This window comes from Haliotis rufescens, unplaced genomic scaffold, assembly GCF_023055435.1.
Source record: "Haliotis rufescens isolate VD_foot unplaced genomic scaffold, xgHalRufe1.0.p SCAF_49, whole genome shotgun sequence".
NCBI classification, from domain to species: Eukaryota; Metazoa; Mollusca; class Gastropoda; order Lepetellida; family Haliotidae; genus Haliotis; species Haliotis rufescens.
In genome coordinates this window covers 670,824-776,526 of record NW_025964212.1, presented here as the reverse complement: position 1 = coordinate 776,526, position 105,703 = coordinate 670,824, and the positions used below count along the sequence as shown (strand labels likewise).

General features: G+C 40.7%; 5 protein-coding genes across 7 annotated transcripts; all 5 read right to left on the bottom strand.

The window, feature by feature from the left end:
- Nucleotides 1-5,206: 5,206 nt before the first annotated feature.
- On the bottom strand, nt 5,207-12,614 carry LOC124139013 (tripartite motif-containing protein 67-like). Its single transcript, XM_048383484.1, has 4 exons — nt 12,599-12,614; nt 12,170-12,312; nt 8,236-8,527; nt 5,207-7,814 (listed from the first exon to the last, which is right to left on the bottom strand). Exons 1-4 carry the CDS (start codon nt 12,612-12,614, stop codon nt 6,118-6,120), a joined length of 2,148 nt encoding a protein of 715 aa, XP_048239441.1. The 3' UTR covers nt 5,207-6,117.
- Nucleotides 12,615-18,316: 5,702 nt separating this feature from the next.
- Nucleotides 18,317-70,627, bottom strand: LOC125371710 (E3 ubiquitin-protein ligase TRIM9-like). 2 transcript variants are annotated; one of them, XM_048383522.1, is made up of 4 exons: nt 70,528-70,627; nt 39,372-39,663; nt 38,200-38,948; nt 37,236-38,154 (listed from the first exon to the last, which is right to left on the bottom strand). In XM_048383522.1, the coding sequence occupies exons 2-4, from the start codon at nt 39,661-39,663 to the stop codon at nt 37,252-37,254; spliced, it is 1,944 nt and encodes a 647-aa protein (XP_048239479.1). In that variant the 5' UTR covers nt 70,528-70,627; the 3' UTR covers nt 37,236-37,251. The 2 variants fall into 2 exon arrangements, with proteins under 2 accessions (XP_048239478.1, XP_048239479.1); XM_048383521.1 differs by lacking the exons at nt 37,236-38,154; nt 38,200-38,948; nt 39,372-39,663; nt 70,528-70,627 and adding exons at nt 18,317-20,626; nt 21,050-21,341; nt 24,996-25,116.
- Nucleotides 61,427-62,392, bottom strand: LOC124139049 (beta-1,3-galactosyltransferase 1-like). The gene has a single exon (XM_046506025.1). It carries the CDS (start codon nt 62,390-62,392, stop codon nt 61,427-61,429), a length of 966 nt encoding a protein of 321 aa, XP_046361981.1.
- Nucleotides 64,937-88,906, bottom strand: LOC124139014 (tripartite motif-containing protein 2-like). Of its 2 annotated transcripts, none has more exons than XM_048383524.1 (3): nt 88,816-88,906; nt 84,945-85,236; nt 64,937-67,769 (listed from the first exon to the last, which is right to left on the bottom strand). In XM_048383524.1, the coding sequence occupies exons 2-3, from the start codon at nt 85,234-85,236 to the stop codon at nt 66,118-66,120; spliced, it is 1,944 nt and encodes a 647-aa protein (XP_048239481.1). In that variant the 5' UTR covers nt 88,816-88,906; the 3' UTR covers nt 64,937-66,117. The 2 variants fall into 2 exon arrangements, with proteins under 2 accessions (XP_048239481.1, XP_048239480.1); XM_048383523.1 differs by lacking the exon at nt 64,937-67,769 and adding an exon at nt 81,771-84,521.
- A 7,342-nt stretch (nt 88,907-96,248) lies between these two features.
- Nucleotides 96,249-97,088, bottom strand: LOC125372827 (carbohydrate sulfotransferase 15-like). The gene is made up of 3 exons (XM_048383483.1): nt 96,957-97,088; nt 96,658-96,805; nt 96,249-96,430 (listed from the first exon to the last, which is right to left on the bottom strand). Exons 1-3 carry the CDS (start codon nt 97,086-97,088, stop codon nt 96,249-96,251), a joined length of 462 nt encoding a protein of 153 aa, XP_048239440.1.
- Nucleotides 97,089-105,703: the final 8,615 nt, after the last annotated feature.

Sequence of the window (105,703 nt, the reverse complement as noted above, 5' to 3'; positions counted from 1 at the left end):
AACATCAACGTTAGCGGCTCTGCGTGTAGAAGATAAGTATTGATTCTCTGTCCAACAGTCACACAGTAAAACACTCGAATCATTATGGCCGGCTGTATTTGGCAAATTTGGAATGCATACTTCTTGTCACACCGCCAACAACGTGCGTCATAATTAATAAAGACTTCGTCAGAAGAAACTCGATCATTTGGGCATGCTTTAAATAGATCATAAAGAGCATAACCATTTAGGGGCCAGCTATTTGATATACGCGGGGCACAATGACCCAAGCAGTCAGGGAAAGCATTATGTTACAGTTCTTAGCCAGGAGCTGATGGTGATTCCACTTTTCTTTAATTATCATCGAACAAATTACTTTTGATAATTACAATAAAACTACGGCTATAACGAACTCAAAGGGACCACTTATTTTTATTCGTTATAACCGTAGTTCGTTATAAGCATACATGTATATACAGCATACATACAACAAATGGACGGGAACCAAAAACAGTCCGTTATATCCGTCAGTTCGTTATAAGGATGTTCGTTATAAACGTAGTTTACTGCAGGTAGTTATTTACCCTTCAACCCCCGACTTGGGTTACCCTGAAGCTGCGGTTGCAGGATCCCTTGCGTTTATTATCAGCTGTTCTGTACCTCCTCAGTGTTGAACAACTTGTAATAAACGATGAAGAGATGCGTTTGCCATAATTCATACCTAAGTTACCACATAATTTGTCACAAAAAGGGAATAAATAAATCTCTTTACCTCAGTTCTTGGAACATCACGCCTAGTATCAATGTTGTTTTCTAGGTACACATTAATGCATGCAACATGCCGCTGGGTTGGTATCGAGTAATCAGTAAACCAAGGCAATAGCAACTGCCTGAAGTGGGTAACATGTGTTCAGTATCGACCTGGGAGGAAGTTGCTCAATACAACGTTGTAAAATTGAGCTTAAAAATGGAATGACACGTGGTACTGCACAGTGTACACATGCCACAAATAAGGGGAAGTTAAGCAACGTTGGTTGCGGAGAGGTGCTGGATGGGTGATTGTGTATGGTAGCTTGACTCCTGAGTGTGTCAAAGGATTCGTTCCTGGCCCATAGTGAAACAAGAGGATTTGTTCTAAATATGCCTCTGTTCACCCAGCAGAGAATGGGTACCCGGTGGGATGAGATGGAAATGTGACTCATACGGGAGCTTGGGTTGTATACTTTAAAATCTGAATGCAAACTGATTCAAAGACTTAATAATATAATAGCGCCATGAGCATTCATTTGGAGAAATGGAATTATTGCCTTTTGCTATTTAGAAATTTTGGAAATGTGACTTTTTTTATTTCCATTAACAAATGTTGAGTTCCAATCACTGAAAGTTTCCTTTCAGCGAGCAAAACCCATGTATTACATGCATTTCCTCCTTATCAATCTAATGGTCGACTGGTGGCGTTATTATATTTTATATTTTTCTAATTCCGTCGAAACAAACCCCACTTTATCTGGTGATAACCACTGCTCCGAGTGATATTGTAATAGCAACACCATCCCACTTTCTCATTGACACTTTAGAACAAATGGTGGCTTTATTGGTCAGTGGCTGGTTTGTGATAGACATAAGTTATTTGTATTTCATACTTGTTGACTATTGTAAGAATACAGAGTTAACCTTAAAGTCACATCGTTATTGATTCAGCCCAGAAAACAAGTTCTGGAATCACACACAAAGGCGTCTAAAGGCGCCGCATCTCGCTGTGCTCGAATCCCGATCCGCTTCGATTATATTTCTAGGTTTGTCAGCACCATGCCCGTGTTCGTCTCACCAATGTGGTAAACGTCTTAGACCTGCATCACGTCGGATTTCCTCCCGCATTTAGCTGATCATGACGCGTCGTGATGTAATTGGAATAATGTTCAAAGCATTGTTAATTCTCTAACTCACTTTTCTCCGCGACCAACGAAATCGAACCATCAACTCCCCTCTCACGACCAGCATAAGATGCTTGGGATCTATCGCCTTTAAATAAAATCGCCGAATCAATTCAATGTTAAGTGAAAACGTTAATGACAACAACATTGGTCATTTTCTAAAATACCATTTAATAATAGACATGTGATAATCATAACTGCGCACCAACCTGCCGTACAAGATCCTGTGTGAGTTTGAGGCTTGTCCCAAAGTTCAGGTTCATAATCCGCAGGTAGTGCAATGTCTTTGAAACAGAACGAGCGGCCAGACCAAACACATAATCACACGATGATTGGTTAAAACATTGCACAAACTTTGTCTTGTGAAGCTGAGAGTAGTTGAACTTGGCGAACTCTTCAGAATGATGGTCAATACCACTGCGGAGTATCCCATACAGAAATGCATCATCCACCCAGAAGAAAGGCACCATCTGAGCAGCCTTGTGCAGTATGGGCATCATGGCCCCTGACAACACCACAGCAAAACCACTGCAGAACGACCATGGGTACGACCTGTAATGGCGAAATACATTCTGGTCTATTGTCCAATGTCCTTGCCGATCTATGGGCACGCTGTTTGCGGGCATCTTGTTACACAATACCAATCGCGTGTATCTGGAGTAGTCGTGGTATATACGATGAAAGACGTTTTATAAATCTACATATACGCCATCGTCAAGTTTGATGACGTATTTCACATTGGCACAATGCAGACTCACCCATTTCATACCCATTGATCCTTTGTAAGTCAAGTTTCTATAGCTGTCTAGGAAGTTCCCCTGTAATATGTCGCCATACTTGTCAAATTCTTGTCGAATCACCGTCATTTCCATCACATGAGCATATTTGGTTCTTCCCAGCAGGAAGAGAACACGTATCGAGTAGTTTGTGTACAGAGAACTGTTTCCGAGGGCCAGTATTGTTCTCATGGTATCGCGTCGTTTCCAGTTAGTCAAGGCAGAGTGGACCACGAACAAAACAGACAGCTGGCTTTCAGACGGACTCAATGTCCTGTTTTCTAGGAGGATCTGTGTGTTCAGATCTGTGACGTAGCGAGTCTTAGTGTGTCCACGTCTTTGTGGCACGTTGCCGAACGTTCCTTCCAAATCTTGGTGCATGTTCAATGGTAGTTCTGAAAACCTGGACTTCAAGAAAGACCAGCCAATAAACTTGTGGTATGTGAAAAATACAATTGCCACAATTTCAATACACAGCAGCAGCAAAAAACATTTCAGTGTCCTTGTCCGAACAGGTGCATCCATCACGGCGGCTGTAAGTGTATGCTATAGCGGAGTGATGATAAATGTGCAGGTTCAATTTTGTACACTTTACCTAAATTTGAGAGGTTATACTTTTAACCGGTAATTGAGCATGTTGAGCAAATATTTCTGAAGGTCAATATGCAAATAAAATTAAGCCTGAAGGTTCTGGAATATTTGCAACATTATAGATAAATTAATTGAAGTGATAAAAGAGATTCATACGAGGGTCTGAAATAGTCATTAATCTGCCAACATGGGGACCAGGGTCATATCGACCAGCATTTGGCGGGATCCAGATCGGAACTGGATACACTAGTTTCGCTGCTTCAAGTAACTATCGTATTACAAAACGGATTCTGGCGGCGTTCAGAACCTTTTTCATTCTCATACGACGTTGTAGTTCAGGTGAAGCAAGAACACAAATGCCAAATAAAGAGATGCAAACCAGATGTTACACCTTTAAACCAATCCTATCAAAACCCTTCAATACTGAATTCTGTTTCTACCTGTCCCCAACTCTAAACACATAATGACGTCAATTTGCGTTGCTAATTATTCACACAATGACATTGTATTTTGAATATGATATTAACTCTTTTAAAGATAAAACTAATAATAAATATATAAAAAATAAAATAAAATACTACTACTACTACTACTACTACTACTACTACTACTACTACTACTACTACTACTATTAATAATAATATTAATAATAATAATCCATGGAAAATATTACATACAAAATTCTTTGGAATAGACCCGTATACAGCCTCAAACCTGCCCCTTTTGATACTAATGTGATTGACCAGATTCCGGAAAACATGGCAAATAAGCTGACCTCACTTTCGAAATGTCCCACTTGCATCCCAAGTACAAAGTGTTGTTCGACTCCCTATTTTTCTGGGTGCCTTAGGTTTGATACCTCCCAATCTGTTGACTGACATTGTGAGAGTACCGGGGTTTGCTGCCAGCAATACAGCCCTTCTGACGATCTGGGTAATGCACAAGGCTGCAGTGTAGGGGAGTCTTCGCATCCTACGAAACGTTCTGGGTTGGTTCGACCAGGCAACGCTTCCTGGGAGAAGTCCCATTTGCTTTCTGGGCGGCGTGTAGAGGGGCCAAGGGCTCTGAGACAACGATGAGCCCAACCAGCATGACTGTGCCGGGATCACCCAAACCCTCTCTTATGCATTTATATTTAATAATCTGTACATAATAATGCATAATAATTTTAGCGCCACGCACAACCACCGCGTTGAAGAACACATTCAAGCTGGAATTATGTTATTTAGCGTCAAATATGTCTAAACTTTGGTTTCCATATTAAGTCGAATGTAAGATTACCATTACACAAAAAAGCGACAAAAGTCTTTCCACATCCAATAGAAATCTCTACAAAGTCGAGTGTACGATTCCGACTATATCATAAGCATGTGTTTATGAATCACTATCAAATAGTATCAGGGTGTCACATAAGAGGAATGGCGTAGATGGGACTGGTCCCATACCTGTATATGCTGTAACATTGTGGTCCATGATCATTTGTCTCAGATTTGGCAGACTGGAATATTCTGATACTCTGTGTCGATGCTTGCCATAATAGGTTTTTATTTGATAAAAGGCTGTGTTGCAGATAAAAAAAGTGTTCAAATTTGATCCTTCGTTCTCAATATTAGCAGGACATATTTGAATATCAATGCTGACAAGTGTTGTTAAGTTCACGTGGCTGTTGTTAGCATTTTAAACTGTTGATAAGTGGCGTGGCACTATTTTTTATAATTTCCTCATGACATATTACAAAGTACAGAATTAACAGTGTCAGGTGAGGTGAAATGGGGTTTAACATCGCGTACAAGATAATTGCATTTATATAGCGAAATGGTTGAAGAAAACCTTTAAACGTTACGTTGGATGACGACTTTTAACCAGACCGTGTATTTAGCTGACAGAGCATGTATGATAATTTAAAATTTATCAAAGAGGTCCTAACAGTTTTCAACTTTTGACCTTTAATTTGCAGTAATTCATTGTATAAAGATCTTCAGTGATATACATGGATTCAATGGATTCGCTACTGATTTCCTTACAATTCTTTCTATAGTTTCTTCCATATATACAAGTATATAGGCAATATCTAACAAATGATGAGAGTAAGTGATTAAACTATGGCATCGCATCCCCTTTAATTTCTGGGTTTTAAAGCCCCGTTTTCCTTCAACACAACTCGAGCGATAACGGCTCTGAAACGCTTGGATATATTTTGACAGCGAGAGCTTCTGTTCGTTGATTTGTATCGTGATATTTTACGGGAGCTTCTATCACTAACGCGGCCGTAGCATTATCACAAACTTTAAATAACAATGATCGTACGTGATATCACTTAAACAATTCTCAAAGCGTCCACTCAGTATTATCTTATCTGTAACGAACATAACGCTAAAACAAATTTATCTCAAACTCACGAGGAAGGATGCACAAGTTGCTGTTGTAGACAGAACCTGGTAATAAAGTCCGTCTGGTGTTAAGTATATGTGTACAACACAAGTTTACACCACTCTTAACGATAGTAAGTCAATGTTATGAACTGGTGGACGTTTCTGCGAGAAGGTCAATGAAGACGTACGAGCACCAACTTAACAAATGTATCTGTATACATAAAAATTCAAACGGGATTCAGTCATGATTAACAATTCAACAGGTTTAGGATTTCACTAAAAACATACAGTACATAAAACAGGAAATAATATCACTGTTCTAGGTCAGCTGACTCATGTCACGTGATCTCAGGTGTAATGCTGTGAGATTGGTTGTTTTTGGATCAGCTGATGAGTTAACTTTATGAATTACCTTTGAAATCAGCAACGAGCAAGACCAGGTTTTGGACTGATTCAGGAATTGTTTTATGTTATTTGATCATGTACGGATTTTACAAATGTGAATACTCTTACATATGTGTCACACGTAACATACAGAAACCCATCCCCATGAAGACAGATACCACAAGGATATTTCAGACCATCCTGTTGTGTGAGGACATCTCTGACAAACTGCCCCGACTCTGTCAGCTGAATCACCTTGTGGGAGACCAAGTCTACAAGCAGGATATCTCCTGTGCTGGTTGTTGTGATACCCCAAGGCTCTGTCATAGCTCTGTCTCCTGTGGGAGTGTAGGTGAAAACAGCTTCTCCTTCACTGGTCACAGATACAAGGGAGCTGACTAATCCTTCACTGACTATCAAGTTGTTATGACTGGTGACATGGATATAGTCTGGTTTCCTTATGACGCCCGTGTTGACAAACTTCAGTATCTTCCCTGTCATGTCCAGTATGTCCACAGAATGAAACTGTTCATATGTACCTGCCACCAGCTGTGAAGGACTCAGATAGGCCAGGGCGTAGTACGCCTTGCTTGTGTTGATAGTTGACAGCAATACAGGCTCTGGGGTGACATTCATTGTAACTATTTGCTTACTCCGTGGAACACTGACAGCTACCTGACTCTCACTTAACTTTGCTATTTGCCACGGCCTATCAGAAAGCAGTAGCTGATGAACATGCGTGTTTGGTTTTGATGTGTAACATGTTTTGAGGCTCCTGTTATTGTAATCGGCAACTACTGTTACATTTATACCGTCAACAGTTAACACTGTCACGTCACACAACCACGGATCCTTCTTATCCCCGTCCGCCCTACAGTCAATAGTGTAATGTAGAACAGGTGTAGACTGGCGGTCACTCACACCACACACAACAGCAACCTCCCCCAGCTGTAGCTCTTCCACTGCTTTACTCAGCTTGTCCAGGTCGTTTGTGAATACAACCCTTCCTGGCGCTGGTCTGTTGTCCATGTCGTGTGTGAATTCAACCCTTCCTGGCGCTGGTCTGTTGTCCGTGTCTCTGTTGTCTGTAGACTTTTCACACACCGACTCATAGACGGCATACATGTCCATCCCACAGTTGGACGTCACAGCATCGGCTGTGAACTCATACCGCTGCTGGTACATCTGCAGGTCAATCTCTTGGGATTTTATTTCTGCTTGTAATGCATGTAATTGTTCGTCAGAAGATCGGTCGACTTTATCAAGGAGTTGTTTCTCCTTCCTTAAAATCATGTCTACCACTGCCTGTCGGGATTTTCTGATATCATCTTTGATATTTTGCGCATTGGAATTTATTTCTTTAATTTGAGATTTCTTAAAGATAATTTTATTTTCTGAAGTTGTCATTTTGATTTTCAGTTCTTGGTTTTGATTTGACAGGTGTTCTCTCACAATAGGGGTCATGCTATCTAAAGTATCGACATCGTCACATTTCCTGTGTTTTATACTGCAGCATGTATGACAAATGGCCATCCTACAATCTTTACAGAACAACTCTATCTGTTTGTCTTTGTGGGTTTTACACATGAAGCGATGCTTAGCTTTTCTCTTGGTCGCATCAGATCCATCCACAACTTCATGGTCACGTGACATTGGCATCATGTTGTGCATCTTCAGACATCCATCACAGAAGACATAGTCACAGACGGAACACCACGATAAGGCAGGAGTTGTCTTCCCTTGTTGTTTGCAAACACTGCAGACATTTGCATCTGCAACTGTAATGACAAATATCAACCTGTGTTTCTGGATGAAGGTACACATACATCATTAAACTGAAATATCTTGACAAAGTTTTCACAATTTGTATATTATAAGCATATGATAGGATCTGTTGACAGAGACTCCATGGTTGGAATTTATGACAAATGTATCTGAAAACAAAATCAATCAAAATGTCCTAAATATATCTGGGATAATGTTTTGAGTTTACATGAGAGCAATAAGATGATAAAAAGAACCAATACTACTGTTTTCAACAACAAAAAATCACATCTGATGACACATTCATGGAGTTTATCAATTCATTAGTTCTACATATATTACTACCAAATACAATTTCACAATTAGATTAAACCTAATACATCCTTCTATAAATGTTTGGTTGTACTAAGTGAACTTAAACTATCAATAAGTTACCTTCTGCCCCGGGTCCAAAGTCGTCCATCAGCCCCTGGATAACGTGGCTTGGTTTCAGCTGACCGACCCACTCCTCTACTGGACTAACAGGGTTGGTCACCTTCGTCAGTTGTCTACAGGAGGGACATGGGATGCACTTGGCTTGTATTGCATCAGGCTGGGTGTTGGTGTATTTTAGCAGACAGGACTTACAGAATGTGTGATTACATTCAAGTGTGACAGGGTCTGTGAACACCTCTGTACAGATGACACAGGTGAGGTGGTTGTCTGTCAATTTCGTAGCGGTCGCCATCTGAAGTAAAACATTTGGCTGAACAAATATTGCTGCACATGTAGCTGCAGAAAGGATATTGTCTGAAACAAACAACACTGACTTGCCTGAATAAAACATGTAAATGAATGTATCGACCCCGACATCTAATGACGTAACATCCTTATACGACAGGTGCAGTTAGAGTTCATATTATCTTCAACAGAAAACACCTCGTCACACGTCAAACTGCGGTACCCACTTTAGTGCAGCTGTGGGTAAAGGGGGATAACTCTTGTAACTTTAGTTCCATACATTCATCTGACACACAATGTACATGCACACATCATTGAGTGGAGAGACTGGAAATTAATTATAAATGAAAAACACGCATTTGGTGAAGTGATGCCAGGATAGGTACATAAATATTGCTTTTAAGAACAATGATCTATCTGTAGATAGAAATACATGTGAATGAGTTTAAACCGAACCAGAAGAACAAAGTCGTTTCCATTATGGTTTTATTTCAATTTGCATAAGGTTCTGGCGCAGAAACATTTAAACTCCTGTGTCAAGTTCTTATACTAATATGAGTAACATGTGTCACTAGTGATGTGTGCGGAAGTTTACAAGCTGAAACGGCTTGTACACCACGAGACCAAAGGACGTAGTTTTTTTATCCACTATTTCAAAATAGCCGTCACCTTGTGAGTGAGTGAGTGAGTGAGTGAGTGAGTACGGTTTTACACCGCTTTTAGCAATATTCCAGCAATATCACGGCGGGGGACACTAGAAATGGGCTTCAAACATTGTACCCATGTCGGGAATCGAACCCGGGTCTTCGGCGTGACGAGCGAACGCTTTAACCACTAGGCTATCCGACCGCCCCCGGCACCTTGTGCAGTTTTGTATATACGTCAATGTTGCTCACTCACCCACTAACTCACTCCCTCCCTCCCTCACTTTCCTCCCTCCCGCCCTCCCTCCCTCCCTCACTCACACTCTCACTCACTCACTCACTCGGATGTCACCGACCTCTGTTCAGGAAACAGTACTCAGGTTAATGTAATGAAAAAATTACATAAAATAACACGTGTCTGTTTTGCAGGATTTGGTTCACCTTGTTATTGGTTACATTTTAACAAAACATCCAGCAGTATCAGGGCTGTATTTATTCTAGGTCCACTTTTCACTGAAATCCGTTAATCGTGTCACTTCCGTATAACTTTAAATGTATAAGAAATATTAGCACATACAGTTAAGATAACTGTTAGATGGTGGCAGAAGCGCATAAAGCATTGAATGTTACGCGCCAAACGTGTGCGTACATGTTTGTACATTAAAACATAATCGGAACATGAAACTGACGATGTTTAACTTTCAGGTTAAAATAGGTAGAAAGAGACGACTTAATGGATCAGGTGATCAGGCTCGATGACATGCTAGATTGTGTATCATCGTACTTGTCAAGCGTTGCATATAATATTAATTACTGGATTGTTTTGTCTAGACGGAATATTGCTGTGTCAAACGGCCATCAGGAATGCCATCCATTTGTCTCAAAACGTTATCTTTGTGTTACTAGTGTTTGATATCACACACACACACACACACACACACACACACACACACACACACACACACACACACACACACACACACACACACACACACACACAGAGAGAGAGAGAAACGTACGCACGCACGCACATACGCAGGCAGGCAGGCAAGCAAAAACGCATTAACATTCCCCTCTTCTCCCCTCCCCACGACCCAGGCCATGCAGCTGCATTCCATTCAAGTGGATATCGCGGGTTGTTTAAAGGGGCATAACCCTTGTGATTACTTGTATATCGTCACGTAGCCTTGATCGACTGACCCAGTCTGTCTGTGTAGCTCCATGTTATTTAATGCTGATGACACTAGTGCTTTGTAGAAAGGCACCGAGAGCCTTTAGCAACAATGATATTTCAGGGGCTAACTGACATTTTACAGAAATTTACAGATGTAATCCTATTTGGATACTTTGGGATATGTTGACACCAAATCTACTTTCTGTATCAAAGTGTAATCTCTGTCCCTGCATGTACACATAAAATAGGTAAAACACGACAAACCCTTTCCATAATCATAAGAAATCTCAGTTAAGATCACAACCAGTTACTGTTACAAAATGTAATCTAAATGGGTGACTTACCACTATAACTACACCGCTGTGACTCGAGTGTCTGCCCTCGTTTCACTTCCTGGTTGTTGGCCTCCTGTGTGTCACGTGACGTGGCTTCGTTCACGTGATTTCTTGAAGCAGGTATGTACAGGTATCAAAGTGTAAACAAATATTGCACGAATCTATTCGAAAACATACCATTAACATAACACATTTTTGGAACACATTCTCAGTTTATCTATTAGGTATTTATCTAAAATACATCTAATGTGTATAATTCCCAATGCTGCATTGGTAGTTTGTACGCGATGTGAAACCGTTGTTGGGTCAATTGCCCAGCTGTTAAAAACAATGACTGACTTTATATATATTAGAACCACAACCATCGTGGATGTTGTTAATGTATCAAACAATACGTTAATAGAGATGATATCGGTGTGCCATTCAAATCTAATAATAAGGAAATCATGTCTGACATATCAAACTATATCCTATTCTAGAAAGTGTTATGTTAAAGTACGTTTTTGAGAGGACAAGATGCAGTTTTGACAATAGAATTTACAAATTATAAAATTGTTTTTATTTCCACAACAGATTTGTTTTCAGCGATTTCATTTTAACACATAACGCCTCCTTTCCCCACCCAGGAATATCACATACTCGATCCCTTAAGCCGTTGCCGGTTCTATTGGCCGTCGGTTCGAATCCAATTAAGTCCGATTATTATCCGTAAGCTTCGTACTCGTGCTTGTCGATTTCACCAAAGTGGTAAGCATCTTCGACCTGCGTCACCTTTCTTCTACATTAAGCTGTTTTTCTGTGTTTGATTTTGTTATTTACAGATTATATTATCATAATAATGCCTTTACCCTGAACATGTTTGCAGGTATCATACACATACCGACACACACATTCATATGCCTGAATTAACGAATTATTCCAGGTAATTTCGGTGAAAAACCATTCTTTATTTTCTTGGATGACTTTGCCGTTCGTCAATCTTTACAATGGTCGACGATCATTATCAGCTACGTCCTAGGCAAGATTATGCTGTCACTGACAAATCGAATCCCATATTCGTCCTGATTATGTTTCTAAGTTTGTCAGTACCATACCCGCGCCTCGTGTGCTCGAATCCGGATCCGAATCGATTTTATTTCTAGGTTTGTCAGCACCATACCCGTGCTCGTTTCACCAATGTGGTAAAGGTCTCAGACTTGCATCACTTCGGATTTCCTCCCGCATTAAGCTGATCATGACGCGCCGTGATTTTACTGGAATCAAGTTCAAAGCATTATTAATTCTCTAACTCACTTTTCTCCGCGACCAACAAAAACGAACCATCACATCTCCTCTAACGAGAAGCATAAGATGCTTGGGACCTATCGCCTTTAAATAGAATCGTCGAATCAATTCAATTATAAGTGAGAACGCTAATGACAGCACAGTATGGCATAGGTCATATTCTAAAATACCATTTAATAATACACATGTGATAATCATAGTTGTGCACCAACCTGCCGTTCTAGATCCTTGCGTGAGTTTGCATTGAGGCTCATCCCAAAGTTCAGGTTCTTAAACCGCAGGTTGTGCAAAGTCTTTGAACGAGCGGCCAGCCGAAACACATAATCGCACATTTCACAAACTTTGTCTTGTGAAGCTGAGAGTAGTTGAACTTGGCGAAATATACTCTTAAAAAAGAAAAGAAACTTGACATAGATGTAAAAGCCCTTTTTGCCAAATATCTAAAATAATTACATTAAATGAATCAAACAGAAAGATGATGTGTCTATAATTCGCGAAAACACATGCAAAGCACATAAAAGTAGCGTTTGGGGATCAATTTTACAGCTTCATCCAAACGCAACCGCCTGTAAAAAACGTGCAGCACAGGATCCTGCATTTAGGCATGCATGCCCCCATGCTGAATGGATATAAAAGTCCACATAAACGGCTGTTCATACAATCCTTATAACGGCAGTAGAGGCGCTGACAGAATTCCAAGATTGAATGCAGCTCAACGGAACAACGCCATTGGGTGAGTGAGTGAGTGAGTGAGTGAGTGAGTGAGTATGGTTTTTACGCCGCTTTTAGCAATATTCCAGCAATATCATGGCGGGGGACACCAGAAATTGGCTTCACACATTGTACCCATGTCGGGAATCGAACCCGGATCTTTGGCGTGACGCGCGAACGCTTTAACCACTAGGCTACCCGACCGCCCCTCATTGGGAGATTACAAGCTGGAGCAACTCAGCAAGAAGTGGCCAGGCACTTTGGCGTATCCAGACAGACAATCTCCGCACTGTGGACCCGATACAACAACACCAACAGAGTTGACGACAGACCAAGGTCAGGAAGACCAAGGGTGACAACCCAAGCACAAGATCGATACATCCGGCTGCGACACCTCCGAGACCGCACTACCACAGCCACGTCTACAACCACACAGACTCCCGGGGTACGCAGAATATCAGATCAAACGGTACGCAACAGACTGAGGGAGGCTGAACTTTTTGCATGAAGACCTGTTCGACGTCATGCATTGACCGCACGTCATCTGGCGGACCGTCTGCTTTGGTGCCAACAGAGAGTTAGATGGGCACGTGCAAGGTGGAGAAATGTAGTGTTTACTGACGAGTCCCGTTTCCTACTCACACGTGCTGATGGGCGCGCACGTGTCTACAGACGTCGGGGTGAACGTTACGCTCCCAACTGTGTGCAGCAGGTTGTCCCATTTGGCGGCGGGAGTGTCATGGTATGGGCCGGAATTCATCACGGTGGTAGGACGCCTCTCGTGCATGTGGCAGGTGCATTGACAGGTGTGCGTTACAGAGACTTGATCCTACAGCCTTACGTTCTTCCTCACGTCAAAGTTCATGGCGGACAGTTCCAGCAGGACAACGCTCGACCGCATATTGCACGTGTTTGTCAGGACTTCTTACAGCACAACAACATCCAGACATTACCTTGGCCAGCCCGCTTACCAGATTTGTCCCCGATAAAGCATCTGTGGGACGAGTTGGATCGACGCGTTCGCAGAAGGAATCCACCGCCCCAAACACTTCCGGCGCTTCTTGATGCACTTCAGCATGAATGGCAGCAAATCCAACAGCGTGTTATTGACAACTTGATTGCATCTATGGGTCGTCGGTCTCAAGCGGTGATTGATGCACCTGGTGGGCACAACCGATACTGACATTTTCTGTAACCCTGTGACATTAACTGTATCGTGTATGTGTGTCTGTCTAGGTGACACGATTAATGTTTTGAACATTGTGTATATTGATCTTCAAACAGTGTTTCAATTATGGTTTCTGTGTCCTATTTTGAAACAATCGCATTATATTACATTTTGAAAGTCAGTGTCAAGTTTCTTTTTTTGAAGAGTATACATTCTGGTCTATAGACCAATGTCCTCGCCGATCTATGGGCACGCTGTTTGCGGGCACCTTGTTACACAATACCAATCGCGTGTAGCTGGAGTAGTCGTGGTATATACGATGAAAGTCGTTGTATAAATCTACATATACATCATCGTCAAGTTTGATGACGTATTTGACATTGGCACATTGCAGACTCACCCATTTCATACCCATTGGTCTTTTGTAAGTCAAGATTCTGTAGCTATCTTGGAAGTTCCCCTGTAATATGTCGTCATATTTGTCAAATTCTTGTCGAATCACCGTCATTTCCATCACATGAGCATATTTGGTTCTTCCCAGCAGGAAGAGAACACGTATCGAGTAGTTTGTGTACAGAGAACTGTTTCCGAGTGCCAGTATTGTTCTCATGGTATCGCGTCGTTTCCAGTTAGTCAAGGCAGAGTGGACCATGAACAAAACAGACAGCTGGTTGTCAGACGGACACAATGTCCTGTTTTCTAGGAGGATCTGTGTGTTCAGATCTGTGACGTAGCGAGTCTTAGTATGTCCACGTCTTTGTGGCACGTTGCCGAACGTTCCTTCCAAATCTTGGTGCATGTTCAATGGTAGTTCTGAAAACTTGGACTTCAAGAAAGACCAGCCAACAAACGTGTGGTATGGGAAAAATACAATTGTAACAATTTCAATACACAGCAGCAGCTAAAAACATTTCAGTGTCCTTGTCAGAACATGTGCATCCATCACAGCTGATGATAAGGGGTGATAATAAATGTTTTTATCATATAATGGGTAGGTTTCTCGGCAGGATAAAGCCAAAGGATAAAAACGATATCCGTTGGGGTCATATGCGGATAGAGATGCAAATATCAAAGGTCAAGTAGGACTACTTTCACTGTTTATAAACAAGCATGGCGTCGCCCTCGTCATTCGGCGATCGAGTCAGAATTAACCATCGTGAATCTGGATAAACTACAGGGATAATTGCTATCATTATCAAACGAACAGTCTAATATACTGAAAATCAGTGTCTAACTGTGACGTAGCTAAGGCATTTTATAAGTTTTGGCAACTTTCGAGATATAAATTTCGAAACAATTTTGCGAGGGCACGAGGCCTAGTCAAGCGGGATCAGTAGCCATATCTGTGCTTGTAGACCTCTGTGGCTTGAAACCTTCTCCACAAATCAAAATGGTTGGATTCGGCCGAAATATGTTTGAACTAGTACCTTGTTTCGTTTTGTCGCTGTGTGTACATCTGACTACACTTCTTAACGTTATGAAAGGACAGACCGACTGACAACAACGTCTGACCGTGGCCGTGACGTCTCATAGACTAGAGTTAGAGTAGCTTCCCTTTGACAAAGGGCAGTTACTCTAGCGGACAGACCGATGGATTGCCGCGAAAGGCAATTAAAAACAACTGTTGTTTTGCCTATAAGTTGCTTCGCCACTGCATAAGAAACAGATTTCAGTTGGAACTATATTGGCTACTGTCACTGTCCGACTGACTAATCACTTACCCTGTGACGTAATAAATATTAATGCGCGCATTCCAGGAAAACTCGCAATGTTTCGGTAATGTTTGTGAGAGAGGGAAAGCGATTTTAAAGCACAGAATTAAAGAATGACATTATATGATAAAGAGGTTATCACGCTTGTGTGTTTGGGAATGGTAAATATCCTGTATTAGGAATAAACACTATGTATTTAGCTCGCCAAGGCTCGCTAAATACAATGTTTATTCCTAATGCAGGATATTTACCATCCCCAAACACACTCGCGTGATAACCTCTATATACACTATATCTAAATTTGAGAGGTTAAGGATGTGTCATACTTTTAACCGATAATTGTGTATGTGGAGCAAATATTTCTGAAGGTCAATATGCAAATAAAATTAAGCTTCAAGGTTCTGGAATATTTGCAACATTATATATAAATTAATTGAAGTGATAAAAGAGATTCATACGACGGTTCGAAATAGTCATCAATCTGCCAACACGTGGACCAGGGTCATATCGACCAGCATTTGGCGGGATCCAGATCGGAACTGGATACACTAGTTTCGCTGCTTCAAGTAACTATCGTATTACAAAACGCATTCTAGCGGCGTTCAGAACCTTTTTCATTCTCATACGACGTTGTAGTTCAGGTGAAGCAAGAACACAAATGCCAAATAAAGAGATGCAAACCAGATATTACACCTTTAAACCAATCCTATCAAAACCCTTCAATACTGAATTCTGTTTCTACCTGTCCCCAACTCTAAACACATAATGACGTCAATTTGCGTTGCTAATTATTCACACAATGACATTGTATTTTGAATATGATATTAACTCTTTTAAAGATAAAACTAATAATAAATAAAAAAATAAAATAAATAGTAATCATAATCAAATCATAATAATAATATTAATAATTATAATCCATGGAAAATATTACATACAAAATTCTTTGGAATAGACCCGTATACAGCCTCAAACCTATCGAGGCCAACAAACCTGATCTTGTCCTTTTGGATAAATACAATGAAATCATTTATATCATTGCAATTTCTGCCACTTTTGACACTAATGTGATTGACCAGATTCCGGAAAACATGGCAAATAAGCTGACCTCACTTTCAAAATGTCCCACTTGCATCCCAAGTACCAAGTGTTGTTCGACTCCCTTTTTTTCTGGGTGCCTTAGGTTTGATACCTCCCAATCTGTTTACTGACATTGTGAGAGTACCGGGGTTTGCTGCCAGAAATACAGCCCTTCTGACGATCTGGGTAATGCACAAGGCTGCAGTGTAGGGGAGGCTTCACATTCTACGAAACGTTCTGGGTGGGTTCGACCAGGCAACGCTTCCTGGGAGAAGTCCCATTTGCTTTCTGGGCGGCGTGTAGAGGGGGCAAGGGTTCTGAGACGATGATGAGCCCAACCAGCATGACTGTGCCGGGATTACCCAAACCCTCTCTTATGCATTTATATTTAATAATCTGTACATAATAATGCAAAATAATTTTAGCGCCACGCACAAACACCGCGTTGAAGAACACATACAAGCTGGAATTGTGTTATTTAGCGTAAAAAATGTTTAAACTTTGGTTTCCATATTAAGTCGAATGTAAGATTACCATTACACAAAAAAGCGACAAAAGTCTTTCCACATCCAATAGAAATCTCTACAAAGTCGAGTGTACGATTCCGACTATATCATAAGCATGTGTTTATGAATCACTATCAAATAGTATCAGGGTGTCATATAAGAGGAATGGCGTAGATGGGACTGGTCCCATACCTGTATATGCTGTAACATTGTGGTCCATGATCATTTGTCTCAGATTTCGCAGACTGGAATATTCTGGTACTCTGTGTCGATGCTTGGCATAATAGGTTTTTATTTGATAAAAGGCTGTGTTGCAGATAAAAAATGTGTTCAAATTTGATCCTTCTTTCTCAATATTAGCAGGACATATTTGAATATCAATGCTAATTAATAACATGTGTTGTTAAGTTCACGTGGCTGTTGTTAGCATTTTAAACAGTTGATTAATTATCATAAGGAGCTTCAGTGGCGTAGCACTATTTTTCATAATTTCCTAATGACATATTACAAAGTACAGTATTAACAGTGTCAGGTGAGGTGAAATGGGGTTTAACGTGCGTGCGTGCGTGCGTGCGTGCGTGCGTGCGTGTGTGTGTGTGTTTCTGCTTCTACTTCTCCGGACTAGAGATATGACGCTACCGGGGATCGAAGCACGGACCTTCCGATCTCAAAATGGTCGCTCTACCACTAGACAACGGTGGCGGGCGCTAAATGAAGGAGAAACAACAGATTGTGAGGATATGTGTTAAATGCTTTAGTATTTGAAGTTGTACCTGTTAATAAGACAAGGCTCAATTCCATCAGGAATCCTGACATCAGTCTACCAAACGACGCTGTATTTCTGAAATTTGACACTATGTTGAGTAATTATATAGGGTTGGATGTTAAAGCTGCTATGAATATATCAGTTATATCACCATGTGTCGGCTTAATGTTGGAAGAAAACCTTTAAACGTTACGTAGGATGGCGACTTTTAACCAAACCGTGTATTTAGCTGACAGACCATGTTTGATAATTAAAAATTTATCAAAGAGGTCCTTACAGTTTTCAACTTTAGACCTTTAAATTGCAGTAATTCATTGTATAAAGATCTTCAGTGATATACACTTATCAATGGATTCGCTACTTATTTCCTTACAATTTTTTCTATAGTTTCTTCCATATATACAAGTATATGGGCAATATCTAACAAATGATGAGAGTAAGTGATTAAACTATGGCATCGCATCCCCTTTAATTTCTGGGTTTTAAAGCCCCGTTTTCCTTCAACACAACACGAGCGATAACGGCTCTGAAACGCTTGGATATATTTTGACAGCGAGAGCTTCTTTTCGTTGGTTTGTATTTTCATATTTTACGGGAGCTTCCATCACTAACACGGCCGTAGCATTATCACAAACTTTAAATAACAATGATCGGACGTAATAAGTTTACACCTCTCCTGCCGATAGTAAGTCTATGTTATGAACTGCTGGACATTTCGGCGAGAATGTCAATGAAGACGTACGAGCACCAACTTAAAAAATGTATCTGTATACATAAAACTACAAACAGAATTCAATCATGATTAACAATTCAACAGGTTAAGGAATTCACTGACACCATACGGTATGTAAAACAAGAAATAATATCACTGTTCTAGGTCAGCTGACTCATGTCACGTGATCTCAGGTGTAATGCTGTGAGATTGGGCTTCTTGGGATCAGGTGATCATTGAGTTAACTTTGTGAATTACCTTTGAAATCAGCAACGAGCAAGACCAGGTTTTGGACTGATTCAGGAATTGTTTTATGTTATTTGATTATGTACAGATTGTACAAATGTGAATACTTTTACATATGTGTCACACGTAACATACAGAAACCCGTCCCCATCAAGACATGTACAGATACCACGAGGACATGACAGACCATCCTGTTGTGTGAGGACATCTCTGACAAACCGCCCCGACTCTGTCAGCTGAATCACCTTGTGGGAGGCCCAGTCTACAAGCAGGATATCTCCACTGCTGGTTGTTGTGATACCCTGAGGCCCTGTCAAGGCTCTGTCTCCTGTGGGAGTGTAGGTGAAAACAGCTTCTCCTTCACTGGTCACAGATACAAGGGACTTGACTCCCCCTTCACTGACTATCAAGTTGTTATTACTGGTGACATGGATAAAGTCTGGATTCCTTATGACCTCTGTGTTGACAGACTTCAGTATCTTCCCTGTCATGTCCAGTATGTCCACAGAGTGAGACTCTCCATATGTACCTGCCACCAGCTGTGAAGGACTCAGATAGGCCAGGGCGTAGTACGTCTTGCTTGTTTTGATAGTTGACAGCAATACAGGCTCTGGGGTGACATTCACTGTAACTATTTGCTTACTCCGTGGAACACTGACAGCTACCTGACTCTCACTTAACTTTGCTATTCGCAACGGTCTATTAGAAAGCAGTAGCTGATTAACATGCGTGTTTGGTTTTGATGTGTAACATGTTTTGAGGCTGTTGTTATTGTAATCGGCAAATACTGTCACATTTATACCGTCAACAGATAACACTGTGACGTCACACAATAAGGGATCCTCCTTATCCCCGTCCGCCTTACAGTCAATAGTGTGATGTAGAACAGGGGTAGACTGGCGGTCACTCACACCACGGACAACAGCAACCTCCCCCAGCTGTAGCTCATCCACTGCTTTACTCAGCTTGTCCATGTCGTGTGTGAATACAACCCTTCCTTGCGCTGTTCTGTTGTCCATGTCGTTTCTGAATACAACCCTTCCTGGCGCTGGTCTGTTGTCCGTGTCTCTGATGTCTGTATACGCCTCACACACCGACTCATAGACGGCATACATGTCCCTCTCACAGTTGGACGTCACAGCATTGGCTGTGAACTCATACTGCTGCTGGTACATCTGCAGCTCAATCTCCTGGGATTTTATTTCTGCTTGAATTGCATGTAATTGTTCGTCGGAAGATCGGTCGACTTTATCAAGGAATTGTTTCTCCTTCCTTAAAATCATGTCTACCACTGCCTGTCGTGATTTTCTGATATCATCTTTGATATTTTGCGCATTGGAATTTATTTCTTTAATTTGAGATTTCTTAAAGATAATTTTATTTTCTGAAGTTGTCATTTTGATTTTCAGTTCTTGGTTTTGATTTGACAGGTGTTCTCTCACAAAAGGGGTCAGACTATCTAAAGTATCGACATTGTCACATTTCCTGTGTTTTATACTGCAGCATGAATGACAAATGGCCATCCTACAATCTTTACAGAACAACTCTATCTGTTTGTCTTTGTGGGTTTTACACATGAAGCGATGCTTAGCTTTTCTCTTGGTAGCATCAGACGCATTCACAATTTCATGGTCACGTAGCATTGGCATCATGTTGTGCATCTTCAGACATCCATCACAGAAGGCATCGTCACAGACGGAACACCACGATAAGGCAGGAGTTGTCTTCCCTTGTTGTTTGCAAACACTGCAGATATTCAGATGGGCAGCTGTAATGACAAATATCAACCTGTCTTTCTGGATAAAGGTATACATACATCATTATAGTGAAATATCTTGACAATATTTTCACAATTTGTATATTATAAGCATATGATAGGATCTGTTGACACAGGCTCCATGGTTGAAATTTATGACAAATGTATCTGAAAACAAAATCAATCAAAATGTCCAAAATATATCTGGGATAATGTTTTGAATTTACAGGAGAGCAATTAGATGATAAAAAAACCAATACTGCTGTTTTGAAGAAAAAAATCACATCTGATTACACATTCATGGAGTTTATCAATTCATTATTTCTACATATATTACTACCAAATACAATTCCATTTCACAATTAGATTAAACCTAATACATCCCTCTATAAATGTTTGGTTGTACTAAGTGAACTTAAACTATCAATTAGTTACCTTCTGCCCCGGGTCCAAAGTCGTCCATCAGCCCCTGGATAACGTGGCTTGGTTTCAGCTGACCGACCCACTCTTCTACTGGACTGTCAGGGTTGGTCACCTTCGTCGGTTGTCTACATGAGGGACATGGGATGCACTTTGCTTGTATTGCATCAGGCTGGGTGTTGGTGTATTTTAGCAGACAGGACTTACAGAATGTGTGATTACATTCAAGTGTGGCAGGGTCTGTGAACACCTCTGTACAGATGACACAGGTGAGGTGGTTGTCTGTTAGTTTCTTAGCGGTCGCCATCTGAAGTAAAACATATGGCTGAAAAAATATTGATGCACATGTAGCTACAAAGGATATCGTCTGAAACAAACAACACTGAATTGCCTTAATAAAACTTGTCAATGAATGTATCAACCCTGACATCCAATGACGTAACATCCTTATACGACAGGTGCAGTTAGAGTTAATATTATCTTCAACAGAAAACACCTCGCCACACGTCAAACTGTGGTACCTGCTTCAGTGCAGCCGTGGGTAAAGGGGGATAACTCTTGTAACTTTAGTTCCATACATTCATCTGACACACAATGTACATGCACACATCATTGAGTGGAGAGACTGGAAATTAATTATAAATGAAAAACACGTATGTGGTGAAGTGATGCCAGGATAGGTACATAAATATTGCTTTTAAAAACAATGATCTTAACTATAATGTGTGTTGCTGGAAAATATGTGATTGAATTTAAACCGAACTAGAACAATAAAGTCGTTTCCATTATGGTTTTATTTCAATTTGCATAAGGTTCTGGTGTAAAAACATTTAAGCCCCTGTGTCAAGTTCTTATATTAATATGAGTAACATGTGTCGCTAGTGAGGTGTACGGGATTTTTCAAGCTGAAACGGCTTGTACACCACGCCATTTCTGGTGTCCCCCGCCGTGATATTGCTCGAATATTGCTAAAAGCGGCGTAAAACCAAACTCACTCACTCACTCACTTGTACACCACGAGACCAAAGGACGCAGTTTATGTATTAATTTACCTTCTATTTGAAAATAACCGGCACTTTGCAATTGTAAAGTTTATATGTTTGCGACTGTGTCATAAGACAGCTCACATATACTCACTCACTGACTTACTAATCGTGTACGTACCTGTATATAAATATATGAAGTAAAACATAATCGGAACATGAAACTGACGATGTCTTCTTTCTATTAAATCACAAAAAACATCTCCCGCCACCCCGAACACTCCCCCCCAAACACCCAGCCACACACACACACACACATCCGACCCCACACCACCCAGCCATACACACACACATACACTGTCCACCACCCCAACCTCCCACACACATCCACACACAGACAGACAGACAGACACACACACACACACACACACAGCTATACCAATACACAAACACACATCAACACACAATACGCCCACACACCCACACACCCACGCACACGCACGCGCGCGCACCCAACCACCCCCCCAACCCCCCTCCCCCCCTTTTCTCTTCCCCCCCCCCGCCCCCCCCCCCACACACACACACACAAAACAAAACAAAACAAAACAAAACACATCTTCATCAACATCCCCACACACACTCACCCCACCCCACTACAGCCACGGCACAGGCCATGCAACTGCAGCCGACGTAAGTGGATGTCGCTGTTTGTTTAAAAGGACATACTCCTGGCGAAAACTTGTATATCCCCCTGTAGCCTTGGTCGACTGTCGCAGTCTGTCTGCATACCTCAAAGTTGGCAACAATAACACTTTGTGGAAAAGCACCGCGAGTGGGTAGCCGCTTTCAGCGATGCGATTTCAGATGACATTATGCAGAAATATACAGATGTCATCCTCTTTGGATACGTTGGGATATGTTGATACAAGTCTACTTTCTGTATCAAAGTGAAACATTTGCCGTTGCATGTACACATACTAACATAGGTAAAACACAACAAAACCCTTTCCATAATCAACGGAAACATCATCCAAAATCACAACAAAATCCACTTGTGTAAATGCTGTGAAGATTGATCTGTTAGGATATATATAAATGTCAAAATTACCTTAAGTGTCTTTTATGATATGTGTTTTAGTTAGTTTTGTTATTTAAGGCAGGCTGAACCTTCTATTATCTTCATAATGTTCTATGATACCGAAAATCAGTGTCTACAAGTCAAGTTTAAGTTGGAACTCCATTCCCGGGAAAGTTTAGATACCGAGAGGATGTAACCCAACACCTACTTGCCTTAATACAACATGTAAATGAATGTATCAACCCCGACTTCCAATGACATAACATCTAATACGACAGGTGCAGTTAGAGTTAATATTATGTTCAACAGAAAACACCTCGCCACATGTCAAACTGGGGTACCTGCTTCAGTGCAGCTGTGGGTAAAGGGGGATAGCTCTTGTAACTTTAGTTCCATACATTCATCTGACACACAATGTACATGCACACATCATTGAGTGGAGAGACTGGAAATTTAATTATAAATGAAAAACACGTATTTGGTGAAGTGATGCCAGGATAGGTACATACATATTGCTTTTAAGCAATGAGCTGAACCATAAAGTGTGAACATAGAAAATACATGTGAATTTGTTTAAACCCAACTGGATGAAGAAAGTCGTTTCCATAATGGTTTTATTTCAATTTGCATAAGGTTCTGGTGTAGAAACATTTAAACCCCTGTATCAAGTTCTATACTAATATGAGTAACATGTGTCACTAGTGAAGTGTACGGGATTTTAGAAGTTGAAACGGCTTGTACACCACAAGACCAAAGGACGTAGTTTCAATTTCAAAATAGCCGGCACCTTGTGAAGTTTTGCATATACGTCAATGTTGCTCACTGACTGACTGACTGACTGACTGACTGACTGACTGACTGACTGACTGACTGACTCACTCACTCACTCACTGACTCACTCACCCACCCTTCCACCAACTCACTCACTGCCTCACTCACTCACTGCCTCACTTACTCATTGGGATGTCACGGATCTCTGTTCAGGAAACAGTACTCAGGTTAATGTGATGAATAATATTAAAATAACACGTGTCTGTTTTGCAAGATTTGGTTCACCTTGTTATTGTCTACTTCTAACAAAACATTCAGCAGTCTCAGGGCTGTATGAAAACATTTTTGCTAGGTCCACCTTTCACTGAAATCCGTTAATCGTGTCACTTCCGTATAACTTTATATGTATATGAAATATTATCACAAACAGTTTCATGATGGTAATATTGGATATCCATCCCACCATCATCGATAACTGTTAAATGGCGGCAGTAGCTAAAAAAGCATTGAATGTTACGCGCCAAACGTGTGCGTACATGCATGCACATTAAAACATAATCGGAACATGAAACTGACGAAGTCGACCTTTCTATTAAGTCACACACACACGCACGCACGCACGCACGCACGCACGCACGCACGCACACACACGTACGCACGCACATACGCAGGCAGGGAAGCACAAACGCACTAACATCCCCATTCTCTCCCCTCCCTACGGCCCAGGCCATGCAGCTGCATTCCATTCAAGTGGATATCGCGGGTTGTTTAAAGGGACATAACCCTTGTGATTACTTGTATATCGTCACGTAGCCTTGATCGACTGACCCAGTCTGTCTGTGTTGATTACAATAACACTTTGTGGAAAGGCACCATGAGTGGGTAGCCACTTTCAGCGATGCGATATCAGATGACATTATACAGAAATATACAGATGTCATACTCTTTGGATACGTTGGGATATGTTGATACAAGTCTACTTTCTGTATCAAATTAAAACCTCTGTCTTTGCATGTACACATACTAACATAGGTAAAACACGACAAAACCCTTTCCATAATCATAAGAAATCTCAGCTAAGATCACAACAAGTTACTGTTTGAAAATGTAATCTGAATGCCTGACTTACCACAATGACTACACCGCTGTGACTCGACTGTCTGCCCTCGTCTCACTTCCTGGCTGCTTTCCTTTTGTGTGTCACGTGACGTGGCTTCGTTCACGTGACGTGGCTTCGTTCACGTGATTTCTTGAAGCAGGTATATATATATATATATATATATATATATATATATATATATAAACTTTATGATTTCATTATTTTATTATATATATATATATATATATATATATATATATATATATATATATATAAATAGTACGTTATTAGTTCATATCAATGTGTGCCATTCAGGTCTAATATGAAGGAAAACATGTCTGAAATATCACACTTATTCTATACTATTCTATACTCATTCTTGAGGCGATATGTGAAAGCTGTATATCCCCTGTTTTAAAATTATCACATTAACGCCTCACACATGTCAAATATGTGTATTTCTTGAATATGCACTATCGGTCACGTGGCCTTGAAAGCAAATAAATTTGACTTGACTTGACTAAATGGCATGTTTTCAGTCACTGTAGTTCATGTTATTGACGGGATGCCGACTCCGTGTCATCGGGTTGATCTGTAAAATTTAATAAATAATAGCCTACGATACCAAAAATCAGTGTCTACAAAACAAGTTTAGGTTACGACATTCCAGGGAAAGCTTAATGTTAGAGTACGTTTGTGAGAGGACATAATGCTGTTTTGACGATAGAATTTACAAATGACATGTGATAAAATGGTCAATACGTTTATACTATGTATAAGGCTCGCAAAAGTCCAAATTCAATAGCTACAGACAACCTATGGTTAGCTGTACATTGAAAACAAATCTTGTGTTTTTGTGATTTCAGTTTGTAGATACAAATGATAAAAACTTGTATAGCGTTTATATTTTGGTTTGATATCATGACCTTTCTGGACAGATTTATGTTGGAGACCCGAAGGGAGGCGTCAAAGAAATTGTTTCTTTCAAAACACATTTGTTTTAAGCGATTACAACTTTCCTTTTCCCATACAGAATATCAGATCCCCTAAACTGAAGGAGAGAAGTCAAACAATTTGGGTTTGGGAAAAAAATTCTTTTACCAATTATGACTTATTCACATGATCACCCCATCCAACCAATGAATATCAAATAGTCGACCCCTTAGGCCGGGACAGGTTTTATTGGCCGTGGTTTCGAATCCGATTATCTGTAGTCATTATAACCATACTTGTTGGGGTCCCTGAAGCGGTAAACATCCTCGACCTGCGTCACCTTTTTTCTACATTAAGCTGACATGCTCAGATATGATTGAAAAGTTCTTTAAAAATCGAAACACAGCTATATATTTATCAGTCGGAATATAATAGATACCCTGTGGAGAACGGAAGGATGATGGTTCGGACTCGAAGTGGTTCGCTGTAAGGATTTGTACAATTGTAAGTAGCAACATACACACATGTGGGTGCACGTCGCAAAATAAGTGAAATAATCTCGAACGAGATGATAAACCTCATTTCATCTGAATCATATATGTTAGTTGTTGTTAATGTTGGCAATTTTTTCACAGGTCACAACGTCAGGTGACACCGGCTTTTCGCACAAGATAACATACCTCATTACAAAACAAATGTATTCTACTCCAACCACGTGGTTGATTATGACAATCGGGACAGTATACAGTGTACAGTATACTGAACAATGTAAATATGTATAATATACTGTTATACAAAGTCAGAGGTGTCGGAGTTGTCGATCTCATCCGAGAACAACTGAATGACCTAAGACCTTAATGTTTGATCCCTTATTAACGGATCAGTCTGTAGTGACTGTCCTATCTTATGAAACATTAATCACGTCATGCACTGTGAACTACAATGCGATTAGGATAACGTGTACAGAAAGAGTTACCTACCTTAGACTAGAGCCGTCGCATGGCTCATTCGGATCAGATAACTATATATAATAAAATAATGCACGAATTGATGCTTTCATCATTACACTAAATTATATTTTTATGTTTCACAAAGACGGAATTCGTGTATTCTCTGTTGTATTTCTTGGGTTATTTACAGATAAAGTTTTTTTTCATAGTAATGCCTTAACCCTGAACCTGTTAGCATGTCTTGATATGTGTATGAGTTGTCTTAATATTTCTATGTGCTGTCTTTAACATTTGTATATGTTGTCTATATATTTTCATGCATCGTCTTGTTATGTGTAAGGGTTGTCCTTATATTTCTATGCGTTGTCTCAATATATTTGTATGTGATGTCTTAATACTTGTATGTGTGGTCTTAATATACTCTTTAAAAAAAGAAACGCAAAGCCAGATTTGTGAGAGGTAGGAAAATACATTTATACGAACAACCGTACAAGGTATTGAGCCAAAATGTTGTGGAGAGAACACTTGGTGGTTGTTGTCACCTCAGTAATCGGTACATAGGAAAAGTCCAAGTCGAAGGTCATTTACTATCAATAACGCGTATGTCACCCGTTGGAATCGATAGCGGCCTGACATCTCCTGTCTATGGAAGAGTCAAGCATACGAATCACTTCCTGGGGAATGGTAGCCCACTCGGCAAAAGCCAACTGCTGCAACGTCTTTGGTTGTGGTTGACGTCGGCGTAGCCGTCTAATCCAATTTATCCCACAGGTGTTCTATCGGGTTCAAATCCGGAGATTTGGAGGCCAGGGGAGAACATCAACGTTGTTGTGTAGACAGGCTGTTGTGATCCGTGTCGTATGCGGTCGAGCGTTGTCCTGCTGGAATACACCATTATGGTTGGCTGCAATTTGGAGGACGCGTGGTGGGAGAATTTTGTTGATGTATTAATGAGCCGTAAGATTGCCCCGGATATGGACCAAACATGTCTTACCACGATGAGAGATAGCCACCAACATCACAACGCTACCCCCACCAAACCTGTCCACTTCCTGCACTCAGTTTCCGGCGTAACGTTCTCCCCGACGTCGGTAGGTGCTCTTCCATCCCCACTATGGAGGCGAAATCTTGATTCGTCGCTGAACCAGACATGTCTCTATTGCAGTTGAGACCATAACCTGTGTTGACACCAATGCATTCGTTGTTGACGATGTTGTCGACTCAAAATGACGCATTGAAAAAGACGTCTTAGTCGTAGACCTGCTGTTCTCAAACGGTTCCGTACGGTCTGGACGGAGATTCTGCGCAGTCCTGGTATTTGGGATGCGGTTGAGGTGGCTGTGGTCGTCCTTTCACGTAGGTGGCGCAATCGGATGTAGCGACCTTGGGCGAGGGTGGTTACTCTTGGTTGTCCCGACCTTCGGCGATCACGTGTTGACCCATGCTGTTGAAACTGATCCCATAGCCTTTTGATGGTACTGGGCACTACATTGAAACCCCTGGCTACAGCTGATCGGGATCCCCCTACTAGTAAGTGGGCTATGACGTTGTTTTTTGCACTTCTGTTAATCTTGCCATGTTGTTAAACTGTCACTGTTCTATTGACGCAGATGCCAGGCGATCCGAAATCCTGCACTTTAATACCGTTCATAGTACTGCTACACGTGCAGTGCGTGCAGCTCCATGGCCCTTTTGTTAATTCACTGGTTGCGTTTTCCCGACTAACGGTTTGCATGTCCTTGTGATAATTTGATCCGGGAAATTTGTTACTGACACTATAACCCATTAAACCTCTTCATTTTGCACCTCTTGGTCCGCGAATTTAGCTTTTATGACCAAAAATATCCGTTTTGCGTTTCTTTTTTTATTGAGTATATTTGTTTGTGTTGTTATGATATATACTGAACCGCAAAGCATCAGGTTTATATTAAAGTGCCAAAGTGAAACACAACACTAGTCTCTGAGAAAATGGCATCACAAGTCAGTATCTCGTGTGTCCGCCATGTGCATTAATGACTGCCGTGCAACGCAGATACATGGAATGGATGAGGCGGTTGATGAAGGCCATAGGCACTTGCGCCCACACTCTGAGGAACGCCTGATGCAGTTCAGCTACAGTTGTCGGCCTTGGTCGGACATCATTCAGCCATCTTTGAATCTCGTCCCAAGGGTGCTCAATGGGATTTAAATCGGGACTGAGGGCAGGCCACTGCATGATTCTGATGCCAGTCTGCTGATGGAAGTCTCTTGTTGCTCTCGCAGTGTGAACACGGGCTTCATCATGCCGAAACTCGTAGTTGTGGCGACGTGCAAAATGAGTTATGGCATGTGGTCTCAAGATTTGATCAATGCGCCGAGCTGCAGTAACACCATTGCCTCTCCCTGGTCCAATGTTCTGGAATACCACAGGGCCGGCCCTCTGTGCTTGACCAATTCCACTCCACACCATGATGCTCGGACCACCACAAGACTCTCTCTCAACAACACAAGAATCCAAATAAGGTTCCCCACGTCGTCGCCAGACTCTCCCTCTGCCATCTGCTGTTGAGATACAGAAACGGCTCTCGTCTGAGAAGAGGACTCTTCTCCACTGCTGGTGGCGCCAAAGCTGGTGCTGTGTTGTCCACTGAAGACGGTCCCGGCGGTGACGTGGTGTCAGAATGGGTCCTTGGTTTGGCCTGTGACACTGGAGGTGCCTGCTCGCCAATCATCAACGCACGGTGTCCGCACTAATGTGTCGCTGGTGTGTCCCCGTGGTCTGTCGAGCAGTTTCCGCATCAGTAACAACGCGATCTTGAAGTCTGTCTGTGTAGCTCCATGTTATTTAATGCTGATGACACTTATGCTTTGAAGAAAGGCACCGAGAGCCTTTATCAACAATAATATTTCAGGGGCTAACTGACATATTTATACAGAAATTTACAGATCCTATTTGGATACGTTGGGATATGTTGACACCAAGTCTACTTTCTGTATCAAAGTGTAATCTCCGTCCTTGCATGTACACATAAAACACGACAAAACCCATATTTATACAGAAATTTACAGATCCTATTTGGATACGTTGGGATATGTTGACACCAAGTCTACTTTCTGTATCAAAGTGTAATCTCCGTCCGTGCATGTACACATAAAACACGACAAAACCCTTTCCATAATTATAAGAAATCTCAGTTAAGATCACAACCAGTTACTGTTACAAAATGTTATCTAAATGGGTGACTTACCACAATAAATACACCGCTGTGACTCCACTGTCTGCCCTCGTTTCACTTCCTGGTTGTTGGCCTTCTGTGTGTCACGTGACGTGGCTTCGTTCACGTGATTTCTTGAAGCAGGTATGTACAGGTATCAAAGTGTAAACAAATATTGCACGAATCTATTCCAAAACATACCATTAACAGAACACATTTTTGGAACACATTCTCAGTTTATCTATTAGGTATTTATCTAAAATACATCTAATGTGTATAATTCCCAATGCTGCATTGGTAGTTTGTACGCGATGTGAAACCGTTGTTGGGTCAATTGCCCAGCTGTTACAAACAATGACTGACTTTATATATATTAGAACCACAACCATCGTGGATGTTGTTAATGTTACAAAATAAGTACATAGAGATGATATCGGTGTGCCATTCAAATCTAATAATATGGAAATCATGTCTGACATATCAAACTATATCCCATTCTAGAAAGTGTTATGTTAAAGTACGTTTTTGAGAGGACAAGATGCTGTTTTGACAATAGAATTTACAAATGACATATGATAAAATTGTTTTTATTTCGTCAACACATTTGTTTTCAGCGATTTCATTTTAACACATAACCCCTCCTTTCCCCAATCAGGAATATCACATACTCGATCCCTTAAGCCGTTGCCGGTTCTACTGGCCGTCGGTTCGAATCCAGTTAAGTCCGATTATGATCCGTAAGCTACATACTCGTGCTTGTCGGTTTCACCAAAGTGGTAAGCATTTTCGACCTGCGTCACCTTTCTTCTACATTAAGCTGTTTTTCTGTGTTTGATGTTGTTATTTACAGATCATGTTTTCATATTAATGCCTTTACCCCGAACTTGTTTTCAGGTATCATACCGACACACGCATATATTCATATGTCTGAATTAACGATTTATTCCAGGTCATTTCGATAAAAAAAACATTCTGTATTTTCTTGGATGAGTTAGCCGTTCATCAATCTTTACAATGGTCGACGGTCATTTTCAGCTACGTTCTAGGCAAGATTATGCTGTCACTGACAAATCGAATCCCATATTCGTCCTGATTATGTTTCTAAGTTTGTCAGTACCATACCCGCGCCTCATGTGTTTCATGAAAGTGGGAAACGTCTGAGACCTGCATCACCGTGGTCGTTCGTCTAATATAAACCTGATACGATTATTACATATAATAATAGGTATTCTACCATGAATTTGGAATTTACTCGATTCTGATTGGTCAATCAGAGGCTATTAAATCCCAATAAACCCCCTCTGATTGAAACAGCTGGTTTGATGGCCGCATCACTGCGGAAGTTAATATTCATAGAATAGTACTATTTTCAGTCATTGTCGGTAGGCATATTTAAAAAATTATATCTACAATTACAGGTTACAAAATGCACAGATGCGGTTACTACAATATTCAAAGGATGTGTGGCAATACATTTCGTGCAGAAAAACACGACAGAAATCAACAAAGGGAATGTATTTACGTTTTGGAGACAACAGAGAGCTTGGAATTTTGGCGCTTTTCTATATACGACTGTGACGTCATATCTTTTGCGTCACAATGAGCGATATGACGTTATAGTGGTGACGCGCGATGTAGAGCGAGAGACTTGCAAAGCTTGCTTTGATTTCTTTAGGGATGCCCACCTCATATTAGCTTACTAAGTTGCCATGCTTATATGCTTTCAATGGCTGTCATATGTTCGAGTGAAGTACAATTTATCACGGTGTAAACAAACCATATTTTGTTCCGTGATTCCGTAATTCAGATCGATAACCCACTCAAAACACTGAACTCAACCCATGCCGCTTCACTCAGTGTATTTGCTACCACCAAAGAGTTCGCGTTTTATTTAGTCATGGTAGAATGGAGACAAACATACTGTGTTTTCAATGTAGAGCTAGGTTACCTGTAGATTAAACCACGCTAAATTTAACATTTGAAACCTCACGCTGCGCGTTCGGTTCCAAATTCAATTTAGCGGGGTTAAATCTACAGGTAACCTAGCTCTACATTGAAAACACACTATGTTTATCTCCTAATTATAAACACCAACGTGGTAAATGAACATCGCAATAAACGACTACAACGTATTGATGACCCGTTGTTAGAGGTGGGTCTTTGGAACACACAGCTGTGCCCAGGGGTCTCAGAGGTGGACGTTGTATTTATTGTCAACAGCTCTGCTGACCATTATCACCGTCGGCAAATACTTCGGAAAATGTTCGAGGAGAAAACATACCAAAATTATACCATACGACATGTATTCCTCCTCAGGCAAAGGAACGATGTAAAAATCCAGGGTCATATCAACCAAGAAACATACCCCAGTTTATCTGATGATAACCACTGCTCCGAGTGATATTGTAATAGTAACACCATCCCATTTTCTCATTGACACTTCAGAACAGATGGCGGCTTTAGTGGTCAGTGGCTTGTTTGTGATAGACATAAGTTATTTGATTTCATACTTGTTGACTATTGTAACAATACATAGTTAACCTTAAAGTCACATCGTTATTGATTCCGTCCAGTGAATAAGTTCTGGATTTACACACAAAGGCGTCTAAGGCGGCGCATCCTGCTGTGCTCGAATCCTGATCCGCTTCCATTATTTTTCTAGGTTTGTCAGCACCATACCCGTGCTCGCCACACCAATGTGGTAAAGGTCTCAGACTTGCATCACTTCGGATTCCCTCCCGCATTAAGCTGATCATGACACGCCGTGATGTAATTGGAATAATGATCAAAGCATTGTTAATTCTCTAACTCACTTTTCTCCGCGACCAACTAAAACGAACCATCAACTCTCCTCTCACGACCAGCATAAGATGCTTGGGACCTATCGCCTTTAAAAAGAATCGCCGAATCAATTCAATGTAAAGTGAGAACGTTAATGACAACACAGCATGACACTGGTCATTTTCTAAAAATGCCATTTAATAATACATGTGATAAGCATAGTTGTGCACCAACCTGCCGTACAAGATCCTGTGTGAGTTTGAGTCTTGTCCCAAAGTTCAGGTTCATAAACCGCAGGTAGGGCATTGTCTTGAAACAGAACGTGCGGCCAGACCAAACACATAATCACACGATGATTGGTTAAAACATTGAACAAACTTTGTCTTTTGAAGCTCAGAGAAGATGAACTTGGCGAACTCTTCAGAATGATGGTCAATACCACTGCGGAGTATCCCATACAGAAATGCATCATCCACCCAGAAGAAAGGCACCATCTGAGCAGCCTTGTGCAGTATAGGCATCATGGCCCCTGACAACACCACAGCAAAACCACTGCAGAACGACCATGGGTACTACCTGTAATGGCGAAATACATTCTGGTCTATAGACGAATATCCCCGCCGATCTATGGACACGCTGTTTGCGGGCATCTTGTTACACAATACCAATCGCGTGTAGCTGGAGTAGTCGATGTATATATGATGAAAGACGTTGTATAAATCTACATATACGTCATCGTCAAGTTTGATGACGTATTTTGCATTGACACAATGCTGACTCACCCATTTCATACCCATTGATCCTTTGTAAGTCAAGTTTCTGTAGCTATCTAGGAAGTTCCCCTGTAATATGTCGCCATACTTATCAAGTTCTTGTCGAATCACCGTCATTTCCATCACATGAGCATATTTGGTCCTTCCCAGCAGGAAGAGAACACGTATCGAGTAGTTTGTGTACAGAGTGGACCATGAACAAAACAGACAGCTGGCTGTCAGACGGACACAATGTCCTGTTTTCTAGGAGGATCTGTGTGTTCAGATCTGTGACGTAGCGAGTCGTAGTGTATCCACTTCTTTGTGGCACGTTGCCGAACGTTCCTCCCAAATCTTGGTGCATGTTCAATTGTAGTTCTGAAAACCTGGACTTCAAGAAAGACCAGCCAACAAACGTGTGGTATGTGAAAAATACAATTGCCATAATTTCAATACACAGCAGCAGCAAAAATCATTTCAGTGTCCTTGTCCGAACAGGTGCATCCATCACGGCGGCTGTTAGCTTATGTTATAGCGGAGTGATAATAAATATGCAGGTTCAATTTTGTACACTTTATCTAAATTTGAGAGGTTAAGGATGTGCCATACTTTTAACCGATAACTGAGCATGTTGAGCAAATATTTCTGAAGGTCAATATGCAAATAAAATTAAGCCTCAAGGTTCTGGAATATTTGCAATATGCTCGTATAAATTAATTGAAGTGATAAAAGAGATTCATACGAGGGTTGGAAATAGTCATCAATGTACCAACATGGGGACCAGGGTTATATCGACCAGCATTTGGCGGGATCCAGATCGGAACTGGATACACTAGTTTCGCTGCTTCAAGTAACTATCGTATTACAAAACGCATTCTAGCGGCGTTCAGAACCTTTTTCATTCTCACACGACGTTGTAGTTCAGGTGAAGCAAGAACACAAATGCCAAATAAAGAGATGCAAACCAGATGTTACACCTTTAAACCAATCCTATCAAAACCCTTCAATACTGAATTGTGTTTTCTACCTGTCCCCAACTCTAAACACATAATGACGTCAATTTGCGTTGCTAATTATTCACACAATGACATTGTATTTTGAATATGATATTAACTCTTTTAAAGATAAAACTAATAATAAATAAATACATAAATAAATAGTAATAATAATTATAATAATAATAATAATAATAATAATAATAATAATAATAATAATAATAATAATAATAATAATAATAATCCATGGAAAATATTACATACAAAATTCTTTGGAATAGACCCATGTACAGCCTGAAACCTGTCGAGGCCAACAAACCTGATCTTGTCCTTTTGGATAAATACAATGAAATCATTTATATCATTGCAATTTCTGCCCCTTTTGACACTAATGTGATTGACCAGATTCCGGAAAACATAAGCTGACCTCACTTTCGAAATGTCCCACTTTCATCCCAAGTACCAAGTGTTGTTCGACTCCCTATTTTTCTGGGTGCCTTAGGTTTGATACCTCCCAATCTGTTGACTGACATTGTGAGAGTACCGGGGTTTGCTGCCAGCAATACAGCCCTTCTGACGATCAAGGTAATGCACAAGGCTGCAGTGTAGGGGAGGCTTCACATTCTACGAAACGTTCTGGGTGGGTTCGACCAGGCAACGCTTCCTGGGAGAAGTCCCATTTGCTTTCTTGGCGGCGTCTAGAAGGGGCAAGGGTTCTGAGACGATGATGAGCCCAACCAGCATGACTCTATTATGCATTTATATTTAATAATCTGTACATAATAATGCAAAATAATTTTAGCGCCACGCACAAGCACCGCGTTGAAGAACACATTCAAGCTGGAATTGTGTTATTTAGCGTAAAATATGTCTAAACTTTGGTTTCCATATTAAGTCGAATGTAAGATTACCATTACACAAAAAAGCGACAAAAGTCTTTCCACATCCAATAGAAATCTCTACAAAGTCGAGTGTACGATTCCGACTATATCATAAGCATGTGTTTATGAATCACTATCAAATAGTATCAGGGTGTCACATAAGAGGAATGGCGTAGATGGGACTGGTCCCATACCTGTATATGCTGTAACATTGTGGTCCATGATCATTTGTCTCAGATTTGGCAGACTGGAATATTCTGATACTCTGTGTCGATGCCTGACCATTATAGGTTTTTATTTGATAAAAGGCTGTGTTGCAGATAAAAAAAGTGTTCAAATTTGATCCTTCTTTCTCAATATTAGCAGGACATTTAAACTGTTGATTAATTATCATAATGAGCTTTAGTGGCGTAGCACTATTTTTCATAATTTCCTTATGACATATTACATTAAAGTACAGTATTAACAGTGTCAGGTGAGGTGAAATGGGGTTTAACATCGCGTACAAGATAATTGCATTTATATAGCGAAATGGTTGCACGTGTGTGTGTGTGTGTGTGTGTGTGTGTGTGTGTGTGTGTGTGTGTGTGTTTGTGTGTGTGTGTGTGTGTTTCTGCTTCTACTTCTCCGGACTAGAGATATGACGCGACCGGGGATCGAACCACGGACCTTCCGCTCTCAAGACGGTCGCTCTACCACTAGACAACGGTGGCGGGCGCTAAATGAAGGCGAAACAACAGATTGTGAGGATATATGTTTAATGCTTTAGTATTTGAAGTTGTACCTGTTAATAAGACAAGGCTCAATTCCATCAGGAATTCTGACATCTGTTTACCAAACGACGCTGTATTTCTGAAATTTGACACTATGTTAAGTAATTATATAGGGTTGGATGTTAAAGCTGCTATGAATATATCAGTTATATCACCATGTGTCGGCTTCATGTTGGAAGAAAACCTTTAAACGTTACGTAGGATGGCGACTTTTAACCAAACCGTGTATTTAGCTGACAGACCATGTATGATCATTTAAAATTTATCAAAGAGGTCCTTACAGTTTTCAACTTTAGACCTTTAAATTGCAGTAATTCATTGTATAAAGATCTTCAGTGATATACACTTATCAATGGATTCGCTGCTGATTTCCTTACAATTCTTTCTATAGTTTCTTCCATATATACAAGTATATAGGCAATATCTAACAAATGATGAGAGTAAGTGATTAAACTATGGCATCGCATCCCCTTTAATTTCTGGGTTTTAAAGCCCCGTTTTCCTTCAACACAACTCGAGCGATAACGGCTCTGAAACGCTTGGATATATTTTGACAGCGAGAGCTTCTTTTCGTTGGTTTTTATTTTCATATTTTACGGGAGCTTCCATCACTAACGCGACCGTAGCATTATCACAAACTTTAAATAACAATGATCGTACGTAATAAGTTTACACCACTCCTGCCGACAGAAAGTCTATGTTATGAACTGCTGGACGTTTCTGCGAGAATGTCAATGAAAACGTACGAACACCAACTTAACAAATGTATCTGTATACATAAAACTACAAACAGAATTCAATCATGATTAACAATTCAACAGGTTAAGGAATTCACTGACAACATACGGTATATAAAACAAGAAATAATATCACTGTTCTAGGTCAGCTGACTCATGTCACGTGATCTCAGGTGTAATGCTGTGAGATTGGGCTTCTTGGGATCAGCTGATCATTGAGTGAACTTTGTGAATTACCATTGAAATCAGCAACGAGCAAGACCAGGACTTGGACTGATTCAGGAATTGTTTTATGTTATTTGATTATGTACGGATTTTACAAATGTGAATACTTTTACATATTGGTCACACGTAACATACAGAAACCCGCCCCCATCAAGACAGATACCACGAGGATATTTCAGACCATCCTGTTGTGTGAGGATATCTCTGACAAACTGCCCCGACTCTGTCAGCTGAATCACCTTGTGGGAGTATGTGTCTACAAGCAGGATATCTCCTGTGCTGGTTGTTGTGATACCCCGAGGCCCTGTCAAAGCTCTGTCTCCTGTGGGAGTGTAGGTGAAAACAGCTTCTCCTTCACTGGTCACAGATACAAGGGAGCTGACTAATGCTTCACTGACTATCAAGTTGTTATTACTGTCGACATAAATATAGTCTGGATTCTCTATGACGCCCGTGTTGATAGACTTCAGTATCTTCCCTGTCATGTCCAGTATGTCCACAGAGTGAGACTGTCTATATGTACCTGCCACCAGCTGTGAAGGACTCAGATAGGCCAGAGCGTAGTACCTCTTGCTTGTTTTGATAGTTGACAACAATACAGGCTCTGGGGTAACATTCACTGTAACTATTTCATTACTCCGTGGAACACTGACAGCTACCTGACTCTCACTTAACTTTGCTATTCGCCACGGCCTATTAGAAAGCAGTAGCTGATTAACATGCGGGTTTGGTTTTGATGTGTAATATGTTTTGAGGCTCTTGTTATTGTGATCTGCAACTACTGTTACATTTATACCGTCAACAGTTAACGCTGTGACGACAGACAAAAAGGGATCCTCCTCATCCCTGTCCGCCTCACAGTCAATAGTGTGATGTAGAACAGGGGTAGACTGGCGGTCACTCACACCACTGACAACAGCAACCTCCCCCAGCTGTAGCTCATCCACTGCTTTACTCAGCTTGTCCATGTCTTGTGTGAATACAACCCTTCCTGGCGCTGTTCTGTTGTCCATGTCGTGTGTGAATACAACCCTTCCTGGCGCTGGTCTGTTGTCCGTGTCTCTGATGTCTGTATACGCCTCACACACCGACTCATAGACGGCATACATGTCCCTCTCACAGTTGGACGTCACAGCATTGGCTGTGAACTCATACTGCTGCTGGTACATCTGCAGCTCAATCTCCTGGGATTTTATTTCTGCTTGAATTGCATGTAATTGTTCGTCGGAAGATCGGTCGACTTTATCAAGGAGTTGTTTCTCCTTCCTTAAAATCATGTCTACCACTGCCTGTCGTGATTTTCTGATATCATCTTTGATATTTTGCGCATTGGAATTTATTTCTTTAATTTGAGATTTCTTAAAGATAATTTTATTTTCTGAAGTTTTCATTTTTATTTTGAGTTCTTGGTTTTGATTTGACAGGTGTTCTCTCACAATAGGGGTCATACTATCTAAAGTATCGACATCGTCACATTTCCTGTGTTTTATACTGCAGCATGTATAACAAATGGCCATCCTACAATCTTTACAGAACAACTCTATCTGTTTGTCTTTGTGGGTTTTACACATGAAGCGATGCTTAGATTTTCTCTTGGTAGCATCAGACGCATTCACAATTTCATGGTCACGTAGCATTGGCATCATGTTGTGCATCTTCAGACATCCATCACAGAAGACATCGTCACAGACGGAACACCACGATAAGGCAGGAGTTGTCTTCCCTTGTTGTTTGCAAACACTGCAGATATTCACATCGGCAGCTGTAATGACAAATATCAACCTTTGTTTCTGGATAAAGGTACACATACATCATTAAACTGAAATATTTTGACAAAGTTTTCACAATATTTATATTATAAGCATATGATTGGATCTGTTGACAGAGGCTCCATGGTTGAAATTTATGACAAATGTATCTGAAAACAAAATCAATCAAAATGTCCAAAATATATCTGGGATAATGTTTTGAGTTTACAGGAGAGCAATAAGATGATAAAAAACCCAATACTGCTGTTTTGAAGAAAAAAATCACATCTGATTACACATTCATGGAGTTTATCAATTCATTATTTCTACATATATTACTACGAAATATAATTCCGTTTCACAATTAGATTAAACCTAATACATCCTTCTATAAATGTTTGGTTGTACAAAGTGAACTTAAACTATCAATAAGTTACCTTCTGCCCGGGGTCCAAAGTCGTCAATCAGCCCCTGGATAACGTGGCTTGGTTTCAGCTGACCGACCCACTCCTCTACTGGACTGTCAGGGTTGGTCACCTTCGTCAGTTGTCTACAGGAGGGACATGGGATGCACTTGGTTTGTATTGCATCAGGCTGGGTGTTGGTGTATTTTAGTAGACAGGACTTACAGAATGTGTGATTACATTCAAGTGTGGCAGGGTCTGTGAACACCTCTGTACAGATGACACAGGTGAGGTGGTTGTCTGTTAGTTTCTTAGCGGTCGCCATCTGAAGTAAAACATATGACTGAAAGAAATATAAATGCACATGAATAAAACATGTAAATGAATGTATCGACCCCGACATCCAATGACATAACATCTAAATACGACAGGTGCAGTAAGAGTTAATATTTTCTTCAACAGAAAACACCTCGCCACACGTCAAACTTGGATACCTTCTTCAGTGCAGCTGTCAAGCTCCTTCCCAGCGCGTGACACCTTCGTTACACTCTCGGTAACATCGCTGCCACCAGTGTGGGCGCGGCCATTACAAGAATCTTGAAATTTGGCCTCAAACCCCAAATGCATTAACGTTCATACTTTTGTTTATGTCTTTGGGAATGCCATGATATTTCATTTTGAAAAAGTTTACGACTGACCATGTTCCAGATGAATTTACTCTGTTATTTTAATAATCAGATTGTTTCGAGATTGCAGACTAACGGAAAATCAACCAACTTCTCCCTTACATTCTTACTATATCAATAACACGATAGTTTTGATGAATCAGAAAATTTGACAAACGAAGAAAGTAATTTAGAAGCGATAAGTGTATTCAGCGTCACGACAGTCGTCACTTGTTTGTAAACATAACGGTCATTCGGTTGCGAGTTCAACTCCAAGCATGGTTGTGGCAAGGTATTCATAGTGGCGAGTTTTGACTGGTGGCAGCGATAGTACCTAGAGAGCTCCGCGTACGGGCTATCGCTGTGAGGAGCTTGTGCAGCTGTGGGTAAAGGGGGATAACTCTTGTAACTTTAGTTCCATACATTCATCTGACACACAATGTACAAGCACATATCATTGAGTGGAGAGACTGGAAATTAGTTATAAATGAAAAACACGTATTTGGTGAAGTGATGCCTGGATAGGTACATAAATATTGCTTTTAAGAACAATGATCTTAACCATAAAGTGTGTAGATAGAAAATACATGTGAAAAAGTTTAAACCGAACTAGAAGAACAAAGTCGTTTCAATAATGGTTTTATTTCAATTTGCATAAGGTTCAGGTGAAGAAACATTTAAACCCCTGTGTCAAGTTGTTATACTAATATGAGTAACATATGTCACCAGTAAGGTGTCCGGGATTTTACAAGCTGAAACGGCTTGTACACCACGAGACCAAAAGACGTAGTTTGTTTTTTTATCCACTATTTCGAATTAGCTGGCAACTTGTGAAGTTTCGTATATACTTCAGTGTTGCTGACTGTCTGACTAACTGACTGACTGACTGACTGACTGACTTACAGACTGACTGATTCACTCACTCACTCACTCATTTGGGATGTCACCGATCTCTGTTCAGGAAACAGTTCTCAGGTTAATGTAATGAATATATAAAATAACACGTGTCTGTTTTGCAGGACTTGGTACACCTTGTTATTGTCTACATTTTAAAATGCTAGGTCCACTTTTCACTGAAATCCGTTAATCGTGTCACTTCCGTATAACTTTATATGAATATGAAATATTATCACATACAGTTTCATGATGGTATTATTGCATATCATTCCAATCAACATTGATAACTGTTAAATGGTCGCAGTAGCTCATAATTATAAAGCATTGAATGCATACGTGTGCGTACATGCATGTACATTAAAACATAATCGAAACATGAAACTGACGATGTCTACCTTTCTATTAAGTCGCACACACACACACGCACGCACGCACACATAAGCACGCACGCAAATACGCAGGCAGGCACAAACGCACTAACATCCCAATCTTCTCCCCTCCCTTCGGCCCAGGCCATGCAGCTGCATTCCATTCAAGTGGATATCGCGGGTTGTTTAAAGGGACATAACCCTTGTGATTACTTGTATATCGTCACGTAGCCTTGATCGACTGACCCATCTACTTTCTGTATCAAAGTGTAATCTCTGCCCTTGCATGTTCACATATAACATAGGTAAAACACGACAAAACCCTTTCCATAGTCCTAAGAAATCTCAGCTAACATCCCAACAAGTTACTGTAAGAAAATGTCTTATCAAATTATATCCATAGGGTGCGTGAGTGCGTGCGTGTGTGTGGGGGGTGGGGTGGGGGGGAGGTTTAATGTACGTATAGTGTGTGTGTGTGCGTGTGTATGGTATAATGTACATATAGTATGTGTGTCTGCGTGCGTGTGTTTGTGTGTGCGTGTACTTGTGCGTGTGTGTGTGCGTGGTATGGTGTGGGGTGGGTGTGTTGGTATTTACGTGTTTGTATATGATTGCGTGCGTGACTTTATAAGTAATTTGGCGTGTGTGTGTGCGTGTACGTGTGCGTGTGCGTGCGAGCGTGCGTGTTCATAACCCAACCTTAATTTTAAACATTGTGTTAGTATATGTCGTATTTTACCTTTTCCAGATCATGACGTTATAATTTGCTTTTATGTCTAAGTGTCTCGTAGGCCATACCTCGGATGTTATATTTTATTGTTCTTGTACGTGTTTTAGCATGAAGTGTATATAACATGTGACACTATAATAAACATTATTCTCTCTCTCTCTCTCTCTCTCTCTCTCGCTCTCTCTCTCTCTCTCTCTCTCTCTCTCTCTCTCTCTCTCTCTCTCTCTCTTGATCGACTGACCCATCTACTTTCTGTATCAAAGTGTAACCGCCGTCCTTGCACATACACATAATGACATAGGTAAAACACGACAAAACTCTTGCCATAGTCCTAAGAAATCTCAGCTAACATCACAACAAGTTACTGTTACAAAATGTAATCTAAATGCCTGACTTACCACAATGACTACACCGCTGTCACTCGACTGTCTGCCCTCGTCTCACGTCCTGGCTGCTGGCCTTCTGTGTGTCACGGGACGTGGCTTCGTTCACGTGATTTCTTGAAGCACGTATGTACAGGGATCAAAGTATAAGCAAACACGACCCGAATCTATTCGAAAACATGCAATCAACATGACACATTTTTATGGGACACATTCTCAATCTGTCTATTAGGTATTTATCTGAAATACAACTAATGTGTATAATTCCCATTGCTATTTGAATCAATATTGGACTGATAGAAGGTACGCGATGTGAAACCGTTAATGGGCAAATTACCCAGCCGTTACCGAGCAATGACATGGCCTGAAAGCAAATAAATTTGACTTTACTTGACATGCGTTTACAGTCACTGTAGATAAAGTTATTGACAGGATGCCGACAAGATTTTACTAACACGATTATCTGGACTCGTATGTTTAATACTTATTCACCTGATATAATCATTTGTTTATATATATATGGATATGATCATTATAACCGTTCTTGTTGGGGTCCCTGAAGCGGTAAACATCTTCGACCTGCGTCACTTTTTTCCTACATTAACCTGACATGCTCCGAAAGGACTGATAAGTTCTTTAAAAATCTAAACACAGCTATATCTTTATCAGTCGGAATATAATAGATACCCTGTGGAGAACGGAAGGATGATGGTTCGGACTCGAAGTGGTTCGCTGTAAGGATTTGTACAATTGTAAGTAGCCACATACACAAATGTGGGTGCACGTCGCAAAATATGTGAAATAATCTCGAACGAAATGATAAACCTCATTTCATATCTGAATCATATCTGTTAGTGTTGGCAATTTTTTCACAGGTCACAACGTCAGGTGACACCGGTTTTTCGCACAAGATAACATACCTAATTACAAAACAAACGTATTCTACTCCCACCACGTGGTTGATTATGACAATCGGAACAGTTCACAGTGTACAATATACTGAACAATGTAAAATATGTATAATATACTTTTATACAAAGTCAGAGGTGTTGGAGGTGTCGATCTCATCCGAGAACAACTGAATAACCTAAGACCTAAATGGTTGATGCCTATTAACGGATCAGTCTGTAGTGACTGTCCTATCTTATGAAGGGGGCACGGGTGGCCCAGTCGTCTAAGGCGCCGCAATTCGCTGTGCAGAGTTGCGTCCCTTTGGCACGCCAGAAACCTATGATTGTGGGTTCGAATCCCGGTTCGCCCCGATTATGTTTCTAGGTTTGTCAGCACCATACCCGTGCTCGTGTAAATGGTAAACGTCTGAGACCTGCATCACTTCGGGCTTTCCTCCCACATTAAGCTGACACGCCGCGATATGACTGGAATACTGTTAAAAGCGGCGTTAAACCCAACTCACTCACTCACTATCTTATGAAACATTAATCACGTCATGCACTGTGAACTACAATGCGTTCGCGGATTAGGATAACGTGTACAGAAAGAGTTACCTACCTTAGACTAGAGCCGTTGCATGGCTCATTCGGATCAGATAACTATATATAATAAAATAATGCATGTATTGATGCTTTCATCATTACAGTAAATTATATTTTTATGTTTCACAAAGACGGAATTCGTGTATTCTCTGTTGTATTTCTTGGGTTTTTTACAGATAATTTTTTTTCATAGTAATGCCTTTACCCTGAACCTGTTAGCATGTCCTGATATGTGTATGAGTTGTCTTAATATACTCTAAAAAAGAAAGGGATACTCGGAAATAACGTATACTTTCCAAAATTGTAAGAGATAGTAGTTTCTCGTGATAGTTGCATGGCAATAATGAAGGAATTGGGAACACTTAACAACCGGTAGGGAGGTATGACAGTAGATGTTATGACCGCCAGCGATCCTGAAGGACGACAGGTGTACGATTGGAAATGTCAAAGTTGACGTTTTTGAATCAGTCGTGCGTAATACCGCCAACATTCATCCACTCGAAGAGGCATGCTGCGAATGAGTCTTCCAAAGGTGATTTGAGGGAGTCTGTCTTTCTCCTTTTTGTCATGAGAATTCAAGTTGACGTTGACTTGACGTTCATTTCGACGTCGCCAGACATGACCATGCCCATCAAGGAAGTGCAAAGTGAATCGGGACTCATTTGAAAACATAAAACATGAGACCAGCGACGATTACCCCAGTTTCGACGTTGTACACCATTGATGTCTTTTGGTAATATAATCGTCGTGTAAGGGGCGGCAAAACACGTTGCCGTCTAGCATGGAGATGAGCTGAATGTAGACGATTTCTAATCGTCGGACCCGTTACTCGTACTCCAAAAGCCTGCAGCAAATTTGATTCGCCTTTGAGCTCGATTTCTTAGAGCCTGGTTTCGGATCAATCCATCCTGCAATCTTGTCGTTGACCTGGTACATCCTGAATGGGGGTTGGGTTTGTTGGTACCTATTCCATGGTCTGCTAATCACAGACTGTAAAACATTGAACGTATTGGCAACTGCACGCTGCGTGAATGAAAACAGGTAACTGTTAACCGTATGATAAACAAGATCAGTAAGATTGACACAAATAATGGTCCACAGAAATTAATCGTCCTTTCTTGAAAGTGTGGGGGCGGTCGGGTAGCCTAGTGGTTAAAGCGTTCGCTCGTCACACGCCGAAGACGCTGGTTCGATTCCCGACATGGGTACAAAGTGTGAAGCCCATTTCTGGTGTCCCCCCCCCCCCCCCCCCCCCCCCCCCGTGATATTGCTGGAATATTGCTAAAAGCGGCGTAAAACCATACTCAATCACTCACTCACTCTTGAAAGTGTGGTGTGGTGCTACTACGTGAGTGTGTTTAGTGTAAGGTTTTACAGACATAAACCTTCTTACAAACATGTAGGATGTTTCTCGTCAACACATCTTTGTTCTAATATTTCTTCACTTATGTTTACTGATCGTCTACTTTTTTAAAGAGAATATTTCAAATGTCCATGTTCGGTTGTATGTTCTAAAATGCCTGAATGTATAAATTTATTGGTAACGTATGTAGTTGGTGTTGTGAGTTGCGCGTACTGCTTGATGACACATGAATAAAAAATACCTCGATTAATTCGGACTGATGAAACCTTTTTCATAATGATTCATAAACAAACACATGCTTATGATACTGTCAGAATTGAACAAAGGACTGTGTATGCAGCAGAGATTTCTTATGATTATGAAAAATGTTTTGTTTATATCTACGAAATTGTATAACAACATGATGAATCAGTTATAATTTTTGGTGTGTTTTTACTATTTATAGATTACTTTTTTAATATTTTATTTCATCGTGGAAATGATTTCATGATCTTTGGTAACCTTCCCAGCAAGTGTGTAATTGTTGGGTTGATAAAAGTCGGTATTACTTCAAGTTCTCTTCAAACAAACACAGGCAAACTTTAATAAATGAAATAACTCTGTGTGCATAATTGGGTTCATAAATGTGTACTTCGTGTGCTGAAACAGTTCCAGATATCAATACTCTTTGTTTAGCCGTCCAACATGTACATGCATATTACACTTCGGATATTGACAAGGTCCCAGCTTGCAGAGTGGTGAGTTGGGTTTAACGCCGCTTTTAACATAATTCCAGTTATATCGTGGCGTGTCAGCTTAATGTGGGAGGAAAGCCCAGAGTGATGCAGGTCTCAGACGTTTACCACTTCGGTGAAACCCACGAGCACGGGTATGGTGCTGACAAACCTAGAAACATAATTTGGGCGAACCAGGATTCGAACCCACAATCATAGTGTTCTGGCGTGTCCAAGGGACGCAACTCTGCACAGCGAATCGCGGCGCCCAACCGAGCCCCCTCCAGCCTGCAGACAAGAATTCTAAGAGCTTACGGTTTTGGCATAACTTTCTATATTCAGCTGAGGCAAAGGTTTACCTTATAAGCGAACACCTGGCGGCATCAGTGATTTTCAGTGATCCGTTCATATAATGGCTATTCGTCTACCCCAAAGCAATCTGCTTCGTGAACAATCAGGTAAGAAGACGGTCGAGCCTTGAGTGAGTGATTTGGGCCTAGTGGTGGCGAGTGATTTGAGACTAGGGTAAAAGCACGCTCGAGTGAAGGGATTGATTTGAGCCTGATACACAGGCGCACAAGAGGTGATTCAGTCTGTCTCTTGCTTGTTTTGTTTTTGTTTGTTTGTTGTTTAACGCCGCACTCAGCAATATTCCAGCTATATGACGGCGGTCTGTAGATAATCGAGTCTGGACCAGACAATCCAGTGATTAATATGATGAGCATCGATCAACGCAATTGGGATCGATGACATGCATGAACCAAGTCAGCGAGCCTGACCACCCGATCCCGTTAGTCGCCTTTTACGACAAGCATTGCCAACTTTTTACGGCAAGCATGAGTTGCTGAAGACCTATTCTACCTTCACGAGTCCTCTTGCTTGTATGTGAATGATGCGGCAAAATATTGTGCATTATTTTTTGCAAACATTTTCACAAATTAAGTTCCAAAAACGGTAGCATAAACCGTTGGTGCCCTTGTACTCAGACAAACAACAATGATTTATTTACACCCTGCACATTAACGAAGAGTTAATCCTTCCAAGCTGGTCAACTGTCAAGTCAACATGTGGCAATACCACATGTTGGCAATGAGCATACTTGAACGAATCTTTCGGGACGTCTAGATCGATCTCGGAAACAAATTTCTCTTATTTCAACAACCTCAGAAATTTGGAAGTGTCCAGTTGTACTTTCATCAGTTGTGTTATCTCAGTTGTGATAACAGCTGAAAAAAAAATATGTGTGCACATGATCGATAATAAGGATGTTGCATTTAAGAATCATGTGGAGAAGTATTTCTGTATGATTTGCATGCCACAATGATATTTGTCAACATATGAAACGTAGTCAAATTTTATTCGCGCATATAATTAAAGTTATGCTTTTTGAAACAATACAAAAGACATTATTTACGTATTAAGACTATTTTGTAGATATAATAAAGGAGACTGATATATGTTACAGTCAATGTGAAAAACGATTGAAATTTTCTCAGGCAATTTTCAAAACACCTGCATATTTCAGGATTTTAACTCTGTCAATTTATTCTATTATGAGGACGAATCTTGAACATTTTGATCTTTAATTCAATCACCCAGTGACTGAAAATGATAGGATTTACAGAGAACAAAAGTCGATATATATTTTGTATTGTTTGGCTTCTACTTCTAGCAAAATTCATCTACTGTGATGTTTTGTAAACCTTTATTGAACTTCTCAATAATTTTGAGTCAATCTGTCAAATAAATAGACCGATTTGTCAGTCAATTTGTAATATGACTAAAATATTTATGCATTTTATAATGTGCCTACGTGAATCACATTTTACACTTTAACTGTGACGTGGTGAAGGATTAAACACTGGGGATGAAGAGGTCTTTCACAAGATGCTTTTCAAGATAATATTGTTTTATTTAAAGAAAAATCAATTCGGGTTGTTTTCAGTAATATAACAAGCGAACAAACATAAGAACTGCTTAATTTGGCATTTATACAATAAAAAATCATCAACTGAAAAATCATGATAAGATTACAGTAAGCATCAGTTGTGAAAATTTGAAATAATGTACATTCTTGTATAACATGTTTAGCATCTTCAAATGGATCACCACATGGACAAGACAGGTCGGTGGAGATGCCTGTGATATCATCGTACCTTATGCTATAATTGCATGTTGTCTGTTAAGATAATTACAATATATCAAAAAATATTTTGGCCCACTAATGATACCAGGTTATACGCGACATGAATACACCTGAACAAATTGTAAGAAACTGGATAAAGGCAATCAATATCATAAACGTTCTTTTATTTTTAAAGTGTTCAGTTTGTGAATGTTTAAGGAAATGAAAACGTAGATTCTTACAGGTGAAAAAATCATTTAGATGTACATCTTCTGGATGTTCCAACAGCAGAAAGACTACTTATAAAACTCTGAAGCGGGTGACAACTTGCGGTACAATATGAAATAAACATATATCCGAGGGAGACGTTGGTGCTCTACCGGATACTTCTGCTTTTGACAACACAAGTCTGTTTGTGGGTCCACAAAGTTTATTCTATGGTATGCTGCTACATCATGTCCATGCAGTTAGCCTCTCGGAGGTGGAAGAGGGCCAACCTGTCTAGCCGCTGTCCCAGGGTCAAAGTCTCGACTATCTTTAACCCTCCCTGTCAGACTGACATGTATCGTTTAACGTTACATATATGGTCAGCCTGCAGTAATTCGCACCTCATCCACAATATTAAGCTTCAGTGGCCAACCGGCCATTCGCAAGCGTTAATCACAAGCCGCTGACCCACACATGATCCTGTGCAGCTGGCCATGGTAATGATAGCCCAGCTGCTGTTATAATTTGTATTGGGAGCACTCTCAATTAAATCAATCAATCTTAAATAGATATATTTCACTTACTTAACTGAGGGAATATATATAATACTTTCAAACCTGTATAAAACTGATCACTTATAATTTTCTCATTCTGTTACACTTAAGCACCGCTTAGAATTCACTGAGTTGAATCATTTTATGAGTATACATTCCTAACACTAGGCATATAAAGACATGTTTCTCATGCCAATATTATTTTCCTCAGGAAATGTCGCCTATGGGCAAAAGAAAAAAAAATCCAAACCTTATTCCAATCATGAGGGCACTCATGGAAATGTGCTATTTCGTGCAGTGTAGAGTTTCTGGGATGTAATAGACAATGTTGAAAGTAATATTTACAGGCAGCAAAATCACAGGTGGCATTCCTAAATGAATTGACTTTCTCTTTAATATAAAGAATAAGAAGTTCAATCTTAATGGAATACTAAAATTCAACCCATTGCAATGCTAGATTTACAGCACAATATCAGTTTCTGAGATTCTGAAGATGTGAAAACGAGGACTTAAATTATTATTTTCCATAATTGAAAAGCAAAACGTCACATGTTCTTTAGACAAGTCGCTCTCCCCTATTACAACCCCACAACGACGGTAACTATTCAGCATTACGAGGCACTACCTCTTCGATAATGCCAGTGAATGAGTGAATGTTGTCGAGCACCGCAGTCACCAATATCCCAGTTATATCATGCGGCATGACCTGACGTACCTGTAGCCGAAATTATGAATAGATTTAACGCTTTTAGTGCGAGTGAACATATGCTGACTTTAATTAAATAAAATTATTAATAAAATTATTACTTAGGAGATAAACATACTGTGTTTTCAATGTAGAGCTAGGTTACCTGTAGATTTAACCCCGCTAAATTGAATTTGGAACCGAACGCGCAGCGTGAGGTTTCAAATGTTAAATTTAGCGGGGTTAAATCTACAGGTAACCTAGCTCTACATTGAAAACACAGTATGTTTATCTCCATTCTACCATGACTAAATAAAATGCGAACTCTTTGGTGTTAGCAAATATACTGAGTGAAGCGTCATGGGTTGAGTTCAGTGTTTTGAGTGCGTTATCGATCTGAATTACGGAATCACCGAAAAAAAAATATGGTGCTGTATATCCTCAAGCAGTTTGTTTATACCGTAATACTTCAATCGAACATATGACAGGCATTGAAAGCATATAAGCACGGCAACTTGGTAAGCAAACATGAGGTGGGCATCCGTAAAAAAACCAAAGCAAGCTTTGCAAGGCTTTCGCTCTACATCGCACGTCACCATTATGACGTCATGCCGCTCATTGTGACGCAAAAGATATGACGTCACAGTCATATATAGAAAAGCGCCAAAATTCCAAGCTCTCTGTTGTCTCCAAAACGTAAATACATTCCCTTTGTTGATTTTTGTCGTGTTTTTCTGCACAAAATGTATTGCCACACATCCTTTGTATATTGTATTAACGCATCTGTGCATTTTGTAACCTGTAATTGCAAATATAATTATTTAAATACGCCTACCGACAATGACTGAAAATAGTACCATTCTACGATTTTAACTTCCGCGGTGAAGCGGCCGTCAAACCAGCTGTTTCAATCAGAGGGGGTTTATTGTGATTTAATAGCCTCTGATTGACCAATCAGAATCGAGTAAATTCCAAATTCATGGCAGAATAACATGTATCAAAAGGTATGGCATATTATTATCACAAGAGATTCTTTGTCTGATTTTTAAGAAAGTTACGCCGAAACCGTTCAAGCTCCAAAAAATCATCGATATTTGTGCTGAATATGATATCACAGGGTTTGGTATATTTAAAACACCCTAAAGTCTTGGAGCCGTTTGTTTGGAAATACATGCTAGTTGGAATGTATGTTATGGGAACATAGCGTAGAAGGCTACGCGAAGTTCCATATATAAAAATATCATCGATCCAGAAGAAGGGTGCCATTAAAGAAGCCTTGTATAAGATCGGTACCATATCACCTTTAAATACAACTGCATACCCATTGCAGTATTTTACGGGGTAGCATGAGTAGTGTCTGTAAGTATATTCATCCAACATCCATTGTCCTTGTCTCTCAACACTTGTGCCACTTTTACCGATACATACAACAGCATGTCGTTCTTCAAATTTTGGATATAATGTGTAGAAGAAGTTGTGCATGTCTACATACACGTCATCGTCCATTTTGATGACGTAGGTCACATTTTTACAATGTCGACTGATCCATTTGAAGCCGAACACAGCTTTGTAGGTAAGGTTTCTGTAGGTGTCGAGGAACCTGCCCTGGAGAATATCCCCATGTTGCTTTGTCTCTTCTCTGATGTCGCCTTGAGTGCGTCTCACAAATGTCACCGGCCATCCAATCAGAAACAGGATCCGTATGGTGTACTTCCTGTTGATGACGTCACTTGTCAACATATCTCTGATCACATCTCGCCTCTTCCGGTTTGAAGGCGCCGTGTGGACAACAAACAGTGCGTGAACCCTTGCAGTTGATGTACAGAGATCACGATTTTGGCGAACAATTTTGAAATTTGGGTCGGCTGATTGTCTTGAGGTTTTGTATTTGTTTGTAGAATACGAGCGACGAGGACGGGTCAGTTCTTCAAACCATGATCGTGTATGTATTCCATCCACCAAGTCGACAGTGGAACTAAAATATTTTACAGCAAACTGAATTAAGATGAGTGTTATAACAGCTTGTATCAGCGTAAGAATTAGCAAGTATCCTCTGTACTTGGAGACCATGATGTTAGTCTTAAAGAGGCTATCCGGCACCATTAAACACTTGCAATGTTTATAATTGACGGCTTCAACTATTCATTCATGAGCCCCAAGCTTCTTTTGTAGTCATGATTTTAATAATTTTGCATTGACTTGGAACAGACTTTCCTTCTATCGAAGTTCTTTGATGATATATGTTTCCGACATGCACCATTCGCTTTACTTGTGTCGCTGCAACATTTCCATTTCAGTTCACCTGAAAAGAGAACAGTTAAGTGAATTTGTGTATGTGTCCACACTTTCATAATTGACCGTTCGTTCTTTAACGCCACGGACCGCCGTCGCGGTCAAATGGATAGAGCGTCTGCCCGGAGAGCGGAAGGTCGTGTATTCGATCACCGGCCGCGTCATACCAAAAGTTGTTAAAGGATGGTACTTGTTGTTACCCTGCCTGTCGTTCGGCATGAAGGGGCTAAAACAAGGACAGGTCAGCTCGGAGTCAGTATATTGTGCCTGAGTGGGGAATTCATGTTAAACTGCGAAATTGTATCTCAGTGGGCAAGCACTATAAATCGGCATTAGTCCGGACTTGTACAAGCAGCCACACACACCCGCATGCACGTAGCTACATTATCTTGAACTCGGCGTTAAACCCTATTTCACCTCGACCGCCTCCGTGGTCTAGTGGTAGAGCGTCCGCCCGGAGAGCGAAAGGGCCGGGGTTCGATCCCCGGCCGCGTCATACCAAAAGACGTTAAAAGATGGTACTTGTTGTTACCCTGCCTGTCTTTCGGCATGAAGGGGCTAAAACAAGGACAGGTCGGCTCGGAGTCAGTATATTGTGTCTGGTTGGGGAATTCATGTTAAACTGCGATATGGTACCTCAGTGGGCAAGCGCTATAAATCGGCATTTGTCCGGACTTGTTCAAGCAGCTACACACACGTGCATGCACGTAGCTACATAATCTTGAACTCAGCGTTAAACCCCATTTCACCTCACATCTGTGACGCAACACTAAACAATAGGCGAGCTCTTGGAGTAGCTTATGGGGAAGCTCCACTGATGTACTAGAAAGCCTCAGTACCGTAGTAGTTTAAAGATCTAGGTATTCTCGTCTTGACATTCGAATGTGTATGCAAATGAATCTAGACGTTGTCTTGATCATGACGCCGCAAGGTTTTGCTATTTTACCCATGGATATATCTGAGGCTTCTGACAGTTAAAATCATGGGTCACGTTCATAACGAAGCATCATATGTGCATTGTACAGTCGCTGATATATCGATCAGGAAGTTTCAAATTATAAACAACTCTACAATAAAGCCACGATAACCACACAACCATCGACATGCTCTTCAACAAGCCGCAGCTGTGACGGAGGTTCTGAGCGTCTGGAACACGAGCAAGGCACAACCGCCTGAGACCTTACATCTGTGGCAACACAGGCGTCATAGAATGCGGGTTTGTGTTGGTCCTTGTGTATGGATGTTTGGTGTCAATTGAAAGTATGTGCCGAAAGTAGTTGACTCAGGTCGATCAAAACCTTGATTTTTCTCTCATTTGTTTATACATCCACGCGGTTCGTTTACTTTAGATCTGGAGATGGCGGCATTGGACTTCTTATTAACGTCAATAGATGTACATACAGAAATAAATTGTTACTTATATTATCGATCATGGAATTTCAACAGTTGAAAACCACTGGTTTACTAGGTTTGAAATGAACTATCAAATTTGAATAAGTTTTGTACAGCAAATCAGAACCAGATTCCTATCTACAGTACAATATAAGAAGTAATTTGTAAATTAAGATCGTTGTGTGTTAACGAGGACAGCGATCTGACTCGGATGAGAAACTGAGTTGGGTTACACACTCTCCCTTTCGACAACGTTTCAGTCCGCTTGAGAGGAAAACACCAAGGGCATTAAATTAGTCATGTTTTGAGTGAGTACTGTGACGTAACCTTTAGCAATAATCCTGCATTTACACGACCGAGGACACCTGAAATGGGTTTCAAGGAATCAAGGCATCAGGCCAGGGTCTTTGGCTTGACAAACAAACGCTATCACCACTTGGCTTCCCTAACTCTCCACCATTTTGTGAATCCAACGAGATTGGGTATGGTTCTGACAATCAAAAGAACATGATCGGAATCAAATCTGAGATTCGAACCCTTATGCAACATGAGAACATATCTGGTTTTATTTGTTTGTTGTTTAACGATGCACTCAGCCACATTTAAGCACTTTGACGGCGACCTGTAAATAATAGTCTGTATCAGACGACGGTTGATATTAGGAGCAACGACTTATGTCGTCGGGCTCCTAACGGAATCAAACATACTAACAAGTCACCAAGCCTGATCACCAGCTCAGTTAAAGCTTTAGTAAACTCAACATAGGAACCTTGCATATTTTAATACTTTAGGGCATACTTAATAAAAAATGATTGATCAAAATCAAATTTGAATAACGGAAATACAGTAAAACAAACGATAAATCATTACAGGTGGAATCGTCCCCCAAACAAACAACAACAACAACAACAAGAACAACAACAACAACGCTACTGGGCCTGAGGCGGCTAGCCTTTGGCGAGGTTAATTGTGACTTTGAAAGGGTAAATGAATAGTAAAATATGCATTTGTTCAAGGTATGTTGCTATCTTTTTATGTAACGTGTAATGTGTTGTATACATGTTGAGTCAGTTTATGAAAACTACCAATTAATATTTTACAGACGCTTCGAATTTTTATTATATGTGAGAGGGCGACATATCTTCTTGCAAAGATCATTCCTGAAGGTATTGTACGCAGCTTCAGTAACCGTTGAGGATGGTGATGGTGTGACGATCGTTGAAAACATAATGAGTGAGTGAGTGAGTGAGTGAGTGAGCTGGGTTAAACGCCGCTTTTAACAGTATTCCAGCAATATCACGGCGGGGGACACCAGAAATGGGCTTCACACATTGTACCCATGTCGGAAATCGAACCCTGGTCTTCGGCGTGACGAGCGAACGCTTTAACCACTAGGCTACCCGAACGCCCCCGGCACCTAGTGAAGTTTTGTATATACGTCAATGTTGCTCACTCACTCACTCACTTTACCACTTCGGTGAAACCAACGAGCCCGGGTATGGTGCTGAAAAACCTAGAAACATAATCGGGATTCGAACCCACAATCATAGGTTTCTGGCAATGCCCAAGGGACGCAACTCTGCACAGCGAATCGCGGCGCGATAGACGACTGAGCCACCTGTGCCCCCTGAAAAAATAATGGGTAGACCTTCCTGAAATGTTGTACAACCGTTTCCTTTAATGTATATGTAGAAAACAAAACATGTGACATGTAAATGATGTGATGATGTGTGACACATACAACATCATCCTTCCAGCTTTTTCAAATTGTAGACAGTAATTAGCAGTGTCTTCACTGGGAAAACGTCCTGCTTACAGCTTCAGTAGCAGAGCCATTAGTGATGTCAGTTGATTGTGACGTCATGGTAACCAGTGATGTCACAATGGTCTGCAAAGCATTGTGATGTAATTTCATCGCAGTGTACAGTGTACAGTGTAGTTATCGCTTGATCTCATCCAAGCGATATCTCCTGTGCGAGCCAGTTTTGGATGATAAATAATGTATTGTTGTCGTGTAAATAATGTGAAGTGCAGCACGTTTTCACTGTGTGATATATGATGTATTGTTGTCGTGTAAATAATTTGAAGTGCAGCACGTTTTCTCAGTGTGATATATGATGTATTGTTGTCGTGTAAATAATGTGAAGTGCAGCACGTTTTCACTGTGTGATACATGATGTATTGTTGTCGTGTAAATAATGTGAAGTGCAGCACGTTTTCACAGAGTGATATATGATGTATTGTTGTCGTCTAAATGATGTGAAATGCAGCAAAATTGCAACAGTGTGATATATTATGTATTGTTATCATGTAAATGATGTGAAGTGTGACATACAATGTATTGGTGTCATGTAATTAATGGGAAGTGTGAGATATAGAGAATCTCACCCGAGTGTCTTTTGACATCAAATATATCAATACGAGTTGATAAAAGTGGAAAAATTCCGAGGCTTGCCGAGGATTTTTGCCACTTTTATCAACGAGTGTTGATATATTTTATGTCAAAAGACACGAGGGTGAGATTTTATTTATCATACAACATCATCCTTCCAGCTTTTTCCATTTGTAGACAGTAATTAGCAACGCTTCACTGGAAAAACGTCCTGCTTACAGCTTCAGTAGCAGAGCCATTAGTGATGTCTGTTGATTGTGACGTCATGATAACCAGTGATGTCACAATGGTCTGCAAAGCATTGTGATGTAATTTCATTGCAGTGTACAGTGTACAGTGTAGATATCGCTTGATCTCATCCAAGCGATATCTCCTGTGCGAGCCAGTTTTGGATGATAAATAATGTATTGTTGTCATGTAAATACTGGAAAGTGCAACACGTTTTCACAGTGTGAAGTATTATGTAGTGTAGTGTTATGTAGCGGCACTTAAATATTTGTTTCACTTTAGATCTCTTACTCCCCTTTACTCCTAAGTTGACCTATCGTTGTGCTGACACCACACAGAGCAAAAGCTGTTTAATATAGTGTGAAACTGTGTATGCAAATAAAGCAAGTGTCCCTTGCTGAGTATTCTACATTTATTTTTCCAAGGCAACATAGCTCAGCTCACAAGCTGTTCAATATTATTTATGAAACTTTGTATACACATCAGACAAATGCCGAACTGATACCCCTTGCTTCAAAGGAATTAAAATGAAATATATATAGTTTGCATTAAGTAACAGGTTGGGCACATGTTCAAATGAGGGTAGTGTTCATTTACAGAGCTTAACTGCAAAATAATATTCTGGATATTTTAAAGACTTAAATCTTGTGTTTGCAAGGCAAAATCTTGACTATTCAACTGTAGGTAGGGTTCGTTTATGGAATTTTGTACATACATCAGCAACTTCTAAACTGTGCCGTTTGATTTCCCGGAATTTATAATTTTCATTTTCTTGCCCTTCTGTGGAGGAAATTTTACAGTTTTGTATCCAGGGCCAAACATACAGCAGACGTGTAAGATAATTTGTTCCATATTTTCACATTGTGAGAACTATAAACGTGAGTAGGTTTCGTTTCAAACTTTCTGTTAACCAAAGACAATTGTCATGTGACACTAAGGACCGTAAGTGCTAAAATGGGTCGTTTCAAAGCTCTCATTTGTAATTTAAATCTTACATAGCCGGCGCTTACAAGAGACCCGGCGTTTATTGTGCTGTACGCTGCTTCGGACCCGAAGGAGGCCTGAGTCTATTAAAAAAACAACCTCCGGTTATAAGAGGAAATACGGTACATGAAACAAGTAAGGTACTTGTATCTGTCTGGGAAAGTTCACTTCACCTTCACTGGAGAGAGTGAGTTATATCACGGCGTGTCAGCGAAGTGATGCAGGTCTTTGACGTTTACCACTTCATAATCAGTGAAACCCTTAAATACGGGTAAGCTGCTGCTAAACTTAAAAAAACATAATTGGGGGCAAACCGGGATTCGAACCCTTGAACCTACAATCATAGGTTTCTGGCTTGTCCAAGGGATGTAACTCCGCGGCGCCTTAGACGACTGCGCCACCTGGGCCTCCACGAGTGTTATGAACCTGCTGAAGCATACAGTGTTGTCCTAAATGAAGGGACTGTTTTAGTTTGGTTGCAGTTTCCAAACATTCTTCTTATTAACCTCAGACCACCTCCGTGGTGTAGTGGTAGAGCGTCCGCCCGGAGAACAGAAGGTCCGGCATGAAGGGGCTAAAACAAGGACTGGTCGGCTCGGAGTCAGCGTCTGTGACTGAGTGGGGTATTCATGTTAAAGTGCAGCAGGGTATCTCAGTGGGCGAGCACAAAAATCCGGGCTTCAGTCCGGACTAGTACAAGCAGTCTCTCGCTCTCTGTCTCTCTCTTATCTTCTCTCTCTATATCTCTATCTGCTCCCCCCCCTCTCTCTCTCTCCCTCTCGCTCTCTCTCTCTCACGTGCATGCACGCCGCAATAGAAGTGCAATAATCTTAGACGCGACGTTAAACCCCAATGCACCTCAGCTTTTTTAACATTATAATTATACTGATGCCTATGTCCGGATGGATTACTACTTCTACTACTACTACTACTACTATAACTACTACTACTACTACTACTACTACTACTACTACTACTACTACTACTTCACCCATATATAACGTGTCAGATTTCAGTGAATGTTCATAACACTACATTATTACCCCGGTCAATGGATCAGAGTGCACTCGATATTTATTCTCATCTCCCTGGGGAATATACAACCCAAGCTCACCATGAGACGATAGATAGTTAAAGTCTCATCCTACCGGGTACCCATTTACTAATGGGTGAATCGACGCCACATGTAACATGTGTTTCAGCGTGGGACTCTCGGGATTCAAGTGGGTGCAAGGGTGACCCAGTCGTCTATGGCGCCGCGATTCGCTGTGCAGAGTTGCGTCCCTTGGGCACGCCAGAAACCTATGATTCTGGGTTCGAATCCCGGTTCGCACCAATTATGTTTCTAGGTTGGCAGCACCATACCCGTGCTCGTGTGTTTCACCGACGCGTGAAAACGTGCTGCACTTCAAATTATTTACACGACAACAATACATCATATATCACACTGTGAAAACGTGTTGCACTTCACATTAATTACACGACAACAATACATCATATATCACACTGTAAAAACGTGCTGCACTTCACATTATTGACACGACAACAATACATCATATATCACACTGTGAAAACGTGCTGCACTTCACATTATTTATTTGACAACAATACATCATATATCACACTGTGAAAACGTGTTGCACTTCACATTATTTACACGACAACAATACATCATATATCACACTGTGAAAACGTGTTGCACTTCACATTATTTACACGACAACAACACATAATATATCACACTGTCTGAACGTGTCACACATCATCACATCATTTACATGTCACATGTATTGTTTTCTACATATACATTAAAGGAAACGGTTGTACAACATTTCAGGAGGGTCTACCCATTATTTTTTCAGGGGGCACGGGGGCTCAGTCGTCTAAGGCGCCGCGATTCGCTGTGCAGAGTTGCATCCCTTGGGCATTGCCAGAAACCTATGATTGTGGGTTCGAATCCCGATTATGTTTCTAGGTTTGTCAGCACCATACCCGTGCTCGTGGGTTTCACCAAAGTGGTAAACGTCTGAGACCTGCATCACTTCGGGCTTCCCTCCCACATTAAGCTGACTCTCTCACTTGGGAGTCAAGCTGACGAACACGGTCACCCATCCAACATTGCTTAACATGTGACAAGCGCTTTACACCGGTTCATGTGTTACTATTTAATTGCGTACATGTTAATGTGCTCCTTCTGTCGATCAATCCGTCATCATAAAACACAATATGCCAATAATGTATATACGTGTGTATTGAATCTAAAATATAATATATACATCATAACGTAAGCGTCCTTGGCCGTGTTAGAATGGATCTTCAGTTACCCATACTTGTCATGAGAGGCGACTAAAGGCAGGCCTACCAAGGAAAGCCAGCAGTTCAATGGAACAGTAAAGTAAATCATGTACACGCAATCGGTTTGTTGCGGTCTCAGTTGAAAATGTGGCGGGTTTTATCATTACCAAGCAAACTATATGGGTACTGTGTCTTGTGTGTAATTTGTGTGGCTATTTCTTTGCAGAGTGCGTACATATTCCTTACTTTGCTCTCTGCTGGTTTTCTTTGGTAGACCAAAAGCCTTCTTGGTTGAAACATGTCATCGTATCCCAACTGCGTAGATCGATGCTCATGCCCTCAAACACGGGATTATCTTGTGCAGATTCGATTATTTACTGACCGCGGGCATAGAGATGGAATATTGCTGAGTGAGGCGCTAAACAACAAACATCAACGTTAGCGGCTCTGCGTGTACAAGATAAGTATTGATTCTCTGTCCAACAGTCACACAGTAAAACACTCGAATCATTATGGCCGGCTGTATTTGGCAAATTTGGAATGCATACTTCTTGTCACACCGCCAACAACGTGCGTCATAATAAAGACTTCGTCAGAAGAAACTCGATCATTTGGGGATGCTTTAAATAGATCATAAAGACCACAACCATTTAGGGGCCAGCTATTTGATATACGCGGGGCACAATGACACAAGCAGTCAGGTAAAGCATTGTGTTACAGTTCTTAGCCAGGAGCTGATGGTGATTCCACTTTTCTTTAATTATCATCGAACAAATTACTTTTGATAATTACAGAAAACTACGGCTATAACGAACTCAAAGGGACCACTTATTTTAATTCGTTATAACCGTAGTTCGTTATAAGCATACATGTATATACAGCATACATACAACACATGGACGGGAACCAAAAACAGTCCGTTATATCCGTCAGTTCGTTATAAGGATGTTCGTTATAAACGTAGTTTACTGCAGGTAGTTATTTACCCTTCAACCCCCGACTTGGGTTACCCTGAAGCTGCGGTTGCAGGATCCCTTGCGTTTATTATCAGCTGTTCTGTACCTCCTCAGTGTTGAACAACTTGTAATAAACAATGAAGAGATGCGTTTGCCATAATTCATACCTAAGTTACCACATAATTTGTCACAAAAAGGGAATAAATAAATCTCCCTACCTCAGTTCTGGGAACATCACGCCTAGGTTCAATGTTGTTTTCTAGGTACACATTAATGCATGCAACATGCCGCTGGGTTGGTATCGAGTTATCAGTAAACCAAGGCAATAGCAACTGCTTGAAGCGGGGAACATGTGTTCAGTATCGACCTGGGAGGAAGCTGCTCAATACAACGTTGTAAAATTGAGCTTAAAAATGGAATGACACGTGGTAATGCACAGCGTACACATGCCACAAATCAGGGGAAGTTAAGCAACGTTGGCTGCGGAGAGGTGTTTGATGGGTGATTGTGTATGGTAGTTTGACTCCTTAGTGTGTCAAAGGATTCGTTCCTGGCCCATAGTGAAACAAAAGGATTTGTTCTAAATATGCCTCTGTTCACCCAGCAGAGAATGGGTACCCGGTGGGATGAGATGGAAATGTGACTCATACGGGAGCTTGGGTTGTATACTTTAAAATCTGAATGCAAACTGATTCAAAGACTTAATAATATAATAGCGCCATGAGCATTCATTTGGAGAAATGGAATTATTGCCTTTTGCTATTTAGAAATTTTGGAAATGTGACTTTTTTTTATTTCCATTAACAAATGTTGAGTTCCAATCACTGAAAGTTTCCTTTCAATGAGCAAAACTCATGTATTACATGCATTTCTTCCTTATCAATCTAATGGTCGACTGGTGGCGTTATTATATTTTATATTTTTCTAATTCCGTCGAAACAAACCCCACTTTATCTGGTGATAACCACTGCTCCGAGTGATATTGTAATAGTAATACCATCCCACTTTCTCATTGACACTTTAGAACAAATGGTGGCTTTAGTGGTCAGTGGCTGGTTTGTGATAGACATAAGTTATTTGTATTTCATACTTGTTGACTATTGTAAGAATACAGAGTTAACCTTAAAGTCACATCGTTATTGATTCAGATTCAATAAAGTTCAAAGCATTGTTAATTCTCTAACTCACTTTTCTCCGCGACCAACGAAAACGAACCATCAACTCTCCTCTAACGACCAGCATAAAATGCTTGAGACCTATCGCCTTTAAATAGAATCGCCGAATCAATTCAATGTTAAGTGAAAACGTTAATGACAACAACATTGGTCATTTTCTAAAATACCATTTAATAATAGACATGTGATAATCATAGTTGCGCACCAACCTGCCGTACCAGATCCTGTGTGAGTTTGAGGCTTGTCCCAAAGTTCAGGTTCATAAACCGCAGGTAGTGCAATGTCTTTGAAACAGAACGAGCGGCCAGACCAAACACATAATCACACGATGATTGGTTAAAACATTGCACAAACTTTGTCTTGTGAAGCTGAGAGAAGTTGAACTTGGCGAACTCTTCAAAATGATGGTCAATACCACTGCGGAGTATCCCAAACAGAAATGCATCATCCACCCAGAAGAAAGGCACCATCTGAGCAGCCTTGTGCAGTATAGGCATCATGGCCCCTGACAACACCACAGCAAAACCACTGCAGAACGACCATGGGTACGACCTGTAATGGCGAAATACATTCTGGTCTATTGTCCAATGTCCTCGCCGATCTATGGGCACGCTGTTTGCGGGCATCTTGTTACACAATACCAATCGCGTGTAGCTGGAGTAGTCGTGGTATATACGATGAAAGACGTTGTATAAATCTACATATACGTCATCGTCAAGTTTGATGACGTATTTCACATTGGCACAATGCAGACTCACCCATTTCATACCCATTGATCCTTTGTAAGTCAAGTTTCTATAGCTATCTAGGAAGTTCCCCTGTAATATGTCGCCATACTTGTTAAATTCCTGTCGAATCACCGTCATTTCCATCACATGAGCATATTTGGTTCTTCCCAGCAGGAAGAGAACACGTATCGAGTAGTTTGTGTACAGAGAACTGTTTCCGAGGGCCAGTATTGTTCTCATGGTATCGCGTCGTTTCCAGTTAGTCAGGGCAGAGTGGACCATGAACAAAACAGACAGCTGGCTGTCAGACGGACACAATGTCCTGTTTTCTAGGAGGATCTGTGTGTTCAGATCTGTGACGTAGCGAGTCTTAGTGTGTCCACGTCTTTGTGGCACGTTGCCGAACGTTCCTTCCAAATCTTGGTGCATGTTCAATGGTAGTTCTGAAAACCTGGACTTCAAGAAAGACCAGCCAACAAACGTGTGGTATGTGAAAAATACAATTGCCACAATTTCAATACACAGCAGCAGCAAAAAACATTTAAGTGTCCTTGTCCGAACAGGTGCATCCATCACGGCGGCTGTAAGCTTATGCTATAGTGTAGTGATAATAAATGTGAAGGTTCAATTTTGTACACTTTATCTAAATTTGAGAGGTAAGGATGTGTTATACTTTTAACCGATAATTGAGCATGTTGAGCAAATATTTCTGAAGGTCAATATGCAAATAAAATTAAGCCTCAAGGTTCTGGAATATTTGCAATATGCTCGTATAAAATAATAGAAGTGATAAAAGAGATTCATACGAGGGTCTAAAATAGTCATCAATCTGCCAACACGGGGACCAAGGTCATATCGACCTGCATTTGGCGGGATCCAGATCGGAACTGGATACACTAGTTTCGCTGCTTCAAGTAACTATCGTATTACAAAACGCATTCTAGCGGCGTTCAGAACCTTTTTCATTTTCATACGACGTTGTAGTTCAGGTGAAGCAAGAACACAAATGCCAAATAAACAGATGCAAACCAGATGTTACACCTTTAAACCAATCCTATCAAAACCCTTCAATACTGAATTCTGTTTCTACCTGTCCCCAACTCTAAACACATAATGACGTCAATTTTCGCTGCTAATTATTCACACAATGACATTGTACTTTGAATATGATATTAACTCTTTTAAAGATAAAACTAATAATAAATAAATAAAAATATAGTTATAATAATAATAATAATAATAATAATAATAATAATAATAATAATAATCCATGGAAAAGAGATCATACAAAATTCTTTAGAATAGATCCGTATACAGCCTCACACCTATCGAGGCCAAAAAAACAAATTTCTGCCCCTTTTGACACTAGTGTGATTGACCATGCGGCCAGATTCCGGAAAAACATGGCAATTATGCTGACCTCGCTTTCGAAATGTCATACTTGCATCCCAAGTACCAAGTTGTTCGACTCCCTACTTTTCTCGGTGCCTTAGGTTTGATACCTCCCAATCTGTTGACTGAAATTGTGAGGGTACCAGGGTTTACTGCCAGCAATACATCCCTTCTGACGATCTGGGTAATGCAGAAGGCTGCCGTATTGGGGAGGCTTCACATTCTCGGAAAAGTTCTGGGTGGGTTCGACTAGCAGCGCTTCCTGGGAGAAGTCCCATGCACTGTCTGGGCTGCTTGTAGAGGGGGCAAGGGCTCTGAGACGGTGATGTCCCCAACCAGCATGAATGTGTCAGGATCACCCAAACCCTCTTTGCTCCCATTATCTTTGTTAATCTGTACTTAATAATGCAAAATACTTTTAGCGCCACGCACAACCACTGCGTTGAAGAAAAGATTCAAGGTGGAATTATGTTATTGAGCGTAAGAGCGCACGGGTTGCCAAGTCGTCCAAGGCGCCGCGATTCGCAGTGCAGAGTTGCGTCCCTTGAGCACGCCAGAAAACTATGATTGTCGGTTCGAATCCCGGTTCGCCCCAATTATGTTTCTAGGTTTGTCAGCACCATACCCGTGCTCGTGGGTTTCACCGAAGTGGTAAACTTCTGAGACCTGCATCACTCCAGGCTTTCCTCCAATATTAAGCCGACACGCCGCGATATGACTGGAATACTGTTAAAAGCGGCGTTAAACCCAACTGTCTAACTCACTATTCAGCGTAAAAGATGTCTAAACTTTGGTTTCCATATTAACATATTAACAGGACATATTTGACTATCAATGCCGACAAGTGTTGTTAAGTTCACGTGGCTGTTGTTAGCATTTAAAACTGTTGATTAATTATCATAATGAGCTTCAGTGGCGTAGCACTATTCTTCATAATTTCCTTATGACATATTACAAAGTACAGTATTAACAGTGTCAGGTGAGGTGAAATGGGGTTTAACATCGCGTACAAGATGATTGCATATATATAGCGAAATGCATGCACGTGTGTGTGTGTGTGTGTGTGTGTGTGTGTGTGTGTGTGTGTTTGTGTGTGTGTGTGTGTTTGTGTGTGTGTTTGTGTGTGTGTGTGTGTGTGTGTGTGTGTGTGTGTGTGTGTGTGTGTGTGTGTGTGTGTGTGTGTGTGTGTGTGTGTGTGTGTGTATGTGTGTGTATGTGTGTGTGTGTGTATGTATGTCCAGAGTCCAGATAATCGTGCTTATAAAAACTTGTCGGCATCCTGTCAATAACTTTATCTACAGTGACTAAAATAACATGTCAAGTAAAGTCATATTTATTTGCTTTCAAGGCCATGTCATTGCTCGGTAACGGCTGGGTAATTTGCCCATCAACGGTTTCACATCGCGTACCTTCTATCAGTCCAATATTGATTCAAATAGCATTGGGAATTACACACATAAGTTGTATTTTAGATAAATACCTAATAGACAGATTGAGAATGTGTGTGTGTGTGTGTGTGTGTGTGTGTGTGTGTGTGTGTGTGTGTGTGTGTGTGTGTGTGTGTGTGTGTGTTTCTGCTTCTACTTCTCCGGACTAGAGATATGACGCGACCGGGGATCGAACCACTGACCTTCCGCTCTCAAGACGGTCGCTCTACCACTAGACAACGGTGACGGGCGATAAATGAAGGAGAAACAACAGATAGTGAGGATATGTGTTTAATGCTTTAGTATTTGAAGTTGTACCTGTTAATAAGACAAGGCTCAATTCCATCAGGAATTCTGACATCTGTTTACCAGACGACGCTGTATTTCTGAAATTTGACACTATGTTGAGTAATTATATAGGGTTGGATGTTAAAGCTGCTATGAATGTATCAGTTATATCACCATGTGTCGGCTTAATGTTGGAAGAAAACCTTTAAACGTTACGTAGGATGGCGACTTTTAACCAAACCGTGTATTTAGCTGACAGACCATGTTTGATAATTTAAAATTTATCAAAGAGGTCCTTACAGTTTTCAACTTTAGACCTTTAAATTGCAGTAATTCATTGTATAAAGATCTTCAGTGATATACACTTATCAATGGATTCGCTACTTATTTCCTTACAATTTTTTCTATAGTTTCTTCCATATATACAAGTATATAGGCAATATCTAACAAATGATGAGAGTAAGTGATTAAACTATGGCATCGCATCCCCTTTAATTTCTGGGTTTTAAAGCCCCGTTTTCCTTCAACACAACACGAGCGATAACGGCTCTGAAACGCTTGGATATATTTTTGACAGCGAGAGCTTCTTTTCGTTGGTTTGTATTTTCATATTTTACGGGAGTTTCCATCACTAACGCGGCCGTAGCATTATCACAAACTTTAAATAACAATGATCGTACGTAATAAGTTTACACCACTCTTGCCGACAGAAAGTCTATGTTATGAACTGCTGGACGTTTCTGTGAGAAGGTCAATGAAGACGTACGAGTACAAACTTAACAAATGTATCTGTATACATAAAACTACAAACAGAATTCAATCATGATTAACAATTCAACAGGTTAAGGAATTCACTGACAACATACGGCATATAAAACAGGAAATAATATCACTGTTCTAGGTCAGCTGACTCCTGTCACGTGATCTCAGGTGTAATGCTGTGAGATTGGGCTTCTTGGGATCAGCTGATCATTGAGTTAACTTTGTGAATTACCTTTGAAATCAGCAACCTGCAAGACCAGGCTTTGGACTGATTCAGGAATTGTTTTATGTTATTTGATTATGTACAGATTGTACAAATGTGAATACTTTTACATATGGGTCACACGTAACATACAGAAACCCGTCCCCATCAAGACAGATACCACGAGGACATGACAGACCATCCTGTTGTGTGAGGATATCTCTGACAAACTGCCCAGACTCTGTCAGCTGAATCACCTTGTGGGAGACCCTGTCTACAAGCAGGATATCTCCTGTGCTGGTTGTTGTGACGCCCCAAGGCACTGTCAAAGCTCTGTCTCCTGTGGGAGCGTAGGTGAAAACAGCTTCTCCTTCACAAGTCACAGATACAAGGGAGTTAACTCGTCCTTCACTGACTATCAAGTTGTTATTACTGGTGACATGGATATAGTCTGGATTCCCTATGACGCCCGTGTTGATAGACTTCAGTATCTTCCCTGTCATGTCCAGTATGTCAACAGAGTGAGACTGTCCATATGTACCTGCCACCAGCTGTGAAGGACTCAGATAGGCCAGGGCGTAGTACTCCTTGCTTGTTTTGATAGTTGACAGCAATACAGGCTCTGGGGTAACATTCACTGTAACTATTTGCTTACTCCATGGAACACTGACAGCTACCTGACTCTCACTTAACTTTGCTATATGCGACGGCCAATCAGAAAGCAGTAGCTGATTAACATGCGTGTTTGGTTTTGATGAGTAACATGTTTTGAGGCTGTTGTTATTGTAATCGGCAACTACTGTCACATTTATACCGTCAACAGATAACACTGTGACGTCCCACAATAAGGGATCCTCCTTATCCCCGTCCGCCTCACAGTCAATAGTGTGATGTAGAACAGGGGTAGACTGGCGGTCACTCACACCACGGACAACAGCAACCTCCCCCAGCTGTAGGTCATTCACTGCTTTCCTCAGCTTGTCCATGTCGTGTGTGAATACAACTCTTCCTGGCGCTGGTTTGTTGTCCGTGTCTCTGATGTCTGTAGACGCCACACGCACCGACTCATAGACGGCATACATGTCCCTCTTACAGTTGGACGTCACAGCATTGGCTGTGAACTCATACTGCTGCTGGTACATCTGCATCTCAATCTCTTGGGATTTTATTTCTGCTTGTAATGCATGTAATTGTTCGTCGGAAGATCGGTCGACTTTATCAAGGAGTTGTTTCTCCTTCCTTAAAATCACTTCTACCACTGCCTGTCGTGATTTTCTGATATCATCTTTGATATTTTGCACTTTGGAATTTATTTCTGTGATTTGAGATTTCCTAAAGATAATTTTATTTTCTGAAGTTGTCATTTTGATTTTCAGTTCTTGGTTTTGATTTGACAGGTGTTCTCTCACAAAAGGGGTCATACTATCTAAACTATCGACATCGTCACATTTCCTGTGTTTTATACTGCAGCATGTATGACAAATGGCCATCCTACAATCTTTACAGAACAACTCTATCTGTTTGTCTTTGTGGGTTTTACACATGAAGCGATGCTTAGATTTTCTCTTGGTGGCATTAGATGCATCCACAACTTCATGGTCACGTGACATTGGCATCATGTTGTGCATCTTCAGACATCCATCACAGAAGACATCGTCACAGACGGAACACCACGATGTGGCAGGAGTTGTCTTCCCTTGTTGTTTGCAAACACTGCAGTTATTCACATCGGCAGCTGTAATGACAAATATCAACCTGTGTTTCTGGATAAAGGTACACATACATCATTAAACTGAAATATTTTGACAATATTTATATTATAAGCATATGATACGATCTGTTGACAGAGGCTCCATGGTTGAAATTTATGTCAAATGTATCTGAAAACAAAATCAATCAAAATGTCCAAAATATATCTGGGATAATGTTTTGAGTTTATAGGAGAGCAATAAGATGATAAAAAACCCAATACTGCTGTTTTCAAGAAAAAAATCACTTTTGATTACACATTCATGGAGTTTATCAATTCATTAGTTCTACATATATTACTACCAAATACAATTCAGTTTCACAATTAGATTAAACCTAATACATCCTTCTATAAATGTTTGGTTGTGCTGAGTGAACTTAAACTATCAATAAATAACCTTCTGCCCCCGGTCCAAAGTCGTCCATCAGCCCCTGGATAACGTGGCTTGGTTTTAGCTGTCCGACCCACTCCTCTACTGGACAGTCAGGGTTGGTCACCTTCGTCAGTTGACTACATGAGGGACATGGGATGCACTTGGCTTGTATTGCATCAGGCTGGGTGTTGGTGTATTTCAGCAGACAGGACTTACAGAATGTGTGATTACATTCAAGTGTGGCAGGGTCTGTGAACACCTCTGTACAGATGACACAGGTAAGGTGGTTGTCTGTTAGTTTCTTGGCGGTCGCCATCTTAAGTAAAACATATGGCTGAAAAAATACTGATGCACATGTAGCTGCAGAAAGGATATCATCTGAAACAAACAACACCGACTTGCCTTAATAAAACATGTAAATGAATGTATCGACCCCGACATCTAATGACATAACATCTAATACGACAGGTGCAGTTAGAGTTAATATTATCTTCAACAGAAAACACCTCGCCACACGTCAAACTGGGGTACCTACTTCAGTGCAGCTGTGGGTAAAGGGGGATAACTCTTGTAACTTTAGTTCCATACATTCATCTGACACACAATGTACATGCACACATCATTGAGTGGAGAGACTGGAAATTAATTATAAATGAAAAACACGTATTTGGTGAAGTGATGCCAGGATAGGTACATAAATATTGCTTTTAAGAACAATGATCTATCTGTAGATAGAAACACATGTGAATGAGTTTAAACCGAACCAGAAGAACAAAGTCGTTTCCACTATGGTTTTATTTCAATTTGCATATGGTTCTGGTGTAGAAACATTTAAACCCCTGTGTCAAGTTCTTATACTAATATGAGTAACATGTGTCACTAGTGATGTGTGCGAAGTTTACAAGCTGAAACGCTTGTACACCACGAGACCAAAGGACGTAGTTTTTTTATCCACTATTTCGAAATAGCCGTCACCTTGTGAGTGAGTGAGTGAGTGAGTGAGTGAGTGAGTACGGTTTTACACCGCTTTTAGCAATATTCCAGCAATATCACGGCGGGGGACACTAGAAATGGGCTTCAAACATTGTACCCATGTCGGGAATCGAACCCGGGTCTTCGGCGTGACGTGCGAACGCTTTAACCACTAGGCTATCCGACCGCCCCCGGCACCTTGTGCAGTTTTGTGTATACGTCAATGTTGCTCACTCACCCACTCCCTCCCTCCCTCCCTCCCTCACTCACTCACTCACTCACTCGGATGTCACCGACCTCTGTTCAGGAAACAGTACTCAGGTTAATGTAATGAAAAAATTACATAAAATAACACGTGTCTGTTTTGCAGGATTTGGTTCACCTTGTTATTAGTTACATTTTAACAAAACATCCAGCAGTATCAGGGCTGTATTTATTCTAGGTCCACTTTTCACTGAAATCCGGTAATCGTGTCACTTCCGTATAACTTTATATGTATAAGAAATATTAGCACATACAGTTAAGATAACTGTTAGATGGTGGCAGAAGCGCATAAAGCATTGAATGTTACGCGCCAAACGTGTGCGTACATGTTTGTACATTAAAACATAATCGGAACATGAAACTGACGATGTTTAACTTTCAGGTTAAAATAGGTAGAAAGAGACAACTTAATGGATCAGTTGATCAGGCTCGATGACTTGCTTGATTGTGTATCATCGTACTTGTCAAGCGTTGCATATAATATTAATTACTGGATTGTTTTGTCCAGACGGAATATTGCTGTGTCAAACGGCCATCAGGAATGCTATCCATTTGTCTCAAAACGTTATCTTTGTGTTACTAGTGTTTGATATCACACACACACACACGCACGCACGCACGCACACACACATACACACAGAAACGTACGCACGCACGCACATACGCAGGCAGGAAGGCAGGCAGGCAGGCACAAACGCACTAACATTCCCCTCTTCTCCCCTCCCCACGACCCAGGCCATGCAGCTGCATTCCATTCAAGTGGGTTGTTCAAAGGGGCATAACCCTTGTGATTACTTGTATGTCGTCACGCAGCCTTGATCGACTGGCCCAGTCTGTCTGTGTAGCTCCATGTTATTTAATGCTGATGACACTAGTGCTTTGTAGAAAGGCACCGAGAGCCTTTAGCAACAATGATATTTCAGGGGCTAACTGACATTTTACAGAAATATACAGATGTAATCCTATTTGGATACGTTGGGATACGTTGACACCAAATCTACTTTCTGTATCAAAGTGTAATCTCTGTCGTTGCATGTAAAAATATAAAATAGGTAAAACACGACAAACCCTTTCCATAATTATAAGAAATCTCAGTTAAGATAACAAAAAATGTAATCTAAATGGGTGACTTACCACAATAACTACACCGCTGTGACTCGACTGTCTGCCCTCGTTTCACTTCCTGGTTGTTGGCCTCCTGTGTGTCACGTGACGTGGCTTCGTTCACGTGATTTCTTGAAGCAGGTATGTACAGGTATCAAAGTGTAAACAAATATTGCACGAATCTATTCGAAAACATACCATTAACATAACACATTTTTGGAACACATTCTCAGTTTATCTATTAGGTATTTATCTAAAATACATCTAATGTGTATAATTCCCAATGCTGCATTGGTAGTATGTACGCGATGTGAAACCGTTGTTGGGTCTATTGCCCAGCTGTTACAAGCAATGACTGACTTTATATATATTAGAACCACAACCATCGTGGATGTTGTTAATGTATCAAACAATATGTTAATAGAGATGATATCGGTGTTCCATTCAAATCTAATAATAAGGAAATCATGTCTGACATATCAAACTATATCTTATTCTAGAAAGTGTTATGTTAAAGTACGTTTTTGAGAGGACAAGATGCTGTTTTGACAATAGAATTTACAAATGACATATGATAAAATTGTTTTTATTTCCACAACACATTTGTTTTCAGCGATTTCATTTTAACACATAACCCCTCCTTTCCCCACATAGTCGATCCCTTAAGCCGTTGCCGGTTCTATTGGCAGTCGGTTCGAATCCAGTTAAGTCCGATTATGATCCGTAAGCTTCATACTCGTGCTTGACGGTTTCACCAAAGTGGTAAGCATCTTCGACCTGCGTCACCTTTCTTCTACATTAAGCTGTTTTTCTGTGTTTGATGTTGTTATTTACAGATTATGTTTTCATATTAATGCCTTTACCCCGAACTTGTTTGCAGGTATCATACCGACACACGCATATATTCATATGTCTGAATTAACGAATTATTCCAGGTCATTTCGGTGAAAAACCATTCTGTATTTTCTTGGATGACTTTGCCGTTCGTCAATCTTTACAATGGTCGACGATCATTATCAGCTACGTCCCAGGCAAGATTATGGTGTCACTGACAAATCGAATCCCATATTCGTCCTGGTTATGTTTCTAAGTTTGTCAGTACCATACCCGCGCCTCGTGGGCTCGAATCCCGATCCGCTTCGATTTTATTTCTAGGTTTGTCAACACCATACCCGTGCTCGTTTCACCAATGTGGTAAAGGTCTCAGACTTGCATCACTTCGGATTTCCTCCCACATTAAGCTGATCATGACGCGCCGTGATGTAACTGGAATCAAGTTCAAAGCATTGTTATAAAATTAATTCTCTAACTCACTTTTCTCCGCGACCAACGGAAACGAACCATCACATCTCCTCTAACGAGAAGCATAAGATGCTTGGGTCCTATCGCCTTTAAATAGAATCGTCGAATCAATTCAATGTAAAGTGAGAACGCTAATGACAACACAGTATGGCATAGGTCATATTCTAAAATACCATTTAATAATACACATGTGATAATCATAGTTGTGCACCAACCTGCCGTTCTAGATCCTGTGTGAGTTTGAGGCTTATGCCAAAGTTCAGGTTCATAAACCGCAGGTAGTGCAATGTCTTTGAAACAGAACGAGCGGCCAGCCTAAACACATAATCGCACGATGATTGGTTAAAACATTTCACAAACTTTGTCTTGTGAAGCTGAGAGTAGTTGAACTTGGCGAAATATACTCTTAAAAAAAGGAAACTTGACAGACGTAAAACCACTTTTTGCCAAATATCTAAAATAATATCATTAAATGAGTTAAACAGAAAGATGATGTGTCTATAATTCGCGAAAACACATGCAAAGCACATAAACGTAGCGTTTGGGGATCAATTTTACAGCTTCATCCAAACGCAACCGCCTGTAAAAAACGTGCAGCACAGGATCCTGCATTTAGGCATGCATGCCCCGATGCTGAATGGATATAAAAGTCCACATCAACGTCTGTTTATACAATCCTTATAACGGCAGTAGAGGCGGTGACAGAATTCCAAGATTGAATGCAGCTCAACGGAACAACGCCATTGGGAGATTACAAGCTGGAGCAACTCAGCAAGAAGTGGCCAGGCACTTTGGCGTATCAAGACAGATAATCTCCGCACTGTGGACCCGATACAACAACACCAACAGAGTTGACGACAGACTAAGGTCAGGAAGACCAAGGGTGACAACCCAAGCACAAGATCGATACATCCGGTTGCGACACCTCCGAGAAGGCACTTCCACAGCCACGTCAACAACCACACAGACCCCTGGGGTACGCAGAATATCAGATCAAACTGTACGCAACAGACTAAGGGAGGCTGACCTTTTTGCACGAAAACCTGTTCGATGTCATGTATTGACCGCACGTCATCTGGCGGACCGTCTGCTTTGGTGCCAACAGAGAGTTAGATGGGCAAGTACAAGGTGGAGAAATGTAGTGTTTACTGACGAGTCCCGTTTCCTACTCACACGTGCTGATGGGCGCGCACGTGTCTACAGACGTCGGGGTGAACGTTACGCCCCCAACTGTGTGCAGCAGGTTGTCCCATTTGGCGTGGGGAGTGTCATGGTATGGGCCTGAATTCATCACGGTGGTAGGACGCCTCTCGTGCATGTGGCAGGTGCATTGACAGGTGTGCGTTACAGAGACCTGATCCTACAGCCTTACGTTCTTCCTCACGTCAAAGTTCATGGCGGACAGTTCCAGCAGGACAACGCTCGACCGCATATTGCACGTGTTTGTCAGGACTTCTTACAGCACAACAACATCCAGACATTACCTTGGCCAGCCCGGTCACTAGATTTGTCCCCGATTGAGCATCTGTGGGACGAGTTGGATCGACGCGTTCGCGGAAGGAATCCACCGCCCCAAACACTTCCGGCGCTTCTTGATGCACTTCCGCATGAATGGCAGCACATCCAACAGCGTGTTATTGACAACTTGATTGCATCTATGGGTTGTCGGTGTCAAGCGGTGATTGATGCACGTTGTGGGCACAACTGATACTGACATTTTCTGTACCCCTGTGACATTAACTGTATCGTGTACGTGTGTCTGTCTAGGTGACACGATTAATGTTTTGAACATTGTGTATATTGATCTTCAAACAGTGTTTCAATTATGGTTTCTGTGTCCTATTTTGAAAAAATCGCATTATATTACATTTTGAAAGTCAGTGTCACGTTTCTATTTTTGAAGAGTATACATTCTGGTCTATAGACCAATGTCCTCGCCGATCTATGGGCACGCTGTTTGCGGGCATCTTGTTACACAATACCAATCGCGTGTAGCTGGAGTAGTCGTGGTATATACGATGAAAGACGTTGTATAAATCTACATATACGTCATCGTCAAGTTTGATGACGTATTTGACATTGGCACATTGCAGACTCACCCATTTCATACCCATTGGTCTTTTGTAAGTCAAGTTTCTGTAGCTATCTAGTAAGTTCCCCTGTTATATGTCACCGTCATTTCCATCACATGAGCATGTTTGGTCCTTCCCAGCAGGAAGAGAACACGTATCGAGTAGTTTGTGTACAGAGAACTGTTTCCGAGGGCCAGTATTGTTCTCATGGTATCACGTCGTTTCCAGTTAGTCAAAGCAGAGTGGACCATGAACAAAACAGACAGCTGGCTGTCAGACGGACACAATGTCCTGTTTTCTAGGAGGATCTGTGTGTTCAGATCTGTGACGTAGCGAGTCTTAGTGTGTCCACGTCTTTGTGGCACGTTGCCGAACGTTCCTTCCAAATCTTGGTGCATGTTCAGTGGTAGTTCTGAAAACCTTGGACTTCAAGAAAGACCAGCCAACAGACGTGTGGTATGTGAAAAATACAATTGCCACAATTTCAATACACAGCAGCAGCATTAAACATTTCAGTGTCATTGTCCGAACATGTGCATCCATCACGGCGGCTGAAAGCTTATGCTATAGCGGAGTGATGATAAATGTGCAGGTTCAATTTTGTACACTTTATCTAAATTTGAGAGGTTAAGGATGTGTCATACTTTTAACCGATAATTCAGGATGTTGAGCAAATATTTCTGAAGGTCAATATGCAAATAAAATTAAGCCTGAAGGTTTTGGAATTCAGCATGTTGAGCAAATATTTCTGAAGGTCAATATGCAAATAAAATTAAGCCTGAAGGTTCTGGAATATTATACATTTTTATATATATATTAATTGAAGTGATAAAAGAGATTCATACGAGGGTCTGAAATAGTCATCAATCTGCCAACATGGGGACCAAGGTCATATCGACCAGCATTTCGCGGGATCCAGATCGGAACTGGATACACTATAGCTAGTTTCGCTGCTTCAAGTATTGATCGTATTACAAAACGCATTCTAGCGGCGTTCAGAACCTTTTTCATTCTCATACGACTTTGTAGTTCAGGTGAAGCAAGAACACAAATGCCAAATAAACAGATGCAAACCAGATGTTACACCTTTAAACCAATCCTATCAAAACCTTTCAATACTGAATTCTGTTTCTACCTGTCCCCAACTCTAAACACATAATGACGTCAATTTGCGTTGCTAATTATTCACACAATGACATTGTATTTTGAATATGATATTAACTCTTTTAAAGATAAAACTAATAATAAATAAATAAATAGTAATCATCATCATCATCATCATCATCATCATCATCATCATCATAATAATAATAATAATAATAATAATAAATATAGCTGCAAAGCAGCAATGGCGGGCTCCAAGCTATGCTGTGCACAAACGTCCATGTTCGAATCCTCAAAGGGTTTCCTTGTACCAAATCCCTCAAATGTAGGCACCACTTGTAGGGTATCGCCGCTACGAAATTGTCATGTGCCGGGGTGTCCAAGTCTGTTCTTACCCCATTTCCGACCTCAGACATGTTCGAATCCATTAAGGGTTTGCTTGTACCAATTCCGTAACAAAATAGTCACCGAAATCGCCACAACGAAATTGGCGTGTTCCAGGGGTGTCCCAAATATTAATCAAATATTACCACCAAAGGTGTTACTTTTAGCATGCAACCAAGAACAAAACAATAAGATGCATATGGCACACTAACTTCATGAAAACTTTCAATAGTTTCTGTGGGGAACCTTACAAGATATGATCTTTAAAGTAAAGTTTCGGTGAAAAAAATGTTCAAAATCAAAATCCAATAGGTCCTTCGATTTAAAAGATATCCAAAATCGGCTAACAGAGTTTGATGTGCTATGTATGGAGACCATTCTCAGAAAGTGTGAAAACATTTCATGCAATGGATATAGAGGAGTATGCATTTAAAGACAGGTACCCAAAAGACAATGGTAAAACCTTGAATCCAATATGGCTGCCAAACCACGTGACCAGTGACCAAAGTCAAAGAACATCAAATGTCAAGCACCCAAAGCAGCAGACACATCTAAAGTTTGAAAGTAATTGGACAAGCGGTTGCGAAGCAATTGGGCAAAATATAGCTTTTAAAATTGCTTATTTTTCAGTTATCTGCCCTTGGTCTTTGGGCCTACGGCCTTGGAATTTGTGTGGTATCTGGTACGTAAGTATCATGATACACATACAAAATTTGAATGGAATCGAGACAGTGGTTATTATGCTAGCTCTGGTACAAAAATCGGCGGAATAATAATAATATTAAATCGAACGATAGCACTGGGACTCTTCAGCTTTTCGGCTTGGTGACTCTTAACCAGACTGTAACTTCTTTGTCAGTGGAGCTCCAGTCAAATGAATGAGCGTTCTGAGTTCGTCAGGGTTTATGTCGTATTGCTGAGACAAAGTGCCAAACCTGTTTCCGACCTCGTCCATGTTCGAATCCTCAAATGGTTTGCCTGTACCAACGCCGTCAAATGTAATGAACCGCTTGTCAGACATCACGACGTGTGTCCCAGTGTGTTCTTAACCGATGTTTGACTTCGACCATGTTCGAATCCTCAAATGGTTTGCCTGTACCAACGCCGTCAAATGTAATGAACCGCTTGTCAGACATCACCACATGTGTCCCAGTGTGTTCTTAACCCATGTTTGACTTCGACCATGTTCGAATCCTCAAATGGTTTGTTTGTACCAACGCCGTCAAATGTAATGAACCGCTTGTCAGACATCACCACGTGTGTCCCAGTGTGTTCTTAACCCATGTTTGACTTCGACCATGTTCGAATTCTCAAATGGTTTGCCTGTACCAACGCCGTCAAATGTAATGAACCGCTTGTCAGACATCACCACATGTGTCCCAGTGTGTTCTTAACCCATGTTTGACTTCGACCATGTTCGAATCCTCAAATGGTTTGCCTGTACCAACGCCGTCAAATGTAATGAACCGCTTGTCAGACATCACCACATGTGTCCCAGTGTGTTCTTAACCCATGTTTGACTTCGACCATGTTCGAATCCTCAAATGGTTTGCCTGTACCAACGCCGTTAAATGTAATGAACCGCTTCTGAGACATCTCCACATATGTCCCAGTATGTTTTTAACCCGTTTCCGACCTCGAATCCTCATGTTCGAATCCTCAAATGGTTTGCCTGTACCAACTCCGTCAAAAGATAGTCACCGTTTGCAGGACATCACCACTACGAAATTGGTGTGTGCCAGAGTTAACCAGAGTGAAGCATGGGTTGCTGAAGTCCAATTCTAACCCTCATCTTCAAGGGCAGCATACATACTGCAAAAGACACTTGACGGTCAAAGGGAAATAACCCTAGGTTTTCTGAGCGATGTATTCGGTATTTTGTCCATATTACCACCAAGCGGTGTTACTTTTAGCATGCAGCCAAGAACAAAAGATGAGCTACATGTGTCCGACTAACTTCATGTAAACTTTCAATAGTTTCTGTGGAGAACCTTACAAGATGTGATCTTTATATAAAGGAAAACTTCGGTGAAAGAAATCATCAAAATCAAAATCAAACAGAGCCGTCACTAAGACAGATATCCAAAAACGGCTAACAGAGTTTGGTGTGTTATGTGTGGAGACAATTCTCAGAAAGTTTGAAAGCATTTCATGCAGTGGATTCAGAGGAGATAGTATTTGAAGACAGGTACCCAAAAAACCCTGTGAAAACCTTGAATCCAATATGGCAGCAACTAAAAAAGATATCCAAAATCGGCTAACAGAGTTTGATGTGATATGTATGGAGACAGTACTCGGAAAGTTTGGATGCATTTCATGCATTGGATTCAGAGGAGATAGGATTTGAAGACAGGTACCCCCAAAACCCCGTAAAAACTTTGAATCCAATATGGCTGCCAAACCACGTGACCAGTGGCCAAGATCAAAGAACAGAAAATGTTAAGCACCCTAAACAGCAGACATGTGTAAAGTTTGAAAGTAATCGGACAAGCGGTTGCGGAGCAATAAGGCGAAATATATCTTCAAAAAATACTTGTTTTTCAGTTATCTGCCCTTGGCCATTGGGCCTACGGCCTTGGAATTTTTGTGGTATCTGGTACCTAACAACTTGCACACACATACAAAATTTGAACAAAATCGAGCCAGTGGTTAAACTGCTATCTCTGGAACAAAAAACGGCGGAATAATAAATAATAATAAATAATAAATCGAACGATTACAATAGGGCTCTACAGCCTTTCGGCTTGGAGCCCTAATAATCCATGGAAAATATTACATACAAAATTCTTTGGAATAGACCCGTATACAGCCTCAAACCTATCGAGGCCAACAAACCTGATCTTGTCCTTTTGGATAAATACAATGAAATCATTTATATCATTGCAATTTCTGCCCCTTTTGGCACTAATGTGATTGACCAGATTCCGGAAAACATGGCAAATAAGCTGACCTCACTTTCGAAATGTCCCACTTGCATCCCAAGTACCAAGTGTTGTTCGACTCCCTATTTTTCTGGGTGCCTTAGGTTTGATACCTCACAATCTGTTGACTGACATTGTGAGAGTACCGGGGTTTACTGCCAGCAATACAGCCCTTCTGACGATCTGGGTAATGCACAAGGCTGCAGTGTAGGGGAGGCTTCACATTCTACGAAACGTTCTGGGTGGGTTCGACAAGACAACGCTTCCTGGGAGAAGTCCCATTTGCTTTCTGGGCGGCGTGTAGAGGGGGCAAGGGTTCTGAGACGATGATGAGCCCAACCAGCATGACTGTGCCGGGATCACCCAAACCCTCTCTTATGCATTTATATTTAATAATCTGTACATAATAATGCAAAATAATTTTAGCGCCACGCACAACCATCGCGTTGAAGAACACATTCAAGCTGGAATTGTGTTATTTAGCGTAAAATATGTCTAAACTTTGGTTTCCATATTAAGTCGAATGTAAGATTACCATTACACAAAAAAGCGACAAAAGTCTTTCCACATCCAATAGAAATCTCTACAAAGTCGAGTGTACGATTCCGACTATATCATAAGCATGTGTTTATGAATCACTATCAAATAGTATCAGGGTGTCACATAAGAGGAATGGCGTAGATGGGACTGATCCCATACCTGTATATGCTGTAACATTGTGGTCCATGATCATTTGTCTCAGATTTGGCAGACTGGAATATTCTGATCCTGTGTCGATGCCTGCCATAATAGGATTTTATTTGATAAAAGGCTGTGTTGCAGATAAAAAAAGTGTTCAAATTTGATCCTTCTTTCTCAATATTATATTAGCAGGACATATTTGAATATCAATGCTGACAAGTGTTGTTAATTTCACGTGGCTGTTGTTAGCATTTTAAACAGTTGATTAATTATCATAATGAGCTTCAGTGGCGTAGCACTATTTTTCATAATTTCCCAATGACATATTACAAAGTACAGTATTAACAGTGTGAGGTGAGGTGAAATAGGGTTTAACATCGCGTACAAGATAATTGCATTTATATAGCGAAACGGTTGCACGTGTGTGTGTGTTTGTGTGTGTGTTTGTGTGTTTGTGTGTGTGTTTGTGTGTGTGTGTGTGTGTGTGTGTGTGTGTGTGTGTGTGTGTGTGTGTGTGTGTGGCTTAATAGAAAGGAACACATCGTCAGTTTCATGTTCCGATTATTTTTAATGTACATACATGTACGCAAACGTTTGGCGCGTAACATTCTGCAAAACAGACACGTGTTATTTTATATATTCATTACATTAAACTGAGTTCTGTTTCCTGAACAGAGATCCTTGACATCCCAATGAGTGAGTGAGTGAGTAAGTGAATCAGTCAGTCTGTCAGTCAGTCAGCAACATTGAAGTACATCCAAAACTTCACAAGGTGCCAGCTAATTTGAAATAGTTGATAAAAAAACAAACTACGTCTTTTGGTCTCGATGTGTACAAGCCGTTTCAGCTTGTAAATTCCCGTACACATCACTAGTGACACATGTTACTCATATTAGTATAAGAACTTGACACAGGCTTTAAATGTCTCTACACCAGAACCTTATGCAAATTGGAAATAAAACCATTATTGAAACGACTTTGTTCTTCTACTTCGGTTTAAAGTCATTCACATGTATTTTCTATCTACACACTTTATGGTTAAGACCATTGTTTTTAAAAGCAATATTTATGTGCCTTTCCTGGCATCACTTCACCAAATACGTGTTTTTCATTGATAAATAATGCCGGGTCTCTCCACTCAATGAGGTGTGCTTGTACATTGTGTGTCAGATGAATGTATGGAACTAAAGTTACAAGAGTTATCCCCCTTTACCCACAGCTGCACTGAAGAAGGTACCCCAGTTTGACGTGTGGCGAGGTGTTTTCTGTTGAAGATAAAATTAACTCTAACTGCACCTGTCGTATTTAGATGTTATGTCATTGGAAGTCGGGGTTGATACAATCATTTACAAGTTTTATTAAGGCATGTCAGTGTTGTTGTTTTTCAGATGATATCCTTTCTGCAGACACATATGCATTAATATTTCTTTAAGCCATATGTTTTACTTCAGATGGCGACTGCTAAGAAACTAACAGACAACCACCTCACCTGTGTCATCTGTACAGAGGTGTTCACAGACCCTGCCACACTTCAGTGTAATCATACATTCTGTAAGTCCTGTCTGCTGAAATACACCAACACCCAGCCTGATGCAATACAAGCCAAATGCATCCCATGTCCCTCCTGTAGACAACTGACGAAGGTGACCAACCCTGACAGTCCAGTAGAGAAGTGGGTCGGACAGCTGAAACCAAGCCACGTTATCCAGGGACTGATTGACGACTTTGGACCCCGGGCAGAAGGTAACTAATTGATAGTTTCAGTTCAATAAGTATAACTAAACTTTTAAGGAAGGATGTATTAGGTTTAATCCAACTTTGGACCGCCTCCGTGGTCTTGTGGTAGAGCGTCCGCCCGGAGAGCGGAAGGTCCAGGGTTCGATCCCGGGCCGCGTCATACAAAAAGACGTTAAAAGATTGTACTTGTTGTTACCCTGTCTGGCGCTCGGCATTAAGGGGCTAAAACAAGGACTGGTCGGCTCGGAGTCAGTATACTGTGTCTGAGTGGGGTATTCATGTTAAACTGCGGCATGGTATCTCAGTGAGCTAGCACTATAAATCGGCATTGGTCCGGACTAGTACAAGCAGCCACTCACACACATACACGTGCATGCACGTCGCTATATAAGTGCAATAATCTTGGACGCGACGTTAAACCCAATTTCACCTCACCTCACCTTAATCCAACTTTGAAACTGAATTGTTTTTCGTAATGATATGTGTAAATAATGAACTGATAAGCTCCATGAATGTGTGGTTGGATTTGATTTTGTTTTTGAAAAAGTAACAGTATGATTTTTTAGCATATCATTGCTTTCCTGTAAACTCCAAATATTATCCGAGGAATATTTTGGACACTTTGATTGATTTTGTTTTCAGAAACATTTGTCATCATTTTCAAGCAGAGACCAAGCAACCCGTCAATAGATTCTATCATATGCTTGTAATATAATATTTTGTTAACACATTCTCAAGATATTTCACTATAATGATGTATTATATACCTTTATCCAGAAAAACAGGTTGATATTTGTGTGTGTGTGTGCGTGTGTGCGTGTGCGTGTGCGTGTGTGTGTGTGTGTGTGTGTGTGTGTGTGTGTGTGTGTGTGTGTGTGTGTGTGTGTGTGTATGTGTGTGTGTGTGTGTGTGTGTGTGTGTGTGTGTGTGTGTGTGTGTGTGTTTCTGCTTCTACTTCTCCGGACTAGAGATATGACGCGACCAGGGATCGAACCACGGACCTTCCGCTCTCAAGACGGTCGCTCTACCACTAGACAACGGTGGCGGGCGCTAAATGAAGGAAGACAACAGATTGTGAGGACATGTGTTTAATGCTTTAGTATTTGAAGTTGTACCAGTTAATAAGACAAGGCTCAATTCCATCAGTTGACATCTGTTTACCAAACGACGCTGTATTACTGAAATCTGACACTATGTTGAGTAATTATATAGGGTTGGATGTTAAAGCTGCTATGAATATATCAGTTATATCACCATGTGTCGGCTTCATGTTGGAAGAAAACCTTTAAACGTTACGTAGGATGGCGACTTTTAACCAAACCGTGTATTTAGCTGACAGAGCATGTATGATAATTTAAAATTTATCAAAGAGGTCCTTACAGTTTTCAACTTTGGACCTTTAAATTGCAGTAATTCATTGTATAAAGATCTTCAGTGATATACACTTATCAATGGATTCGCTACTTGTTTCCTTACAATTTTTTCTATAGTTTCTTCCATATATACAAGTATACAGGCAATATCTAACAAATGATGAGAGTAAGTGATTAAACTATGGCATCGCATCCCCTTTAATTTCTGGGTTTTAAAGCCCCGTTTTCCTTCAACACAACACGAGCGATAACGGCTCTGAAACGCTTGGATATATTTTGACAGCGAGAGCTTCTTTTCGTTGGTTTGTATTTTCATATTTTACGGGAGCTTCCATCACTAACACGGCCGTAGCATTATCACAAACTTTAAATAACAATGATCGTACGTAATAAGTTTACACCACTCTTGCCGACAGAAAGTCTATGTTATGAACTGCTGGACGTTTCTGTGAGAAGGTCAATGAAGACGTACGAGTACAAACTTAACAAATGTATCTGTATACATAAAACTACAAACAGAATTCAATCATGATTAACAATATAACAGGTTAAGGAATTCACTGACACCATACGGTATGTAAAACAAGAAATAATATCACTGTTCTAGGTCAGCTGACTCCTGTCACGTGATCTCAGGTGTAATGCTGTGAGATTGGGCTTCTTGGGATCAGGTGATCATTGAGTTAACTTTGTGAATTACCTTTGAAATCAGCAACGAGCAAGACCAGGTTTTGGACAGATTCAGGAATTGTTTTATGTTATTTGATTATGTACAGATTGTACAAATGTGAATACTTTTACATATGGGTCACACGTAACATACAGAAACCCGTCCCCATCAAGACAGATACCACGAGGACATGACAGACCATCCTGTTGTGTGAGGACATCTCTGACAAACCGCCCCGACTCTGTCAGCTGAATCACCTTGTGGGAGGCCCAGTCTACAAGCAGGATATCTCCTGTGCTGGTTGTTGTGATACCCTGAGGCCCTGTCAAAGCTCTGTCTCCTGTGGGAGTGTAGGTGAAAACAGCTTCTCCTTCACTGGTCACAGATACAAGGGACTTGACTCCCCCTTCACTGACTATCAAGTTGTTATTACTGGTGACATGGATATAATCTGGATTCCTTATGACGTCCGTGTTGACAGACTTCAGTATCTTCCCTGTCATGTCCAGTATGTCCACAGAGTGAGACTCTCCATATGTACCTGCCACCAGCTGTGAAGGACTCAGATAGGCCAGGGCGTAGTACGTCTTGCTTGTGTTGATAGTTGACAGCAATACAGGCTCTGGGGTGACATTCACTGTAACTATTTGCTTACTCCGTGGAACACTGACAGCTACCTGACTCTCACTTAACTTTGCTATTCGCAACGGTCTATTAGAAAGCAGTAGCTGATTAACATGCGTGTTTGGTTTTGATGTGTAACATGTTTTGAGGCTGTTGTTATTGTAATCGGCAAATACTGTCACATTTATACCGTCAACAGATAACACTGTGACGTCACACAATAAGGGATCCTCCTTATCCCCGTCCGCCTTACAGTCAATAGTGTGATGTAGAACAGGGGTAGACTGGCGGTCACTCACACCACGGACAACAGCAACCTCCCCCAGCTGTAGCTCATCCACTGCTTTACTCAGCTTGTCCATGTCGTGTGTGAATACAACCCTTCCTTGCGCTGTTCTGTTGTCCATGTCGTTTGTGAATACAACCCTTCCTGGCGCTGGTCTGTTGTCCGTGTCTCTGATGTCTGTATACGCCTCACACACCGACTCATAGACGGCATACATGTCCCTCTCACAGTTGGACGTCACAGCATTGGCTGTGAACTCATACTGCTGCTGGTACATTTGCAGCTCAATCTCCTGGGATTTTATTTCTGCTTGAATTGCATGTAATTGTTCGTCCGAAGATCGGTCGACTTTATCAAGGAATTGTTTCTCCTTCCTTAAAATCATGTCTACCACTGCCTGTCGTGATTTTCTGATATCATCTTTGATATTTTGCGCATTGGAATTTATTTCTTTAATTTGAGATTTCTTAAAGATAATTTTATTTTCTGAAGTTGTCATTTTGATTTTCAGTTCTTGGTTTTGATTTGACAGGTGTTCTCTCACAAAAGGGGTCAGACTATCTAAAGTATCGACATTGTCACATTTCCTGTGTTTTATACTGCAGCATGTATGACAAATGGCCATCCTACAATCTTTACAGAACAACTCTATCTGTTTGTCTTTGTGGGTTTTACACATGAAGCGATGCTTAGCTTTTCTCTTGGTAGCATCAGACGCATTCACAATTTCATGGTCACGTAGCATTGGCATCATGTTGTGCATCTTCAGACATCCATCACAGAAGGCATCGTCACAGACGGAACACCACGATAAGGCAGGAGTTGTCTTCCCTTGTTGTTTGCAAACACTGCAGATATTCAGATGGGCAGCTGTAATGACAAATATCAACCTGTCTTTCTGGATAAAGGTATACATACATCATTATAGTGAAATATCTTGACAATATTTTCACAATTTGTATATTATAAGCATATGATAGGATCTGTTGACACAGGCTCCATGGTTGAAATTTATGACAAATGTATCTGAAAACAAAATCAATCAAAATGTCCAAAATATATCTGGGATAATGTTTTGAATTTACAGGAGAGCAATTAGATGATAAAAAACCCAATACTGCTGTTTTGAAGAAAAAAATCACATCTGATTACACATTCATGGAGTTTATCAATTCATTATTTCTACATATATTACTACCAAATACAATTCCATTTCACAATTAGATTAAACCTAATACATCCCTCTATAAATGTTTGGTTGTACTAAGTGAACTTAAACTATCAATTAGTTACCTTCTGCCCCGGGTCCAAAGTCGTCCATCAGCCCCTGGATAACGTGGCTTGGTTTTAGCTGACCGACCCACTCTTCTACTGGACTGTCAGGGTTGGTCACCTTCGTCGGTTGTCTACATGAGGGACATGGGATGCACTTTGCTTGTATTGCATCAGGCTGGGTGTTGGTGTATTTTAGCAGACAGGACTTACAGAATGTGTGATTACATTCAAGTGTGGCAGGGTCTGTGAACACCTCTGTACAGATGACACAGGTGAGGTGGTTGTCTGTTAGTTTCTTAGCGGTCGCCATCTGAAGTAAAACATATGGCTGAAAAAATATTGATGCACATGTAGCTACAAAGGATATCGTCTGAAACAAACAACACTGAATTGCCTTAATAAAACTTGTCAATGAATGTATCAACCCTGACATCCAATGACGTAACATCCTTATACGACAGGTGCAGTTAGAGTTAATATTATCTTCAACAGAAAACACCTCGCCACACGTCAAACTGGGGTACCTGCTTCAGTGCAGCTGTGGGTAAAGGGGGATAACTCTTGTAACTTTAGTTCCATACATTCATCTGACACACAATGTACATGCACACATCATTGAGTGGAGAGACTGGAAATTAATTATAAATGAAAAACACGTATGTGGTGAAGTGATGCCAGGATAGGTACATAAATATTGCTTTTAAAAACAATGATCTTAACTATAATGTGTGTTGCTGGAAAATGTGTGATTGAGTTTAAACCGAACTAGAACAATAAAGTCGTTTCCATTATGGTTTTATTTCAATTTGCATAAGGTTCTGGTGTAAAAACATTTAAGCCCCTGTGTCAAGTTCTTATATTAATATGAGTAACATGTGTCGCTAGTGAGGTGTACGGGATTTTTCAAGCTGAAACGGCTTGTACACCACGAGACCAAAGGACGCAGTTTATGTATTAATTTACCTTCTATTTGAAAATAACCGGCACTTTGCAATTGTAAAGTTTATATGTTTGCGACTGTGTCATAAGACAGCTCACATATACTCACTCACTGACTTACTAATCGTGTACGTACCTGTATATAAATATATGAAGTAAAACATAATCGGAACATGAAACTGACGATGTCTTCTTTCTATTAAATCACAAAAAACATCTCCCGCCACCCCGAACACTCCCCCCCAAACACCCAGACACACACACACACACACATCCGACCCCACCCCACCCAGCCATACACACACACATACACTGTCCACCACCCCAACCTCCCACACACATCCACACACAGACAGACAGACAGACAGACACAGACACACACACACACAGCTATACCAATACACAAACACACATCCACACACAATACGCCCACACACCCACACACCCACGCACACGCACGCGCGCGCACCCAACCACACCCCCCCAACCCCCCTCCCCCCAACCCCCCCTTTTCTCTCTCTCCCCCCCCCCCCCCACACACACACACACACACAAAACAAAACAAAACAAAACACATCTTCATCAACATCCCCACACACACTCACCCCACCCCACTACAGCCACGGCACAGGCCATGCAACTGCAGCCGACGTAAGTGGATGTCGCTGTTTGTTTAAAAGGACATACTCCTGGCGAAAACTTGTATATCCCCCTGTAGCCTTGGTCGACTGTCGCAGTCTGTCTGCATACCTCAAAGTTGGCAACAATAACACTTTGTGGAAAGGCACCGCGAGTGGGTAGCCGCTTTCAGCGATGCGATTTCAGATGACATTATGCAGAAATATACAGATGTCATCCTCTTTGGATACGTTGGGATATGTTGATACAAGTCTACTTTCTGTATCAAAGTGAAACATTTGCCGTTGCATGTACACATACTAACATAGGTAAAACACAACAAAACCCTTTCCATAATCAACGGAAACATCATCCAAAATCACAACAAAATCCACTTGTGTAAATGCTGTGAAGATTGATCTGTTAGGATATATATAAATGTCAAAATTACCTTAAGTGTCTTTCATGATATGTGTTTTAGTTAGTTTTGTTATTTAAGGCAGGCTGAACCTTCTATTATCTTCAAAATGTTCTATGATACCGAAAATCAGTGTCTACAAGGCAAGTTTAAGTTGGAACTCCATTCCCGGGAAAGTTTAGATACCGAGAGGATGTAACCCAACACCTACTTGCCTTAATACAACATGTAAATGAATGTATCAACCCCGACTTCCAATGACATAACATCTAATACGACAGGTGCAGTTAGAGTTAATATTATGTTCAACAGAAAACACCTCGCCACATGTCAAACTGGGGTACCTGCTTCAGTGCAGCTGTGGGTAAAGGGGGATAGCTCTTGTAACTTTAGTTCCATACATTCATCTGACACACAATGTACATGCACACATCATTGAGTGGAGAGACTGGAAATTTAATTATAAATGAAAAACACGTATTTGGTGAAGTCATGCCAGGATAGGTACATACATATTGCTTTTAAGCAATGAGCTGAACCATAAAGTGTGAACATAGAAAATACATGTGAATTTGTTTAAACCCAACTGGATGAAGAAAGTCGTTTCCATAATGGTTTTATTTCAATTTGCATAAGGTTCTGGTGTAGAAACATTTAAACCCCTGTATCAAGTTCTATACTAATATGAGTAACATGTGTCACTAGTGAAGTGTACGGGATTTTAGAAGTTGAAACGGCTTGTACACCACAAGACCAAAGGACGTAGTTTCAATTTCAAAATAGCCGGCACCTTGTGAAGTTTTGCATATACGTCAATGTTGCTCACTGACTGACTGACTGACTGACTGACTGACTGACTGACTCACTCACTCACTCACTGACTCACTCACCCACCCTTCCACCAACTCACTCACTGCCTCACTCACTCACTGCCTCACTTACTCATTGGGATGTCACGGATCTCTGTTCAGGAAACAGTACTCAGGTTAATGTGATGAATAATAATAAAATAACACGTGTCTGTTTTGCAAGATTTGGTTCACCTTGTTATTGTCTACTTCTAACAAAACATTCAGCAGTCTCAGGGCTGTATGAAAACATTTTTGCTAGGTCCACCTTTCACTGAAATCCGTTAATCGTGTCACTTCCGTATAACTTTATATGTATATGAAACATTATCACAAACAGTTTCATGATGGTAATATTGGATATCCATCCCACCATCATCGATAACTGTTAAATGGCGGCAGTAGCTAAAAAAGCATTGAATGTTACGCGCCAAACGTGTGCGTACATGCATGCACATTAAAACATAATCGGAACATGAAACTGACGATGTCGACCTTTCTATTAAGTCACACACACACGCACGCACGGCAGCAAGCACGCACGCACGCACGCACGCACGCACGCACGCACGCACGCACGCACACACACGTACGCACGCACATACGCAGGCAGGGAAGCACAAACGCACTAACATCCCCATTCTCTCCCCTCCCTACGGCCCAGGCCATGCAGCTGCATTCCATTCAAGTGGATATTGCGGGTTGTTTAAAGGGACATAACCCTTGTGATTACTTGTATATCGTCACGTAGCCTTGATCGACTGACCCAGTCTGTCTGTGTTGATTACAATAACACTTTGTGGAAAGGCACCATGAGTGGGTAGCAACTTCCAGCGACAGATATCAGATGACATTATACAGAAATATACAGATGTCATACTCTTTGGATACGTTGGGATATGTTGATACAAGTCTACTTTCTGTATCAAATTAAAACCTCTGTCTTTGCATGTACACATACTAACATAGGTAAAACACGACAAAACCCTTTCCATAATCATAAGAAATCTCAGCTAAGATCACAACAAGTTACTGTTTGAAAATGTAATCTGAATGCCTGACTTACCACACTGACTACACCGCTGTGACTCGACTGTCTGCCCTCGTCTCACTTCCTGGCTGCTTTCCTTTTGTGTGTCACGTGACGTGGCTTCGTTCACGTGATTTCTTGAAGCAGGTATATATATATATATATAAACTTTATGATTTCATTATTTTATTATATATATATTTATATATATATAAATAGTACGTTATTAGTTCATATCAATGTGTGCCATTCAGGTCTAATATGAAGGAAAACATGTCTGGAATATCACACTTATTCTATACTATTCTATACTCATTCTTGAGGCACATGTGAAAGCTGTATATCCCCTGTTTTAAAATTATCACATTAACGCCTCACACATGTCAAATATGTGTATTTCCTGAATATGCACTATCGGTCACGTGGCCTTGAAAGCAAATAAATTTGACTTGACTTGACTAAATGACATGTTTTCAGTCACTGTAGTTCATGTTATTGACTGGATGTCGACTCCGTGTCATCGGGTTCATCTGTAAAATTTAATAAATAATAGCCTACGATACCAAAAATCATTGTCTACAAAACAAGTTTAGGTTACAACATTCCAGGGAAAGCTTAATGTTAAAGTACGTTTGTGAGAGGACATAATGCTGTTTTGACGATAGAATTTACAAATGACATGTGATAAAATGGTCAATACGTTTATACTATGTATAAGGCTCGCAAAAGTCCAAATTCAATAGCTACAGACAACCTATGGTTAGCTGTACATTGAAAACAAATCTTGTGTATATGTGATTTCAGTTTGTAGATACAAATGATTAAAAACTTGTATAGCGTTTATATTTTGGTTTGATATCATGACCTTTCTGGACAGATTTATGTTGGAGACCCGAAGGGAGGCGTCAAAGAAATTGTTTCTTTCAAAACACATTTGTTTTAAGCGATTAAAACTTTCCTTTTCCCATACAGAATATCAGATCCCCTAAACTGAAGGAGAGAAGTCAAACAATTTGGGTTTGGGAAAAGAATTCTTTTACCAATTATGACTTATTCACATGATCACCCCATCCAACCAATGAATATCAAATAGTCGACCCCTTAGGCCGGGACAGGTTTTATTGGCCGTGGTTTCGAATCCAATTATATCCGATTATGATCCTTGATCTGTAGTCATTGTAACCATACTTGTTGGGGTCCCTGAAGCGGTAAACATCCTCGACCTGCGTCACTTTTTTCTACATTAAGCTGACATGCTCCGATATGATTGAAAAGTTCTTTAAAAATCTAAACACAGCTATTTCTTTCTATCAGTCGGAATATAATAGATACCCTGTGGATAACAGAAGGATGATGGTTCGGACTCGAAGTGTTTCGCTGTAAGGATTTGTACAATTGTAAGTAGCCACATACACACATGTGGGTGCACGTCGCAAAATAAGTGAAATAATCTCGAACGAGATGATAAACCTCATTTCATCTGAATCATATATGTTAGTTGTTGTTAATGTTGGCAATTTTTTCACAGGTCACAACGTCAGGTGACACCGGTTTTTCGCACAAGATAACATTACTAATTACAAAACAAATGTATGCTACTCCCACCACGTGGTTGATTATGACAATCGGAACAGTATACAGTGTACAGTATACTGAATAATGTAAATATGTAAAATATACTGTTATACAAAGTCAGAGGTGTCGGAGGTGTCGATCTCATCCGAGAACAACTGAATGACCTAAGACCTAAATGTTTGATCCCTATTAACGGATCAGTCTGCAGTGACTGTCCTATCTTATGAAACATTAATCACGTCATGCACTGTGAACTACAATCATTATGCGTTCGCGGATTAGGATAACGTGTACAGAAAGAGTTACCTACCTTAGACTAGAGCCGTCGCATGGCTCATTCGGATCAGATAACTGTATATAATAAAATGATGCATGAACTGATGCTTTCATTATTACACTAAATTATATTTTTATGTTTCACAAAGACGGAATTCGTGTATTCTCTGTTGTATTTCTTGGGTTATTCACAGATAAAGTTGTTTTCATAGTAATGCCTTAACCCTGAACCTGTAAGCATGTCTTGATATGTGTATGAGTTGTCTTAATATTTCTATGTGCTGTCTTTAACATTAGTATATGTTGTCTTAATATTTTTATGCATCGTCTTGATATGTGTATGGGTTGTCCTTATATTTCTATGCGTTGTCTCAATATATTTGTATGTGATGTCTTAATACTTGTATGTGTGGTCTTAATATACTCTTAAAAAAAAGAAACGCAAAGCCAGATTTGTGAGAGGTAGGAAAATACATTTATACGAACAACCGTACAAGGTATTGAGCCAAAATTTTGTGGAGAGAACACTTGGTGATTGTTGTCATCTCAGTTATCGGTACATAGGAAAAGTCCAAGTCGAAGGTCATTTACTATCAATAACGCGTATTTCCCCCGTTGGAATCGATAGCGGCCTGATATCTCCTGCCTATGGAAGAGTCAAGCATACGAATCACTTCCTGGGGAACGCAAAAGCCAACTGCTGTAACGTCTTGGGTTGTGGTTGACGTCGGCGTAGCCATCTAATCCTATTCATCATACAGGTGTTCTATCGGGGTCAAATGCGGGGATCTGGAGGCCAGTGGAGAACATCAACGTTGTTGTTGTGTAGACAGGCTCTTGTGATCCGTGCTGTATGCGGTCGAGCGTTGTCCTGCTGGAATGCACCGTTGCCGTTGGCTGCAATTGGGAGGACGCGTGTTGGGAGAATTTTGTTGATGTATCGTTGAGCCGTAAGATTGCCCTGGATATGGACCAAACCTGTCCTACCATGATGAGATATAGCCGCCCACATCACAACGCTACCCCATCAAACTGTCCACTTCCTGCACTCAGTTCCCGGCGTAACGTTCTCCCCGACGTCGGTAGACGCGTGCTCTTCCATCCCCACTCCTGGGGCGAAATCTTGATTTGTCGCTGAACCAGACCTGTCTCTATCGCATTTGAGACCATAATCTGTGTTAACACCAATGCAGTCGTTGTTGACGATGTTTTCGACTCAAAATGACGCATCGAAAAAGACGTCTTGCTCGTAGACCTGCTGTTCTCAAACGGGTTCGTACGGCCTGGACGGAGATTCTGCGCAGTCCTGGTATTTGGGATGCGGTTGAGATGGCTGTAGTCGTCCTTTCACGTAGGTGGCGCAATCGGATGTAGCGACCTTGGGCGAGGGTGGTTACTCTTGGTTGTCCCGACCTTCGCCGATCACTGGTTGACCCATGCTGTTGAAACCAATCCCATAGCCTTGTGATGGTGCTGGGCGCTACATTGAAAACCCTGGCTACAGCTGATCGGGACCCCCCTACCTGCAAGTGGCCCATGACGTTGTTTTTTTTGCACTTCTGTTAATCTTGCCATGTTGTTAAACTGTCACTGTTCTATTGACGCAGATGACAGGCGATCCGAAATCCTGCACTTTAATACCGTTCATAGTGCTGCTGCACGTGTAGTGCGTGCAGATCCATGGCCCTTTTGTTAATGCACTGGTTGCGTTTTTCCGAATCCTACGTGTCCTTGTTGTGATCATTTGATCCGGGAAATTTGTCACTGACACTATAACACATTAAACCTCTTCATTTTGCACCTCTTGGTCCGCTAATTTTGCTTTTATGGCCAAAAATATCCGTTTTTCGTTTCTTTTTTTTAAGAGTTTATTTATTGTGTTGTTATGATATATACTGAACCGCAAAAGAAACGTCACCATGGATAGATATATGATAAACCTTAATTGTCCAAACACTGTAAACATACTTTGAGAGATATTAAAAAGATGAAACTTGGCAAAACTGATCAATCAGTTGATATTAAAGTGCCAAAGTGAAACACAACTCTAGTCTCTGAGAAAATGGCATCTCTTGTGTCCGCTATGTGCATTGATGACTGCCGTACAACGTTAATACATGGAATGGATGAGGCGGTTGATGAAGGGCATAGGCACTTGCGCCGACACTCTGAGGAACGCCCAACGCAGTTCAGCTGCAGTTGTCGGCCTTGGTCGGACGTCATTCAGCCGTCTTTGAATCTCGTCCCACAGGTACTCAGTGGGATTTAAATCGGGACTGAGGGCAGGCCACTGCATGGTTCTGATGCCAGTCTGCTGATGGAAGTCTCTTGTTGCTCCGCAGTGTGGGCACGGGCGTTATCATGCTGAAACTCGTGGTTGCGGCGACGTGCCAAATGAGGTATGGCGTGTGGTCACAAGACTTGATCAATGTACGGAGCTACAGTAACATCATTGTCTCTCCCTGGACCAATGTTCTGGAATACCACAGGGCTGACCCTCTGTGCTAGACCAATTCCAACCCACATCACCCCACATGATGCTCAGACCACCCCACGAGTCTCTCTCAACAACACAAGCATCGAAATAAGGTTCCCCACAGCGTCGCCAGACTCTCCCTCTTCCATCTGCTGTTGAGATACAGTAACGGCTCTCGTCTGAGAAGAGGACTCTTCTCCACTGCTGGTGGCACCAAAGCTGGTGCTGTGTTGTCCACTGAAGACGGTCCCGGCGGTGACGTGGTGTCAGAATGGGTCCTTGGTGTGGCCTGTGACAGTGGAGGTGCCTGCTCGCCGATCGCCAACGCACGGTGTCCGCACTAATGAGTCGCTGGTGTGTCCCCATGGTCTGTCGAGCAGTTTCCGCATCAATAACAAAGCGATCTTGAAGATGCTGTCGCACAATTTGACGATCCTGACGCCGGGTGGTGACACTTGGTTCTCCACTACGTGGTCGGTCATCTGTGGTGTTGGTGGTCTGGTACCGTTGCTGGAGCCTGTATATGGTTCTTAAGTGGATTTGAAATGCATTGGTTACTTGCCGGTCGGTTTTTCCAGCTTGCAATCGTCCAAGGGCTTGGCGTCGCTGGCACGTGGTAGCAATTCAATAACGAGTGAATGTTATCCGATCTGGGTGGATTTTTATAGGGCAAGAAATTGGGTTACGCATATGCATTTCAGTTTCCAAGGAACGCACGTGCATCGGGTTACCATGGCCGTTGCCGTGATGCATTTGGGCGATCGGTTTTATTGTCATCTGCTTTGTCTTTTTTTATCATCAAATTTCATTTTTCCGGACAAGGTAATGTTAAATTTTAGAAACTTTGACAAAAATTACCCAGTTATATAAATGACAACTTTTCATGCAATGTTACTTGGGGTGACGTTTCTTTTGCGGTTCAATATATTTATGTGTTGTCTTACTATTTTTCTTAATATTAGTATGCATTGTCTTAATATTTGTGTCTTAATATTGAACAGTATATGGAACAGTGACGGTCATCTGTTCTCAATATCTTGAATAACCACCATTAGAGTCCAAAACTGACTGATCTCGAAATGTGGCCTGGGTGCCACTCTGCCAGCTGATATTCTCCTTCGGATGTTTGTTTCTCTTTGACATTCCATTTCTTGTGGGGTGGTCGGGTAGCCTACTGGTTAAAACCGTTCTCTCGTCACGCCGAAGACCTGGGTTCGATTCTTGAAATGGATAAAATGTGTGAAGCCCATTTCTGGTGTACCCCGCCGTAAAATTGCTGGAATATTGCTGAAGCGGCCTAAAACTATTCTCACTCACTCACTCCATTTCTAGCGTTTTCTGATCAAAACTTTCTGATTTTCCTCCAATCAGCAACGCCAAAGCTGATTCACGACAAAGTTCCTCATCAAACACAAGATTCACTTTTACTCTTTCTCATCGACTTCACTACCGTCTTGTTGGTGCTGATTGTTACACCAAAATCGTTGCAGGTAGAGGAGAATACGTCCTTAGCATTGAGGACATTGAGGGCACAATCAGCGAACAGAAAGTCTCTTGTTAACATGGACATTGGTCAGTTGATAGCTGATGTATGGCTTTCTCTGCTTCAGGCGGGGTAGGTTGGCTATGCCGTGGATGTTGTTGAAATCGGCTTGCTTGTTATTGTCGTTGAGGTAGGCTTTGTATGGTCTGTGCTTCACCTCCAGCAGCTTTGTGAAATCCTCATTGTTTTCATCAAACCAATGATGATGCTTACGCTTCGTGGTACCAAGGGTCTCAAAGGTTGTTGCACAAACAGTGTCAGAAAGGAAGCCCTGCTGTCTTCCACACTCTCTGTGACTTGGATGAGTTGTACACACTCTTCCAGTGACCTGTAGGCCCTTCACAGACAGTTGTCGTCTTCAAGCGTGGAATGTTCATGCACTTTGGTACTGGCTATCCACTGGGGCGCCGCTGGTTTAGGATTCTGATTTTCATCTTTGAGATGATGAGTCGAAGGTCAGCCCAGCAGTCGGTGCCGCGCATGGACCAATGTTGGTTTTGCCGATTACGTCCTTTCAGGTCAGGTGGCCCGAGCCTACCCTTGCATTGAAGATGGCGGGTATGATCAGCTACACTGACTAAGAGTGAGTGAGTGAGTTGGGTTTAACGCCTCTTTTAATTGTATTCCAGTTATATCGCGGCGTGTCAGCTGGATGTTGTAGGAAAGCCTGAAGTGATACGGCTGCTGACAAACCTAGAAACATAGTTGGGGCGAACCGGGATTCGAGCCCACAATCATAGAGCCCCCCCTGCGCCCCCCCCCCCCCCCCCCCCCCCCACACACACACACACACACACACCCCACACACACTTCTGACTAAGAGACTGGAGCTGTAAGGGAGCTTACATAGAACTTGTTCTTTATATCATCAGGTTCAGTCATGGTGGGTGCGTAGGCGCTGATGATCGTGGCCTACTTCTTCCCTGTGAGAGACAGTGTCATGGTCAAGTCATTGTACCCCGAAAAAGAGAGCTCAACTTGCTGACGAGTTCATTCCTCAATGCAAAGCCAAATCCAGCTTCGCGCCGCCCGTTTGTGGCTCGCCCACTCCAGAATCTCCTGCCCAAATCACCTTGATGCTCTTTCAGCTGTCCCTCATCGGCAAGACGTGTCTTGCTGAGAGCAACGATATGCCACTGCTTACAGATATAGCTAGCCATTGATTTTCTGTGAGTTCCAACCATTTGACGGTAGTGGGAAACCACGATATTCAGATTGTTCTATAAAATTTTAGACAAAAATATTTATGCTTTAGACTGTTGAAAAACAGATATAGTCTGGTACAAGTTTACATTGTTGCAATATAGTTTTAATTGATTTTTTTTCTGGTTTTGCAGCAGCAGCTGAAGAATATATAGTCTCAATGCTGGTGTTACATATTGAAGAATTTTGATTTTTTTCAATGCCTTTTCATAAATACATTTTCAGAATGATAAACGTCACATTCAGAATAAGAACTGGTATTTGTGTTAGATATTCTTAAAATATCGACTGTAAATATCTATTATGATAAAAATGAATTAGAAACAATTGTTTTAAGGGAATATTGGTATGAACTATTTTGCTTGTTGGTTATTTCCCGCATTTCCATCGCAAATATTATGTCAGCCACAGAAACTTCTTGTCCTGTAGTATATCTGCCAAATCCCGATTGTATCTGCTGTAAAATGTGTCGAGTAAGACACGGGTCTTTTTAAGCATAGGTCCTTCACTTTTCTTCTTCTTGCTGACATTGACATGAGGCACACTGGCGATGTAAGACAACCACTCTTCAGTGTAATCTGAAATACAATGTGCCTTTGTATGAGTTATCCTAAAGTCAGAATATGTGTATGTCAGTAGCTGAGTTGGTCTGGGGAATTATGTTGACATATCCGTAACACATAATTATGACAATGTTATCTTTCCTTTCATACTTGTTTATATTTTATGAAACTGAGCATCGTTCACCTGCGTCACTAATCGAAAGGAAACTTACGCAACCGGAAAGAAAAAGATAAAAACTCACTTAGTTTCAAATAGTTGTACACTTTTCTCAGCTGAGCTTTTGGGTCTTGATCGTGGTCCTCTGTTCGCAAGATCAGGAATTGCTCCCTTGGAAAAACCTTCAGCCATTCTCGCATGTACACTGAATAGCACCCAAAGAAAATGAAAGTCTGGGAAAGAAAAATGCGAATTGTAATATGCGATAACGTACATCAATTTAGCTCCTAATTGCATCACCATGTCATTCAGCATTTACAGATGTACACATAAGTTAATATATCACATTTCTGAACTGGTCACTGGTCAAGAGATATTTCCTACCTGAAGTGTTCGTGCTATGTCACTGCTGTACAGACAATGCTCCACCGTGTGGTTCTTCATGCAGGTCTCCTCGATCTGAATATCTCTTCTCACGGCTTCATGGAAATCCTCCGCTGATCTTCTAGTCCGCATAATATAGTCAGAATACAACCTGCAATGATGTAATCTGGCATTCAGGGGTGCGTAAATATCCAGACGTACGGATGATGGCTAACTGGCTAAACCAATTTTTTTAACATGCATGCTATGAGCTTTGCATTCGAACAGATAATTATGCCGACAGATTTGACTGAAAATATTACCAATGAAATTAGCATAAGAATGTTATGTTCAGAAGTTTAACCAAATCATTTTTATTTGTGTTACTATCTTAATTCTTTAGTTATATCTAATACAATACTTATTTAAATTGCAGATGACTGATATATGTTGAATAAATATTTAAATATATTGATTGTACTTCAGACGTGGTATATTCATAAAATGCAAAGTTATTTTAGTATGTTTAGGAAATGTGGTAATGATATGAAAAGGGTCAATATTTGATTGTAGCCTTCGATAATTCAAATCAAATCAAATATTGAGTAAACATAAGAGAGGGTCAATTCGTCAATCCGGTGACTCATGGCTCGCACAGCTGCTCTGGGAGTCAGTCCCTGTTATTTAGCTGATTAGAAATCATGGCATGCATATTTGCTCCTGCTTCCTGAAAACCATTACCCGGACACTAGTCATCCTTACCCTGGTTCGATTATTATTATTTCTTAATGAATTAACTGTTGATACAGTTTTTTTTAAATGGCATGAACGATCCGGGAATATTGTCAAAATACAAATGTACATTGTTGGATGTAAGGCACCACGTGATATACGTTATGGACCACTTGGCATGCCGTGTCACGTGACAAGCAATTAACCAATTGAATTGAAAAACCAATTCCGTTACCGGATAGCAAATGACAGCATCCACAACAATGCGCGGCTGCGAAGAAAGAAAGAATGTAAACCCCCCTCTTATTTATAATTATTACATTTCTGTATATTTTGGTTTGTCTTTTCTGTTACCTTATACATCAAGGTTTATGTAAGGTTAACCTTATGTGTCGTATTATCTAACTCCCATATTACAAATGAAAAAATAATATAAACGTTTTGTAAAGTTTAACGTAGAATAAATGAGTATTAAGCATTAAGAGTTATTTTAATCTTAAAACCTAGGATGTGATGATATCTAAGCTTTGCATCCTTCAATTTCCTCGTATTAAATTTGAAATAAGTGTATATGAAAACATCATATATATAGATTTCTTGGACCTAATTGATTCATACTTAATACAAGCATTCATACAACACTAATCCTTCCGCCGATGTGGTTTAAACAGCATTATATTTCCAGATAGATTACATTTCAGTGGAAGGGGATTGATAAACAGGTATCCCCTATTTAATTATATTTCCCTTGATAATGTCTGGAAAGGTGTATTGTGTGTGTACATCGCGTGTTGTATTTGAGTGACCACAAAACCCCAAGTTTATGTCATATTGTAGAAATACATACTGCTTCTTGTGTCTGACTAATTTACACATGAGCAGAAAAATTAATTGAAACGGCAGGAACAAGCGGTATTTTGAAATATAAACCATTCATATCGACGCGTGTTATATTAATGTAACTGCACTTTCAGCGTGAATGAATATTCTAAATGTTGTCCCCAAAATTAAATTACAAAAGTTGGGTTTAGTGTTTAATGCAATAAGTTTCTTTTTCATAGATAGTCTGTGATCAACTTGGATGGAGTGCTATAAACAAATTTACTCAATCTGCATCTTTCTTGTTTTATGGTTCAAACTTGATATGGACTATGATAAGAAGGCTGCTATATTTTATATACCATTTTAATTGTTAACATTATTTTAAAAAACCGTTTCATCCCTCGGAACATTTTGTTTCAGGGAATGAATATGAGTTGGTAATCAAACGTACACGCTCATATCAATACCTCTCAAATACATTATAAACAACATCCTAAGGATAACGATAACAACGAAATGTACAAATTAACAAACATGATAAACATTATGATTTGATGTGAATCTTTGTGCCATGCGTGTAAATATAGTTGTATGTATATATGTATATGCTTATTTTCAGTTTGTTTATATTTCGACTCAACCCCCACAAGTACGAAAGTCTGTACTTTACAGAGATAATGTTATCACAAATATAACAGTTGTTACATTTGACCACTTTCTAAGTTGCATTATGTGTTCATATATTTTTAAGTGAATATTTTGGTATCTTCATCCTAAAACAAAACTTTCAATGTTATCCTCAAAAGCGCAATTGTATTCAAATATATTTTTAAGTCACTTTTCAAATCAATACGAGTACGTAAAATTATAACAATGTAGACACAATTTATGGATAACAACTGATTTATTTACTGTAAGGGCGACGTTTCAGTATAGATCCTTATACCGTTGTCAAGCAAGGCTGTTGGTGGATGTTGATTGCTACGTCTCCACGTAGACGACGGATGAATTGTTTGATACATGAAACACATAAAACTTGTTCCAGACCCATGGACTGACTAATGAAGGTTTATTTACATGATATAACATTGAACTCTAGCCGAGACGTAATAGGGCTGTTGTAGTGGCAATACATTCTGTAATGAACACCTGTCGCAAGGTTCAGGCCATTTGGGTTTGTGCTCAGGGACGGTGTATTGGTGTATTCAGAAAATAACATACAACAAACTACCTACTTCGTCCTGTGATGTTGGTGCTCTTTGGCATTAATGAACGTGTAAGTACATAATTGGTTATGCTGTCCAAGCGCGGGCGAATTGATGCATGTGCACTTGGTCTAAATAAAAGAATTATAATTCGTTTTTAAATAGATCATAACTTGTCATTTATAATTGTTTCATCGTTTGGATCTTTCTGTGGATTGTTGTCTCTTTAGACGAGGGACGTTTTTAACGTCACCACAAATTCCTTGAACAGCCTTTGACACTACAAAAGGGTTGATCCTGAGAGGCAGGCCATCAATGCCTTTAACAACTAGAAATCGTGGCCAAGAGTCAATATTGGTTGAAGAAGATTCATCAGTTGAAGATGAAACAGTATCTAATTCAACATGTCTTATTTTACTTTTGTTACGAGAACCAGCGAGTTGCTGAGAAGCCATAAAGAGAGAGAAGAGATTCAAAACCCCTGCCACCCGACCACAATGGAGTGTCAACAAGGACGGTGTTGTAGCGGAAGCCGACTACAAGGCACCAGGGTTACAGGGATGCTATACTCGTGCTAGACACGGGAGTCAAACAGAATAAAAGTCAGGCTGATTCTGCCCCTGGTAATTTTCTGAAGACAGTTAGAACCCGGAGGTCAATAATTCCAGATTGTCCCATGAGCCACCGCCTTCTGGCATGGGACTCTAGGCATAATAGTAACATATACAAAAGTTGATGTCTAGGTGAAGTAAGGGTCGAAAGTTGTGTGTTGAGCAAAAGGAATGCCTGTTCCTGGCTCCAGTGCCTTCAACCACCAGATCTAGAATCCCGTCCTCAACCTAAACAGGGGCGCAGCCCACTGCAAACAGGCTGCCCAATTCGGTCGCCTTTTACGACCAACAATGCTGAGGAGGCATTCTTGTCTAACCCAGGTCCGCACGGGGGAAGTGATCTAGACTACCAGTTGTCGAATGTTAATCTTATATGGAAGCCCCTGTGGCATAGGTGGTTTGGTCACCGACTTTGTGTGCTGGCGATTTGGTGCATCACTTATGAAGAAAGAATACGAAGAATATAGCATTTGTTGTTTGTGAATGTTTATTATTCGACGCCAGAAAGCAAAAAAAAGGTATATTCGGCTTTGGATGGATAATAATATCACAGATATTTACGGATTTTGATGACAACTTGGAGGTCCTTCGTAATGTATTCTCAATTTAGGGGTGGGTAAGTGTGTGTGTGTGTGTGTGTGTGTGTGTGTGTGTGTGTGTGTGTGTGTGTGTGTGTGTGTTGTAAATGTGGGACTGTTGGATATAACATAAAAAAATCTTGTGCGGAATGGTAGTTGGAGTTGGATAAGCATGTTAACTATGTTCTTCTTAAGGTAGAAAATGCCGCGCATGAATGTATTAATGAGATTCACAGGTACATGGGGCCTTTGCGTCACCAGGAATATCCACAGTGGAGATTTAATTGAGGATCGGGTGAACACAATATGCGACCTGGTAGATTGTGTGTCATCAAACCGAACAAGGTTGGTCTTTTACTTACTGTCATTTAACTGACACTCATTCATTTACATGTATTGGAAATGGAATGTTCCACTTAATTATCATTGCTAATTGGGAAAGGGGGGTGGGTGGGTTGATTTTGGGATAGATGATGAATTTAACATAAAGAAAAGTCATCTTGAGCGGGACGGTATTTGGAGTTGGATTAGCATATGAACTATGATTCTGTTTAGGTAGCCAATTCCCCGCATGGATATATTGACAAGATTCCCATGTGCATAGGGTATAAAACGGGGTATAAGGCCCAGCCATTACGCTTCGCCCAGTAACACCGGTACCAGAGTAAGTCAGTAAAAAACTGAAAACTGCCCCATAATTATGTATGACAGACTAATCGGGTAGTGTTACAAGTATATGTGAAAACAAAGTTATTAAAATGAAGAGCATAACTGTTGAAAGTTACTTATAAATGTATGTAAGTGTTGTATCTTCACTGCAAAAATAATGACGTGTGTTCGTCTTTAGTATTAACATTCAAATACATGATATCTGTATCAGCGATATTGTCTACGTTTCACCGGTGACTTAGCATTAGCGTTATATATATCTTATATATGCAAGACACTGTATATATATGCAAGAAACTGTATTTCTGAAGACATCACAATACAGTTTTTTCGATGCATCATGTTTGCACTAGCGCTTGATAACAGACATGTGTTTGGGTGTTTCGGTAGTTTAAATTCCTGGGCTTAATATTCTTGATTAAAATTTGATACTATGAACAATAAAAGGTTATATGAGAGGATAACAGCCTTGTGTTTGGGTGTTTCAGTAGTTTAAATTCTTGGGCTTAATATCCTTGATTAATATTTGATACTATGAACAATAAAAGGTTATATGAGAGGATGACTTTAGAACGGTAACAGGTGTTAATGTATATCTTAGCCATTCCTGAGCCTTGTGCTTTCCTAATTATTTTGACTAAAATTGTTACCGTTATCATTATGTTAGTTAATGAGACGAAATGGATGTCGACCAAGTACGTGCCATAATAATAATTTAAGCGACATTGTTCGATAACGACCTTATCATGAGAATGTGTTTATGAACCACTCTCAATCAGTTATGACCATGACTACCAGAAAAAAATCCGCGAAATCGCGCATGCACGGAACGGAACATTTGGACAAGGCATGAAACAATCCGCATGCGCAGAACGATTGAATTCAGTACTTCCGCTAAGCGCTACGAGTACAACGTCAAACTTCGGGCTGCAATCTAACACGCGAGAACTGACCAATGAGATGTGAGATGTAGAAATTCCGGTAGAGGCTGTTGCTTGTATGACAATGTCAATCAAGAAAAGGAGAAACTTAATGATATCATTCTCTCCAATTAAATTCCGATGTCAAATAACAACGTTATTTTGACGGAAAAAACGATGGTTTGAAAGCGTCCATAAACGTCGTTTTCCCGTCCAATTACCATATACGAAAGAACCCGACGTTTTCGTGTTAGCAGTGTAAACAGGTAGGCGTTCTGCACCTGGAATAATACTGACCTCAGCGTTAAATATCATTCACTAACTCATTTACCCTGTATACGACAGTTAGGAAAATAAACCATGGTTCGGTAAACACAAACCAGGCACCTACCTATCAGTTGGATTTCTGAAATGAGAATAAACTTCGGATCTGTATACACGTGTCTCATAAGATGGGGTGTCATAACCACAGGTTTCTTTAAACCTACATTTTGTGGTATTTTTGGCCATCCTCGGAAATCTTGAAAATCGACCGGAGTTGCGTCACCTGGATGAACAGACAAAGTGTGTGAGCAAGCAAGTGTGTTTTAACGCCGCTCAGCACAATATTTCACTGATATCAGAGCGTGTAAGCTGCGTGTGAAAGGAGGCGGGACCACTTTGATAAAAACCAGGGGTACAATGCTGACAAACCTGGAAACATAATCGAAGTGCGGACCAGGGATTTTCAAATTGTCAGATTATTCATAAAATGTATTAATCAGGTATACTTACCTGTATTCATGTTGTGGTGGCCTGTGTCTGAAGTTGTCTCTTTTATCCGGCGTGTAACAGTATCAAACTTTTGTTGATAGCAGCTGAAGTTGCATGGTGTCTCCGCTTTCATTTTTAAACTATTTTTAAAACCTGTGAGTGATTGAAATATCAATGAGTCATACTTTACTTGTGTGTTGTTCAACAAATATATGCACTACAATGTATGCTTTTATGATTATCAAACATGTTCTACCGCATTTTATATTGCATTCTTAGCCACACCAAAAGGTAGCCGTGTATCAAACATTGATCACTATCACTAAACTGCCACATTAAAAAAGTCCGCGTGTTCTGGAGATTCGCAGTCTTGAGATCTATCATGAACTATATCCAGTATATGGTAGTAGTGCAATCGATTTATCTATTGTATCATAGGTGACATGTGCTAGAATTGATTCCCAAATTGAAACATGAAGGTTAACCTAAAATGCAAACCAGAAAATAACCACACTAGATCAATGAACAATCGACAAATTATTTTGAAATATCATAACAGACAATACCACATTAGGGCCTATTACACAATAGTCACACAAAAGTCACAGTTGAATGTTCTGGATGAGACAGGAGCTGTGGGAATAGTGTCGGAAGCTGGCAGAAAACAGTTGAGAAAGGAAGGTCCTCGTCTCTCACTTATGCATGTTCAAACAGCCTTTAGAGACTTCCACCTAGGGGCCTAGTGTTCAACACTAGTTGTCCCGTTACAGGATGTGAGTACAGTAAACTACGGTTATAACGAACTCAAAGGGACTACTAATTTTAGTTCGTTATATCCGTCAGTTCTTTATAAGCGTGTTCGTTATAACCGTAGTTTACTGTATGTCCTTGAAAACTGAGCTGCCTTGGATATCTGTTGCCTTTCTTTCTCGTTTTGTTTAACTTCATAAGGACTCGGCTGCTGTGGAGATACTATAAATATTTCAAGCAATTTACACTGTGCAAGTTGACAATTTAGTGTTTCAAAGTCGTTTTTGTCCACCGCCACTGATTCTAAGGCCTCTGAGAACTCGTGCTTGAGCAACTTGGTGAACCCACGTTCATTTAGCCACGATTAAAAACCGCCACTCTCTATCGGAGCCATGACGACCGTCCTCCAAACTTGCAAATTGGACTGAGTCGCACCCTCTGACATTCATGGCGCACATGAAGGAAGCTGCTTGCGACGTCACCAGCACGGATTGGATTCCCGTGAAGTTAAACACTAACAAACACAAACAAACACACAAAAAAGAAACGCGCATACCATTATGTCGGTTAATATATGACGAATTATTCATATTTAAGAGATATTAGAATGGTTTGATGCACAAACGAATATACTGGAATGATGTGTGAGCCAACGCTCATGAACGCATCCTGTGACGTCATAGATCCATGACTCGAGATGCATCAACTGTCTCGTACAGGATTAGCGTGTAAAGTTTGAAAATCACGTGCAGCATATCGGGATAGGAATAAAGACACTCCGTGGTAACACTTGACTGATCGTTATTTGTCATTAATTTGTACACATGGGAATCATCTCTTCTTTACGTACATACTTCTCTATATATTTCCAGGGGTCGTTTTTCTTTTGGCGGTAAGTATAGTATATTCATAATTTATAAATATTTGAAATCGAATTAAACAATGTCTCAATGTTTCATGTAAAACCACTTTTTAAAATGCAACAGACAACTGAAAACATTGGTGAGTTTATCGTGTAAATTGATTTCGAGAGCTGGAAGATCATAGGATGCATACGGGTATAAACACAACTCAAATTATCATTCAATGCATAAGGAGCACAGAACTCACCAGTAACATGCCACGTTTATCGGCACTACCACAACATTATCGGCGTATGGGAACGTATGAAGGTATGAATTATACGTTAGGCAGACGTTAGAGACACGCTCTACATGCGTTTACATACGCCAGATATACGTTACCTACACGGCCCGTTTCAGGTACCTTTCCCCTTCGCTGATCGCGCTAGTCATACGTTACTCATACGCTGGGCATACGCTGTCCATATGCTGAACACGCCAGATACACGCTGGCAATATGCTTTTATACGCTGTCATAAGTTATGTATAAGTCAGTGATACACCACTAATACGCCAGACATGCATTACATATACTGTTAACTCTCGTTATGTATACTCTATGGATACGCCAAAATCATGTTTTTTCGATAAAAGCTCGACATATGACAGCGTCCTAACTGTTTTTGTACACGCTAGGTACAAGTTACTCTAAAATGTTGTAGTGTGACAGGGCCATAAAGACCGCAAGTTCTGGTATGTATGTACAAATACACTTTGAAGTGAATGTAATTTAAACTCTTATCAATCATTCACTCATCCATACACAGTAGCATTATATTAATGGTAGCATTACCATATCTTCTAAGGCACCAGTAATGGATTTCCT

Excerpts from the sequence above, each read along its gene's own strand:
- LOC124139013 (XM_048383484.1), bottom strand. Across the intron at positions 8,528-12,169 it reads GCAAGGATCTAGAACGGCAG|ATGGCGACCGCTACGAAATT; the intron begins GTTGGTGCACAA and ends GTTTTACTTCAG. Across the intron at positions 7,815-8,235 it reads CTTTGGACCCGGGGCAGAAG|TTGCAGATGCAAATGTCTGC; the intron begins GTAACTTATTGA and ends TTGTCATTACAG.
- LOC125371710 (XM_048383521.1), bottom strand. The coding sequence starts at position 21,341 with ATGGCGACCGCTAAGAAACTAACAGACAACCACCTCACCTGTGTCATC. Across the intron at positions 20,627-21,049 it reads CTTTGGACCCGGGGCAGAAG|CTGCCCATCTGAATATCTGC; the intron begins GTAACTAATTGA and ends TTGTCATTACAG.
- LOC125372827 (XM_048383483.1), bottom strand. The coding sequence starts at position 97,088 with ATGCGGACTAGAAGATCAGCGGAGGATTTCCATGAAGCCGTGAGAAGA. Across the intron at positions 96,806-96,956 it reads ACATAGCACGAACACTTCAG|ACTTTCATTTTCTTTGGGTG; the intron begins GTAGGAAATATC and ends TTTCTTTCCCAG. Across the intron at positions 96,431-96,657 it reads GTACAACTATTTGAAACTAA|ATTACACTGAAGAGTGGTTG; the intron begins GTGAGTTTTTAT and ends ATTGTATTTCAG.
- LOC124139049 (XM_046506025.1), bottom strand. The coding sequence starts at position 62,392 with ATGCACCAAGATTTGGAAGGAACGTTCGGCAACGTGCCACAAAGACGT.
- LOC124139014 (XM_048383523.1), bottom strand. The coding sequence starts at position 85,236 with ATGGCGACCGCTAAGAAACTAACAGACAACCACCTCACCTGTGTCATC. Across the intron at positions 84,522-84,944 it reads CTTTGGACCCGGGGCAGAAG|CTGCCCATCTGAATATCTGC; the intron begins GTAACTAATTGA and ends TTGTCATTACAG.